Source organism: Eucalyptus grandis, chromosome 7 (assembly GCF_016545825.1).
Source record: "Eucalyptus grandis isolate ANBG69807.140 chromosome 7, ASM1654582v1, whole genome shotgun sequence".
In the NCBI taxonomy this organism is placed as follows: Eukaryota; Viridiplantae; Streptophyta; class Magnoliopsida; order Myrtales; family Myrtaceae; genus Eucalyptus; species Eucalyptus grandis.
The window spans coordinates 47,752,253-47,853,203 of NC_052618.1; the positions used below are offsets into that span (position 1 = coordinate 47,752,253).

Consider the following 100,951-nt stretch of genomic DNA (forward strand, 5'->3'; position numbering starts at 1 on the left):
GTCCACCACCCCCACTAGACCGGTCCAGCTTGACCCCATCATCCCTCCCTCCCTCCATCGCTCTCACCTTTTGTCGCTGTCAAAAGTCAAATTCCTCCATGCGCCTTTTCCAAATTCCAATCCATGCGCCCTGCTCATGGGGAAATTACTGATTGCCCCTGGATGACGCGGCTTCCGATTTAAATTAATATGCCTTTTCCGGTCGGACAATTTAAATTAATGTTGAATGTTTGCAATGGTTGATGTAATTAGTGAATTTACCATTCTATTGCATCGCTTTTTGTATCCATGCGAATAATTGTCGATCCATACAAATAATCGTCTCAACAGTATTATGATCTTTTACTCGATATGAGAACTAGCTCTTCGAAAGTTTATTTAAGGGCCACAAATTGTGTTGATGCGACAAGTCACCTTTCGTTTCGAAATTTCTAAAAAAATCATCAATACAATATTATACGAGGAAGGTTGGGACCCAAATAAACATACGTGGATGTAGAGAGTTTTTTCTTGATTTTTATATACTTCAATTGCCTCGTGATTTTTTTAATCAAGAGTTCACGGTGGTTAGTATAGGACTCGAGATAAGAAGGCCGTACAAGTCGAAAGTGGCCAAAATAACGCTGGAACTTTAAATGATTTCATGGGCTCGGAATATGCATCCTTGACGTTCTTTTAACAAAAGAGAAGATCGGGTCCTTGAAGAAAGGAACTCTTTTTTTTCTTTTTTTTTTTTTGGTGAAACAAAGGAACTCTTTTAACTTATGAAAACAATTAGCTCATTTTCTTAATAGCGATCAGCATAGGAGATGGCAGTGTCTCTTTTACAATATCCAAGATTCTTATATACTTTATAAATATATGATTTTCCTTTACTTATCGATTTAATTTTTTTTAATGAACATTTTGACATGGTATCAAAGTTAAATTTATAAGAGAGATTTTTAGAATATAATTTATATATTTTTCATATATATGCTGTTATCCACGTCAGAACTCAAATTCGCTCTTGCAATTTTATTTTTCTCCTTAGCTGCAATTTAGTAAATTTACGATTACAGTCTTTCGAGATTAGAGGTGCAATTATGGGCCGGGTTCGGACTCTAGACTCGGGGCCTAATTCGTGGGTCACAGAAAGGAAGGTGGCCCCGGGTGTCGCTTCAAGAGGTGACGTGGCAGGTCGACAGCGCGAAACGTGTACAAGGGGCTCCCGGCTCCACCTTGTTGGAGGGAGAACACGGCTACGACTGTCCCCTACGCTTTTTCTGGGACGGGATTTCCGGCGTGTCGGGGCTCTGATGGCTGCCTTGTCGGTCTTTTCTTTCCAACTGCCTCCTTTTTCTACATGGAAAATTTCAAAAATTCCTCATTTTTTTCAAAGTTCTCACTAAAATGAATTTTAAAAGAAAAATATCCATTGTAGTTGGCGTCTGTACCACAAAATCGGAGAAATTTGCTGATTTTTTGCTTCGAATTGGTGCGCTTTGGGTCAAATTAGTTTAGTCAACAACTTCACGGAGCGTTTTCGAAATTTCAAGCGAATGACGCGACTGCGGGAGAATTTTTGGAATTTTCCTTATTCTACACGCACCCTTTTAAACAGAACCCAAAAGAAGAAAAATAAAATAAAATCGATGGCACGATGGATGGAAGAGGCCAAACCATTTGCCCCACTGAACACATTACCCAGGGGCATGAGATTTGATGTTAGAATAAGTGTAAGCCTAACAATATGGATGAATGCACCCCTACGAATATGTCAGTTGAGTTAGGCAATTCGAGATCGAGTAATTTTGAGGTGACTAAGAGCGACGATTGCATCAAAAGATGGATTGTTGTGTAAAATGCTATTTTGGTATCTTATCGAGTTTTGACTGACGGTTGGATTCCTGTCTTCACAAAATGAATTTGTTGGGATTATGAAAGTATTAAAGGAGTAATATCGTAGATAGGTGGCCGATTTTTGTAATTTTTTTTTCATCTGATTTTTTGTGTGTGTCCAGTATGTATCATGATGATGTTTCATAGTACCACGTGAACCGCGTTTGGAAAAATAAAAATGCTGATGGTTTGGTTGTCACTCGCGCATAGCATCTCCAAACCCCATATTCTTGCCTATCCGCTCTCAAACGGCTTCTTTCTAAAAGACGGTTGCTACAGTTGAAGAGGTGGTTGTGCCTATGACCTTAGGAAACCATATCGGCTAAGCTATTTGATGGGAAAACGATGCATTTCACGTGGTTTGGTCCAGTTGTTAGCTGAATCTTTTCCTCTATTTAATATATAATTTTCATATGATATTTAAAAGATCACCTTTAGATGCTGTGTCTGTTTCGCGAAAAATAAATAATTTCAAAAAAAGAAATGCACTTGTACTTTATGAAGATAATTAGCTAGTGAAAAAATTTCCTTTCGAGAAATATTTAGTAAATCCTTTATTTTTTGCCAAACAAATGAACCCTTTAGTAATCAAATCCAATAGATGAGTTTTGGTTGTGCAACGTCATCCTATTTCTTCGACAAAAAAAAAAAAAAAAACATCATCCTATTTCAAATTCCAAATCAAAAAGTCGAAGAAGTTTTTATTTTTTTATTTTTAATAATGACCAAATTGCATGGTGACAACATGGTACGATCGGCCAATCATTATTGTTCGAGGTGCAATGAATTCCATCTTGATTGGCACCATGAGTATATGTATTGCATTTTCGATCGGTCGGTTACATCATATATTACTCTCATGTGATATGATGTATTTAAGCAATAAAAAATATTCTCGAAAACTTCGATTCATGATCTTTCTAGAGTGTTTTCTTTATAAACTTTTTTCCAGCATTTTTCATGAACGCGATTATTTTTTACTTTTATTTTTCGTTTTCTGACTTAAAACCAATGTAGAGAATAATAGCCATGTATTCATCAAGAAAGGGAGGGAGAAGAAAAAAAAGAAAAATCGACCCATCTAAAATGGTGAGGACGGCCGGGCCGGCTACGCCCGTCACTTTCCGACGTGGATGATGAGCTGGCAACGGGCGACCCTTCGCAGGCGCGAAGAGTGCCCTTTCGTCTCGTCCCTCCAGAATCACCGAACCGAGTCCTGGAGCTTCTTTCTTTCAAAAGACGTGGCGGAAAAAAAGGTTTAATAAATAAAATAAAATAAAATAAGATCGAAGAAAAGGGAAAAAGGGGGAAAGGAAGACGAGACTTTATCATGCGCACGTCCGACGGGCGTGACCGCCATGCTGTATCCACATGTGTGTCTGCTCACGGGTCTGCCGCTCCCTCACGTGACCCTGAGTCACCCCCTCCCTGCCCGACTCTCGAGAAAAATATAATAAAAATAAAAATGATAATGATAATAATAATATATTATCATTATCTAATCGATACCTTTACTTTTTATATCGTTCTAAAAAAATGGGTCGAGTGCAGTGCGGCCACCCCCCAAAAAAGAAAGAAGTAATTAAAAGAAAAGGGCGGTTCGGTCGACCTTTGACCCGGGAGTCAATTCGGCGACGGGTGGAGGCACGGGAGTCGGGAGAAGCACGTTTTGACTCCTTTTTTTTTAGCTTAAACGATAGGGTTACCCCGTTAATGATCTTGTTAACGAATGCCACGGACCACTTAATCAATTTCCTAATAAGGAAAATTCTTCATTTTTTAAAATGCTGTTTCGATGATGTAAGATCAATATGACAAAAATGAAAATCTTTCTCTATTAGATATAGTTAATGGGTTGTCGTTAAGACGGCCCGTCTCTCAAATAAATCGGACTAAATTAAATAGTATGGGGAGAGAAAGGGGTTTTAGAGATGATAGGATAGGTAGCTGGTAGTTAGCTAGGCTTTTTATCACGGATGTGTGAACATATTATTATTGCGTGTTTGATTTGTGAGTTCTTGACCAGATGAAAGTGTTAGGGCATATTTGGTAAACTTGAAATTTAGGTGCTGAAATTTAAATGCTGACGATGGACATAATTCTCTTTTAATTAAAAATTGATAGTCAAATATTACTAATCTCTTACCATATTTTGATAGTTTTTTTCACTACATTATTTAAATTACTAATTATCATAAATTATTTATACGTTGAACATGTTAAGCAAAATTCCAGTCACTAATCGAATTGAATGGATTTTTGAATTTATTGAGTCATCTTAGCGGATTCCATAAGGTTATCAAGCAAACCCAATCTCATAAACTGCAAAACTTCTTTTTTTGTCACTTAATTAGATTGTCAAATCAATTCTTACCGTCGATACCTTTGGAGCTGAATGGTGCGATGTCTCCCCTTTTTTTTTTTTTTGACTAAGATTAGATTCCAAAAAATGCCCCCTCTTTTCTTCTTTTCGATTTTTTTGGGAAACTTTTGCACACTAATCTGACATGAATCGGTACATATAAATCGTGGTCCTAGCTGAGTCGGATTTTTCCTAAAAAACAAACTAAAACCCTCCCTTAATTTTCACACGTGACAAAAAAAATACGGCACGATGCTTTTTAGCTCTTTTGACCTTTATAACTACAAGTAAGTTGAGCAATCCTAGCAATTAGCAACGGATGGTATTAGAATCAATGCATAGTTATTAATGTGGGCCTAAGTCCTGACTCATTCTCATGCCAGTTGCTACATACATTTACATAAATTGAAAAAAAAAAGGATATGAATTCCAAGTTTCCAAAAGTTATAAAAAGACCACACATAATATTACACGTCAATATTTGCATAATTAGAAAGATTAGTGGTACTAAGCAATAGTTAGAGCACGGGACCGCAATGTTTACAAAAAAAAGTGAAGCGTAAAAGTCATGTGGTCATATCGAAATAATAGTGTGGAGCTTTACCTAACACACTGACTGACCGAAACATTAAATTCCGGGCGATTTTTTTTTTTTTTCCCTTTCAAAGTGTTAAAACGTGGTTTAGCATGTGGGATTTATCGTAGCCTAGTGAGCAGTTCAGCTAAACATAGCCGAAACCGGCATTGTCATAAAAAGTATCGATGAGAAACTTATTCTTACACGAGGTACTCATAGTAAAATACGAACACGGCCGACATTAGTTTGAAATACGATAATGTTAGTAATTAAATATGCAATAACATTGCTGGTTTTCCTTATAAATGCAGGTGATTTGCATGTGATAATCATTAAAAGAAAAGCCATAATCATGTCATACGGATGCCAATTCAGTTTTGAATCTTTAATTTGATCGATTTAGTTCTGAATCTTTTTGATGATTCGCCAATGCAATCCTTCTAATAAATTTTAGTTAGAAATAATTGATATGGAAGTCGGTTTTTCAACGTAGCATGACCAGTGTTGATATGAATAGTTTTTGCTATTTTAAATAATTTTCTTATTTTTTATTTTATTTTTCTTATTGTGTTTTGTGGGGGTCGTCGAAAGAAAATAAAAATAAAAATAAAAAATCGAAGGAAACCCAATTAAAAAACTACAAAAATCTATCACGTAGAATGGCCGATATTCACATTAACGATTTCTGGTCAAAATTGATCGAAATGACGTCATTGACAAATTATAAAAAAAAGCTTCAAAATTAAATTAGTTAAATTAAAAGATTTTACATTAAGTTGATATCCATACAATAAGTTTATGATTTTTTTTTTTTAATTGTCTTTATTCACGACTCATTGATTCCTCTTGGCTTTTTCGAATAGGGTTTTGAGGGCGTTTGTCGACCGGCCTCCGTTCCCGAAATGAATATACATCCAAACCTCCAGCACACCTCCGCCGACAACGAAAGACAATGCTTCGTTGCCTCCATTAACGGGCGTGGGTCTCTCCCCGTTGCTGCCATACCAAAGCCAAAAAGTTCAGGTGCCCGACCCCAATCACTTGTGTCGCCCACGACACAAGCCGCCCCGAATTGAAATACACTCGGTTCACACCATGACCCCATGCTTTTCCGGCACGTCTCGGTAATGGAAGGTGAATAAGACGGCAGCTCTCTCGCAGGTGCATCTACAAACGGCACTTTAGATAAGTTCACTTTCGATAAGTTCACTTTCCCATGGGGAAAAAAATAGTGGAGTCAAGGGAAAATTTAATTTGCATCTCGGTGGTATTCATGGTCGGCACTCGACGACAAGGATCGCGAAAGCGACGTTCGGGCAGAGATAAGCCGGACTGAGAGAACCGGGCGAGACTGAAAGAGGAAAATCCCTTTGAGATTTCGAAGCCGGTACGCCGACCGTCTCGCGTGATGCGTGATCGGCGACTTCGGACTTGATTTCTGAACTTGATGCGTGGCCGGGAGATTTCTTTACTGAACTAGTAGGACGAATAGGTAGATCTAGTGCAAAGATCCTGCATTATATTTTACTTGTGGTGCTTCTCGAGGAGGGTTTTCGTCTTTCTTGTTTTCCCCCCCTTGCCTTGGTGAAATAAAATCATTATGTACATATATGTAAGTTGGCGCCAAAGACAATAGTCAGTAAATAAAGTATAAAAAAATAAGGAGAAATGAAGGATCTTGGTCCAACTCTTGTCCTTGCTCCTCTGCAGTCAACCCTAAGTAGGACCAAGTTGTTTATTTATTTAATCTGAGCACGACCTCAATCTACTCAATAGTCCATGTGTATCTATATATTTTTATATATTAAAATCTAAAAAATTCCCACATATAGGAAGTCCATCATTTCTGAGTAGACAATCCATATCCATAGAAATGATAACTGAACTACAAGAGCACGAAGGCATGTCGAAGATTAGGAGCGCATCTGCTTTCGAACGCTTGTAAATTTTGAAGTATAAAAGAGCGGAGATTGTTCAATCGATCTTAAACTTTTTGTTCGAATGTTGTTGATTTTAAACTTTCAAATTTTGCCAATTTAGTTCTAAATTTTTACATAAAATTTCAATGCGTTCTTTTCGGTCAATCTTGCTTAGAATCGCATAGTGGACAACTACCGAATTACTACATTGGTTATTTCCGACAAAAATTTGAGCTCATATCAAGTCAGATGCCTATGAAAGACGATATCAAGTCAGATCCCACGGTAAGTGGAATATTTCAGGGCAAGCAATGGGACCGCGTAGGAGGAGGGAATAGAGCCCGGCACGAACCGTAAGACACGCGTAGGTGCGCCCACGCCGCACGCCAACCATTTCTCGATTGACCCCTCCTAGGCTCGAGGGCTGATTTTTTAGCCTGCTTTGGCTGGGCCATGTTTCACTTTTACACGTACATTTTCATTGATATTTATATTCATATTTGTATATTATAATATATAACATTTATATTATTTTATTTTGCGGTTTTAGGGTTTGCAATAGAGAGAGGGCAGGCACCCGTTGCTAATATTTAAGTACCGGCCGCTGACTTTGGGGGCTAGGAGCAGTGCTTAACGAGGAGAATTCATCGAGATTGGGGTTGGTTAATTATGTTTTTATGCATTTCTATGCCGGTGATAGACTTGGCTTCTCTTATTTTTTCTTTTTTCTTTAAATATAATTATTTACTATGAGCAGAGATTAATTTATGATGGTCGGAGCTCGTGAATTTCCACACTAGATAGGCTAAGAGGTTATGAAAGTTTTAAGTAATTTATTTTTTAGCCTCCTCCTTTAAAACGATCATCGATATTAAAAAAAGAAAATCATCTCACGCAATTTTTTTTATTCATGTTGTGTCTGAACATTTCGATAAAATTATATATATATTTATTTATTTATATCCAAAAATCGCATGTTTAGATCTTTTATTTAGTGGTTCACGTGTGCATAGGCCGCACGATATCAAATGTTGCTAACTAGGTTTAGGTTTGCTTTTTTGGGTGTCCACTGGAAAGTAGTCATAAATGACAGTAAATGCGTTTCAATGAGGCAAGAAGATAACGAACTTCGTTAGTAATGAGATCGCGGGGAATTTGATTAATCGTCATAAGTTCAGATTCAGCGATGCAATGGCAATCAAACATTAATAAGACCTATCCAAGCAAGTTTGTAACTCATCGAATGAGGCTGTAAGGTAATAATTATCATGTTATAAAGTAATCGAGCTATAACGATTATTACAGTATTTGATTTAAGTAATGTAACATTCATTACACTATTTGGTTTCATGAATGACGAGAATAATTAGAAAGTATAGCCAAAAATCCCAAAAAGCCCATAAAATTAGAATTACAATCGATATAATGGTTATCATTTTAATAATTAGCTGTGATTCACGAGTTTAGTACTTCATATATATCATTAGTATATTTCAAATTCATTGATGACTGCAACTGAAAAGTTAAACACATAGCATATGACTGTATTGAAAAATACATGACTATAAACAAACATGAATGTAAGACCTTGTATTTAATATCAAGATATCATGATCGAATACGTATATTTATCTATTATTTAAAATATACTTTATGATTATATTTCACATTTTATCATATAATACGTGACCGCATTGAAATAAATATTGTTTATCATGTAATTAGTAGTACAATGAAAATTATAATAAATAATTATTTGAGCATCAATTTATTATAATTTAGTAATCAAGAGAATCATTAGATGAATTATAATATTTAATGATGAAAGTTTAGGTTAGGTACCAAACGGTAAGCAATTGATACAATGCCAATTCTTATACTATAAATAACTCCTTAAAACAATACAAATAATGTATTATCAAGATAACGCAATTATTATCGCATCAATTATTTGCTTTCTATTCAATCACTTATATATTCGCTGTTCAAAAAAATAACAATTAGTGTCATCCTTATGGGAGTTATACAAATAGCTTGTCATAAATCTTATAAATTTAACTCATGATCAATAGTTTAAGATTGATAAAGTGGGTGAACGAGACAAACGGGACACAACCAGATTGGAAGGGCTGTTGCATAGACGGAAACCGCAAGCAAACATAATAATCGGCGATAGACCTGAAATGAAATAACTGTTGCATCGACATCCCACCAGCGATCAATGTGCCGCTACCGGCGATCGACATCGATGGGGTGTATTACTTAGTGAACTGAGGAGAGTCCTCTCCCTAGGGTCTAAGATGGTTTAAACGGTTGGTCATCTCCGCAAACCTTGGAGTGATTTATTTGCTGTTCCCCTGTCCACGTCCTTCCCTCTTACTTTTCATTCGGCGCGTGACGATGGTTCCCTTCCCTTTCCTAGAGAAACCAAACGAAACCAAACCAGAGAAAGAAAAAAAGGGCCCGGAAAGAAAAAGGAAATTTAGGTCCACCGGTGCGCCGTTTAGCAGCAGCCACCCGTCAAGTCCTTTCCCCCGTGTACCGTCGCCCCACGCTAAGATGCGCCGCGGGCAGATTCGGATTCTCTCTCTCTCTCTTTCTCGTTTTAGGAACTTGCTCTTTAAGTACTGAAACATACCCATTGAGAGCGAAACCGAAACCAGCCACACATCAGCAGCAGAGAGAGGGAGAGAGGGAGAGATGGGTTGTGGGTACTTTTAAGGAGTCGCAGGTTTTGGGGAATATGATGTCGGGGCTGTTCTGATTTAGTAGGATTTTCTTTTCTTGTTTTTGGGGGTCGTGTTCGTTTTCGTGTTTGTGTTTCGTCTCTTCAAGGTCTGTGCAATTACCAAAACATACATTACGGAATATGTGATTGTCATAAAATACTTTATTTCCTACCTTTGTAGGCAGTGGAGAAATCTGGTCAGTCACAGAAGTATAGAGAGAGAAATAGAAGGAGAGAGAGAGAGAGCTGATGACAGATCTCGCCTTGGTCCGTGTATATATATGTCATATGTGTACACGCGCTGTTCAGAGTTTGGTGTTATAGTTGTTGGCACGAATTCTCTTTCCTCCCTCCCATCCTTTTTCTAATACCGAGAGGACCCAGAAAAGAAACTCGGGGGAGCGAGAGCAGATCACGAAGAGATCCCTCAAAATACTGAAATGGGTACGTCCTGTCTTCTTCGTTCTGCAAGCCCTTTGCGCTTCTCGTGCTCTGTACTTCTTCTGATGGTCGTCTCATGATTTCAGTGCCTTTTTTGCTTTTGTTTGGTTGGGTTAATCCTCCCTTGTTTTCGTGTAAAATTTTGCGGTGAGTGCTGCTCGTGGTGGGCATTGTCTTTTGTCCTTGGTCATTGTTCCATTGCCCTGTCAACTAATTCCATGAACCCTTTTGGATTTATGGTGTCAAACGCCAGATTTAGTTCTCCGCTTTGGCTTTGGAGTCCTTTTTAAGGAACTTTCCAGCCGTCCTGCATATCTGTTATGTGAATTAAAAATCTCTGGTTTTTCGCCGTTTCGTTTTTCGGTTTTTCGTTGAGCGTAGCGGGTTTGGTGACGATTTTTATGTTATAATTTTCTCTAGATTTTGGAGATGTTGTTGAATGGCCTGGTCTGTCTTATTAAACACCACCTAGTCTTTAAGGAATTTTCTGCGAATGTCTCTTTTCTTCTGTAGTGTTTGTGGGAAGCTCACAAAAGGGTATCTAAATCTCTGATTCCTCGGTATCTTTTCTCTGATTGGTGTTGGGGGATTCTAGTCAACTGCCTTCTCTTTTTTCACTTGACTTGATTGGTTCTTTCCATTCATTAGTATCTGCTTCACCTAAGGAAGTAACTTTGAAATTTGCTTCCTTTTTTCTTGCCGTTTCTGCTTCTACAGACATCAACATGAGGTTTTCGCCTAACATGGATGACGAATATGAGAAACTCATCCGAAGAATGAATCCACCCAGGTTTGCAGTTTCCTTTTCTCTCATATCTCTCAATTTGATTTTGCTTATACGTAAGACGACTAGGTATTCATGTTTTTGTTCTGTTTAACTGCTCTGTTTTTGCAGGGTTGTGATTGACAACGAGACTTGCAAGAATGCAACGGTGATACAGGCATGGCTTCTGTTCGTTCTCTCCTTTTCTCTTTCACAAAGTTGTCTTTTTTTCTGACCGTTTGGCACCTTTTCTGTTCATGGTTCAGGTCGATAGTGCAAACAGACCTGGAATACTACTGGAAGTTGTACAAGTCCTCACTGATCTCAACCTTATCATTACCAAAGCATACATTTCCTCTGATGGTGGATGGTTTATGGACGGTAGGCCTTCGCATATTTTTCATGTTTTTTCTTGATAGAGCAGTTCATCAATTATGACTCTGAGAAGCATCGCCTAACTGTCCTTATTTTACCCCGACCAGTCTTCAACGTCACTGATCAAGATGGAAACAAAATAATGAATGATGAGATCCTTGATTATATCAAGAAGGTAAGTTGTAGTCAGCGCTATCAATTAGTCCTTTCCCATTGGTGTTCTTATCTTGCTCTTTCTTCTGCTCCTTGAACTCTCCGCTCATAGTTTTATCATTTCATCTTCAGGTTCTCGGGCCAGACTCATGTTTCACTTCCTCCTTAAGATCCGTAGGGGTTAAGCCCTCGGATGACCACACTGCCATTGAGTTGACCGGAAGTGACCGACCAGGTCTCCTATCTGAAGTGAGCGCCGTCCTCACGCATCTCAAGTGCAACGTGGTGAGCGCTGAGGTGTGGACCCATAACACGCGTGCGGCTGCGGTAATGCATGTCACGGACGAGGAAACTGGGTCGGCTGTTACCGACCCAGAGAGGCTAACCAGAATCAGGGAACTGCTGTGCAATGTCCTCAAGGGAAGCAACAAATCCCGGGGAGCGAAGACCGTGGTCTCCCATGGGGTCACTCTCACTACAAGAAGGCTTCACCAGATGATGTTTGCTGACCGGGATTATGAACGAACTGATGATGACATGTTGGATGAGAAGCAAAGGCCTAATGTAGAGGTTGTTAATTGGTACGACAAAGACTACTCGGTTGTCACTATTCGGAGCAAAGATCGGCCTAAGCTTCTGTTCGACACGGTTTGCACGTTGACTGACATGCAGTATGTTGTGTTTCATGCGAACATCGATGCGGAGGGGCCTGAAGCTTATCAGGTACACGTTTTTGTAGCCTTGATATACGAATGAATGATTTATGGCACATGGACTGCAGTTAGAGTGTTTTTCTTATTGACATTGTTGGTCGATTGTGCAGGAGTACTATATCAGGCACCAGGATGGATCCCCTGTGAATTCAGACGCAGAAAGGGAAAGATTGATGCATTGTCTTGAAGCTGCTATTGAGAGAAGGGTATCTGAGGTAAGGGGAATCTTGTGAATATATTATCACTGCTAGTGGTTGATGGTGCATATGAGATGATGAACTGAAGCCGTCCTATTTGTGGAATTCCATAAGCTTGTCCTGTTTAGCTTTCACTGAATTTTCATTTAAAAACTTATTTAGAAAACAAAGGATGCATCTAGCATGGTCGATCTCTTTACTGAACTTTTGCTGAATTCATTATCTACATGTATGATTTGAATTTCTGTACTTGCCTACTTTTAAATTTCAGGGACTACCTTCACAATCCTATCGAGAGTTTTTTATAAGATTAATCCCTTTCTCTGGAGCCCTGAAACAGACAAAAGTCTGTTGATGTCTTTTTTTCACACTTTTGTTGTGTTCTCACGTGTTTGAGTAGATGTCGTGTCCTGTTTTTGAAGGGAACATGTTCTCAAGAATATTGTATGCCAAGATTCCAGAACACCTTTAAGACAATTTTCTGCTTTCTGTTTCATTGATCAGTTGGATTTGCAGCATGTTTCTGACGGTGAGTTTTTGTATCAATGCAGGGCTTGAAGTTAGAATTGTGCACGACAGACAGAGTAGGGCTTCTCTCCAATGTCACTCGCATTTTCAGAGAAAACAGCCTCACCGTCACTAGAGCAGAAGTCAGCACCAAAGACGGAAAAGCAGTAAACACGTTTTACGTGCGAGATGCATCAGGGTACCCTGTGGACCCCAAGACAATCGATTCCATTCGTGAAACTATTGGCCAGACCATACTTCACGTCAAAGGTAATTCCGGAGAGTCAAAGCCCGCTCAGGAATCTCCCTCTAGGTTCCTCTTTGGTGGTCTCTTCAAGTCGAGATCCTTCGTCAACTTCGGTTTAGTTAGGTCGTACTCTTGACAAAACTCACAGTTAGCTTATCTTCTCATGTATATGACTAGCCAGTTTTCTGGAATTCGCCCGGAAAATATCTTTACGGTTTTTTCCTTTGAAGTAGATGCAAGTATTGATGTTAGGAAGAGCCATTTTCCTGAAGGAGGAAGGTGGTCTTAGCCATTAGAATAGTGTGAGGCTTTGTAAATTTCTGCCGGTCACCTACCTGACCTTTAGTTGTTTACCGTGGAACCAAACTCGCATTGGAACCACAAAAGTGGAGAGAGACCTTATTTGTGTAAGGATTTTCGTCTAACCATTGTATATCATCATTCTTTGCACTTTAGTTTTCTTACTCTTCCGTTGGGGCTGTTAGAGTACGTGTCTCACATGACACTTCTATGGTGATGGTGAAGATGGTTCCTGCATCAGTTGACCTTTTTCAGATCCAATTTTTAAGTTTGGCAAATGGGAGAGTTGAGGTCAATCGTTTTATGTTGTGTCCTTTGTTTATTGGATTTGCTTGAACGAATTCTCTCTGTCATCGGATATACCAAGATGCCGTGGAAATCAGCTCAGATGGATTGGTCGTTAAAGTTGGCCATTCACATCTGACAGAATTAGCAGTTAGGTGAACCTACCAACCTTGAATTTTTCCATTTGCTACGACTGGTCAATCAAACAGGATGTGGCTGGATATGTGCTGGAACACCCGGAGTTGGGTGTTCCATCTGCAGTTGGATTCGGATGGGGCGTCTAACATCTCTATCTGACAGCGGCGGCCATTTAAAATCTCATTCCGTGGATGCCAAAGCAGTCCCACCTTTGGCCATGGCCGATCGACATAAACGCTTCCTTAGTAGGGCAACTTGATATGGTACTGAATGAACAAACATACCTAAATTTTGGATATGTCTATCTCTCGTGAACTGAGAGCTCGCTTCTGTGAGGTTCATATAGCCTCCTTTTCCTAGGCACACTTAAAAGAGAGACGAAGATAATTAGATGGCTTGGCCATTTGAATGTCTGTCAATATCAGTTGATGATTTCCGGGGTCGCTGCAGAATGCAGCACTGTATGAAAAGAGAAATTGGTAATACTTCAAACTCTACTGGTGTTATCATATCTTGCTTTTTGCTTTTTCTCGGGCTGTAGATCATATGATAGATACGCTTCAATTTTATGCACTGGAGTGATGTGAAGGTTCGATTCTGGGTGATGATTGTTGGTGCGACCAAACTGTTAGTTGGATACGTAATGAGTCCAGTCCACCGATTTCTTTCCCAGGACAGCTCAAAACGGTCCTACTAAAATCCTTTCGTGTTCCAAACGAGAAAGCGACTCGAACAGCCTTTACGACCATGTTTTCTGGAGTTGGTGCGAAGTAGAGAGAGACAAATGCTTAACTCTTGTTCTCACATGTTCTCAACGGCGACCGAACGGCATAACCATGATCTGTCCCGTGCAACCGCTGCAAGGGGGTTTTGCCATGTGGACCGCCGTTTGTAGTCTGAAATTCCAAATGGCCTCTCAGGATTAATCTGAAGCCACGCCTAATGATCCCAAGTTAATTGAATTTTACTGTTGTTCGATGGCTCTAGATTCTGGAACTAGCCTCCTAATTTAGCCTCATACCAGTTGCTAGGGGATACCGAAAGATGTGCTTTGAATTTAGACTGCTATTGAACGGTCAACGATCGCATTTTTTTCTTGCAAAGGGTTAATGCTTTGCCTGTGCTGTGATTGCCGTTCGATGAACTAGGTTGGCAAGACAATCATTGCAGAATCTACGGTGTTTGACCGGTCAAAGCCGACTCGAATGATTATACTAATCAACGCAACATCAGTTCCCTATGTACATCAACTGTGGGCTTACCGAAGTCGAATAAGATAATACCCACTATCCGTCCATTCCCTAAGGAGCCTGTCGATATGTCTCAAAGTTGATGAAGAAAAATGTCAGAGCCAGAGCAACTGATATATTCAAATGGCGTTCATGTGCTTCTTCTGCATCTTCAATCAGTCACTGAAAAAAAAAAAAGTTTTGCCGTCTGATTCTACCGTCACATGAAGCGGCCCGAGAAAAACAATTCATTGTTCCTTACCGCAAAAGCAATCAACACTCCCCCACATGAATCGTTCACTGAAAACCAAGTCCATCACATCACCACCATTCACTGTTTCTCTCCTTTTTTTAATAAAGATGCTGTGCCGTCGTACAATGATTCGTCGATCCTCTATATCCGCGCAGTGGATGTGCCACTTTCTCGAGTGCCGATTAGTCCTCAATGTCTAGATCGGATAGAGCGCCTATTGCTGAGACTCTGAGAGTCACATACTCAAGCTAGGAAAACATAATTGAGCTTATAACCATCGCAGTCGTAGCACTGACAATTTTCTCTCTTGGGTCATTCATTGGCCAGATGATATCAGCTCGAGGAAGCAATGCCGAGGACTCAGGTTCTGAGTTTCCGGGCTTCCAAATGGGCATTCACAAGGATGTCTATGCCTGCAGGAGGCCTACTAGCCGGTTGCGGCAGAAAGCTCCGTGTCCTCTGCCACTGAAGCCGCAGATTTCACTCCTGGGGAGGGACGAATCCGGTGAAGGGGGATGTAGCTTAGGTTCGTCGATGTCCTCCTCCTCTTCGTCGTCTTCGTTTTATCAGAATAAAGATCCAATCCCTCTGCTATCGCCTCTGGTGATGCCTTCCGTGATGAGTAATGTGGCCGCTTGTGCTTCCCAGGATAATGCGACAAGATCTCATTGAATGGAGCAGGTAAAATGCGAAGGGAGTGCCTGGTGATCTCCATGAAAATGGATATGTGTTGCTGTGTAAATTCTCTTTGGTCTGTGAAATAAGATATCAAAGAACTATCAAATGTTGTGGCTTTTGCTGTCCTTTTCCTTAACTCGGTGTGACTGCAACTTCACTACCATTCAATTTGCAAATATAGACCTTTGCGATCAAGGACATCAAATTCCTGAAGACAGCTTCAGGTTTACAGAAGTCCTATATAAGGACCATCGACCGAAATCTGATCTTGGTTTTCGTTTTCTGTGGTTGAAACCTCACAATTTCCAGCACGAACTTTCTTCCCCAAACCTAAAGATTAGGAAATTTCCAGTGTTAAAAGAGTCCTGTTGCCCACTTCAGATGATGGGATTGGCCTTCGCACATGCAATATTCACAGACTAAAACGGATCACGAAAATTGTTCTAGATTGATTGAATGTTCAATCCTGCTGGTTCTTGGTGTTCTGGAGTCTCTTGCTGCATGAACTGAAAATCATTCACACCACCTCAGCTCTTGACATTGTTCTTCTGGTTATTTTACCGATACGCGATTAAGCCACACATAGAAGCACGATATCTTGCTACCTTGAAACACAAAACATCAGCTCGGGGATGGGAACTCCTTGGTGACCCTGAATGTTCATGTTGAATTTCGAATGTACTGAGAGGAGCAGTGTCTGTATGAGGGCAATGCTAGCCTAGGATGACAAGCAAACCAGATCCAAATCCGAGCTCATTTATGCTCATCTTCCACAGAAGATCCTTGTCGACCGCCGTAGTCACCATATGCCGAGAAAAGGATGCGATCAATTAATGGTTGCCTACTATATCCTCTATTTCCACTGTAAGACACTTTCATAACTTAAAAAATTATCTACTTGTGTATGTTTTTCCTGCTAGGATCATTCACGAATTGCCGGAAGGGCGAGATACTAATACTAATAATGGAGAATTTCAGGACTCCCATTGAAGTGCTTCTTGCCCTGGACTTTTCCCCCTCGCAGAGTTGACCAAAATCTCCAGTGACAATCTGCAACTAAAAGGAGCTGCCCCTCAATCCACAGAGCAGAACAAATGGACCATTTTGCTGGGTCATGTCCAAATGCTGTGTGCGGGATACAGATCAAGAAGGCCCAAAAGATTAGCAGATGGGCTTGCCCATGTATTGGCCCTTGGGCTTGCCCATGAATATACATATTAAAAGAAAAAAATATATATATAATTAATACATATTTTCTTTTTATATGCTGCATTTTCATCGAAACCAGAAGTTGACTCGTCATTTCTTCATTGTCCTGAACTTTCCCCCTTGTCGGCTTGCCCTCCGCCCCAAACTTCCATTATGCAAGAACGACTAGGAAATCTTGAATACATCGCACAAAAAGCGTATCGAATAATTTAATTATAAGAAGTAACGATAATTGACTAATTCAAATCGAATCTCGCACAATTCGAGTTCATTTTCCCTAACAAGTGCTCTAGATTTTATAATTTGTCCATTATTTATTTATTTTTTTGTGGTGAAAATCCGAAATACGTGTACCAAAAAAACCCGAAAAGTCAAAAAAGACCAAGAAAAGTAGACCTCGACTCCGCCGAACCAAACTCCCGACCGCCCCACCCGTACTCCGTCACTTTCCTCGTCTTTTCCCGCGCCGCAGACACGTCGGTGACGACCTCCGACGGCAACGACCAATCACGGACCCCTCGGTGGGCCCCGCCGCCCGCGTCATAACGGCGCCGTGAGAACCCGGTCGCGTCACCGACCGGTCTCCCTCTCCCTCTCGTATCGCCGTAACTCGCGTGGGAAAAAAAAAAAAAAAAAAAGAAGATAAAAACTCGCCCCCGTCGCCACGCCCGTCTCCATGTCCCCCAGAAATTGCCCGAGAAATAGTAAGGAAAAAGGAGAGGAGAAGAAGAGCTCGAATGCGGGGTTAAATTTCGGAACCCTAGCTCTCGATCGGTGTTCGCAGTCCGCCGTCGATTCGCAATTGCCGGATGAGCCGCGCGGCCGCCGCTGCGCCGAGGTGAGTCTTCCCGGTTTCCCTTGCCCTCCGTTTTGTGGGTCCCCGATTTGGATTCGCTTTTGCTCGAACGTTTCCGGGTTCAATTTCGGTGGTGATTTCGTCGTCTCCGAGGTCGTTCCGTCTTCCCTTGTCCGTGTTCTTGCCTGATTTTCCGCGCCGGTGAGATGGGATTGTACCCTGTAATCATGGGTTTTTGTTTTTTTTGGGTACTACGGCGGGACGTGGTACTGGCGTCGATCCCGATGAAGCTTTGATATGCGCTTCGTGGCTGAATCTCGAACATGCATCGCGGCTTCTTTTTTGCTGATTTGTCCTGTAGTTTGATCTTCTGATAGGTGGAAAATAGGTTCCTCTTGATTACTGGGAGCATTTCGTAGCCCTAATTATGATTGTGCGACTGCGTATGTATTGGTCTCACTTTTGTTGCTAGCGGTGGAGTTGTATTGGAGCTGGGCGCTCATAAGTCATAACATCGTAAGCTCCGGGAATTGGATTGATTGGGAGATGACGATTTGCATAGTTATAATCTCCATTCGTGTGTAGCTATTGGATTTGGTTTTTGAATGTCTAGAAGGATCAGCCTAATGAAGATTTTTCGGTCAGCGGTTTATCGTATTCAAGTATAGAAGGACGGACATTTATGGAGATGTTCGAACAAAGAGTCAATTTAAATTTAGTTTTTACCGCGTGATCAGTTTGTGCTTTGATAATTTTTTGTGTGTTAATAAATGATCTGTACTTTTTTACAGTTAGGTCAATGGTTTGTTCTCTGTCGAGTCTTCAAGTCATCTGGGAAAACTATCGTCTATACATTTTCACTTTGCATGATTTCAACACAAAGTGTTTTCAGTTACTAGTAGCGACATTTCGTTTCTTTTCCTAGCAAAGTTTGGGACATGGAACAAATTCTGTTTTCTAATTTTCTAAACTCATGCTTATTTTTGAGTGGAAACTCATGCATCTGTGACATCTCTCTTTGCAGAAGGAAATGAGAGGAAAAAGAATATCCACAGATTGGCATCCTAGAGCTTGTGCTGGCAAGACAATTCCAGTTAGTTGCAATGTGAAAAGGAATTTTGAAAACATTGTCCTCATCGATGTGGATTGTGATGATTTCGATGAGGTTATTATTATTGATGCCCCTGAATCTGTACAGGAGAAGTTGCGAGGTGCTGGTGTATCGCAAAAGAATAGGGGGTTTCCATATGAGGGTGTAATTAGTATTGATGATGACGATGATGGGGATGTTGAGCTTCCTGGACCCAGTGTGGCAGGTAGTGGTGAGTCAGATAGTGATGCCACATCAAGCAGAAGGTCCTCTCCCTCCTCCAACTTGGGAGAATCTGCTGACTCCGATGCCGATGAATGTCGTGTTGTTCCTGAGGACTGTTGTGCTTCAAAGTCATCTAGGAGCAAGAACTCCCCTAGTGGTGAAGGTGAAGCTCCCTGTAGAAATCGATATGGTCTCAGTCCTGTTTCGGAAGATGTCTCCTTTGATAGTGATTTCTCTGATTGTGAGGTTGTGGAAGATCCCTGTGGGAAGCTTCGTGAACAGTGGGAAAGTGCTTTTTCAAAAAGAAAACATGATACCTTTAATAAGCATCTTCATTCGGAAGATCAAGTTAAGGCTTCTGGCTTACATACTGATGCTTGCGTGAGTGGAGAAGAACATAACTCGTCTAATCCAGCATGTTCTAGTTCACACAGTACAAAAGCAAAAGAAAATTTTTCTTCTGGTGAGGGGTTTCCTGTCAATTCAGGAGTCGGACATGATCATGAGGAGCCCTCTTTATCGTTTAGTGAAGACAGAGCAAATAGACAAAATAATACTGTGGGCAGAGAATACAATGGTATGGGAAAATCTTGTTTTGACAATGTTAACCCGGCCAGGGACATCCTCGATGAATCTGATGGTGAAAGAGATATTCATGCGGGTGATGGGTTACAGAATAAGCGTTTTCACAGCAACAGTTCTGTTCCAGATGAAGTAGTGCATGAAAGAACTGGTCCTGGCACAGATATTCTTGCTGGCAAACCATTGGTGCCAAACTCCTGCCATACAGGCAAAGTACAAGCTGATTGTAGTGCAAAATACCAAGATGGTGATTATGTGCTTAGTGTCCAAAAGGACATTATTAATGGACGGGAAATGCTTAAGGAAACTGATGAATACAAGCGAGCAGTAGAGGAAGAATGGGCATCTCGGCAGCGGCAATTACAACTACAGGTTGGACCATACTTAATAACTTAATGTTTAAGTAGGTTAAGTACATTCAATCTTCTGCATGGGTTTTTACCGATTTGTTCTGATCATTTTTCTGTCCGAGATGTACTTACTTATTCTTGCCCTTCGTCTTTGATTTGGGATGCTAATAGGCATTGATGGACTCCTGATTGCATGTATATAGGTCGAATGTCCTGTTCTGAATGTATGGTGATTGATTTTACCTCCTTAACTTTACGTGATGGTTCCGAATTTATTACATCTTTTGTGCTTTGAGAAGTCTTTGCTGTTGTTGATGACGCCGCGTTGAAATGGAAGATCAGCTTCATTGATGGCTGACATAGACATTCCTGTACTAAAAGAGTTTTATATCCGAGATGATGAAATACTTGAAATATCAATCTTTTGGTTATTCAGAAGACATTCTTGTGAAAAAAGTTGTGGCCTTGAATCTTTGCCATGCACTTCCAGTCTCAGTTCTTGACCTACTTTTCTTGGTACCTCTATGCCTATGTTGATCTATGGCATCAAGAAAAGTGTTGGTGGGGTGTAATGCAGTTTATTTGTATTCGAAATAACTTTTTCTTGTCTTCAAAAGCATGCTTTGTATGATTTACTAAAGCATGCTTTGTATGATTTACCTTGTATTTGTTAAAGTCTGCAATTTTAATGAGTTGATTGTTCTCTTGATATTGCTATACAAGAACGTGTGCTTATTTACGGGTGTTGTTCTGCAGGCAGAAGAGGCCCACAGGTTGCGGAAGAAAAAAAAAGCTGAAACTATGCGATTATTGGACATGGAAAGAAGGCAAAAGCAGCGGGTAGAAGAAATGAGGCAGTCACAAAAGAAGGTTGATATTATAATCATCATATATATGTGCTCTGAAGCTATTTTCATCTAACATGTGCCCATTTTTTTTCATAGGAGTGACTTTATTTACTGTCCATTTCCCTTTTTAACGAAAAAACATGGAACTTTTAATGTCGCGTAATATTTATTACTGAAAATGATAAATGCTCCTACTTGGACAAGCAAAACTAATTCCGTTTGCGCTATCGGCATTTTAAAAGTCCTCGAGTTGGTTGTAATATAGCCATGCCATCCTGTCTCAGTCAGACCATTTCAGAATGCCTATTCAGGATATGTGGCATGGCTCGTCTATTGATTGGAAGCATTTCTCATAGAAATGGATGAGAGAGATGTGACATTTATGATGATTTCATTAAATTGGTCATCACAAATTGGCAGTATATAATCTCATTTTGTGATGTAAAAGTTTTTCCTTCTTTAAATGCTGCAACTAAATCTTTTTTGTTTATTGGAACTGATTTAATGTGCAGGATGAGGAAAATATGAACCTGAAAGAGCAACTTCGTGCTGAAATAAGGAAGGAGATATCTAAACTGGAAATAACTTGCACTGATATGGCCTCGTTACTTCGTGGACTGGGGATACTTATTGGAGGCAGTTTTTGTCCCTTACCACAGGAGGCAAGTTACTTATTCTTTGTTAGACGCAAATGGCTTCCACAGGAGTTGACTGAAATTTCATTGGTCTCATATTTCTTTCTATCAGCCTTTGTAACGAGGATTATGATGTTGGTTTTTCAGGTACATGCAGCTTATAAACGAGCCTTGCTGAAATTTCACCCGGACCGGGCGTCAAGAGATGACATTCGCCAGCAGGTTGAAGCTGAAGAGAAATTTAAATTATTAGCACGCATGAAGGAGAAATTTAGGTGGACTTAACGGTCATCATACCACACAGCAGTAAGTAGTGGTGCTGCTGCCTCGATTTCTACTTTCTTTTCCGACACCCTGATCAGATAGCGATTTTTTGTTGTCCATAATGTGTCATTCTTAAATTCTCTAAGATATATGTATAAAGTGAACTATAACACACACCAGAACCAGCAGTCCTTCATTGAAGAAGTTTAGTCTTTTGACGTGCTGACAACTTTAAGCTTTATGCTGTAAGGGTGAGAATTGGTGTCTTCTGTAGACTCGGATTTCACTATTGAGTTCCTTGTTGGCCAAAGCCTCTTGTCGACTGGAACAGCCTGATTGAGTTTGGTCATGATTGGATTTACTCATGGGTTTATTGTTGGGTGGAGTCTGGAGATTGGTCTGTTAATGCTATCCTGGCTCCATTTCCTTGGGCCAATACTAAAGATTCAGTTCATGTTCCAGTCACGTTTATTGCAGTTGCTCTTAAGATGCACAACAGCTGAATGTTTTTTGGTAAAGTTTTTTTTTTTTTTTTGGTAAAGCACAACAGCTGAATGTTTCACTTCTTCTAGAGTGATTTTTCCTGGAGTATTCACTGAAATGGTAAGGAAAGCTTTGGCCCATAAAATCGGAAAATCAAAAGAAGAAACAAGGGCATGCGAGAGCTTACAGGCGCAATCTAGTTTAAACGGTGATTGCTCAAGATGACGTGTCTACCAGGATGTCTACCAGGATGTCGTGGCCAATCTTTGGAGGGAGATGGCAGGAATAGTGAGTCGATCAAATTGATTAATCTTATTTGCTAGCGGTATGTCGCGACTTTTGAAGAGGTGAACTGCGACGTGCGGACCCTTGAGTGCGCCTTAACTTTGTTTAAATGGACACTTAAGTGTCATAACTTACGAAAGGTACACTTAAGTGTCAAAATCGGAGTAAAATTGATCACTTGAGTGTCAATGTGATCAAAATCCGGTCAAAACGTTGACGCGGTATTTTCCGACGAACCGAGCCCAAAGCGACGCCGTTTTTTGCATCTTGATGTGGCCAAATAATGCAAAAATGACGTCGTTTTTGGGCCGTGGTAAAAAAATAATTAAATTAAATTTAGTTAAAATATTCAAAATAATAATTTTAAAATTAAATTTAGTTAAATATTAAAAAAAAAAAGGAACGAGGGAAGGCGGTTGAGGGATTAGCCCTCACCGCCGCCAAGAAGGGCCGGCGACGGGGGGGCGGGGGAGGGTCGTCCGGGGTCGCCGGGCCCGGCCGGGGTCGCGACCTCGGCCGACCAACGGCGAGGGTTGGCGACCCTTCTTTGTTGGATCTGGGCGAGGGCCGCGAGCCCTCGCCGCCGGATCTAGGGGCTCGCGGCCCTCGCCCGGCCGGGCCAAGGGCCGCTACCCATTGGGGCGACCTACGACCCTCGCCTCGATTTGGGGCGAGACTACGTCGGCCCGGGTTGTCGGCCCGGCTAGGGCCGATGACCCCGGCCGACCCTCCCCGCCGCCGCCGACCCTTCCCGGCGGCGGCGGCGGCGATGGCGGTGGCCGAGGGCTAATCTCTCACCCCTCCCCATTCCTTTTTTTAAAATTATTATTATTTTAATATTTTAACTAAATTTAATTAATTAATTAATTATTATTTTTACCACGTCAGCCCAAAACGACACCGTTTTTGCATTATTTGGCCACGTCGGCATGCAAAATGGCGTCGTTTTGAGCGCATTTCGTCGGAAAAATGCCACGTCGGCGTTTTGACCGGACTTTGGCCGGAGTGGCACTCAAATGATCCGTTTTTCTTCGAATGTGGCACTTAAGTATATTTTTTGTAAGTTATGGCACTTAAGTATCATTTTAGGCAAAGTTATGGCACTTGAAGCGTTTTTTTGCCGATGAACTGCCAAAGGAAAGTTAATGGATTCCTAAACTTTCCAAGAGGTGACTGCGAAAGGAAAGCTAATGGATTCCTAAACAAACACTGACAATGGTGTTATGACCAATTTGTGGAGGGAGATGACGGGACTGTGAGTCAATCAAATTGATCGATCTTTTCTGTGGCACATTGCAGCGGGTACGTTGTGACCATTTCTAGAGTCAAAAGGAAAGTTAATGGATTACTAAGGGTGCATGTGATAATCATTATATATCTTGCCAAATTTATTTTTCAATTCTTAAAAACAGATTTGGAGCATAAATTTATTTGATAATGTAACTTTTTTTTTCTAGTTCTAGAATAAATTTTTAGTCAAAAAATAGATTTGAAATAGAAATGAGAAGTAAAAAGTTTATATTTTTCTATTTCGGGATAGAATTAGGAAATAAAAACTCTTTTTGTCACTCACTCTCACTACTAGGTAGGCCCTCCTTCCTCGGTTGCCTCTTGCTATCTGTTGTTCACTTGCTTTTCGGCTACCTCCCATTACACTCGGGAGGGAAAATTTTTGTGCCATTATCGATTTAATTTCTGTTTCCGAAACATAAATTTTTTTTCATCATCCAATGTGTATTTTTCTTAGAAACTCGTCTAGGGAATAGAAATATTGAAATCTATTTTTGCCAGAAATTGTGTCTAAAATAAAATGGTTATCATTTGCATCCCAAGTAAGTACTTAGTGTTGATTCTCTTAAAGCCCATACTAGTTGCATCTTTGGGGTTTTGTTTAATTAATTAAACATTCAAATTAGCTCATATTAGAGTTGCCACTAATCTATTAGGCTATCTTTGGTTGTTAGGATAAAATATATCTTATTCTGCATTTGGTACTTGTTCAAGACTGGATAAGGTTAAATATAAGAGAGATATATGTCAGATAAATTTATCTCATGAGGAAGGTGGAATAAGAGATCATAAAGTATCGGATACCTGAAGTGTCAAAACTTGACACATGGGAGAATTTAAGTGCCAAAAGTTACGAAAGTGATACATATAGGTAAAGGTAAGAAATTATAATTAGCTTTAACCAAATTTACAAAAGATCGACGCTAGAAACTTTCACTTAAAGTGACAATAAGTCAGAATGAGTGAAGGGGAGCCGATGTAAAAGAAAGAACGCCCAAACAAGAAACGGGCAACTAAGCAACAAACAAGAGAATGAGGCTAGCGAAAGCCCACAAGAGCCAAAATGGAGGACGAAGCAAGGACCGACAGTCTTCAGTCTTCAAAACGGCCAAAGCAACAACGGCAACGGAACCAACCAACAAGCCGAGTAGTATGACGACAATAGCATCAATAGATCGCAAGAAGGAGATCGCTAGAATCTCCTGTTTCTAGGGTTGTCAATCATATTGCTGAAAGTGAGAGCCTTGTCCTTGACCACTTTGATGAGATAGTTCTTTAAAGTCGCCAATTCCAAGGTCTCCCCCTGAAAAGCAATACTGTTTCGCTTTTTTCAAATTAGGTGGCACAAGGCTCCAAAAGAGAAACTGGTGATGCAATGGAGGAAATCCTTACTAGGAAGGAACTTCAAGGCCTACAAGAGATTCTCCGACCAGGACCTGTTTCTCCACGGAAGATTACATCTTGCAGCCCAAAAATAAGCGAGACTTGCCGAGATGTGATAGTCAAAGAACAAATGATCAACATAATCCGGTTTGGTATTACAAAAAGCACACAACCCACTGTCAATTCTACCGTAAGAGAGAAGGAGAACTTGGGTGGATAAGCGGTTTTTGATAATTAGCCAAAGGTTGAATTGAAATCTAGGAGCAATCGAGTCGTTCCATATAAGCGAGGCCCAATGAACATGATCCTTCTTCCTCCTAATGACTTCCCACGCTGAGGCTACTGTGAGAGCACGAGAAGAGCTCCCAAGCCTGGTAAACCGATCAGGGATTCGAGAGAGGATCGGAAGAGAATGATTCCCAGCTTCCAAAATAGTCTTGAGAGCATCACCATAGGGTGAAAAGAGATCCGCTAATGTTGCTTGTTTGGAGAAGCCTGAGCTATCAATGAAGGAGTCCGAGAAAATTAAATTTAACAGGTCTCTCGGGTGCCAATGGTCATACCATAGTGACATGGAGAAGCCATTACCAACTTCCTAGAAGAAGGATAACTGAAACTCCCGCCTTAACTGCAAAATCTTCTTCCATGCCCAAGAACAAACAAACGGAATGCGGGAAGCCAAATTTTTTTTCTTCTTTAAGAAAGTCGTGTGAATCCACATACACCACCACGACTCCTTATAAGTAAAAAGAATCTAAATGTACTTGAGCATTGTAGTTTTATTGTAGTCACGTAGCTTGCGAATACCCAATCCTCCTTATGCTTTCAGGAGACAAACTTCCTCCCAAGCGACTTTTGATCCACCAGAACTAAGTGTAGGACATTTTCAAAGAAATTGCCGCAAAATTTGTTCTATACGATCAAGCATCGAACACGGAAGAATAAACACATTGGCCCAATAACTTTGAATGGAGTGAAGGACTGACCTGATCAGTTGAAGTCTACCTGCGAATGAAAGGAATCGCTGGGCCCAAGATTGGACCTTAGTCGTGATGCGATCAACGAGTGAGATACAGTCAGTCTTGCCAAGCCTTGAAGTGATGATCGGAACCCCCAAATACCTCACCAGCAATTTACCTTCCTAAAAACCAAGGGCTAGAAGGATATAATTCCGAAGAGATGGGGATTTGCTTGCAAGGAAGACTTCGCTTTTACTTGTATTCGACAATAAGCCACTCCAAGAAGAGAAAATGTCGAGGCCTCTTTTTAATAACGAAACTGATGCCTAGTCCACCTGACAAAATAAGAAGACATCGGGCATGTTTGGTTCAGCTTTCCCAAGGGGCTTTGGGCTCTCAAAACCCTTTGGGGAAAATATTTGGTGTTTGGCAACCATTTTCGAAAGCTACTTAGCCAAATGTTAGCATCCCCAATGTTGAAAGCCCAATATTGGGGAGGACCAGCTTTGAGCATTTGGCATTTCGGAAATGCCTTTCACTATTCATCTTCTTCTCCGTTGTCTTCTTCGTCTTCCTCGCCGCCTAAGAGTTTGGCTTCTCCGGTAGCCGCCACTGCCACATGAGGGTCCCGCGTCCTCGGTGACCACCACCTGGGTTGGCGGGACTCGCGACCCAGGCGATGTCGCCTGGTGGGCGCAAGCCAGGCGACGCCGCCTGGGTCCGAGTGACCTCAGGCGACGCTGCCTGAGGTTGAGACCTAAGGCTGCCAGATCTGGCCGTCTGGTGGCCAGATTTGGCGGTCTTGAGGTTAGATCTCGGCTGTCCGGTTGGCTGGCGGTTGGCCGGCCGTCGAAATTTGATTTTCTGACTTAAATAAAAAATAAAAAATAGCAAAAGTCAATTACAAAGGTGAATTTTACCAAACTGTGTTTATGCTAAATTGCCTTTCAATGTTATAATTTACCAAATGGTATAATATTTCCGCAAACCCCTTTACCTTAAAGGTATTTGCATTCTCCCAATGACATTTCCCTAAAGCCGAACCAAACAGGCCCATCATTCGCGAAAAAGAGATGTGACAACTTTAGACCTTTTCATATCCAAAAATACTTAAAATTCGGATACAAGGCGCGAGAACTGAGAATCCCAGAGGAAACCTCCATCACCAAAGTAAAAAGATAATGAGACATAGGATCCTTTTGTCGAAGGCCCCGACCACTAGAGAAGAAACCATGAAGCTCCCTGTTAATGGAGATGGAGTACTTTGGAGAACGAACACATACCATAATGAGCCGGGTCATTTAGGTGGGAAATCCAAAAGCTATAAGGGTTGATTCAAGGAAATCCCAATCAACCGTATGTTGTCATTTATCCTCCTTAATTGTGCACTTGGGCAGATGAGTATCTCGGTGAAAATCCGCAAAAAGTTCTTAGGCTAGAAGAATGTTGTCATTTATTCTCCTACCTTTAACGAAGACATTTTGGGAAGGGCTTATGAGGTCTCGAAGAACAGCTGCTAGACGGTTGGCAAGAATCTTGGTGATGACTTTATATAAAGTATTACAACATGCAACGGGCCCAAAGTCAGAAAAAGCACAAGCATTGGGAACCTTGGGTACCAAAGCTAGGATAGTATTGTTCACTTCACGTAAGAGTTTATTCGAAGAGAAAAAGTCCTAATCGCATTCAAGACCAACAGGCCCACAGTCTCCCAACAACTTTTGAAGAACTCAACTGTAAAACTGTCCGATCCAGGAGCCTTACCTCTAGCGAGGGAAAATAAAGTATCATGGATCTCAGAATCAAGCACAGGGCGAAAAAAAACACTAACCTGCTCCTCCGAGAGAGGACGCCTGATAAGTGCCCGCAATTCCTACAACAAAGGCTTTGTGAGGACAGCCTAAAGTGTTAAGAGGTCAATGAAATAAGTAACAAAAACTTGCTGCACCCTATCCGGATCAGTGATCAGCAAGCCGGAAGGGTCCCTGACCGAGAGAATTCTGTTATGAAGCTATTTTCTATTTGACAGAATGGTGAAAAACTTATTGTTTTTTATCACCTTCCTAGAGCCATTTGATTATGGACTTTTGCCTGTAGAATGACTCCTCTTGACTTCTCAAAACAACGAACAACCAATGCTAATCATTATCCAGCTCAGCAAGAGAAACACTGGATGGGTCTTGATGGAGGGCAAGCTGGGTAAGCCTAAGGGCATTCCTTGCTTCAGTCGTTCTCACAGAAATGTCAAAGAAGGGCTCTCTATTGAGTAGCTTAAGTTGGCCTTTGAGAGCCTTTAACTTGCAAACAAGCCTATACATAAGAATCCCAACTCCAGGACTGTCCCAAACTTGCTTAACAATAGAGTTGAAATCCGAGTGCTTCATCCAAAAGTCGAAGAATTTAAAGGGCTTCCTTGTATGAATCGGGTGTAGCACTCTGACCACCATAGGTGTATGGTCAAAAATACCCAGATTCAAAAAAGAAGCTTAGGAGAAAGAGAAATCGAGCCTCAATTTAGAATTCACCAACACCCGATTAATTTTCCTTTGCTTCCTATTCACTCCTGAAGAGGTGGACTAGGTAAATTAAAGACCAACATACTTGAGATCCTCCAACTCCGTTTGAGCCAAGCAATCACTGAACTCATCGAAATAAGGAATCCAGGTATCTAAGCTACCCATACGATTAGTCGAGTCTTTAATAGCATTAAAGTCGCCCGCCACCAGTTAAGGCAAATCTTGCAAAATGTTGTTCTTTTGAACAAGGTCTGCCCAAAGGGGTCGATGGCGCAAAAAGGTATGCTCGCCGTAAATCGCGGATATATAGCAAGCCACACTAGACAAAATAAAAGTCAAGCTGCCATGGATTGCCTTAGCATTTATAGAAGACACTTCAAATCTAACCAGAGCTAGAATCCAACCAACCCAAATTCTACGCCGAGGAGAGTAATCATAATTCGCCACCCAATTCCAACCAATCAAAAGGCTAGCATAAATGGATAGGAAAAAGGACTCCAGGACCTTAGTTTCCAAGATACCACTAAAACAGAGGTTATTTAAAGAAACCAAACTTCTTATTCCAGCCCTCCTCAGGGGATTCATAAGTTCCTGAATATTCCAAAAAACTACGAACATCCAAAAAACACAAGGAGAGTGATTACCTTTTCTTGCTAGGCCCGCGTCGATTATAAACTGGAGCAGGCACAACAGAAGGGGGGGGGGATTTGGGCATAGGTGTCAACAGCTTGTCTTGAATAGATAAAGGCTTCATATGATTAGGAGGGGCGGTCGGCGAGGAAGGGCAGGGAGACAGAAGATCATCCTTACTCATCATTGTCCGAACCACCAGCTAGCTCTCCCGATCTCGGCCAAGTAGAAGAAGCACCAGGAGGCTCGGACCTACCCGCAACTGGAAAGGACGGCCACTACTTGGCTTCGGGACATTCCAGGATTACTGTGTCTTTCTAGAAGGAGCAGGAGGAATAATCTTCACAGGGGCGGGAACCTGTGGCTTATCAGAATGGGCGGGAGGCATATCCTTTGCTAGTACAGGATTCTTCAGCTTCAAGGGTTGAGCACCTTCACCTGAAGTAGGTATTCCAGTAGCATCCTTAGGCATAAGGGCCTTTTTCTTCTTTCCTTTTACTTGTTTCCATCCCGATTCAACTCTTGTAGAAGGTTGAGAAACCGATGGTTCAGGGATAGGAATAGCTGCTTGGGCACCAGTCGCATCCATAGGTAGCGCCTGCCCTTGACCTTCATTTGAATAGCCACCAACAGGTCTTGAAGATTGCTGGGGAAGATCACTCCTCTCGCCCATGCCCTGGTTCGTACTAGAGACAATAGCTCGGGGGCCTTCAATTGCATCTATAGGAGATTCAACACGAACTTGTTGACCCACAACTTCATCTAATGCCAAGGTAGGAGGCGCTGAGCATGTGTGGCTGAAGATGCCATAGCTTAGACAAGCACTTGGCCTCCACTCGTATTCCACTTCAACAAAGCTCATCTCTCCTCGGTCTAGCACCTGTACAGCATCACAACAAGGTTGCTTCGCTGAGATTTCAACATAGACACGAGCAAATACCAACATATTCTTTTCCTCAGTCCTCAAATCAACATATAGCGGTTTTCCCACCGCACTAGCCATTGTGCTAATTCCCTGAGAAGACCAGAAAGCAACAGGGAGTTTCTTTAATCGAATCCAAACAGGGACTACCAAGTGGTCATTCTTTCTAATTTCCGGCGATGGTTTCCACTACTATAAGATTAGAGGCACTCTTGCGATCGTGAGAGGGCCTCATTCCAATACCTTCCCTTGAAAATCGGCATCAGGAACCCGAAAGAAAACGAAACCTTGCCCATTTGCCATTATCTCCAGAACTTTGGGGCCCCAAGCATTCTTAATGGGGGATTCCACTAGCTTGAAATGAAGCTTCCTTCCAACAAAGTAGCCGACAAGGCATTCAAAGAACTTTGGATCAACATCATCCAAAATAGCATCAGAAAGTTCAACAACAGGCCTGTTATTGATGATGGTAGGCGGAATGTATTCCAAATCAAAGCCTTTAGTAGCAAGTTTGGCAACATTGGCCCAGGAGCGAGACTGGGGGAGTTTCGAATCCCTACTCTGCTGGTCTCTTTGCCAAGGCCTCTTCGAAATAAACCAGGCTCTACTTCTATCACGACGGCTGGCAGGAACTTGCGGGGGAAGGCCAACCCGCTCAACCTGACCTGGAGGCTCTACAAGAGGGCTACCATGAGGACGGGATGAAGGGCTTCGTCCCCTTGAAGTTCCAACAGCATGTTGTGCTGATTAGGGATGACCACCAGCACCAGAAGTGGACGAAGCCATACGTCGAATACCTAGTGTGCAAGCCAAGCACCATCCAAAAAAGCCCATTACGAGTAAAGAAACATAACCGGCCAAGGTCCAAGGAGACAATGCGGGACAAAGAGAGGCTCAGGTTTGCACAGGAACGGCCCATAGAACTGCTTTGTCGCAGCAGAACCCTGGGTTCGTAGTAACAGTGCAGCCGACACTCAGCCAACGAGAATTGGGCTTATGGTTCAAGAGGAGAGGAATGGCTTGGATGGGAGGTGAGGCGACCTACCCTTCCAAAGACCATCCAAACGACAACTGGGACCACCACACCAAGCATGAACCAAAATCGCGGATTAGACACACTAGTATGCCTATGGTAGCTCAGATCTTGAAATGGCACTTGAGTGCTGATGTGGGTGGACATTTGCAAAAACATAGGACACTTGAGTGTCAAGTCTATCAAAGGTGGTCAGAAATCCTAAGTGACAATTTTTTAATAATAGAACTCATCTACGTGATACGCCGAGAGTTGAGTCAAGAACGGAGAACCAAAACGATGTCGTTTTGTCTTCTTCTTCTTCTTCTTTTTTGAATTTTGATATAATATTAATTAAATTAAAATATTTATATTTACAAAAAAGAAGAAGAAGAAGAAGAAGAGAAAATGGAGGAAAGGGTCGGCTGGGGTCTCATTGGGCTTTGGTTAGGGGCTAGCGACCTTAGCCGATTTGTGATGAGGGCCTGCTAGCCCTCGCCAAATTTGAGGCGAGGGTCGCGGCCTTCCCCTAGATCTGGTAAGGGTCACTGGCCCTCACCTATAAATAAATTTAGTTTTAAATGTAATTCAATTAATTTTTATATTATCTAGCCATTAAATAAAATGATGTTGTTTTTGTAATTGTCCACTCATATCAGCACGCAAAACGATGTAATTTTGTACTTATCTTGCCGAAAAAATTGCCATGTCAAAATTTTTACTAAATTTTCTTATCATTAGGGCACTTAATTGATCAATTTTGCTCCAAATTTAACACATCTTTCGTAACTTTTAGCATTTAAAGTGTCTCTCGTGCTAGGATTTAGCACTCTAGGTATTCTTTTGCAAAAGTTTATATGATTTTCAATATCTATAATAGAAAATTTATTTTTCTCAAATGACAAACTTATTAAATAATAAAATGGAATCATATTTCAATGTAAATAATATTTGGACTCTAATATAAGAAATTCAAAATGTCAAAAAATAAAAATTTAATCTTAGTTTTATTTTTATATTTGACTTTAATTATATTTTATAATATACAAATACAATATAAATATATTTATCACATATTTTAGGTATTTTTATATTTTAGGTTTATTTGTACAGTTTGCTATTTAATAAAATTTTATTAGAGAATGATGGAATGGGAAAAAAAGAAATAAAAATAAAAAAAATTAAAAAGAGTGGAAAAATAAAATAAAATAAGAAAATAAAAAGTAAATTAGGCAATAGTTTCACAATAGATTTTTACCATCCACATTTGTGAATTTTTAGGTTTATTTACATTTATGTGCCGTTTATATAAAAATATATACATGATATGATGTAAATATTTCCTATTTTATTATTGCGATTCACCAAATAATATATAGGATATAGCAAAATTCTTGGTTAAAAATTTAGATGACTAAATGTAGCTTTGAAGGTCGATTATAATTCCAAGTAAATTGTGGGAGAACATTTTACTTTTACAAATCAAAATTTCCTAAATACAAGCATTTGGTTATGCTGGATAAATCTAATGCTTCAAAGATATTTTGCAAGCAATCTCGATCAATTTCAATCTCAAATCACCAATGTGTGATGAGTGATCATGTGCATGTGCAGACAAAAATTTAACAATCGATAGTCAAAGCATTAAATGAATTTATAAAAAGAAATAGAGAACCTGAGATGCAAGGAGCCAGCAAAGCAAAGTCCCGTGATCAAATGCCAAGACACCTGTTAACTATAGATCAAAGACAAAGATTACAGTGGTATAATATACATATATATGTGTGTGCGTGAGACCTATATGTAATCTAAATTTTTTTCTATCCTTTCCAATTTACCACTAGCCGTTCAATAATAATGCGATCTACAATTACGACCATGTAAGATGCGATTTTTTTTTTTTTTGTATATATATTTTTTATGACATGTAGATGAGGCATGCACTTATATATGGAACTTACACCCTACTCAGGGAAGATTCTAGTAATGCAAAATGATCCATGTGCACCAATTTGACCTAAATTATCATCCATCTTCTAATTCCTCCCTTGATCGTATAATTCCAGCACGACAGCTTCACGAATCAATGTCATCGCGTTGCTCAAAGACGATAAGGCATGGGACATGAAGAAAATTAAGAATTTTGTGATCAGATGGTTACCGAATCGTAGATCCGTGGTGTCGACGCTTGGACTTTCATGAATTGGTAACGACGATGAAAATAGCTGACTCGTGGCGACGTGACTCCGGTGAATGGCGGCGGCGTGTGGGCTGAACAGGAAATCGGCGACGTCGAAGAGATTGTGAGGACACCGGCTAGTACCATGGGGCAAGGAAGTGGCGCCGGGCTTGCCGGTTGAGCCGAACACTGCGGCGAGCGACACCGGCACACTGGATAAAAAACCGGTGGAAGCATAGGGATCTCGCCAGGGACGGAGGACCGAGCGCCGGTGATGCCGGTCTGGGAAGTCAAGGAAAGCACGGCGGCTAGGATCCCAGGACTGGTGGGCATTCCGAAGTGGCCGTGAATGCTGTGGGCCGGCTGACATCGGGACTGAAGGTGCCGCTCGGGGACGACAGTGGCAGCGATAAGCTAGGCAGCGGTGGCGGCGGCGACACGAGAGAAACACAGCGGTCTCGCGGGGGCCGCAACGCCGGAGGCCACGGCCATCGTCAGGAAAAGCTATCTCGGATACGAATCCTTTTCTTTGGCATGAGCGTATGTTGGTTTTGTATATTGGTTTTCCTATCTTTAATCTCTTCAAGCACATGACTCCCTTCCTTTCCTATTTTGAACCCCCAAAGAGATTATATCATATCTTTCTCGATAGGAAGATCTTTTATCATCACTTGCGATTCAAATCGTGACAGTACCAAATTAAAATTACTCTCGATATTTTCCCTCGGCATTCCTCCAGCTCGAGATTTTCAGCCCCTTCTAGGAGAACCGTGGGTCGACTCCAATTTTCCACTTCGTGGGCTTAGTTAAGCTCGAATCTGCGTGCATCGGTCTGTTAACTCTTTGATGCCGTTATATAGACTTAATTAAAACGCTCCAAATAACTATATGCAATTTAACTAATGTTTTTGTTTAGGAGCCTAGATCGATCCCTAATTTTTCTATTTAATGAATAACTAAGGTCGCCAAAATTTAGGTATGAATAAAATATGAAAAACTTTAAAAAAAAAGGAAAAGGGAGAGGAAAAAAAGATAGAAGAGCTCGTGGACGGAGAAGTGGCTTCTTTTCTTAAAGTACTAAGGCGAAAAAAAGTAGGGGTGAGTATGGTCTGGGTAATAGTTTTCACCTTAGAATCAGAGTCGTTCACTAATGATTGATTTTGAAATATTAGAATCAGTTCTCACCTTAGAATCGAGTCGTTCACTAATGATTGATTCCGAAAATTAGAATCAGGTGAAAGGAAGTAGGAAGAAGCAGAAAAGTTTAGTAAAAAATCTTTTTTATATTTCTTCAATTCTCCCCATTGTACACTACTCTATAATTATAATACAAGATGTATACTGCAATGAAATATTTTACAAATCAATCTTAATCTCAATCTAATCTCTAATTGATTTAGTGCATAATTATGAACAAAATGAATTCTCGGACATATCTTTTGGATTCTCAAGCATATCTTCCAAGAATCACCAATTGATTCTATAGACCCACTCAGAAACTGGTCCTTAATCTCTACGAAATTGCATTTGTCGATTTCCTCCCCCATCCCCTCAAATTATAATGCAACCTGCTCAATGATGAACCCCATTGCCTTGCCATTGTCCTTTCCTTGGCCATAATTTGCCCCCAGGCCACCCCCATGTGTGAAGGACCAGCAGTCCCAGAAAAACCTTTTTTCACAGCCGACAACTGCACACGACTTAGCCAGTAATGGTCGCGCTTTTGGAGGTCGTTTGGTACCGTCTTTACCCTAAAGCAGCTGGAGCTGTGAAGAATGTTTTTGTAGCTTGGGAAAAAGTTTCTCGCCACAACCCCTTTTTTTTTTTTTTTCTCGAACAACCTCCGAGACCGAAACGTGGTTCGCGTTTTGATAACTTTAGTATGTACATAGTATATGAATTGGGGAGTAGAAAGAGAAGAAAGAACATTTTCGACATCGAGGGCCCATAAACAGAGTGAAAGAAACGGTAGATTCGATTCAAGCGAGGAGCCAGAAATCCTTCTGGCGCTTGGTGGTAATCAGGTAGCCGCCGAGCTTCTTGCTCTTCCGCCTCACGGCGATGGCCATGCACTCGGCGTTCTGGATGCAGTACTCCACGACCCCTCCGCCGGCGGCGCCGCCGCCCATTCGGTTCCCTCCGACCCACATCATCAGCAGCCTCCAGCTTATCGACCTCTTCTTTTGGCCCATCACCAGCAGGGATGCTCCGCTCTTTCTTGCCTCCTCCAGGATCTTTGGACCCTTCTCTTTCCCTTGCACTAACACCGTCTCGATTTGCACCTACAAAAACCCAAAAAACATGTATACCAATTCGAAATTAATATCCAACAGATGCAGTTAACTAAACAAGGAATGCTCCTAGGTGAGAAAAACTACTGCTTTGAGTTCACTTATAAAAAAAAGGAGGAAGTGAACCCCACGATGAGGTGGGATGAGAATTATGCACATTTGTTTATGCTCTTGCTTTCTTTTTTCCCCTCATCATCATAACTCGAAGAAAGCATCAAAAGCAAGTGAAACTAGAAAGAAAAATGAATATGAAAATGCAGGGTACAATGGAGAGAAAGAGGACTTATATTTCCCTCAAGGACATGAAAATTAGTGAAGAAAGCATTCTAAAAAAATGCACAAGATCATTTAAGAAAGGGAGAGAGCAAATCTTGCTTTAAAGGATTGTAAGCAGAGTTCTTGAGTGAGTTACGATTATAATTACCCACCTCAGGTCTCTTTAACTGGCACATATTCTTCAGGGACTGAACAAGCTGGTAAGCCCTTGGAGCTGTCTTTTGGTTGCACTCTTCACTGGTTCCTGCATTCATTCAAACCAACATATTTGCTTCAAAAATCCCTCATCAAGACATGTGTGCTCACACGGAAATAAATCCCAGAAAGAACTTGTGCATGAAGAATTCAGACCTTGTTGAGCCGGTTTGGCCACGTGCAAAAGTATCATGGTGTCCTGGCTCTGAACTGTGTGAGACAGAGCCCACTGGAGAGCTCCCTTCGCTTCGATGCTTGAATCCACCACGATCATAATCCGCCGCCCCGTCGCCTGCCCAGGTTTCTCCCCGTTCCCGGGCTTCTCTTCCTCAACACTGCCACCCTTCAGATTTTCTGTCTTTTCATCAGGCTTGATGGCATTTGGTTCTGGCTTTGATTGTAGCGGAGGCGATCGGACTCTCACATGAGGCCTGATCCTGTTGAGGCAGAATCCCGGCAATCTCGCTCCCGTCCTCCCCATTTTTCCTCAGGTGCAAATGTTCAGGCGAGATACACCAAACAGAAAGACGCTGAAAGCTAAATCTGTACAAATGCTGCGCCGATTCTTAGAGGTTGGTCTCGGCCAAATTTTTCACAACCCTGCTCTGCTTTTATTTTCTCCTCATCCCTCGTTTCTTCTCTGCCCTTTTGGGCAATCTAATCATGCTGGTTGCTTTGTTGCTTTAAAATTTATCTTGTGGGGGCTCTTCCTGAACGTGCCTGTCATGAATCTGTAGGGCCAGGACCCCTTGGACCAGCAATCCCAGCTCAAAGTGGCTTTTTCTTTAGAACTAGTCATAATCTCGGGTGGTTAAGTAAGCTTGATTTGCTCTGTGGTCTTTCTTTATGTTTCTGATGATGTCATCGAAGCATGTTGAATTGCGTTTCTTTTCTTTTCTTTTCTTCTGTTTTAATCAAGAACAGCTTTTACTTTCTGGAGGGAGAATATGTGAAGGCCACTGTATGCAATTTGCTCTTCTTTTGCTCTACACAAACGTGAAATTCGATGTCAGAAACATTTATCTGGCTAGGACAGAATTACTTTCTGAGAAATCACGCCGTCAATTATGCATTCACAGTAATTGCAAGAACCAAACTGACAATTCGATTAAAAAATTTTCACTTTGATCTGCAAGCTGGTGCCTCACTGATATCTCTGGATCATTTAAAATATTCATGGAAAATGTATAGAATTAGGCTTCTGGTAGCTGGAAAAGAAAAAGAACCAGCTGCATAATGTGGGACAATTCATTTTTCCTTGAATATGTGTGGGGCATTTGCAGAGTTTATTGTATTAAAATGGGTATATTGACTTTTTCTTGACCAACCATGAGGGAGAGTAGCATTACTCTCACCCTTTTTTTGGTCGAATTACTCTCACCTTCAGCTGCTCCCTTTTTCATGCTTTTTCCCCTAGAAGAAAGTGTTTTTGTGTATTTTTCCTATATTTTATGCATTGAATGATAAAATACAGTATGTTCTAATGCACTATGTATGAGAATACATTAAATTTGACTATTGCCAGATGTGCATGCATTGTTAATTTCTTACCATGTAGCAACAAAGCGTAAAATACAATGATAGCAAAGACAATAATTTCGATAGTGCCCCCAAGGGGAAAATTACCAAAAAAGTTCAAACCTATTGTACTCGTATATATTTAGTCCTAAACTTTTTTAATTTGGTCAATTTAATCCTAAATATTTTGACAATTTGTTAATTTAATTACTTTGGCCAATTTTTGTTGGAAATCTTAACATGGATGCCAACTATGTTACATATGATGTATGGTGCTGACTTGGAAATTTTTTTATAATTTAAAAAAAAAAATTATAATTTTTTTCTTTTCTTTATTTTTTTCTTTAATTCCTTACCAAGTTCGGCGATGGTCGCCAGCCACTAGGCAAGGACTGCAACCCTTGGCCACAGCTAGTGTTGAGCTTAGAAGGAAAAAAAAAAGGAAAAAAGAAAAAAAAAAAGAGAAAAAAAAAACAAAAAAAAAATTAGAAAAATTCTTAAAACTGTTTATGTCAACACCAACCGTACCACTTAGGACGGCTGGCATCTATGTTAGCAATTTTCGGCCAATTTTAGCCAAAATGATTATATTAATAAATCGTTAAAAAATTTATGATGAAATGTTTAGGACTGAATTGATACAAGTACAATAAGCTTATGATTTATTTGTTAATTTCCCTAGCCTCGTGTTACATCAAACAAAATCGCCATACATCATCTTGATTCGTAAGACTACCACAATTCTTAATTGTGCAATGATAGCCAAATAGGGCCGAGGTTGGAGATTAAGGGTTAAATCACATAAAAGCATCAATAATCTAGGGGCAAAAAGTTACATAAAGCATCTATTGCTCCTTTTCTTTTTTCAAGCGGTACCTTCTTGAACACTCCACACCAATATAGGCCCAACATCTTTAAAATATGGAGAAAGGGCAATAATCACGTCCAAGTTAAGTATTAATTTCCAGCTAGCTCTTAATATATTTATTTACCCTTTTATGGAAAATAAAAGAAAATTGAGTTGTTTTTATTATTATTATTATTATTATGTAACCTGCTTGCAGAATAAGCAAGCATACACAATACCAAATAGTAGCTGGCACACTTAAAGAGTCATGATGGTTCGTAGGGAAACATGCCACTTGTTAAGAGAATATCAAAAGCATACCCAAAATAAGAACCTCTCGTTGGCTATCATTATATTCTCTTCCAGAAAAAGGGCACACCCCTAATTAACGTTTCAAAAGAATCTTTGCAAAATCGATTCTGTACTAAATATTTGAATCTCAATTGGTCATTTCATATATACCCATTGAATAATCAAAATATAAATTGATGATTCTACTTAATCTCTTACATACTTCAATTTTAACAATCAAATCTTTTCTTTTTTTAATCTTATATACAACCTTACCAAAAAGAAAGAAAGATAAATCTTCAAGCACTTTTCTTTTTTCACACGCGCATGCGTGCATATATGTGTAATGTCTTTATATTGTATCTTTAATTTCAATTTGAAAATTAATTAATCAAATATTTTTCAAGAAGGGAATTTTGTAAAAATCTATTATATATCAAATTTTGCATACGCACAATGCGTGCAAACATTTGCCAGTTAACATAATATCAAGAAATTGTACACATACGTATGGAAAGAGAATAAAATTTCGTAGTTAATTTTTCTTGTAAGGTCATGTTAGAAAAGTCTCAAAATTTAAAATTAAGATACGATATAGAGAAGATAAAAATTATTAATTTACAAACTTGTGCATTGTTGGACTATTAATATATTCTAATTGAGAATATCTTTTTGGGGTTAGAAGATTGTAATCCCTTAAAAATAGGAAATCCTCTTTGTTATATAAGATAGTATAGATGAAGTGGTCAATCTCTTTACATATCTTAATTTTTCCTGTTTTTATAATGACATTATCATATATTATTCATGATTTCTTAAGGCTGGATTTGGAAGAGAAGATAGGCTTAATAATCTCTTAAACCGGGCTCAATCAATTCCAGAAACATATCAATGACTAACCATATGCACATAAACCATAACCAATCGAAATTTCAAGATTCATTTGATTTTTCCTATTGACTATAGGCTCTCGAAAATTCAATACCAAATGGAACCCGGATTACACGACGCGATTAACCATATAGTACCAAAATGCTTTGAAGGAAAGAAAGAGAGGAAAATCTCCGAATGGCGAAATCCAAGATGCTCTCCTAGTTCATTATGCAAATGCAATGCACCACGTTCATGGGAACTATGTCAATTGATGAAGAAGGACGATATTCCCATTTTACAAAGGTGGATGAACCAACCACTCTCTTTGACTTTTCTCGAGAAGATGACCAAATTCCAATCGACAACCAAAAGAGGGCTTTCATGGTTTCGCTAATGATTCCCATAAGGCTAGCCAACCGAGGCCTCTCGACTGCTTTCCTCGAAGTAAAAGGAGAGAGAAAAAGGGGCTTTTGGAAAAGGGCTCGACAGGACCCGTGCAAATCATCTTTAACCAGGTCTAATCAGATCTATCTCAACATCTCTACATGTCTAATCTAATTGGTGAGCAAACCAGTAAAAACATATCTCATCAAAAATAAAATATTTCGCGATTTTAATATTACCGTCTCCTCTAATCTTCAAGATATAGCTTGTGGATGAATTGTTCATGTACGCATAGGAGTTGATGGATTATGGACATGGGATATATGTCGAAGCTTCTTGACGTACTCCTCAACATCTAGCCCTCAAGAACAAAGTATTTCTCGGTATGAACATGTTACAATCATAACTTTCTTCCACATCAAGAATGATACAACAACTGTATTGATAGTTAAATTTTGGCAATCCCCATCTAGTCAATCATTGCGTAAGAAAATTGCGGATTGATCCCGACCCTCGAATAAAAATATTAATTAAATTAAATATAGACATTGTCAGGCATTTTAATGAAGCCAATATAATTGCGTTGGAGTTAACTTAAGTGAGGGAGGTTCTAAGCTTAATTGAATTAATTAGGCTAAGCTCATTGTAAAATTCGGCCAAGCCCTTTAATCCGACATATTGGCCGAAATTTGTGTACGGGGAGTGCCGAGGTGGAAATATTAAATAATTGAAGTTAAACTTGGGGAGTAATTAAACTTGGTATCATCACAAATAGATCATGAGATAATAGGAGAGTTTATCTATTGTTAAAGATAGGGTGTATCTCCTATTTGTAATGACATGGAATTGATGCAACTAATCTATAAAACAGCTAGTAGTGATCCTACTAAATCTTATATGCATGTTTAGACTCATATATATTATAGATTGCATGTCACGCTAGATTAGTTCATAATTTTTGCCCATCATTAAAATAACATGTTGTTAGTTCATTAATCCACGCTTGTTAAACTTAGATTAAAATTGCATAAAATTTAGTTTAAAAAACCAGAAAAACCCAAAAAAGAAGTAGTTAAAATTGCATAATCGTTTATAAGTCATGTTTAGGACATGCGTGCATTTATTGGGCTTTTGCCTACTTGAGATATTTATGTTCTTGCCTATCTCCAGCAATTTATTTGTCACTTCATTGAGTGTTAAATTCTTATTTATCAAACTTATGTTAGTGGTTTAAGTTTAAAATTGACCATGACTGCATGCAAAAATACTTTTGAAATAAGAGAATGTATCAAAATGACCTTAGATTTTTCTAGCATAACAAGACCTTATATTCACGAATCTCTAATTCGCAGAAGTAAAATAATCTTTCATACTTTGCTTAGGTGGCTAATCGACCCACAATAACATATCGGCGACAACTCCTAATTGGCATGTTAAATTAATAAAATCGAGACCCCAAAGTTACGACTGATATGTGCTAAGTCTTTGGACTTAGTAATCTCATTAGTTTTCCTTTGGGTGGTTCACCTTTGGAAAGGTCGCACTAGGGTGCTGCCTTCTCTAACTTGACTATTACTAAAATTGATTGATGATTTTTTTCACTCGCCCTTTTGACACGGGCCTATACTTGCTCGGCAACGAATAGCCTGTGCCGCATCCAACATCATCTTTGCGCTGAACCAGCCATGCTACCTCATTATCGTGCCCAAAAGCAATATAACAATTGACTTGTGCTCATAAAGAGAGTCGGGTCAGCTCTCGTCTAACTTGCGCTCGGACGGCCTAACCAATCTTAAGTACAAAAAGATACTACAACCCGAGCTCGTAGCACAAATTTTTAACACTACTCCACCAACTTAGCTGTATCTTTTCGCTTCCATGCATGACTCTTCAACTTCACCCTTGATACTTAAAACCGCATTCTTGGTTTACGAAAGAACCTTAGATCGTGGCATACGCATTACACTATGCATTGATGCTTAGTTATTATTAATCTTGGTAAGTTTCCCAGTAGCAACTAAGTTTTCTAGTTATCATGCTATATCTTTCAAAAGTTGTTAAGGTAACCAAGTCTAGATAATATGGAAATTACTGAACAAGAGAGATTTTCGAATAGATTTAAAACGTTTGAGAGACGTACAAGAACTACCATATTTGTTGTGCTTCACTTGTCAAGATACGATTTTGCCCATATTATGGGCCCGTTTGGTTCGGCTTTGGGGGAATGTCCTTGGGGAAATGCAAAGGCCTTTAGCCTAAAGGGGTTTGGCGAAATGCAAATACTGTTTGGTAAATTAAAATTGAAAAGATGCTTTGAGATGCAACTTGGGGAAAATACTGTTTGGTAAACACATATATTTGGAAAGTCTTTTCATGTGTTAATTTTAAAATTTTGCAACTTTAATTTTTTAAAAATCAAAATTAAAAATCAATGACCTTAACTTTTATATATTTTTTTCAAGGGTGGTGGCCGTGAAGGCGACGAGCGCTCAAGGGCAGTGGTCGTGAAGATCGTAGTGTGAGGAAGGGAGGTGAAGGGCGGCGAATGTGAGGGTTGAACACAAACGATCATGAGGTAGAGAGAGGCGTGAGAGTGTAAAAAGAACAGAGGATCCGTGAGAGTAAAAGTGCAGGAGGCGTGAAAGCGTAAGGCTACGGAAAACATAGGGAAGAAGATGCTTTTAGGGTTTTCCATTTAGGAAATGGCAAAAATGGATTTTGGTTAATAAATGAAGACAAAATGGGCAACTGACATGTATTCATTAAACAAAGGAAATAGCATTCCAAGAATGCTATTGTCAAATGCACCTTAGAGCCTCCATTCCCTAAAGGCCTTTGAAGCCCCTTGGAGATGCAATTGCATCTCTCCAAAGCCCTCAAAAAATTGAACCAAACACCTTCAGCATTTGGCCAAAACCCTTTAGAGCCCCAAAGTCCCTTCCAAATGTTGAACCAAACAAGGCCTATAACTACACATCATGATGTGCGAAGACAACAGCGTGTCCCTCTCTTTTGCTTGTATTGGACTATCGAAGACTGAAAAATGAGAGTGTCCTTAGAACACTTGTTAAGCGTCACAGAATATGCTTTGCAAATGTAAAATTTTCCATTTGAAGTAACTAATAACTTTGAAGTAACTAATAACTTTCTTTAAACACGTAATTCTTTGGTGTTCCTTTATAAAATGTACGTCCTAGGCTAGCTAGTTCATCTTATGCTGTTATCATCAGAATTAAGTGGAAAAGAAGGAGATGAACAGACAAAGCATATTAATATAGCTTATATCAAAAGGCAACAATCTTGGGATAAATAATTCAAGATTGAGGTTAGCATTCGAATTCTAGGGTCTCGTAGGATCGTGATGAATCATGTGGTGGCTGATAAGAGTTCAACAAGTATTGAGTCATGAGAGAGCCACTGATATTTTGGAAAATTGGATGAACTTTGAAGTTCAGTTACAGAAATGAAGGCGACCTGAAAATCACTGGCCGGGGCATGATCATAAGCAGGTTCTTTGCTAGAATGAGGAACACAAGTTACCCCGGACTCACCAATAATTGGACTCGTAATTAAGCCAAAAACCCAATGGAAAAACAGGCTAAGAAATGGTAAAATGGATGAGTTATGCTTGTTCCAGGACATCAATTATGCCTTCACTTTACAGACCATTCGAAATTCCAAACACAGCAATCACAAAATAAGTCCTCCTAAGCTCTTATTGGCAACCCCAACTCATTTCTCATCAGTCACAGCGGGACTATTACATAGTAATTATATTCCAAGAACGACAAAATATACATTAGGCCATTCATTTTGTAAATTGCTCCTTGTTTGAATGGCCATTAGAGGCCATCTACAATACCAGACTTATTAATCTCCTCCAGGACGTCCAATACTTATATTTTGTGAACACACACCGTGGTTGGTCGTGAATTTAGAAGCAATTACATTGAAATCAAAGCATCCATCCGGGGATGTACCGAGTAGTGCCAGTTTGAGCTGAGCTTGCCAGGTTGTTCCGCTGCTCGGTAAACATAGGATTGAAACTGCATGACAAGAAATTTTCTTTAAAAAAGAACGTCAAGGAACTGTGTGCCAACATGCGTGAAGGATTTTCCGTTGCCGAGTGAAAAATTCTTCCCACGGTCAGCGTCAATGAAATTTACAAGAGTATGTTGGAGTTGAGATCAAATGTTGGACATAATAGTCGATCGACCAACGCTGCTTGTTAGGAAGTCGTTTATTTTCGAGTGGTGTGGTACACCATAAGTCTATGACAATAAACAATCTTTGGACTGAGGAAAATTGCTGAAACTTTACCCGAGCTGCGATGCATCATTATAGTTGAGGGGTTCAAAGTTATACTGCAACTGCGCAGCTTGATTGTTGTAAATCACGTTTCGGTCTCCTGCATTTGCATTCCACGACAATTGAAGCTCAGCATCAATCTCCTCTATCTGCCAAATCAGTTCACGTAACCACTGCTCAATTAAATCGTTTCTTGATAACATAACATGGCACTTATGTATTGGACTTAAGCAAGCGGAAACGAATCAAACTTGGCCATCAATTATGTTTATTCAAGCATGCTCAAATGCATTTTTTTTTTGCAATTATTTTAGGTAAGCACCATTTTAATGCAACTAATGAACTTTCTGATATACTCAAATTTGCATTATCCAGCACTAGGAAACGTATTGGTAAGGTGTACAAGTACTTGAAGACATGTACAAGCATGCGTGTGTGTGTGTGTGTGTCTACATATATAATACTATAATTGGTTGTGCACCCATCGTTATGGACACAGCCAGCTAGTTATTGGCAAAATATTGACGAATCATACAGTTATCTTGGTGCAACATTTATCATTCAACCACTTCGACCAATCATGGCGCTTTCCTAAAGACTAGAACTCTGAAGGAGCAAAGAGGTGGCTACACACACGTCTTTAGCAAAATGATATACGGTAGCCAATTGTTTAACAGAAGGAAGACAGAAAGATGTCACAGCAGAGAAATTGTGGACGGGCGAAGATCAACGAGACATTCTTTTATTGCAATGTGAAAGTACACAAGTGAACTGATCGTGCCATAACTTAGGGGAAAGTAAAATGTAACAACTTCTTACACTTTTACACTTCAGTAGAAGTTAGTATTACTGTTACCTTTCTTTTGAGGGCATTGTTGGCCTCAAGTAGCATGTCCTCCTGTGAATTAAGAAAACTAAGCTGATTACGTAGGACGTTCATACTGGTTGCAAATCGGCCACACCGAAAAACGAATATTAATTTTTATTTTTTTACCTTTTTGCGAAGTTCATCCACTTGGCCGAGCATGAACTTAGTCTGCTCACGGTATAAAACTAGAAGTTCAGATAGCATTCTCCATTTCCAGAGCAACTAAACTTTCAAATATCTAGACCAGCAAACATCTTATGGAGCTATAAGAAGTTTGTTGTTTTCAAAGCATGACGACTTTTTGAAAACGTGATTAAGGAAATCATAGATAACAAAATAAAAATGCGATAACACGATAATTTTTGGGAGTACCTTGGAAGACCTGATTTGCCTTAGGGACTTGTCCAACTTATCCTCCAGCTGGTCCAGATCCTTCATGTTTAATTCCACTAGGTCCTCCCCTAGAAGATTCCTGAGAAACGCCAAGCATTTAAATTTTCTCAAGGAAACTTCCTTAAATACTCGTTGAGTTATCTCTAGCAATACGAGCAAATAAATTATTTTCCCCACTAGATCGATGTTGCGCATACCTTTGTGCATGTTGCAGCGATTCAACTTTCATCTTCAATTCAACGTATTTTTGGTAACAGTGCTGCTTGTAATAAAGGACAGACACGAGAGATGCGTCAACACACTAATTCATCAAGAAACTTTTCCACTAAATGTCACGCAAAAACAATTGAATTATTGAAAGTAAAAAAGTCTTCGGATCAAGGTAGCCCTAAGGTAAAAATCGTAAAGACATCAAGGTAACACCTGAATCTTTTTCGGATCTTGGCTCGCTTCCATTTCCAGAACATCATAACTGCATCTTTGGTACTTCTCGATGGTCTCAGCCATGCTAGAGAAAAGGACCCAATTCATCAGCTTGAGATATTGCCTCGACTTTAAAGGCTTAGATATTTAGTGATCAGCAATTTTTGCACAATACAGAAGTTGCAATTGAGCAAGGAGGTTTGGCTTTTATAGCATTCAGAATCACATGGACAAAGAAAGAAGAGAAAATGTGATCGATTTTATTAGCTTTTGATTAAAGTGAACATAGAAAACCCATAATTTCTTTAAAACGTATCTAAAGTTCTATCACTTACAAAAATGAATGAATCAAAGTTATTTTCGTTATGAAAGAAAACATTTAGGTAAAGATTGTTGTTGATAGTGAAAGTATTTATTGTTTACTGATTTTTCTAAGCGATAAAAACAATCTTAGGAAAATGGTTTTGATATAATCCATTATCCATGAAACTAGCAAGCCCTAAGAGCCAAACAAAAGTAATATAACGAATCCATTCAAGAAGATCATCTTGGTAGAAGATTATGTGTTTCCTGCCTTCAACTCTACGAGGCAATTTTGTCATGCCCCATGTACAAGAGCCAAGCATTGAGCAATCAAACATTAAAACCAGCGATCGCGTATGTTTACATGTGACAACAATAACCATTGTCTACTTGACTAAACGTAAGACCTAAAATTTAACTCGTGATATTTTTTGACCATAGACACGCCTAAGATAAGTTGAAATGAAGATATGTACCAAATGGAAGGAAAGAAAATATTTCTTAATCACAAAGTTCTCCCTTTTTTCTTAAGAAATAACTCTCGTAGGATTCAATAGCCATAAATAGTTGGAGCTTCACTCTAACAGGAGAAACGGGTTAAGTAGTTGCTGCTCAACGCTCAATCTTTGTCTATGGAAATACTCCAAGTTGTTAGAGTCATGAACTAACGAGTCACAACAAGGCTTATTACTGACTTTGACATCATCACATTAAGTAGCCACGACACACGACACTTTCTCCGTGCATAGCGAATTCTACAACGTAAGACCTCCATCAAACCTAGTTGTAGTATTAAGTGAGATTGTCTGAGTCTTCACCAACCTGCAGATTATGCTTAGTTGAGACGTAAGGAGAAGCTGGGAAAACGTACACGAGATGCGTCACTCCATACGTCAGTATATACATAGTGATATATCCAATCCAATCATCTAAATCAAACCCAAAAATGTTTGTATGTAGCACGTTATAGTAGAGAGTTCTAAACAGCTTTTATTTGCACTTGCTAACATTTGTGTTAGGTCTGCTACTAAGGACGACTTACCTTTGTATGAAGAATAAGTATGCATTTCATCTAATGGTGCTAAGTGTTTTGATATTTGCTGTGAGCTTAATAGAGATATATATGATGAAGATAGCGAAGTTGTTGAGGTCTAAAAATAGAGTAACAAGGAAAAGGACCAAATGAGACAAACACTGCAGTAAGGTCTAAGGATTGAGATCACTAAACGAGAGGAAGAAAATCCAATAGATGAAGGTCAAGAACTAGGTGGAAACCAGGAGATAGGAACAGCAAAAATATCAAAGAAATAAAAAGTCGATATGTGGATATCTTTCATTTTCAATCATAGCAAAAAGCTTTGAATCTATAGAAGCACAAGATCATCTAAAACTAAAGAATCCTAGAAAAATAAGTAACTAAACAAACTGATCGTAAGAATATTAGAAGACATCAAATCCTGTCATAAAATGTAAAAAGTATACCAATGTTTAGTTGAATTCGCCCATTCTAAATCACCACGTCATAGTCCCATGTGAGATGACACTTACCGTCATCTTTGAGGAAAAAAGGTGAGGGAATTTACATCATCAGCATATTTATCTCGATAGACTTAGAATAAATGGCTAAATTTTCCTTAAAAGGAAGTTCAAACAACTAGCATCTTACTTTGGAAGCTCCTGTTGGCCTATTTGAGTCGGTGGACAGCAAATTGGGTCGAAACAAAAGCTAATAAGATTGCTCTTTTATCTTTGGAATATATTTACATGTAAGTGTATGTTTATGTCACATAATCATGTTTAAAATGTAATATGGCCCTCGAATAACTTACCGATTTCAGCTTAATTAATAGGCCTTAGTGTGTCCGCAATCACTTCTAAGGGGAAATGAAAAGCTTATGGTCCATCAGGTATGTATAGTAGCCTCTGTTAAAAGTGGGAATTTCATAGTACATGGAAGCAAACTAAAGGTGACCATCAAAAGCTTGAAAGATGGAAAAAGAATGACCGAAAAGCCGCGAGAAATTGTATCATAAAAACATCAACAAAACATTAGTATGACAAAGAACAAACGATGGGTAGATTTGATTAATCAGTGTCTGTTTTGACAAAGGAAAGACCACTTGCATGCTTAAACAAATTCGCAAGAGACCATACGGATGTAAGGATGCATCCAGGGTTTCTCCCCCATAAAACCTTTCGGCAAAAGCTGAGCAAAATATAAAAAAGAAATACAGTTGCAAGGGAAAAACTTCAAGAAAAATTATGAAAAGCTCTTCATCTGTGGTTACACTCAAGCTGCGAATTGCGATTGCTGGAAACACAAGCTATATAAGCATAACTTCGTTCTTTTGCCTGACAGTTCATGATTATACTGGAAAATGGTTTTTTTTTTTCCTTTTTCTGGGACATCCCACCACTGAATAGTAGGCAGAGGCAAAATCAAAGGCCTAGAACGACGATGCACCGCTCAAAGGAAAATTTGACAAGACAACACTCTTTTTACGCATGATTTTCGCAAGAACTTCTATAAGAAACATGCCGCTTGTTGTAATTCTGTAAGAGCGTTTCAGTTCCGTACAAGTTGTTAAACCGTGTGTATCTGCCGATGTATTGAAGGCCAGACACAGAGGAAGACGAGCAAAGCCCGCCTCTTAAAAAAAGAGAAGATCAGAAACCCCAGGAAGCAAGAAAACTGTGCGGCTGAAAGCTTTTTTTCATGGTGAACGGAAAGATCGCAAAAAGAGTCAAGAAACTGAAACCCAAAAAAGAAGAAAAAACAATAAATCGCCATCTCCTTAGGGCAGCACCAAGATCCAGATCACCAAGATCTGAGGGTTTCCCGAAAGAATTTGGACGAGAGAATTTAATGAAACAGTGTGATCTCAGTTCTGGGTTTCTCCCCCTGATGTCTCATCATAACATTAACGAGAAAAACAAGTGATAACATACAAATACGCGATACCTTGGGCCGCTACAGAATTCATGGAGCTTGCCGCGGCTGGAGAAGATGATGAGCGCGACCTCGGCGTCGCAGAGCACCGAGAGCTCGTACGCCTTCTTGAGCAGCCCGTTCTTCCGCTTCGCGAACGTCACTTGCCGGTTTATCTTGTTCTCGATCCTCTTCAGCTCCACCCTCCCTCTTCCCATATTTTTATCTTTTCCTTTTTTTTCTCTCGCTCGGAAAGGTCAAAAAACCCTCCTGATCAGTTATTCTAATTCTTAAAATAGAAGTATGACCATCAGTCTATTACCCCAAAACCCAACCCTTTCCTCTCTGATCTCTCCCTCTCTTAGACTAACGTAGGATTCCTTTTCTTGTGCTGTGAATCTGTTGTAGCACAATAAATGGTTTCCCTCTCTATCGCCCCCTCCTTCTTCTTAAGGAAACTCCTTCCTTTTCACTCCGTTCGTAGGTATCGGGTTTCTTATTGTGTACCAGACAGACCTCATTTCACAAGCCAGTTAGCCACAGAGAGAGAGAGAGAGAGAGAGAGAGAGAGATATTTGTTGTTTGCCGGTTAAAATAGCGTATCTAGAAACCCTCGGCACGATCCTTTCACATTTAGAAGCAACAGTGAACTCTTTTATTCTGGTGATAAGTAAACAGTGTACTTGTTCCAAGAGTAGTAGTGACTATTAACCGGCGAGGATTAATGTCCACACATGCTCAGGTATCCAAATTTACTGTAGATAGTACACATTGAAAGGGGTCAGACTAATATATAGTCCAAAAAAGATTTTTGAGTTGATTGAATAGGCATGAGCTGTCTATATCGTCCTTACACGAATTATTGATAACTTTATCGAAATAAGTGTCGCATAATTTAGTGGGATTATCGTCCTATAAAAATAAAAATATAAAGTTTTGGATTCAAGAATTCTTGAATATTTGCAATGAATGTGGAGTGTTTACCTAATGTTGGTGCTCACTTCATTGAATCAACCGGAAGAAGACAAGAAAAATAAAACTCATTCGGCAACGCAGTTCCCTCACAAAAGCAGGTCCTAACGAGCCATGGAATAGGAAAGAACGTAGGGTTTTCCTCTTGTGAAATGAATTGAAGGGATGATGCTGTGTCTTAATTAGTACAACACTTCCAGGAGAAAGGGTAGTTAAATTATCTTTCTACCAAGAAGGAAAAGAAAAAGGAAGGAACGGTTCAAATGATTCCTCGCTTCTTGCATTTTCAGATGGCTCCAAATCACTCTGTAATCATGCTAATAAGACAGGCTTTCTCGTTGTGGTGCGTGATGATGCCACTCTCGATCACGAGCATTGCCCTAACTAGCTACACGCAAGAGAGAATCATTGCACATGCGAGCAAAATCGTGATGCAGGGTTAACACTCCCATCCTCAAAAGCATCCGAGACACGGACCAGAGCAGTCCAATCACTCCCCTCCCGATCCGATGGCTCTGGGTGGGGGAGAAAGCTGGTCGGGAGATAAGGAAATGGTGTTGACGAGTAACGACACAACAGGGTTATCCTCCAAATTAAGAAAATCGAACCCGTCACGTCATGGGTTGAAGCTCCGTTAAGACAATTTCCCGTTAAAAAAGAGCCCCTCAATCTCTCCGTTTCTTCCTAACAAAAGAAATATCTCCGCTCCTAACCCTAACGGTGGTTAGCAAGGCATGATTGCGATGTGAATCGATCCTTATCACCACCCGAAAGTGCATCCCCCAAGGGCCAGGCTTTGCCATCAGGTGGGGTTAATCCTTTTGGAGGGGTCGCATCTTGCGTTCCATCAAAGTCCACAACGCACAAGCTTAGAGCGTCCCGTTGAAAGAAGATGCATCTTCCCTGCTCTTTTGGGGACGGAGGAGGCGACCCTGAAGGGCATGTCATGCCCGCACTTGTCATGAAAACAAAACCAGATGCGGACGGCCAAGATTCTCGTGCGTGTCGACCTCGGATTCGCTGTCGCGACTTAATGGCATGTGCTGATGAAGAATTAGCGACTGGTGGAGGCTCTTCGATCATTACAGCAGTTGAGCGGGTCTCGTAGAGTAGCCCCACGGGCTACGTGCACTGATGATGCCCAAGTTGACACGCACGTCGTCCGAGGAGGACGGTACCACGCCCCCGCTGGAAGACGATGCGGGTAAAAGATGGGGTCGCCCCCTGTGCGGCCGTACGCCCTCCCTCGATACGTGTCGAGTTCAGCCCCCGGTCCGTACGCTTTCCCCTCCTGGGGCCACTCCTTTTTCATTCCCCGCTCTCTCGTTTTCCTTTGCTAGTTTCTTTCTTTGGGCTTCTTTCCCTTTTTTCACACTTTATCTTTCCCCTCCCGAGTGGAAAAAGCAAAGGGGTGGAATTTTTAAAAAAAATACCAATGTTTCGTAGGTTACCACCAGCTACAGCTGGCGACTTCCTTGTATACTTCCCTCTCTTCCGACAACTCAGAAAAGAAAAGAAATCTGCGTTAGTGATTTCTGTTGAATATTTGAAAAAGTTATGACAACTAGGATCTTGCAGAGATTCGATCTAATTTCAGATTTCATATCTTTTGGAATATGTGTTATGTAGTTCAATTTTTTATTTTTGGTAGGAACTAAACTGGACCGAACCATTAAATAGCCCTCATCTATAGGTTATTCCCATGTACACACGTATTTTTAACATCTAATATTTTCTTACACACTTAAGTTAAGGACAAAAGTCACAAAAAACTTAAATTACATCATCTGTAATACATTTATCCTAAACTTTTTTTTCACACCAAAAATTTCAAACTTATACTCAAGTGACGCATTTCTCTCCGTTAAAGTTATGTTAATGAGAATCATTAAAAAATTGCCTACATGGATGTTAGCAAGTAAATGGTATTAATACGATGCCCATGTAGCTTAAGTGGCGTAAAAATTGATGTTATTTTAATTGAAAAATTATCTAACTGAACATTGATAAAGGGTCAATGTGTTATATACATACAAATCTGGGGTTTTTTTTTTATACCTAAAAAAATTTAAGATAATTGTGTTGCAATGGATATAGTAAGGGATTCTTAATGTCAGAATTTTTTTTTTTATGATAAATATGTCACAATGGATATAGTTTGAGGTAATTTGTGGCTTTTTCCATTAAAACAAAAATCAAATGCCCCAACTTATTTCGATCTAACCACTCTATTAAAAAGAAACAACACTATATTTTTTTATTTCATTTAAATTTAAAAAAAAATCATCTTGAATTAATGTCTTTATTGGGTGCAATTATTCACTTAATTGAATAAAAAATACTTTGTAAAGAATTAGTAATAATGAAAAGCAAAAGTAGAGCTAGCTTTTTGTCATGAAAAGAAACAAAGTTTAGTCCAAATTTCTTTGATAATTCGCTCTATTTGACCAAGACTTCTTTTGTCTTTGTTTTTTTGAAGAATTCATGCTTAAATTGTAAATGAGTTATTATCGGCCAATTTTTCATGGATGATTGAGGACCGAAATTCTATAATTTAGATTTTGTGTTATATGTTTTGAATTTTTATTGTTTATTTTATCAAATTTCTTTTACATGTTCGTCTTTTATGAATTATTGCTTCTTTTTTTTTTTGGTAATAGAATTATTGCTATTGACAAATAGATAATTTTCATTTTTGTTGTTGTGTTTACTTTCATTTTGCTTGACTAAAAATGAAATAAATAATAGGAATTTGTTTAGTTCCCATATAGATTTCGAGACTTGTGACATGGTAAGTGTCCTAAAGTAGATTGAAAGTTTCAAAAGCTGGAGAACCAATTCAACAGATAGGTTTTCATGTTTCTAATGGAACTTGAACCGACCCCTAGAACTGCTTGCCCCTATAAAAGGTATTAATTTGTAATGGTTTTGATAGCCATCAATTTATAACAATTTTCAATTTCATGTAAAAATTGATGAAAGAAAAACAACTCTTTCTTTATTTCACTTGCAAATTGTTACTTCGAACATAATCCAAAACAAAAACAAAAAAATTCTTTTTAGCTTCCATTTTCTTTCCTTTCTTTGTTAAGCTTTGCATACAAATTTGTTGTTCTCGTTTCCTTTATCATTCATCATAGTATAGAGGAAGCTATGTTGTGTCTTGAGAGAATAGCTGCTAGACATTGTACCAAGTTTCATACTCTAAAGAGCATAATTATTTTTAAGGATAGTGTTTGCTCGACTCAAACAGTTGATCTTTTTTTTTTCATCTTTTCCAATAATTTTGACATAATTTTCTCAAACCATAAAATGCATAATAAAGATTAGAATTATAACCATTAAGGATCCCACACCCCTGCGTAATTTTTACCCTAAATTAATTTTTCATCATAATAAAATTTAATTAAGTACATTCGTGATAAAATCTACTCTGTGCTTGCTTCTATCCAATGTAGTGTTGAATTTTTACGTAGAATTACATGTGAGCAGCAATTCATTTGGCATGGATCTAACATGGAAATTCAACATAAATGGCTCTTAGAATTGACGTTACCTTAGTGATTCAGGCTTGTTCGATGGACCTCAGTTCGACGAGGAAGAAAAGATCTTGGAAAGAGTCATGAAACTTAGGCCTTTTTTGGGCGACCATTTAGATTGTTGACAACGTATCCCTTCGCAGATTCTCCTTTACCTAATCTCCATTGAGTACCCTGGCCGTGGATAGCAACTCCTCTCCATTGTACCATCTTCGGCAGCTTTCCTTCGAAGGGAGAGCTCCCTTGGATTTCGAAAATCTGTCGAGATAATTTGCATATTCAATTTGGCCCCATTTAGCAATGTCGGTTTATTTCCTTCAAATTTGGCTTCCCATACAGTGCCATTTTTGTTGATTTCCATGCCGGATGCATGTTAGACGGGTTGCTTGTCCCGTGTGATTCCACGCTGGCAATTTAACCTTACACATTCCTCTTAGTCTCAATTTTAGGGATATTTTTTTTTTTGTTACTTTTCCCGAGAACCACCTAAAGTTCCAACTAAAAAAGTCATTTTTCATTATATTAATTGAACTGAAGTAATGTTAGGCGGCTCATTACTTCAACTAGTTCTCGTGTCCTTTGAATGGATCTCTTAATTGTTGGGAAGGTTGCCCAAAAGTAGTATATAAGGCATACCCAGTAAAACTTACAAATAAATCAGATAAAGAGATGGTAACTAAGTTTTTTTTTTTTTTTAGTGGAAAGATGGTTACTAGGGTTGTTGTTTCCTTTATTATATCATTTTAAGACCAAAATGGATCTATGATAATATCGTTTAAGATTTAGAGATGATTATGTGACGGTCTTTAATATACTATGAGAATAATAGTCTATTCTATACCACAAAAACTAAATTACAAATAATTATAAATTGTCATGGGACCAACTTCTTTAAAAATTTATAGCTCACAATAAACTGTTATTCTCACATTATCCAATGACTATTGTGCTATATGGCCCTAGGATTCATGGCTACACAAACCGTTGAGGGTATTTCTAAGATCCAAATTAAGACTAACTATTATTGAAACCATTGAATTCATGATATGGTAAACTAGCTCCTAGATGGGGAACTACTCCTTTGATGGGTGTCGCAATGGCCTTATTTGTAGTATTCCTATCTATTATTTTAGAAAATTACAATTATTCCATTTTACAGGACATAATTTCAATAAATTAGATTCACAAGAAACGTGAATGCTTAGCTTTTCAATACAAAATAAAGCATTTAGATTTCGGATTTAATCTAATTTTTTATTTTTATTTTTATATATCTATGTCGATCGACCAATGCTGCTTGTTAGGAAGTTGTTTGTTTTCAAAAGGTGGTTTACCCAAAGATGATAGTAAACAATCTCTGGACTAAGGAAAATTGTTGAAATTTTGCCCGATCAGCAGTGCATGTTATAGCTGAGGGGTTCAAAGTTATACTGCAACTGAGCAGCTTGACTGTTGTAAATCACGTTTCGGTCTCCCCCATCTGAGTTCTGCGACGATTGAAGCTTAGAATCAATCTCCTCTGGCTGCCGAATCAATTTGAGAAACCACTGCTTAATTAGATCGTTTCTTGATAGCATAGCACGGCGCTTCTGCATTGGATTTAAGTGGAAACAAAACACAATCGGCCATCAGTTATGTTCATTCAAGCATGCTTAGTCGCATTTTTTTTTTTGCTGTAGTTTTAGATTAATGCCATTTGAATGCAACTGATCAGCTTTCTGATTTACCCAAATTTGCGTTATCCAGCACTAGGAAAAGTATTTGTGAGATGTACAAGTACTTGAAAACACATACAAGGGTGCGCATGTACGTACTCGCAGACACTTACCTTTTTCACATCACATACCAGGGACTGGATGTACGCCTGTTTATTGGCAAACTAATCTTTAATACAATGGTTATCCGTCTTGCTAATAATGAACAATCACGGCGCTATCCCGAAAGACCAGAACTGTAACTAGTGGCGCTTCCTCACCAACTCTGAAGGAACAAAGAGGCAGACACACAAATCTTTAGCACAATGATATAAGGCCAGCAAATTGTTTTGAGGGGCGGAAGACAGAAAGACGTCATGTTGGAGAAAACGAGGATGGGCGAAGATCATCAAGACATTCTTTTACTGCAATGTGTAAGTATAGAAGTGAACTGATCGTGCTGCAACTTAGGGTAAAGTAATATGCAACTTTATATACTTGTAAACTTCAACAGATGTTGGTATTGCTGTTACCTTTCTTTTTAGGGTATTGCTAGTCTCAAGTAGCATGTCCTCGTGTAAATCAAGAAAATTATGCCAATTACATACGCCGGTTGTAAATCAGCCACACCCACACCAGATAGCGAATATTCATATATACACACACACACACCTTTTTGCGAAGTTCATCCAGTTAACAGTATATGACTTGAAGTTCAGATAGCATTCTACTTTTCCAGAGCAACTAAACTTTAAAAGCATTGACCAGCAAACAACTAATGGCGCTATAAGAAGTAAAGAGCATCGTGAATTTTTGCACAATTAATTAAGGAAATTACAGATAACAAAAGTAACGCGATAATCTTTGGTAGTAACTCGGAAGATGTCTTAAGGAACTTTTCCTCCTCACTCGTCGAATCATCTCTAGCAATACAAGCAAACAAATTATTTTCCCCTCTAGATCAATGTCGCGCCTACCTTTGTGTACGCTATGGTGCTTGACTTGAGTCTTCACTTTTACATATTCTTGGTAATAGCTCTGCTTGAAATCCAGTGCATGAGAGATGTGTCAACACGCTAAGTTATCAAGAAGGGGAGCTAGCCCTAAGTTTCATTAAGTTAACACCTGAATTTTTTCGGATCTTGGGTCGCTTCCATTTCCAGAAACATGCCTGCGTCTTTGGTACTTCTAGATGGTTGCAGCCATGCCAGAAAAAAAAGAAGGCAATTCATCAGTTCTAGATATTGCCTCGACTTGAAAGGCTTTGGTCTAGGGTGATCAGCAACATTTGCACAACATGAATGTTGCAATTGAGCAAAATGGCCTTTATGGCATTTAGATTCACATTGGCAAAGAAAGAAGTGATAATGCAACTGAAATGTTTCAAGATTTCGAGGTCATCAACTAATCAAGTCGTAAAATGGCTTGTTACGAATACCAACTTTGACATTTTAGTGTTTCGTAGCCGGGACTTACAACATTGTTTCTGCACATAGCGAATTGTACATTACATATTTGGCATCGGCAACATTAGACCTCCATCAAAATTAATTGCAGTATTAAGAGAGATGATTTGAGTCTTCACCAATCCGCACATTATGCCGGTTTGAGAGGTAAGGAGAGGCTGGAAAATAACAGTCACTGGAGACGTCGCTACGTATGAAATGAGGGGAAAGCGAAAGGCCAGTCAAAACCAAACTCAAATAAATGTTTATGGAACTATATGTACAGCATATTATAATAGATAGTTCTACAGTCAACATCTATTCACACAACATAACAATTGTATTAGGTCTGCTATTAAGGAAATTTTACCATTGCATGAAGGATGAGTACGCATTTCTTCCATTGGTGCTTGTGCGACTTGTTTTAACATTAGCAGTGAGCTTAGTGAAGATTTATTTGATGAAGAGTACGCAGTTGCTGAGATCTAACAAAAGGGTAATGAGGAAGAGGACCGAGCTAGACAAACACTGCATTTAGGTTTTAAGGTGTAAGATCGCTCAACAGGAGGGAGAAAATTCAATAGATGAAGATCAAGAACTAGATGGAAACCAAGAGATAGAACCCACAAAAAGATCAGGGAGAATGGAAATTAGTATGTCCAATATTCTTCGCATTCAATCATACCAAAAAAAAATCAACCATGAGATCATTTAAACTAAGAATCCTGAGAAAATAAATAACTAAACAAAATTATCATCAGACCGTTAAAAGATATCAAATTTTATGTAACTGTGTGTTGAATTCTCTTATTCTACCTTGCTGTCCTCTGTGAATTGTTAATTAATTACACCTAGGCTTAATTTTGGGGACAAGAGGCGAGAGGATTTACTTAAACTGGACACTCTATCTCAATAGCCTTTAACAATAATTGATTGAGTAAAAGGCAATTCGAACTATCAATATTTGACTCCAGAAGCTCCCATTTGCCGATTTAAGTCAGCAAGCAAGGAATTGGATCGAAATGAAAGCTATTGAAATCATTTGCTTATCATCGGAATCTACACGTACATGGATGTTTATCGCCCATGATCATGGTCCACACTTGCTAATCGCTTCCGTGGGGAAACGAGACGCACATGGTGCAGCATCAGGTGTGCTATGGCAGAAGCTTTTCGAAGTGGGAAAAGCTCATGAGTCAGTGTTCGCTGAGTAGAATGCGACTGGGGGATTCGTCCGTCAGAAGAAGGAAGCGCATGGCGCGGCGCTTTGTGACGTATGAAATACCGGAACACAGTACCGATGATGTCCGTGTTGTTGACACGCACGTCGTCTGAGACGGTACGGCCTCCCGAGAAGATGGTGGGAAAACAGGAGTGGCCTGTGCGCGGAACGTGGTCCCCTTCGATACGTGTCGAGTTCGGACCCGACTCCGTGCGGTTTCCGTCTCGGGGCCACGCACCCTTTTCGCCCTCTCTGCTCGTTTTCCCTTTTCCACCCCGCCTTTATTTTTCTTTCCCGCTTCCGAAAGAAAAAGGAGATACCATGTTTACGTCATTTACTACCTATCGACGTCATTGTCTCTCTCTCTCTCTCTTTGCTATTAAAAAAAAAAGAAAAAAAAAGAGAGACTCATATTGGCAATTCCGAGACAATTTTCCAAATTTCTCGGTAACAATGCATAATAATGAAGATTGCAGATAATACCATCAAAAGAATTAATATGCTCGTTCATCTCGAATTAATTTTTGTATTGTGATAAATTTTAAGCCGATATACTAGAAACAAATCTCTCTCCATTAGCTTCCATCCCATATGTCGTTGAATTCCTAATGTGAAATTAAATGGCTTTTGGAGATAACTTCATCTTAGAAATTCAGGCACGTTGGAAAAGCAGATCTTGGAAAGAGTCACAAAACGTCGGGCTTCTTAGGGCGAGCATTAGGATTATTGGCAACGTATTTCTAGGCGAACTTTGCCATGCCAAGTTCATAGGATAATCGTTCTTGAGCGAAGAATTTATTAAGTCTCACTGATCTCCATCGCCCTATCTCTATCAGAGAGTTGAGGATCCTCTTGGTGGCTACGGATAATGACTTCCATCCATTCTTGCCATTTTCAGTAGCTTCCCTTCTAAACAAAAGTTCTCTCATGTTTCAAAAATTGGTTGAAATCTCTAATTTTCCCTTGGTGATTGGAGGAGAGAAAAGCATATTAAATTTTGCCATGATTCACAATCTCGGTTTTTTTCCTTCATATTTGGCTTCCCCATAATGATGATGTTTAAAACCATTTATGCCAAATTTCCACATTAGATCCATATCAAACAAATTGCTTGTCGTGTGTATTTTCATGTCAATAACTTAATAGGATATTAACAGAAGTAACATAGAGGTTTGTTGATCATGAATATATTAGTTTAGAATTTTGTAACAAAAAAATTAATTTGTCAGGAGATGGTACTTTCTTCATGTGGCTACAGTAAAATTTTCATGTAGAGAAGCATGGTCCTATGTTGGAGTGTTAATAGACAAGGCTTCAATGTGGTGAATGATTAGGAGTGTGCAAAATAATCGGGATTTGTCCGGACTGCTCGGAACCACCGGTGGTTCTTGAGGGAACCGGTCCGGTTCCCGGTTCCATGAGCGGATTCGTCCACCCGCCCACCCGGACTGGACCATTTAATTTTTAATATTAAAAAATTGAAATTACTAATTAACAAGCCCCATCGAATTTTTCTCTCTCTCCATCACCATCATTTTCCAGCTTCAACTTCATGCTCGTTAATTGACCCACCGTAAAAAACCTTACCAAGTCCCGAGAGCCTACAGCTCTCCACGCTCCCTTCCTTCCCCAAAAACTCAAAAGACCCCAGCTCGCCATCCTCCATCGACGCTGCGGAGCTCCGTCGCTTCCTGGTGAAATGGCACAAAAGGGAGCTGCAAAACAGTAGCGAAGAAACCCTAAAACACCACATCCACCCCTCCAAATCCAAGTACCAGAACCCTCCCAAATACCCATCTTTCTTCCGGCTCAAAAGCCTTCTCTTTCCACTGTGAAGTCTTGTCTTTTTGGTTCTTTGACATTGCCCCTCCCATTGCTTGTTCTTGCTTTCACATAAAGAATGTTCTTTCTTTTTCTTTCTTACTTTCACCAAAATCGCCGTCCATCCGTCCGTCCCTTTCTCTATTTGGCACTCTGGAAAATCGTTGTCGCCCTCGACAACAATAGGTCTATCCCTTTCTCTATTGGTGAGACCAGTTCTATGGATACACCCGGGAACCGGACTGGACCGACAGTCCGGTTCTCGGGTGGATTCATGTAACAAACGGGTGGATTCCGGTTCCAATTTTTCGAAACCGGTCCTTAGCATGTGGTTTATGGTTATAGGTCAGGAACCGCCCACATGAACCATGCACACCCCTATGAATGATTTCATAGCGGAAAAAGTAAGTAACCACCTATCTATTTATAACTAGTGATTCCCCAACCATTAGAGTTTACTCTAGTGGCCACTATTTTCACATGAGAAGGAAGATGTGGGGAATATAGAGGGATTATGGTAGGGATATTAAGTTTTAGGTATGGGTTTTGATCCTCACACTTTGTAAAGAGATATGGTAAAAGTTTGATAGTGAGTTGAGAGTTAGAATATGACCAACAAAAAAAAAAACTAGTAATTCCCCCATTAGTTTAGTGGGTAAGTTTTAACATTTGAGTACTAGTAAAATCTAGACCTATAAACCCATTTCTTAGCCCATATTTGATAAATTAGGCTGTTATATAGTTATGTTATATTCAATAAATGAGTCATACATAGATTTAAAATTATAAAGCACAAATAATATAAATGTCAAATGAGCCACAACTTACTTAGACCCAACCCTACTTTTATGATTTTCTTTTACTTCACTCAATCTTACGCTTGCTCATTCTTTGCTCTTATCTTAATTTGAATATAAGTTTTCACAAATTAAGTTAAATATGAAGTATTTTAGCAATATGAGTCAAGTTGTGTATTGGTCATTAGATTTATCTTACGTGGATTTGGGTCAGGTCAATTTTTTATTTGGTCAAAACCCGACCCGATTTAATCGTTTGATGGGATTAGGGAAAGCCGGAAAGGTGATGAAACATATAAAGAAGTTTATTTATAATTACTGTGCCGCTCCGACACAACCTAGTCGTTGTAGTATAGTGGTGAGTATCCCCGCCTGTCACGCGGGAGACCCGGGTTCGATCCCCGGCAACGGCGATTTTAATTTTTTTCTCCTTCTTCGCATTTTTTGGTCCGTCGATCAGTCCCTCTGGGTCGAACATCTCAACGGACTAAACTCACCCCCACTCGATCGGACGGTCATCGGCACTCCACGAGTGCTTTTGTTTATTTAGATGCATACGTGCGCTACAGGTGATCCTGTTCCCTGCCATTTCTCTTTCCCGCCATATCGTCCCTCTCCAGTCTCCACTGCCTCTCTCTAATCGCTATTTCTCTTGCTTCTTCTTCTGTTTCTCTTTTCTTTTTTTTTTCGTCCTTCAACCTGAGGTCGGCGACGTCAATGGCGAAATCGAAGCAGGAGGAAGACGAAGTGGCGAAGGCGGACGGTCTGGAGATAATCTCGATCGGGCGCTTGTACAAAGGACCCTGGGATAAGAAGTACTGGAGCTGCTCTAGGGTTCGTTCCCACTCGGATCCTTTTGTTTTTTTTTTTTTTTTTTTTTTTTCGTTTTTTCTTTTGCGTGCTCTCTCGATCAAGCATCGTCAGTGCTTCCGTATCGATTTCAATAAGCACGCCTGATTTGCAGTCGCTTCTCGTCTCGGATTGCGACGGGCTTGTGGTTGCTTGGGATAGGTTGCTTCCGTGTGCACCGATGACTTGAATTTTGGATGATGCGATGGTTTAGCGAGCTGTTTCGGGTTTGATGTGACGTGGAACTTGCATATTAGAGACGGGGGCTAGATTGGCTAAGCTGTCGGCTAATGATGTAGATGGGGGCTATAGTCAGGATGGAGTTGTGGGCACCGTGCAGGGTGTTGAGAGAATTCAGCTCCGGAAGAGAAGCAGAGTCCAATTGACCGTGATGTCTATGTTTTCTGTGAATTTCATGTGGCATTGTATGCCGCGATGGGGTGGGGAGGGGGAGAATGACTCAATTAATGCGAAGATGGTATAAAAAGTGAGAGCGATGGGAGCTAGAACAGATTCCGTATAGTAGCAGCTGTCGAGTACATATTATAATTTTGACAAAGAAAACAAGTTCTACAGAAGCTGTACTCATTTTCATGCTTAGCAATTTACTGTTGGAAGAATCTGTTTGATTTTAACTTTTACATCGAGAGTTTCATTAAATCCCTGCCTGCTTCATTGAGATTGTGCAAGATAAGGATCAACTTTAAAGCGCATCAATAAGAACCCATGCCTAGAGCTAGCATCACATATGCTGCTAACTGGAACTTTCGTCTTCACTTACTTTCCTTACAAGGGAACCTTTAGCATGAAAACATGATTATTCATCCAGAGCTTCTTTTTAGAAGTCAGACCATATTTAGCGGAAACCATGTGTACCTTGCCCTCCAGCAGACTGCTTGAGGTTTCCACGTGATGTGGGCTTTGAGTATGTGCACATTACAACTTACTCATACACCATACTAACATTTGTTATACTCGTTTCATCATCCAAAAGCATCTCATAGGGGGCCCTTAGTATTTCTTGGTACAACTCTTAAGTACCCTTATTTGTAACTATGCCACAGAAATTGAAAATTGACTTTCCTTCTAACTCCAAAGCATTAGAGAAGGATGGGCACAGTCGTTGGCTCTAACTCTATGCATAGCAATATTACGTGCATCGCATGTTATGTCTATCATCCTAGGTAAATCTAAATCTATATTAAGTAGATCTCATCATCAACTTCCCTCCCTTTTTGTAGGGAAAAGACCGATACCCTTATCCGATTGGATATCAAGCTGTCCGAGCTCATGGTGGGAGCAGATGTAAGATAGAAGTTTGTGAAGGTTCTAAAGGGCCCTTGTTTATGGTGTGTGGCTATATACTTGGTAATTTTGTTGAGGTCTTGCTTCAGAAATCAATCTAATTGACTTCACTCTTATCCAGGTTACTGCTGCGGAAGGACATTCATGCTCTGGGCAAACCCCGAACATTGCCTGGGATAGGTTTCAAAAGAAAGGTTTCCCCCGTATGAAGATATGGCATGGAAAGAGATTTTCTTGCAAGATAGATGGCACTGAGGTATACTGGTACTTCAGTATTAAACTTCAGAATTTCACATGTTTAGTAATGTGTTGCTTTCCAGTTTGTGCTCTCACTTTTAGTCATTGAGAGATCTTCATTTTCTTAATTTGATGTAGAGGTGAGTTCAGAAAATCACAGTTAATTAAATGGAAGCTTTCTCACTCCATCCCCCTTGCCCTTCCTCCCCCTCTTGGTCTGAGTACAAGGCACTGACCTTGATCAATAGGTTTCAAGAGTTTTTTGGTTTCATTTAGACTCAACTTCAAAATCAATAAAGGAATAAAACGCACTTGACTAATGAATTGGCAGGATTGAAAATCACCAAGGAACAGTCTGCATTGCAATTAGTCGTGTGTTGGCCTCATCATCTTGTTTTCTCATCTTTTGACATTCTTATGACATGCCTACTATAATTCTATGAGCTTGGCATTTTAGTGTGATGGGTTGGGCTTCATAGAATATGAATTAGATAGGATCCAGATGCTGTAATCACTATATTCCTCAGGAAATGCATCGAATACACGTTTGATGCTGAGACCTCTTACATTAATCCCCAAATTGATATTGCTGGTGCTGTTATCTTTTGCTACCAGTTGATAAGGCATGGGTGTCATCTTTGAAGTTTTGATAAAATAGGTACCCACTGCTGTTGTTTCATCTGGAAGTATTTCAAATGACTAGATTGCAATATGTTAGCAAACTTGATCCAAATATGTCATATTCTCCTGTACGTGCATTTTGAACTTGTTTTCCTCCCAGAGAGCATGTCATGTAGCTCTTGGGTATTGATTCTTTGACCGAATCTCTTTCCACAACAATGTTCGCTAGTCAAAATGATCTTTAGTATCACAGAAGCATTAGCTAGAGCTCCTGAAATATTTAAGAAATCTACAGTGAGCTTTTCCACAAAGGTCTTTTGATGCGTCTTTTGTTTCATATAATTTTTTAGAGTGATTGCTTCAGTAATATCTTTTTGGTATTGGTGCAAAGGAATGCAAAGGCTTTACTTTTCTTCACTCATCTCTGATTTGAATATGCAGCATGATTAAGCAATTACTCTTGCTGCTGAACATAAATTCTCATCTATTTATATGGTATGCAGTTCTTTGGCTTTAAGGATCCATTGGTCCAACGATTGCTTAGGGAGCTAGTGGCCAATGTAGATGGAATTGCAGAACCGAATCTGCTAATCTCCAGCTTCTGCAGTGGCCCTTCCCTAACAGAGCAAGAACTTAGATGCCCTGATTCACGCTCATATCCTGATTTACTGGCATGTTTGGTTGAGCCACGAACTACGAGAAAGAGAAGTAAGAGACTGGAAAACACAGGTACGAGCTCCAGCTCTGAAGTTCTCTGTAAAAGACTGCAAACATCAGTTCTGGAGAATGCTAAGGACTTGAATCCAGGAGGACCAGGTCAGGGAAGTCAGTGGAAGTGTAACAGTGTTGGCTCATCCATTTACTCAGCTTCAGGTGGAGATAAAATCATTTGCGGATCTCCTGGAATATTGTCGAAGCAAATGAACTCAAACATTGTGACCGAGTATGATAAGGTTGAAGATGCAGATGAAAAGAACCTTGAATGCCCCGAAGATCACAAATCTACTGGCCTAATCCAATGTGTATCCACAGCAGAAGAATCCGTAAGTCCCTTGTTTTCATGGAAATCACCTGACAGTTTTGAGAGTCCTGTTCTTGTTAATGTCTTAGCTATGATATTGAGTACTTCCCCTGGACCTTATCATGTTACTAATAACTCCCATACAGAGGTGGGAATATCTATATTAGCTTCCTTTTCATCGTCAGAATTTCTGGAAAAGCTTTTTTCTTGTGTAAGCTAAAAATGAGGTTTTCTACTTTGCGCATTGGATGGAGAAACATTCTTAATGCCTCACAGCTTGATAGGTTAGAAAATGGTGCAGCCCCTGGGTTCAGCTACTCTGTGGTAATGCACAACATTGAAGAACCTGCATCTGTGAATGACGCTGGTGTCAATGGCAGCGACATGCCTCTTTGTGCACTTGATACTTATGATAGTTTGCAAGGTATACCTAATCTGGGTTAATATTATAGAAGGAAGTCATATCACGTCATAATGTGTTGGCTAATTTCCCTCAATTTATGACTTGCAGTAGACAACGGAGATAAATCGCATGATTGTGAGTTGGCTAGTCTCGGCAAAACAGCTCTCAATTCAGAAGGCGTGGTAGCTGCAAACCACAAGTCTGATTTTGATGAATTGGCTTCTGAATCACATTCCAGAGGGGAGATGGACAAGGACCCTTTGAATTTTAGCTCTGAAAATAGTGATCTTGATTCTGTTGGTCAAGATGTAGCCAAGTCTATGATGACAGTTCTGCTTCCACAAGCACTCCCTCTGCTCAAGTTCTCAAGAAAGAAGAGTAAAGCAAAGCAAGGTGTTAGTGATCCAGGACATCTTTTAGGTGCTGTGGAGTTTGAGGATAAAAATGCTGGTTCGTTTGTTAATGGATCATTTACTGGTACGGGGAAACACCAGTTATCACTGCTAGACTAACATACATTTTACACAATTCACAGATTGGTTGCATGCTTTGTGTAATTTGTACTGAATGATAATTTTCTCTTTTGTGTTGCAGATCTAGCAAACTATGAAAATGCACGAGTAGAAAGGGAAGAGAACATGCTAGTCCTAGCTGCAGATTCAGCTTCTATCATCAGAAGTTCTAAGAATAGCAATGCAGCAGCTCCTGACAGCTTTAAGGTAGATCAATGTGGTGGCAATTTGAATTACTTGCTAAATTTTCTTTATTGGCTCACTATGAGGCTACTATGTGCTCACATACTTCATTCACAGATCGAAAGCTTGTTTTTTTTTTTTTTTGCAGGATAAACCTAATGATATCAATATGAGTGGCACAAATAGTATTGTTTGTCTTGATGAAATGCATGCTCTCTCCAGTGAAAAAATTCAAGGAGATCGTGTTGATTCTGGGAATGTTTTTCACTATGGATCTCCGGACCTTCCATCCGAATGGGCTAATATGAGCACAGACTCATTTTCATTTGAAGAGGGCCTCATAACTACATCTGATTGTATTTCAGGTGCTTTCATTTTCTGTTCTTGCTTGAAGATCATTCATTTGGCATGCCTATAATGGTGTGACAAGCAGGCAGTAGAAACAGACCGCAAATTATGATGAACCTAATTTCTAACTTATGTAAAAAAAGAAGTTTTATTTACCATTCCTCTGACAGTGAGCTTTGAAAAGCCTTCATCATTTTTGCCAGAAAATGTAGGAAGATCATTTATTCTTAGGGATAAGTTTTATGTCAGTGTGGGATTTTCGTTGATATCAAGGAGTTGGAACAAGGAGCAGAATGTCCAACTTCATAAATCTAACAGACTTCTTTTTAAGGGCACAAGCTTAATCATCCATGTGTTTTTTTTTTTTTTGCGTGCAGATGCATATGATTGCAGTAGGACTAACCATGAAGCTGATGCCAAAGCAGGTCTTGCAGACAATGACTGTGCCATGATTGAGTCTAAAACACTTTTGACTGGCAAGTCTCAATGCCCACCATCAGAAGGCACTGCGTGCAGGATTTTCAGAAATGATTGCATTGCTGAAAGATGTACTGCCGCTGGAGCCATCCTTTGCCAAGATATAAATGATGAACCAGGTGGTAGTGATATTGCTAAAGTCCTGACGATTGGACATTCTGATGATTTGCCTATAGAGATGCCTACTACAAATGTTAAGTATAATAGAAATGAGGATACCCCTGGTTCACAAGTTCAAGCGTTTGCCTGTGCATCAGTCAAGAAGAATATCTTGAGCTTCCCTTCATCTCAACCCTCAATTGACGAGAAACCCAGAAACTCTTTACCATCCACAGTTATGCTTGATAGCGTGAGAGATACTGCTAAGAAAGATCCGGCTGTTCCACAGTTAAAATCATCTGGGAATGTGCAGCTCAATAATGAGCAGCAAAGCATATGTCAGCTTGTTGGTTGCTATATTCATCCTCTTCCAATTGTGGCAGTGTGGTTGAGTACACATGAAAATGAGATATATATTTGTATTCTCTCTGGCCTTGAAGAGGATAAAGTGAAAACCTTGTTTCTTTACAAGGTACCCACTGAACATGCAGGGGCAGGATGCCCTTCGTTTCTTGGTCATACGCCAGTTACCTTCCCGATCCCACAAAAGATATATGGTGGTCAGGTAAGTTTCTTTTTGTAAGACTTCTGGCACATCTTTTTTGGTTATTGTGAGCTGCATATGATTAGTGTATTGTTTGGTATGTGCTTCTCTTTCACTAGATTGCGCCAGAAAGATCTTACTTACAGTTCACACCGCATGGAAAAGGCCTCGTTTTTCTTGGCTGTGTGGAAGCACCATGTTGCAGGTATAATTTACTTTCATATTTGGACAAGTAATGTTTGAAGGTCATGAGAAAGACATTATTTATGACATTAATGCTTGCAGGGAAAGAAGAATTTCATGTTCATGCTCAACATGTGCATTGGTCTCATTTGATGAGAATGCCATAAGGATTGTTCAAGCAAACATGGGTTATGTAACTCTCATGGCAAATCTGAAAGCTATTGACAGGGTACACTCAATATTGGTCTGCGAACCTGACTATCTGGTTGCTGTTGGAGGGAGTGGGAGACTGCATCTGTGGGCCATGAATTCTGCCTGGAGGTTATTACTAATACCTGCTTTAATTGAAGCTAGTTCTTGCTGTTGTTGTACTTGCTGCAAAGAAAACCACTGGACTATTGCTTGTAACATGTCTTCTGCAGAGGTGTAAATTCTTGGCAGTATATTAAATGCTGTAATAAATAGCTGTGGAGTTAGTTTCATCTCTGAAGTGAAGCCCTTCCAGAGTTTCTACCAAGAAGATGATTTCTACATTAGTGCGTAACCTCATTTAATATAAAATGTCCATGCACAGTCAGGGCAGTCTGTCTTGGTCTAGGAATAATTAGACTTATAATGTGTCACAATATAACCGGCTATAGTGAATCTTGTTTGCTACCCATACTTCTATACTTGGCAATGGTACCTGCTAATACCAATACAGTGTAGGCATTTTAATCTATATATATATTTCGGTGCTGTCCTAGCAAGATACACAGTAACCTAATTGTGAAAATAAAAGTTATGTAAATTTCCAAGCTCCTTGTCTTTATGAACTAGAGAGGTATCTTGTGGCATTCTCCATGCAGACTTGACATTCTGAGATTAGTGGAAGTGGGGAAATTATGGGTACATGCCACATGGGGATATGGAAAAGCATTTGATTGCTCTTCCCCCTACCTTTTCTTTATGCCGGCGTTATATCTGGAACCTTGAACTTATGTACTGCATTACTTGGTCTTTAAGTGTATGCTTAATACTGCAAAATAATGCCTATTTATATCTGAAAAATGCTTTTACAGTGCTGAAACAGAAGAATTTGATATACCAACCAGTGATTGCGATTCTCCTTGCATTGTGGAGTTGAAGAAAATCCCGAGACATGCATACTTAATCGTTGGACATAATGGCCTTGGGGAATTTAGTCTGTGGTACGTTGCTATATTTCTGAGGTCCAGGTCCTGCTTAAACATCCATTTTTAATCTTTTGCATGATTGTAAGTGGAGTTAAGAATTAGTGAAATAGTTGTGCATTAGTTAATGTGTGAGAAGACACAAAAGTTTGAATAGGATGAGAAAAACTGTGGAATACTTGTAAGGACATACAAGAGTTTTGGGCAAAAACTTAAAGAGAAGAAGTATTACAATCGGGTCCTCAAGAATGTTGTACTCATAATCCCTCCTTTCCCTTTATCACATCAGCTTTTGGTCGTTTTGTTATCCTCCAGCACTTCTCAATTTTCGTTGGCATATTTTCTTCATTGCATTAACTCGTCAGTTTTTTTGTGATTCTTTCAGGGATGTATCAAAGCGCATTTTCTTGTCTAAGTTCTCTCATCCCAATCCTTCAATCTGTAGCTTCCTTCCAATCGGCTTATTTAGATGGAGAAGGGAAGATTTTATTTCGGGTAATAGAAATTTAGAGGAGCATCTCAATGTAATTATGGAAGCAACAATGAAGGACTCCTTGGGGCATGATGTAAACTGCAACTTTCTTCATTTAGAAGAGGAAGATATTGCTTTATGGCTTCTAGTCGCTGCTGTTTCTGAGGCTGAACATGACTATCAATCAAATGCCTGCCGAACAGATTCAGTTGTAGGATGGAGACTAGCTCTATTGGCAGAGAAAATGGTTATCTTGGGAAATACGTTGGATCAAAGGTGCCCAACTTGGAAGTTTAAAGCCTTCTTTAGTTTATATTCTCCTGCATTCATGAATGCCTTAAGTGATCGCTAAGCACCTTGCTTGATTCTTATGAAATTACTCCCTAGGTGTTATAAAACATGTTGACATCAAGACCTATTGTTTTTGCTAATTGAGACTTTTGGCTTCCCTTTCAGGTTAGGTTCCTTGTGCTTGTTGTAATGGTTTGAAGGTGGATATGTTTCTTTTTAGATGGACCATTTTATGCTTATGAAGATGGGCATGTTGCTTATTGTATATTATCTTAGGGTCACAGTTACTGTTATAGGCAGAATTATATCAATTTATCAGAAACAAAACACAAGAATATAGACTAAAAACATCCTATTGCTCTCTGCAAAGTTTCTTCTATACAAAGATTTGGAGGATTTATTCTGGCAATGGCTTTTTCAGATTTTCTTTGTCATGAAGGTGGTAGTTTGCTCGTCAACAGAAGGGTGGATGTGGATATGAACTCTTTAAGCCTATGATGCATGTGCTAACCATTTGTACTGTTTGGTTTCAAAGAACTCTAAACTTTTAGGACGCTGTCATGTGTGACTCTGCTTGTTTAGTAGCCTATTATGTTATTCTAGATTTTATGCGAATCTTTGAGGCATAGATTCTGTATTTCACATAGCAGATGCTTAATGTATAGGATTGCCTTTGCAGGGCCACTTCAGTTGGTGTATTATCTGGTCAAGGGATCATTGCTACAAATGGAGGATGTATTTACATGTGGGAGTTATCTACTGGAAAAAGACTGGGGACTCCTCATCAATTCCCAGGTATATGTTTGGCTTTTGTTCTTTGCATTTGTTTATGAAAGTCATCAAGATCTCTGTACATATGAATTCTCGATTGAGCTTCAGTGAAGTTCAATAAACCTGGGAGTCTCTCTTGTGCTAAGGTCCTTTGCCTACATATCCATATGTATGTGTATGTGTTGTGTCCTAGATACGCATGATTTAGAATCATGACCGTGACACTAGCCTCATTTGGATTGGTTAGTTAATAATCTGTGAAACTATCTGCTTCTCCTGCATTGTTGAAGTAGAATGATTCTCTTTTCTATCTTTTTTCTCTTTCTTTCTTTTCTTTGTCATCGTAAATGAATTCACTTACTAATTCGTCATGATTGATTATCATTTCTTTGTCTAACGACACACAACGGTCATACTCACCCCTTCTCATGATACTTTCTCATTCCTTTGAGTTTGAAGAGTCATGAATTTTGACAGTAATTCTAGCATATTTTATTTGTTGCAATTCACTAACAAGGACCCTATTATGGCTTGTCTTAAAAACATCTGGAAGTCTCATTTACCAAATTAGCTCCTTGGTTTTGATGGGAAAGGAAACAGAGTCCAGAACTACAAGGTAGCGTGAGTAATCATGTGAAATATGTCCCGGGTGACACAGCAGCAAGCAAGATGAAAGAATATCATAGTTCCTTTTTCAGGCCATTATCCCCGTCCCCAAACTCTGTAGTAGCTACTGATTTCGTCACAAGGAGGGAAAACCTTGCGGTGCTTGTAAAGTGGGAGTTGGTGCCATTGCACGAACAGCCACTTTGGTTGTTCAGGCTGAGTGACACTATTGGTGATGGAGGCAGTGCACGCTGGCCTTAAACATCCATTGAAATTCGAATGGCTTTGTACCCTTTCCCTATATCTGTCTTAAATTTCTAAGGATCAGAACCCCAGTTCGAATTTAATCTAGGAATTAATTGGATATTGTCATCAAACTAAGAACTTGATACGATAGAGTTTTCCTTGTGGACTGCAGCTGCCTAAACAATTTGAGTATCGTGAATGTTGCCTAAAAAGCCCTGCACTAATGTTACCATACCATAATCTAAGAATTTAGAAGCCCTGCAGTTATGTTATGATTCCATATCTCGGTACCATGGGCGATGTAATTCCCTGTCTAATCAGTCTTCTGTGGCAGGTGGCAGCGTCTCTTGTATTGCTACCAGTGATTCTACTCCAGCTGTCTTTGCAGCTGCTGGTGATGGAGGGAAGTTGCTGGTTTATAGGCATTCTCAGTTTAAGGCAATCGACAGGGAAATGATGCAACCATAGGATTTGGGTCTTCCCAAGTTTTCAGGTTTTTTCTTTTGGCCAGTGATTTCAGATCTTCCATTAACTTGACGTGGAGACTTATCATGGGGTTCCATAGACATGCTCATTTTTTGCAGTCGAGGAATCGGGATGCTCCTGGCCAGACATCTGAATTGTTCTTAATCTCTGAAGGTGGTTTCTCAAAAACATGTATACTTAACGGTTGGAAGACATCAAGCTGCCATTTGGTCAACGAGTGTGCTCTTTCCCCAACTTTAGTTTGGGCAATTCACTTTTAAAGCTACTCATAGTGTTGTAATTGTGAATAACATGCAAAACTGATACGATTAGGGCACAGTTGGCTAGTTAATTTGCCTCCCTTTGACAAGCTCCTGGCGCAATGAGTCGAGCATGATGTATAGGGTGTGATCAAGGGCCCTTGAGCTTTCGTGTCAAGCCACATCCACTATGCTTTTGAGCTACTGTGAGGATTCCCCAGATGAATAAAGTTTTTCTCTAACCCTTTGTCTCTCAAATCTGCACAGGGCTCGCGCAAATTGCAATCGTGCAGCTTCAATCATTCCCGCAAACTGCATTCTGTCCCTTGATCCCAGAGACAAGTCCCATGTGCGCGTTCGGCACTCTTAAGTCCAAGAGATCCGATCCCCCATCAAAAATCTTATGCGATGTCAAATGCATTGTTATCAGTGAGCGCCTCTAGACTCTGACAAATGACTGTCAGAAACCTAAATGCATTTTCGTGGAGCTAGCATATCTCAATCAGAAACCGATACGCAATGTGACACGGACAAGGCATGATTCAAGACTGTTCGTGATTTGCCTGTGTCATGCACAAGGGCTTTGCCCACGGACAGCCCTAATCGATTCACGAATGATCCACGAACCATGCACAATCAGCGCATGTGCAATACAAGCAAAAGCCTGTGCACGACCAATGGCTGACCGATGATCAATGTTCAGCCAGCCCATGTGCAACCTGTCGTGTCAAGCGGCCATGTTGACCTTGATCTTGCTTCATGGGCTTTTCCAAGGACTAGAGCCAATGAGTGGCTTGCTATGTAAACTTGACTTGATGATATATATTATTGTTGGATTAGAGGGACGATCAATGGTTGGGATAAGAACCGAACTTGTATAAATAGGGGTCATTCTCCCTCATTGAGCTCAGTTCGTTCACAAGTGAATATACTTGCTTCTTGCTCATACGACCTTGTGTTCGTGCGTGTGTGTAAGGATGACTTGGATTGATAATCCCAAGGCCACACGGGTGCATGATCGGTCAGAAACAACCGACCGGTGACACAATGAGCCTAAGTTCTTTGGGCCGAGCCCAATCCCACATGGGCTCACGCTCAAAGCCGCCTCCTCCCTCTCGAGTAGGCCTGATCATGGGCCTCTACACCCACAGGCCCAATCAGGCCCACTCAGTCCCGCATCGGGCCGCGCATTGATCCACCTCTACTCCAGAGTCGAGTCCTGTCCTCCATCATCCCTCCTCTGTCACGCTCGGTCGAAACCGACGCCGAACGGAGAGAGCAAAAGGCTGAGAGTCGAAGCTCGAGCGACGGCTTCAATGGCCGCCAACTTTCCCGTCCAGAAGAACACTCTCTACGTCGGTAAGTTCGTCGCGCGTTCGCTTCTTCCTCTTCTTCGTCCTTTGATCTTCTGAGCTGAATCACGGAGACAAGAGATGCGGCGACTGGGCAGGTGGACTGGCGGAGGAGGTGAACGAGGCGATCCTGCACGCCGCCTTCATCCCGTTCGGCGACATCAAGGACGTGAAGACGCCGCTCGACCAGGCGACGCAGAAGCACCGGTCCTTCGGCTTCGTCACCTTCCTCGAGAGGGAGGACGCCGCCGCCGCCATGGACAACATGGACGGCGCCGAGCTCTACGGCCGCGTCCTCACCGTCAATTACGCCCTCCCCGAGAAGATCAAGGGCGGTGAACAGGGATGGGCCGCTCAGCCTAGTACGTCCCCCCCTCTCTTTGCGATCTCTTTGCTCTCTCTCCCCTTTTCTTTCTTGGCTAGAACCCTAACTTTCTTGTCGAGGCTGGAGGGCGATTATTGTCTTTAGTATGTGGGTTGCTGTTAGAATCGGATTGAAATGTGTTAAAAATTTTGTTGGTGTTGTAGGATTCTGCGGGAGTAGTTCATAAGCTAAGTTAGAGTTTTTGCTTAACTTTTCTCAAGTTTTGCTCCTGCAGTGAGTTTTTGCTTGGTTGGCATAGATGGCATTCGTGTATATGTCTTGCTATATCTCAGCCGATGGACTGAATCACGAGAAACTGAAATCGAATTTCAGATGAAAATGGCAGTGTTTCAGTGCTGTGTTGTCACCGTGAGGTGCTAACACTATAGGTTGTTGCTTTTTTGTTACTTGTATTAAGGATATCTGGTAATAAAAGCAGCACACATTTTACTGGGCGGCCATCCTCGTTCATTTGTGTAGCTAAATCAAGGTTCCCATTAGGGGTCTCCTGTTGAAGAGGAAACTCATCTTGACTTGGCATGTGCTACTGGAGTATTGTGACTGGACTTATTTGTGGAATGCTGATGTTTTTCATTTCTATGTTTCATTCAAATTATGGCAGTGCTGCACTTATGTGAATTATGTTGGACCCTTGTTTGGATGGACTGTTGTGTCATTGCATGTGTGGCTTCACAAACTTGTTTATTTGACTTAAGTAACGCCTTGTTGGCTTGAATACTGGATATCTAGGGACAAAAGAGATACCTAAATGGCTTTACCTTTTTCCCCATTTTTCAGGTTAACGTGTTTAGTAACAATGTGCTTTTGACTGTATTTCTAGATAACTCTGCCCTAAGAAGAATATGACAGGGAAAGGAAAGAAAGATTTATTTGATACTTATTTTGTTCTGCTCTCCTATGCTCAGAAACTCAATATGGCATTCACACGTGACTATTATCTTTAGCAAATCACAAGCATGATTTTTTTTTACTGATTTTTATTCGACTTTCCTAATGCAGTTTGGGCGGATGCTGACACATGGTTTGAGCGTCAGCAACAAGAGGAGGAAATGCAGCGTATGCAGGCAGAGAACAAGGCAGCTATGCAGGCTGCAGAGGAGTTGCATAGGAAGAAAATGGCACAAGAGCGTGAAGGGGAAAAGGAAGATGATGCAGAGAAGGATGACCCGATGGCTATGGCAGAAGAAGCAGAGGCTTTGAAACAGCAGAGCTGAAGTCGCTGGTGTTAAAGTGAGTTTGGATTTACGGATATGGTAACATCACATTTTAGCATTTGGCATTGTAACATAGCTGATCAATTTTGCCAATGGGTTACCTAACCTGAGCATTGGATTTTGTAACTACTGGTCCTTAGGTTGTCATTTATATTGACTGCACCGGGTATACTACGGGCTAAAAGGCTTATGGATAATTATGCATATTGTTGGAGATAAGAGAGGAAGCAGTTGTTCTCTAAATTAAAAGATTTCCATGATGCAAAGACATAGTCTGTATCGGTGCCTATTATGGGAGTCCCTTTTCGATGAGTGAGATTTATCTTTGCGCTGTTTAAATAATATGGAGCAGCGTGTTTGACAACGATTGCTCTCTCCTACTGTGATCTTCTACTTGAAAAGTCTCACCATCTTGTTTCCCATACTTTTGAATTTTGATGATTTTGTCCATCGCTAAGTGTGTTCATAGGAGTGAAAAAGGCGGCTCTTCTTTTTCTTAGATACATAAAGCAATCGGGATCAGGATATGATAGTTTGCCATAGCAACCGAAATAGAGAAAAGGGTCCAACCACGAGTCCTAAATTCCTTCTTAATCGAAGTTCGGAGGGGGTCATGCGACAGATTTATACGTTTGAACTTATGAGGTAGTACGATTGCAATGAGATGCTAAGTAAAGGAAGTAAAGTTGCCTTCCCAAGTGCACGTCACTGCGGCAAAAAGTCAATGTATTGCCCATAACAATCAGAGGTTCATACTGAAAAACACGACTTATACCGTCGAGAACTCTTGGTTTTACTTATCCAGTTGTGCCGATAAATCACCACAAGCTGGTGGATTCCACTTCCTGTTCCTATTTTAGCGGATGTCTCTGTAGAGATTCCAGTCCTATTCCTATTTTCCAGGCGCAATCCACAGTAGAGTTGCTGAAAGTCACCTGTGGCCATCTTTGAACTACAATAACATAAGCATACAGAATACAAAGAGTTCATCTGTTTGAATTTCAATCCATCGATCTCCCAATACAAAGAGTCTAAGAGAGATCATTAGAGGTTTTGCCATGAGAAGTGGAGAACTGCGGCATCCGGCTTCGCCCGATGGTGAGTTCCAGGATCTCGAGCAACCGAAGGAACAGCAGAAGGGGCTTTCAGCTGAGGGTCAGGACTCTGTTAGAAGGGTGTGATCATGCTGCCTCTAAACGAAGAGGATTAGAAATACAACCGAAGGAAAGTAATTTTTTCCAGTTGACAATAGGAAAGGGGGCAAAAAAGAAGAAGATATTGCTGAAAATTTCCTTTGCCACATCAAAAGCTCCACTTTATCTGCAAGATCTCGACCCTACTAAGAAGATGAAGAAACGTCGAGTTGCGAAGCAGCTGCGCTGTCCAGGAACCACACCAACTTACCTGAAGTCGGCCTTACCATCTGTGCAGGCAGCGACGGGCAGTCGGTTCCTGCACCGTTCATTACCGACTTAACAGCCTCCGCTTTGTTCTCCCCCGTTACAACTAGAGCAACATGGGATGCCGAGTTGATCACCGGTAAGGTGAATGTGATCCTCTCCGGAGGGGGATTCGGCGAGTCGGTCAGGAAGGTAACCCATTCGTCTTTCTCGTTGAGGGCATCGTGGTCAGGGAACAGCGAGGCCACATGGCCGTGGGGTCCCATTCCCAGAAGAACAAGGTCGAATTTGGGACAGTCACTTATCTCCGATACGTCTATCACGCGGGTCCGTACTAGCTGCCGAATAGTGAATTCATACTCATTTGCGGCCGCTTCGGCGGACACTGCGTCATTCATTGAATGCACGTGGCTGGGAATAACTGGCACCTGCCGAACAGTTCGGATAACTATGAAATTTGCATGAATACTGAGAGTGCCAAGTAGGATTAGTAGCATAGTAAGGACTAGATTAGATGGTTTAATTCTGTTTTTCTCTATAGACGTAAAGTCAAATCTGGTTCCTGGAATGTCTTATGTATGTTTGAACGAATATTTAAGTTATTACTGTGAAAAGGGGTTAGAATTATAATCCAGAAACTATTTGCGTCTATATTTTACAGAAACGTGAAATCAAAGTTTCAACCTTGTTCTAGCTCAAAAGGAAAGGCAATATGCAGATTTGATTGTATGGTCCTATTTGTTCTATTTGATCCCAGTTTTAAAGTGAGCTAAAACTAACCAAATGTGAACGATTGATGCGTTTTCCACAACTTATTCAGTTTCCAGGATATCCTCAAAAGCCTTCATCCAGATCTCAATAGCACTAGCAACAGTTCCATAATTCACAAGCATAGGAATTGAAGAAAACAAGAATCAAACGCCATTCCAGAAGGTTCATACTTCTGGAAGTTGAACCCAAACTCAAGCAACCATTTCAGAGAACCTACAGTAAAATCATCACCCAACACGCACTCAAGGTTTGAGAACGCTAAACACCATCTATTACCTCTGGAGGCTCTTCTTTTTGCATGTTCCTGGCCGAATCACTAACCAACTCTCATCTAAAGAACCAGTTCAAGTTTGAACCATGTGATGACTATGAACAGGATGGTCATAATAGAACTTGTAGGAAAAACCTAGAATCCTCTAAGTTCTCTCTCCCACATGGAGACATCACATGCCGTTGCGCTGCCCACTCATACTTGAAGCTTAGATGGCTAAACCTTTAAACAACATTATAGTAACAAACCTTAATCTTTGACATGCTGGAAGCAAACTAACTTGTAAAAAGAGACGTACCTTGAACAAAATTCCATCCTTTGCCAACTTGTAATTGCTGTCGGGGTGGTTTTTCGAGACGACACGCTCGTCAGCCCAAAAGAAATGCCATCTAGCCCAGTCAACAGTCTTGTTGTAAGGTGCTTCACAAATTTTTCTGTTTAGCCAGCAAAATTTAGAGAAATGTGTTTCGAATACAAAATAATAATGCAGAGCTGCTAATACCTCAGTAAACCGACGAGAGAGCCACCAGATAAAGCAATACAGAAGAAGCCTCTCTCCTTAACACATGACTCTGATAATTCAGCAATATAGTCTGCTAAATCAGTGCTAAGCTCATCCAAACTCTCGTGTATTCTCAGTTCTCTTGTATCTTTGTGAATCACTGAGGAAAGCGCCATTTTTTTGCAGCTCAAATTGGATAGGGATTTCCGATCAGGAAGAGCTGTCTAGTTATGAAGCCAAGATTCAGAAATGAGAGGCACAGCAGAAGAATCCAAGAAAGCATCAATAAGCTCTCTTTTAAAGGTAAAGAGACTTACAACCATTGGAGAACAATATTTAGGAAACTGAAATTTAATGAAGGGACAGTAACTTAATGAGAAGTGAGCTGAAACAGAAAAATAAATGGAAAAATAAGAAGAAATAAGGACAACAGCAGCAGGAGTGGAGTTATAATGCAAAAAGAACTGGCAAAATAGGAGATGAGTAATGGCAGAAGTTGAATTGCAAGTTAGACGAAGCAAAATAAATGGGGTCTTAAACACTTGCAGCTAACAAAATGACAAGGAGCTAACTTTGCTAAAGATGTAATTATCATTAACTTCTTACAGATGGTTATCTAATATGTCTGGGTATGGTCACCTTGTAAGGTACCAATATCAAGGCCAGAGAACCAAATTCAGATGCCAATCACTGCAGGAATCTCATAAAATAACATTGACATTACCATTGACAGCATTGCGAAAATATTGAAATGGTTTATCAAGTAAATTTGGCAAGCTTTTCTGACAAAAACAATAATCATTGTCAGATTCTCAGCATGTTGAAGGAAGAAAGACTTGTGCAAGAACAATCCTTACCATGACATTACCTTGACTTTAAACTAGAAAAGCTATTAAAAATCAGATTAAAACGATGCAAAAAATACAACGAGAGGTCAAACGTAGGAGGAGGAAGAAGAATAGGAGGAGAGGCAAACAGACGGAGACTCACGTATAAGGATTAAGAGGAAGAAGATGGAGTTGAAGTGGCGAAGTTATACAAAGAAGCAACCCACTAAGATGGATAAACATACATGATTTTATATGAGTAACAAAGAAACGGCCTGTCAACTTGGTAGGCATACTGTTTTGGCATACAGTGGAAGACTTTTGGTTCGCTTGTTTATTTAATTGTCGCCGTAGCTTTTACATGCCCAAATACAATAAGGCTCGCTAGAGACAAAGCGGAATTTGTTTTCTGAGCTTCCACGTGCATGCCGGCGGTTGCTTGTGACCAAATCCTAAACTTTGTCTCTTGATCAACAGTTTCTTGCCTAGATCCGGTTCACGATGGATTGCGTAACACATGCTCTCTCTCTCTCTCTCTGAGTTAACTAGGTACTATGTATCATGTCATGTTACAAATTACAATGACAAGTCTTCTGGGTACCATATACACCTGTCTTTCCAAGTCACATTGATGAAGCAATGTCCCCATTAAGTACTCTCCCGTTTGTCTGTATAATATTAAAGAGGGACAGTGACCCGAACTGCCAACATACTTTCCTCCAAACAGAAACGCCATTGATGCCTGCAACAACTCATGATTCCAAGGTTGTTGCTCCGGCATTGAAGAGGGCTTTGATGCCTGGAATTTCGCAATTCATTTATCTATTTATCAATGTCTCTGAGGCTGAGATTCCAGCTAATTTTGAGGCAATCTACTGGTGCCGCCCAACCCCTCTGCATATCTTTTAAATTAAGGAACCGAAATCCCCTTGCTGCTCAATCATGGCATGATGTAGAACCGAATATTTAATGGCTCAATGCTTAGCCTCAGGTTCTTGGCTGCATGTTATGATCCGGAATTAGAAAATGTCTTGTCGCTTACCTTATCTACACGCTTTTACGTTATAAATTTTCTTATCTTGGGCTTTAGTCTATCACACTAGGGTTATTCTTTTGGTCAAAGAAATCAGACTGACATCCTAGAATCAACTTCTGTGGTCCCTTTCGTTTTTGCTGCAGAGCATTTTTATATGTCGAATTAGCTGGTGTGTATATTCAACGTAGCAAGGCACGCCACAAGTACATCTCGAGCTTTATTTCGTGAAACCTTTTTAAGTATATTTAGCAATAAGTTTGAAAGAAAATTGACGAGGGTTGAGGGATGCTTCGCGCGCTCAGTTCGCAGAGTCAATCTCGCTAAAAACGGAGATAATTGGAAAGAGAATTCTTCCAACATCAGGAAAAGGCCATAATAAACCAAGAACCAATAATCAATGATGGGCATACTAATCAGATTCCCTCTTAAACTGTAAAATTTGACAGATGGTGTTTGTAAAGGGGGCGGGCTAGGCACAAGAAGGGAAATGAGTTGCCTAGCCCCACCCATTTTCCTTTTGAGGTTCACCGGGCTTAGGCGAGCCAAGCACGCCCGTCCATTGATCAGGTCGCTCGAAGTCTCAATTTTGGACCGAAGAGGGTGGGTTCGGACAAGACGTGGTATGATGGAGAAAGAAGAAATGGAACGAATCGCGCATCAAAAAGCAGAGGCGTCGCCAGACAAACAGGAAATCGACATCAGCTGATGCCGACAAGCACGTTGGTGCCTTAAGCACTCCTTTTAGGAAAATACTCCTTCACCTCACCCCACCTAAGGACCAAAAACTCATCTCCTGATCTTCTTTCCCATCCAAGGAAAGGAGCGGCCCCTGAAGCAGCAAAAATTCTAATCTGTAATAAAATATTTTCATCCCATCGACTGCCCACCGAAATGCTCAATATGCTGCTGTAAACTGCATCATCACCTCCCTTTCCTCTTAAAGCATCAACCCAATTAGACATCTTTCACAATGCACATGGCCCCCTCTTAATCAGTTTAACATAATCTAATACGCGATTTATTATTGGTCAGCAGCCCGACAAATACTGGTGTTAACGCGTTGGCGGTCATTATTTTAATTAGTGATCAGAATTCTTCAGCTGGAATTAGCTTCTTAAACTCTTTTACTTTGATCGCCAATGTCTAAGACATTACACATAAACCAACGGACTCAATGGTCGGCTGTTCTATCAGAGCTGAAAACTTGGACCGATGCACTTACTTTCCCATTTTGTGTTTGGTGTCTAGCACTAATTTTCTTTATTGCGATAAAAGTGGGAACGTGTCGATTTTAATGCCATGCATTATTAACGGCTTGAAAATTTTTTGACGGCTGACTTTGTCTAAACGAGAATTTAGGTGTAAGGCCTCCAAAGGCCGATGATTCTTTGTGCCTCCTTTTTTTCCCTGAATTATTCCTGTAAATAAACTATCCATCGCACTGGGTCGAAGTGAAAAATATTCTCTTTCCAGTGTCATTATCAGTGATGCATCTTCACATTAATTTGGTACCACAAACTAGTAGGGTTTTGCTTTTTCTTTGGGGGCAATAGGGGTTAGGTCATAACACCTGTTAATGTCAACATTCAACGTCTTTATCGATTGCGTAATATGCAGCGTCTCTGAGACGTTCACGAAAAAAAGATGCCATGAAGTAGAAAGAAAAATTCAGCGTGAAACATGGGATTCTCAACGTTTCAATTGATTCAATTAAATGTGAAATCTTTTCCAAAAAAATGTAATGGACAGATTCCTTATAAGAAATCAGAGGACAGACGATAATCGACGGGGTTTGACTGTGCTTTTTCAAAAAGGCTTATGATCAGATTTGATTCAACTAAAAAGTCTACAACTTAATTGCATGCCGGTTGTAAAGTTCACGATTTTTGGTGCATATTTTGCGATAAAGAAGACCATATGAAGTATAAGTAGGAGGCCAACCCACTTATTGTCTTAACAATTTCTGCTCTCTCGACGTACTTCTTCCTTGCCCTTCCAGTTTCTGTAGATTTCTTGTTCATGTCACTCCAGATTCTACGTAGTTCCAGCCCTCGCACTCTTTCCTGGAAATGACTTCATCCAGATGCCTCAAACTTTTAATCTCTTTATTTCCATGTAATCAAATGTAATTAACTAAAATGCATGATGAAGTATTATCGTTCCGCAGATGGGTCATGCATCTAACATCAATTATTGGCTAAACAAGTTTATGGGTCACTTGATAATTAAAGATTAATTTATACTCATCGCAATATAAACAACACATAAAATCGGGTTAGTTGGCTGTCAATCTTATCTGTAATCAACCCGCTTGGTAGCTGGGGTTCTGCCAAACATGTGCAAGACAAATTCGGGTTGTATGAACAGCCTTATCTGTTCATACTGTGGACTTTTTCAATGTTCAGTATACTCATATAGATATTACTAATGTATCTATCTACGTACAATGTATGTGTCTATGGAAGTATGTATGAGATACAAGGATGTACGCAGACAAAGAAAGGCCACGTCATGGGTGGATTCATATTGCTAAGCTGCGTCTTTTAGGCTGGCTATCCAAAATATCACAGAGCTAACGCTAACGAGAAGCAGCGGTTTGAGAAGTAAACAATTGGAGTGGCAGAATAGACACAAGTGTGAATGTAAGATAAGAAAAGGAAGACAAAAATCCTAGAGGAAAAGATCCACGCGGCCCGAATCTTTGGCAAAGAACTAAGAAGAAGACGACAAAAGAAATGAGTTCGTAATTCTCTGTGACAAAGCTTGACGTTGTCAAAATGTTTACCACACAATTCGCATGGACAACAGATCCTTAAAGTTCAGATCGCCTAGGTTGCTCGTAAAGGATGAACTGAAACATGAAAGATGCGAGAAAGAGGCATTCGGTACCTAGTAATGTAATACATAGAGGGTCTTGCTTTCGAGAAGATGTTATAGCGCGTTAGCGCATGGATCCCAATTTTGCGTTCTGACGTGTCTACCAGAGTGAACCTGTACAAAATAACAAATATCAACACAATTCCACGAGCCTGCATCATGCTTTCCATTAGCTTCGGTCTCCAATTTTCCGAGTTCATACTGCTAGAGCAGAGGGTTTGATTCAAGAATTTTCCGCTACATGCTTCTTTTCACGAGATCTTCTACTAAAAGAGATGAGCCGCCCAAAATACTGTGAAATGTTTTGTCCTCGACATCTTCCATGAAAGGTAGCAAACTACTCACATTATACAAGAAGAAAATGTCTAGGCTGCTGTCAAAATCAAAAATCAAGATAGAGGGTCACTCTTCTGCTCATTGAATATGGAAGCTTTAATCTCCAGTCTTTCTGCTTACGGCTCAAAGCTCTACCTTTGCTCTGCGGGTTCCTGTTTTCCTTGACATCAGCCAACCTCCATATACAAGTTTCTGAATCCGTTTCAACAGAGTCCAGGAAGAAAACTCCACGTTTTTCTTGGCAATGAGGCTCTTCATCTTCAGCGTAGCATACATTCATTGGCATCTCACGGAATCGATACAAGTCATCTGGCACCTTCAGTAACCTTTCTGCGCCAGGAGATGATACCTTGGACAGAGAAAAAATTTGTCAGATGTGCATACAGCACCATGCTGCTTAAAAAATTTGTAACATTACAATGAACAGTAAATGAATTGCGTGCTGGAAAAAAGCATAGCACGATTACCTCCAGAGCCAAATTTTCAGGAATTTTGCCTAGTGCCCCATCTTCATCTAGTCTCTTCTTGTATTCTTTACTAAAGCTTTCAATCTCCTCCATGCTGGGACATCCATATCTGGTGAAAAGGCAGACAAAATGTTAAGGATTTGGAATGGAACTGTTCAAAATCTGAGATGGATCCACGAGTTTCTAGCAACACATCAGAAAAGAAGGAAGTGCTATAAATGTCAGTGCAGCCTTCATTGATCCTATAGAGAAGCAAATTTAAACATATACAAATATCAAATCCAGGTGAGAGGTGAACAGCCTTCTTATGAGAAAAATTGTCATTTCAGTCCGTATTGCTCACATTTGAATAGGAAAGTCTGAACAAGAGTTGGTTGACATCTACACAACAAAAGGTTAATTTCCAACTTAAGAGAAACTGATGTATAGGTGTATATATATCATTGACATGGTAACGTGAATTCATGTAACATTGTGCAAGGCTTAAAGAAGACGAGCATCTATAAACTTAACAAAAAATGGGCTTGCATTTACAATGAGAGAGACTTGTGCAACAGAACTCAAAAGAGCAACTGTTACTTTGATTTAGAAGTCTCACTTGTTAGACATGTTGTCAATTCTCACATAGATATATCCACGAGGTGTAGTCTTGAAGGCATAGAGCTTCATGTCATCACCATAATGTGACAACACCTCTCGGGCAATAGAAAGAGCATGCTCTCCCCATGGCACATTTTGCAAGACAATTCCACCACCATCGGCTCCATCGCCAAGCTGTGATTACACAACTTCCTTAATGCACTGTCGAACAACATAAGCAAACTTGTGCAACAAAATGCTCAAAACAAAAGATGAACCTTTGGCTCAGCCTCCTCCTCCTCTTCCCACTCAACGGTAAGTTCTCCATCTTCTTCCACTTCATCTGCAGATCTTTACGTCATTGACAAACATTTTACAATTTGTCATTTATGAGAAACAGCATATGCATCAAGCAGCATATGTGGTGAAACATTGGGATAGTTAAAAAATCGGCCGACAGAAAAGGCTTAAAATTTTAACAAATTTATGTCATGCACACACATTAGACAGCTTTCTTCTCAATAAAGAAAATACAAGAAGTGCAATTAATTCAAGTACAATTAAAGAAGGTTGATGGGCACTAGAGAAGAAAATTGAATTTCCATAACAACAACTATTCCAAATACAATTAGACACCTACAAAATCACAAAACTCGACACTTAACATTATCCACAGCACTCTGATTTTCACGTACTCTCACATGCCCACAAAAAATCACTGCACTTATAGCAGGTCCTAAATTCATTCTTTATACACTCAACTACATGCCATCCAACTCACCATCACTTGAGCTCACCGATGCACTTAAGCACATTAATAAACACGAGCAGGAGCTTCACACTACTCACCCACAAGTACATTCTCACGCTCTTTTATTGCTTCTGTGCAAGTTCTTATTGCTTGCTTCTTGCTTGATGAAAACCAATAAGGTTCCTCTTCAAACTACAAAAAGAACACATGGACACGAAACAGCTACGTGGTAAGGTTGGTAACTACACAGGATAGAACTACTTCGCTCAATTGATGTTCTTCATGTTGAAGTAGAGCCAAGGTTCTCAAACATGTCTTTCCACATTAATGACAAAATTCAGGAAGAATAAGCTAGTTTAGAGAGTTGATTCTATCTTGTTTAATGCTCTACCTTAACATGGAAACTATTTTCTACAATGGTGATACCATATGTCATACTAACGTGATATCACCAAGCCAATAATGTCCTCCATTTTGCAGACACCATAGTGACCCTTGTTTTGAATTTGAAATTTGGAGGGACTTGTTAGCTTAGTAATACCACGTTAGCACGACATGTGGTGCCACCATTGCACAAGTTACCTTTTCTTCATTGCCACCTCATCTTCATTTTGTTATCATGCCTGCTAATTTTTGAATGCTGTGAATTTGGAAGTGAGCAATCCCATCCTAGATATGTCATCAACATGATCTTTTCTGTCAATGGATATCATTTCCACAGCTCCCTCTAGAACCTTCTCTCTGATAAATTGATGGGAACCTCTGTATGTATTGTTTGAGCATGGAATAATGGATGTTAACTAGTCTACAATATGGTCCTAGCCAAGCGACTACCATTTTGTCGGATGGCTATTTGAAAGAAATAGAGTAGTCAACCATATCGTTAACTACTAAAACATAGAGTAGTTAACAGCTCGATGCAAGTTCCCATCAATTTTACCAGCCACAACTTCTTTCGACCATTGTTGTTCCACTATATGTAGCCTTGTCAATTGATGGACAAACAGGAACAGTCCTTCATTACATTAAGCAATCACTCCTAAAACTAGGTTGAGCACATAACCAGTAGTCGGCCTACACATAATGTTCTTCAACTAGTCAGCATCACAATATCCACCAATTTCAGATTTCACTCCCTTTCAACATGAAATGCCCTAATCTATGCTTACCTTGGGTAACTTAGGCTTTTCAACATGAAAGGTCTAACCATACCCTTCATATAATATTTTGTGCTTGACATATTCACGGAGGACAACCCATTTAAAAATTTGCAGCATTCAAAGATCGCAACTTGGGATGATAACAAAATCAAAACTACTTTGTTTTCAGGTAGATTGTTAAACAATGCAAAATCAACTCCTTAAACTAGCTTTTGTAAAGACCAAAAGGGGAAAAAAATAGCTTTTGTCAAATACTGATAAGTCATGATATGAAAGAAAATGTTCTAAAACCTCAACTCTTCTAAGACATGGAAAAAAGTCAATTTTGGGTGCCAGTATCTGTAAGCCTATGTGAGTCTTTCATATTCATGTATCAATACCACTATGTGAGTCATCTGCATCCCGGTATCTGTGTTTTGCAATATGTATGAATGGGGATCCTTGTCGCTAGTTCTCCATCAAGCAAGAAACAAGTAATAAGAGCTTGCATAGAAAGAATAAGAGAGTGAAGCTTGTGCTGAAGTGAGTAGCATGAGACTCCTATGATTGGAAAATAATGTCCTTGAGCACTAGAGATGAGTGAAGTGTATGACTTTTAGCTAAGTGAATTTTAAGGGTGTACTGGTATGAGTGCCACAAGAGAACTCGGTTGGTTGGTGGAAATAAGTGCAAATAAGCGCAATGTGTATCAACAGGAAGTGCCCAGTATGTGTTGAGTGTGACCTCGTAGTCAGCTGCAAATGTGCAGATGCTCTTGATATTACAGTTCCATCATTTCTAGTATAATCCCCATCTTTTGATTTTCACAATGCCAAAATGCATCAACATAATCAACCCATCAAGTGTCAAGAGCATAAAATGGAACCAAACATCACTTTACTCAATCACAGCAACAAACTAGTAACTAGCTATTCAGTTAACTCCAATCCCATCAAGAACTAGACTTCTTGCTCACCTCCGCAGAATCACAATAAGAAACTCTCTCAAACCACGAGAATTACAAAAGAAGGGAGAAAAATAGGACCTTTCGCTACTCAATGCAGTTACGAGCCCTCCTGAATCAATGCCAGGATGTAAATGCAAAAGCAGCAGTATCATGCATCCTCAACTATTTGAAGACAATGGGAGGTTCAACTGGTTCGATGAATGCGTAAAAACATCAGATGAAAGTTACACTTCCCCTTGACCACGACGACACAGCCACATAGGGTGCTAAATTCATGATTTTTCAGTTCGAACTTTTCTTCTTCCCAGAGCAAGCAAACAACAACGCTGAAGTAGCCACTGGAGGAGCAAAATAACAACGAAAGTGGGGCATCGTACATAGCAACTTTTGAACACGGGAGGGGTGGAATCTGAAGTGGGTAAAAATCAGACTAGACGGTTCGCGGCAGCAACGCACATGAAATCCCAAAGAATTCACAGAAAGAAACGACTGTAAAAACGAGGAAACGAAGGGCTGACCAGGAAGCAGGGCCTCGTCGAGATCCTCGGAATCGTCAGCGGAAGAGGAGGCCTCGGTGCTCAAAAGCAGGCGAGGAGCGTGAGAAGGGAACGGGCCCGAGCCGGCTCTTGAGGAGGGACGGGCGGAGCGCGGAAGAGAGAGGGAGGAGCTACGGAAGTCGCCAGCTGCGGGGGAGAGGCTCCTCGCGGACGACAAGGCTCGCGAAGAAGCGGCGGCGGCGGCGGCGGCGGAAACGGTTCGGCAACCGCGAGGAGAATAATGTCGAAGGAGAGAGCCCAGGAGGATCCTGCCCATCGGATTCGCCATCTCGCCTTACGCGACCCTCCGTTCTCTTTCGAGTCCCGCCCCGCATGAGCGTCTCCGGCTTTTATAGAACTCCGGCGGTTCGGTTCGTTTCGGCTGAGGGTCCTAGGCGCACCGCCATCGCAGCAGCCGCCGCCTCCGTATCCCAGTCCCGACACCGTAGTCGTCGGGTAACCGACCTGCGATCAGCTCGAGATCAAAATGCGGTCTAAGTCTGTTATTCGCAAACCTTGCAAAAGCTGACGACGAGACGCGTCGCCATCGACCTCATTCTCAGCACGGAGAGAGGGAGAGAGAGATGAGAAGGATCTTGAAAATTTTACGCGTGATGCATTCGGGGGATTCGCTCGTTTAGGGGAACAACGAGGGTTGCAGAGCTGACGATGTTCCCATGTTTGTTTCAGAAGCAAATCCTACGTAGGTTGGACCGGGACAGACCTTGATAATCCTCACAGCAAGATACGATTTGCGTACAAATGTAACGACTGCGTTCGACTTATCGAGAATCGGTCGAATGTTTAGGTTCCATTCCTTGTAATGGGATACCGAGAAATGGCTCACATGATCTTCCATTACGCAGATTCCTAAGTCGCTGGCATCGACTCTCAATGGTTGATATTCTCTCCCTTTCATGGATGCATACAGCCCTAAAATTGAACAGTGACGGCGATCAAATTATACCATTAGCATTGTTAACCCATCTCTCAACTCAAGGAAGCTCCTCCCCTCTCTCGGGTGAGGGTCAGGAACAGTAGAAGAGCCGTTGATCTTGGCAAGGTCTGTATACGGAGGATTGTTCTTGTTCAGATGGAAGAATTCCTACGAACACAGTCCATCCCTCGCATATATTCCAGTAAAATTACTAAATGGGGTATGCTCGGTGGTTGTATCGACCCAAGATATGCTTCAGGCAGAAAAACCATTGCGCGCTTCATTTCGAGTAGAACATCAGCTCACCAGAGGTTGGCCAAAACTGGCTTCCCGGTGCTCTCAAAACTCTACCCACATGAAAATTAAGTAAAGAAAAGGAGATGGAAAAGAAGAGCGATGAACAAAAACAACAAACAATTATGTACACTTTCTTGATGCCATTATCTACAAACGGAGTATAGTGCGGAGTGTGTCCGAGAGATTTTGAATAGTCTGTTGTGCTTGCACTGCTTGCAGTTCCTGGAGGGGCATCTCTTCATGACACCTGAGAATTGAAAGAGGAATGAGTGAATGAGCTGACCAGTTTAGTTACAAGGAGAAATAAGCAAATCAGGCACAAGAATGAAAGCAAATGGCCAACATGATCGTACATTTTGTGGTAGGCTAAAGCTTGGGCCAAATTCAGCAGGGTGGAGCTTGAAGTGAGTCTTCGATAAACACTGGGAGGAAGAGGCATCTGTCGCATAGCCAAGCGGAAGTTCCTTTAATTAATGATTTGACAAGCACACACAGGCACTGTGCAGAATGATGAATACACATGCATGTTTTGAGAGAGAGAGAGAGAGAGAGAGAGAGAGAGAAAGCACCTCATTTTGCCCCCTTCGGCCCTTCTTCATCTGTCCATCACCAGCAAAAAGCTCCTGCAACGTTTCTGTAGTTATGCTACCACTATTATCTCTTTGTGCACTGCCAAGAACATTATCAGACAAGAGAGCAATTGGGGAAATATCGGTTGCCCTCAAGAAAGGAATCGGCACAGTGTTACCAGCTGCATATATTGACCAAAGCTGCAAGATAAACAGAACTCATGTGAGACAGCCAACAAGCAGCATTTGATCTAAGAAGCTTGCCTTAAGCACACAAGCTAAACCCTGAAAGAACCAAAAGAGAAAATAATGATGAGGAGAATCTGCTAAATGCATTTCTCCATAGTAATAATGAGAGAGGCAAATACAGGGAAAAGCTTGATAATTGCGTTTCTGTTATGGCCATAAGGAGGCTTACCTTATCCTGCAATGCAAAAGCCTTCTTACTGAAGGTCTCATTCTTCAAAAGGCTGTTGTTCACATCATTGCCGCTTCCAACTTGTGTTTGACTCTCTGCCATCTTCAAATTTTGCTCAGGAGAGCCAAATAACAGTGAAGCTGCTTCAAGGCCATGAGCATTTTGATGTAATTCTCCAACTGAAGTACTATTTACAGCAACACCAACACTACCATCCACCCTGACAAAATATCACATCAATCCCTTGGGTGATACAAAAACGAGGAAAGAGGAAATATCCAAGAAAAAAGTAGATGCATAAGGATGGGGAGATCTGGCAAAGTGCAGATTATCTTGGAAAGTAGCCTTCTTAAACAGACACGGGTCATCAGTCACAGGAATTAGAAGAGATTCAACATGCATAAACAAAAGCATCATCCACAAGCAGATAACTGGATTGTTTAGTCTATTCCACATCAGAATACCCAGCACCTGAAATGAGCCGATTTGCTGCCATCTTGGAGCAATGAAGGGCTATCTACATGTGAAAGTGCGGGCGACTGTATGGCATTTAAAGTCTCTGTTGATGAAACTGTCTTGTCAATCTTCTCCCCATCATGAACTATGACAGTCCCAAAATCACCTGTTCAACACCAGCTTTTTGTGAGAAGTCTTCTTAAGACAGCATCCCCCCAAAAAATATTTCACCATCATCTTTGTGGCATCGTACTTCGAATGATGGGTGCAATATTCTCTGGTATAAGAACTTTAGGCAGCACACTAGTTTATAAGAAAGTCCCAAATTGATATTTGACTACAACTTGTACTTTGCATAATTGAGCACGTGTTATAAAAATCCATACATAATACTCTATACCTGAATAAGGATGTGTCTCAGATTGATTAAGCAGTTTCAACATTAATAAATTCAAATAAAGATATCTTTTCAAAAGGAAAAGTAGGGAAAAAAGAATTTTTGTTGGAGAAAATCTTCAGATGACAACTTATTGACACTGTTTTTACTAACTAGGTAAGCATGAAAGATCTCTTTCCTAATTGCATAAACAACAACATGCAAGGAAATAAGTCAACAGGTACATTTGGCATCATTAGTGTCATCACCTAATACAGAAAAAAATGTTAAATGGTTAAGATTGCTATCACTTGCCCCTTCATTAAGAGAGAAAATAATTGACTTTTTCCTCAAACAAATTTTGATGTGCATGAACCAGTGCAACAGCAAGGTTTGTCATTACGAACCATGACGTCTACAGGTCATAGATATATCCTCTATGCAACGAAGGGGTAATATTGCTGTAGCTATTTGACATAAGAACATCCAATGTGGGAGTCTCGGATTCCAGGCTGCATTCTTCATGAATTCTAATCCATAAAGATTGAGTACTACTCATGGTGAAATATGCAAGTGCTAACCTTCTTTGGTTTCTTCCAAGCTACCCAATGCCGGTTGCTTCTTAATAGTGCCACTTGCCAATATCTCATTTGTTACTTTTGGTCCAACAATCTGAGGCTTGGAAGGAACAGTATCGCCATAGTCCTCATTAAATTGTGGACCTTCAGGTACCTGTACATGGGAATATGTAAATAACAAAAAACACAATGATTCATGCAGGAGAAAGGAGTAAAATTATCCATACCCCATCCACGGACAAAATTGGAGCAACACTTTGTGCCAGTTCCATCGAAGCCCTCATTTTCCTTGCTTCTTCAAGCTTTGGCAACATTGCAGAAGCTCCACATTGGCATTTTTCAATGAATTTGTGCTAAATTTTATCACGAAAGAATAGACATCAATAATGAATCCACGCCAGATTGATCAAAAGAAAAGATACCAGAAAGAAAGGGACATGCTATTAATGAATTTGTGCTAAAACGTATTATCCAAGGTTGACGTGGAAAATAACTTCTGGAGATGACCCTAAATTCGGTTTTAAGCTCCGAAAACCTTGTACCAAAGACACATGGTATTACCAGAAAAATTTCCATTATAGAGCATCTTCATGCAGCTTAATCTAATTACTCAGAGAGTTTAATACCTTTGGAGCACATGAGGCTTGGATAAACTCAACAGGTAAATAAGAATCTAAGAAAATCATTTTTTTAAAAAGCCATATGAAACTCCAGAGATTACTAAAAAAATAAAAAAATAAACAGGAACCATTGGCATGATTTCAAAGATGAAATAGTTTTCTGGCAGTCTTCTAATTTCGAATGTTCAGGTGATATTCATGTTGCACTTACATTCTTATTAAACAGGTAATGAAAAGTGCAGATATAAGTTTTATTGGATACCTTTAGCATCTCAGATGCAGTAGGGCGCAAACGCGGTTCTTTTGTAAGGCACTTCGCAACAAAATCATGGAAAACAAGGGACCTAAAGCATACAACAAGCAGAGATCAGAACAACCAATTTCCATTTCAAGCTCAAGCAATCTTCAAAACAGTTGCTATGGACAATATTATTGCACAAAGTCACCAGTATAAGATGTAAATAGGCATCAAATGCTAAATGTTCCATAATCTGTTTGCGTATGAGTCATTTTCTTTAGTATAGCAGAGAAAAGTCATTCACAAGTATAACTGTAAGCACAAAAAGAAGGAAAATTATATGCCAATATGAGGTGCATAAATGGCTTGAAATTAAATCTGCCCTCACAAGAGGCCTTCATAGCTCATATCATTCTATATTTGAAAGTTGAAACATTATGGTGCACCAATCAGACAAAACAGAAATTAAGAGAGTTTTCAGGCAAGTGGTCCAAGATATTATATCATATAACCACTTGACACCCAGAGTAAAAATTTGGGAGGCCAGCCAGAGCACCCAGTAAACATTCACAGAGTGTTCGGAAATTACCATTTTTCTTTGTCCTCGAGCATCGGAGCTGGTTCAATCGATATCATAAACAATACCTGTTAGAGAAAAAACTTGTATAATATATAAAGCACAAAAGAAAAATGAAAACCAACAAGACAAAGGAACTATAAAATACAAAAGAAAAGATGCATCATTCATTTGTTACTAATAGTTCACTTGATAGTCATAATAAACATCTAACAGGTACAAGCCACAACAGCTACAGACATTGCTAAATGCTAAAGCATGAAATGGACTGGAAAGTTTTTGTCAAATTTGCACAAGCCAAAGATGCTACACTACTTCAAAAAAGGTCCAGGTGGTTGACAGGTCTCACATGGTCCAATGGGTAGTAACTAAAATGTTTAGTTAGAAACTTCTCTCAACCACATGACTTTTGGAAGTAGGTAGGTATGAGAAAGAAAAATACAGCATACCACACATAACTTTGTGCAAATCTAGGATCCTCTACACGTGCAAATACTTCCAAAGACGGTACAGCAGAGTCACATTTATCAGTATGTCAGTTCTTTAAACAATTCAGCATTTCAATCCCCTAGCAAAATAAAGGGAAACATTTGGATCTTTTCTCAATCTGGTTTCCATTGGAAAAATTATTATAGTAATCAATATATCCATGCTACTTAAGAATTGCATGGCATTATCAGACAGTGAGCCATATTAATAGCAGCTAAATTTTAGTTGCATAAGATTTATCAACTTACCCTCATGGGATGGACTGATGCTCTAGGAGGAAGACCCTGAAAATTCAACAGAACAGCAAATTACATGCTTTTCTGGTGTTATTGCTTATTCATGTCCAATTCCAAAACATTTTCAGGTAGATCAATAATTCTGACTCATTATAGCCTAAGAAGGCCCAATATCAAAGTCAATATGATGAAAGTCAATTGTACACTTGCTTACCAAAAAAAATAAAAAATAAAATTGTAAACTTGCTGAAGAGATAATTTTTAAGTTGAGCAGGTGTGCAACACAAGATTTTGCTTTGCAATTATTAAAAGTCAGCCTTTTATCTTTAATTAGTTACACAAGCTTTTTTCACTCCTCTCTTTCTAGTAACAGTTGCAGCCTGAGCTAGACAAGAACCCAAAAAAGATGTACATGTTGCCCATGCTCACTGACAATAAGACTAAAATTCTAAATTTGTGTACCTCTGCCATTTCAATTGCAGACACACCAAGCGCCCAGACATCCACCTGAAGAAATAAACATACAGTTGCATTAAGATGTAAGTGAAATCAGCAATCTACTTTGGTACATGTCCTTATTGTCTTCTGGAAAATAAAATAATGAGGCTTCTAGTCAGTATGACAAGAATTTGTCATTGTCTTTTGCTCCCTTGTTTATTGCTAACGTACATATAGAAGAAAAATCCCCTCCATCTAGTGCAGAGTATGATTGAGGTTCTAGAATACACTATAAAAGGCAAAATACAGGACACCATGCATTAAAAAGACATTCTCGAAAAAAAAAATTCCATTTATGACTGAAAACAATTCTATCTGAAGATACTTGACAAGTATTCTAGGCATTCAGAGGACTAAATACTTGTGACCTCTTTCATCCATATTGAACCACGTGAAGAGTGAACTTGCATATCTTGCAAACCTCTACAATTCTAATTTGCAAACATGAGGCAAGAAAGCACAAAGGCAAAAAATTACTCAAATGAAAAGAATTGCCCAGATCAATAAGCATAGAAGATACCTTTCCATCATAGCGGTTTTCTTGAATAACTTCAGGAGCCATCCAGTGTGGAGTTCCAATAAACTGCATTATTATATATAGTCAAGTAAGATAGGGGCATATATAAGAAACCAATGTGGTCTCACAATTGTTGCCACAAGAACTGACATCCAAGCAGCAACTCACTCAGCAAAATGGAAGAAAAATTTTAAGAAACAGCATGTGGTGAAAAGTGAGTACATAATTGAAGAGTGTTATCCGCACACAGATGAGGTATTGCATGAGATCTTTTATCATGAGAAATCGCAGTTACAAAAGCAAATTTGTGATATGAAAACTTCAGGAGAAAAAAAATATAATTAGGAAACATAGATGGGGACGTGGACTACATGCTCACCAGTCAGAGACTTAAAGTTGATTCCTCAGTGTATATTACCTCTTCTTCTCTAGTTCAGCTCCTAAGCTACATGACATGCGATAACTTTCAATTTGTTAACCAGCCAAACACCCCAAGTGGAATAATAGAAGATAATTTTATTAGAGGTCCTTGTCAATATCTAGGACTTAACTTCCTCCATAACTGAAACTTCTTCGACCACACAGTCCTTGAGATCATAGCAGCTTTATAATACTGTGATGAATGTTTTCATCTGAAACACTGACAGAAAGGTTGTGCTCTGCAGTGGAAAAACAGACAATTCTCTCTATCTACCCCGCATTAGTGTTTTCAGAAATTTTCAGATAATCTTTGTACGTGGAGCTTATTTTAGCTCGGCTCATTACACATTCAGCATGATCCACTGACCAAACAGCTCCTGAACAAACTCAATCGGAAATGTTTTTGATAAACAACCCACTTCCTTTTAAAGCAACAAACAACTCACTTAAAAGTCACCTGGAAATGTTAACGATAGAGTATGTACGCAAAACCCAATCTACCAACAACAGTATCCACTTAACAGTCCACAAAAATGCATAACAGAAAAGCCATAGTAAATATGTTTGCCCTCTCATTTTAAAAGCTAAAATAAACCGTGCTTCAAATCAAACTGCCAAAAAGTATCCCAGAAAGATAATATTACTTCAAGACTTGCAGATTGGTAGAGTGGTTTCATGCTACACTCACTGAAAATGGAAACTCTGGATGTATCAAGTGGCGAATATCTCCAGGTATTCTAGCTTGTATACAAGTCTTTTGAAATGTCCAAACTTTTTAAGCATTTGCACGTTTGTATGATTCAGATCTCTATCAAACTTAAGATAAAATCTGTAAAAACCCAAATTGCAAAGCTCAAGATTTGCTTTGCAACTGGAAGACACGAGAAGAGTTTTACCGTGTTACGCTTGGACATGGTCCTGGTAAGTTGCGCAGCTACCCCAAAATCACCTGCTCATTTCATAAAAATAATAAGTGTTAGTTTCCAGATGATGCATTTTAAATCAAAAGAATGAGACACTCACACTGTTGAAGCTAACATACATCAGAACTTGGTATACTATTACTCTTAAAAGTCCTACTGATTCCATTTTCTCATAAGATTATCAATAGGCAGCTCAACTCATGTAAGTATCATGCACATGCTCCCCTCTATTTTTGAAGTAAGGAATTGTTATAATAAAATTACATAGCACAGTGAGGAGCGAAATATATGGTCTTTTTCTTCTTTATATTCAATTATTATTCAGATTTTATTAATTTAAGAAGTTTGTTATTCAGAAATTGCGACCACCGCCAACCCCCCAAAATTGTTTTAGCTCCATCATGAGGACTTACACTAAATTGGAATGTCTCTCATGACCAGCATTCTAGATTTATAGTGTTACTTATTTCATAAAAAGCAATTGCAGATGAGGATCTACAGATTCTCCTCCTAAATGCCGATGTTTGGGAGGGAAACTAGGGGACAAAATATGTCTTACTCATAAAATTTTTGAAATTTTTCCTATTTTCCAGCCAAGCTTTCATTCGCCCCATTTTCCTTCATTTTCCAAGCATAGCATAAAAGAATCTATCACTGTTGTCATATATCAACTTTAAAGTGTGAGATACATGAAGTGAGGACTTTGACACCGAGTTCATGAAATAAGATCATACGATGTTCTCTTAATGTGAGAATTGTGGAACCACTTTTTGGCTCTCCACTGTGGAAGCTCATATAGTATCATATTTATCTCATCATCATCACCCAAAACATAGTTCTTAGGATACCCTGTTGAAGAGAAAAACCGTTGATTACTTGCAGCTGAAAAAATATCAACCATACTTACCCAGCTTGACTTCCCCTTGTTCAGTCAACAAAATATTTCCCCCTTTAATATCTCTATGGACCTTGAAAATTGAATGCAGATAAGAGAGGCCCTACACAAGGATAAGAAAAGTGTAAGTGCAGTGAAACTACGTTTGAGATTCAGAAGATTGGCTAATGGCTGGCAAATGCGAGCATTAATCATGTACATGCTCTATAACCTCACAGTTCTTGGCATAACATGCATCCATACACAAATCAGATGCCCTGGTTCACCAGTAGATGAGACAACCTTGTCAAAATTGACTAAAGATGGTTAAAAGTGACCATCTATAACAAACTCTGAAGAGAATAACGCATATCTATGATCAGGCTCACTCATTTTCACTACGTCAAATACTGATACTAGCGCCTGGCCACCATTACCTTCAAAGCTTCTCTGCAGATATATGCTATCTGATACTCCTCCAGAGGCTTTTCAGAGACATTCATTAGGTCAGCAACACTTCCACCCCCGCAATACTCCATGACTATCTGTGACAAAATTAAGACAAGTGAAACCCAATGACCATGACCTCATTAATGAATTAAAAACAACATTTCACATGAGATTCAAAAACTTTATCCAGAAGAAAATAAGCTGGACCATGAGACATGATTGCAGAAGATCAATATGATTTCCCTACCCAAAGATACTCCTCCCCCTGGTAGCTTCCAAGATAGCGCACAACATTGGGATGATTACATTGCTGCAACATCTCAATCTCACCTCGAATTTCCTCATATCCCTCCTCCTGTGCAACAAAACCAGCTGCTCTACTTAAAACAATTCAATCCAGTTCAAAGCAATCACAAACTCAACAAACTACAGAAGAGAAGCTGGAACACACCCCTTCACACAATGATATCACTTTGATGGCGACAAGTTCGGACGTTCTTCTATCTCTAGCCTTATAAACAGCACCATATGAACCTTTTCCTGCCAAACCCAAACGCCATCCTCACTCAACAAAAAACCAAAGCACAACAGCCAAGCGGGCAATTGCAATTTGCATTCCACCAAATCCACTAGTTTTAGTAAATTCTAACTCAGACATTTAACACACAAGTAAATCTTACCTAGCTCGCTAAGCAAATCATACTTGGTAGTAGGATCCTCTCTCGTGATGCTCTCCGGCATCGAACTTATAGAGATCTTACTGGCCAGCCTCGCCCCTTCATCTCCCTGCGAAGAAGAGGATCCACTTCGCTTCCTCTGCTGTTCACCTCCAAATCCCCCCTCTCCAACGGCCTGCATGCTCGCCACGGCCCTCCCCATGGTCGAATCCTTAAAACTACCGCCCTCGCCGCCGCCGCCGCTACCACCGCCGGTTCTCCTCACCACCGTCCCGCTAACGGACTCCCTATCGTTCGTTTTCACCACGAACGTCGAGAAATCGTCGCCATTGCCGTCCTCGTCGTCATCTTCGAAAGTCTCGATCCTCTTCTTCAAGCTGCTATTGTGGAAATCCGAGTAATCCAGGTCCCTCCGCTTCACGGAGGCCGGCAACGGAGAAGAATAGGAGGAGTGCGAGGAGGAGGAGGCCTTGCTGTTCCGGTTGCGGCCGGTTTTGACGATCATGGTGCCGAAGTCCTCGGCTCCCCCGTCGGGGTCGTTGTCGTAGTCGATCGAGGCTCCGCCGCCAAAGTCCTTGGGGAGGCGCTTGAGGAGCGGCGGCAGAGCGGAGTCGTCCTCCTCCTCCTCCTCCTCCTCCTCCTGTCCTTCCTTCTCGCTGGCGTCGTTCTTGTAGACCATCGTGGCGTATATGTCGTCTCCCTCCGGTGGCCGCTTCTCCTCGTCGGAGTCGGAGTTGTTGTGGATGACGACGGTGGAGTAGAGGTCGGATCTCGTCGGAGGCGTGCGGCTCCTGCGATCCATGGCGCCGGCGGCCGGTGGGGGGAGGGCGGAGGAGGGGAGTGGGAGTGAGGAGTACGGAGCGGAGAAATGACGCGCAGATTTGGCCGACCTCGCTCGAGGCGACGATGAAGACCCGACCCGGATTCTGAGCTCCGACGAGTCCAGCTGGACGTGCTGTGATTTTTTTTTTTTTTTTTTTGTTCAGAAACGTGCTGTGATGATCCGCTGATGATGGATATGCCCCGATGTAAGATGGGCCTCGCCCGATTCCGACCGGGTCGTAGCTTGACCCGAGTATTTCTCTTTTTCCTACTCTGGATTACGGATGTGTATCGGTCCGGTCCAATCCGGGAACCGGATTGGATCAGTCCAAACGGGCGGGTTCTGGGTGGGTGCTGCTGATGGATAGGCCATGATTATTGATGGGCCTCGCCCGATTCCGACCGGGTCGTATCTTGACCCGAGTATTTATCTTTTCTCCTACTCTGAATTGCAGATGTGGATCGGTCCGGTCCCATCCAGAAACCGGATTGGACTAGTCCGAACAAGCCGGTTCTGGGTGGATGCTGATGGATAGGCCATGATTATTGATGGGCCTCGCCCGATTTCGACCAGGTCCTACTCCGAATTACGGACGTGGATCAATTTAGTTCAACCCGAGAACCAGATCGGACCAGTCGAATGGTCAATCCTGTGTGGTTCCCTAGTGAACTAGAAATAATTAATATAATTCTCAATTCCATATAAGTTATCGGACCAATCAGATCAGATTGACAAATCGGCCCACATTATTTTTTTTATTTTTAAATAAATCCTAAATTAGTAAATTAGGTTTCGATTTCACTAAAATATGATAAATCTACGCATTCCTCCATAATTTTGTCTATCTAGATATATACATTATATTATTATTTAACACATGCTATTACGATACTATATGATAGAGTAATAATTACAAAATTCATTGGAAAACTAGTCCATCGTCAATTAGCCTGCACACCCAGTCATGAAAACATTTATTTAGCAAATAAATCGAAAATAATGTTTTTATTTTTTAAATTTTTTTTGAGAAATTCTCACTTATAGCGAATAAAAAGATTTATCGATTTCGGGATTGATCTTGGAATCAATTTTCGTTTTCATAAACTAGGAACGAACCCTATCTAGTTTGGTTTCAGGTTCAGAGTGAAAATTGACTTACCTTGAAACCGGTCACCTCTATTCTGAATCTAAAATGACAATTTGAAGCTAATGTTATTCATTTATCCTTGTCGTAATAGGTTACTTCATTCATCGCAAGTACCACAGATATGCCCGTGAAGTCTCCTTCGGAACTCCAAGAAGCTAGCAAGAAGTGTTTAGTCTCGTGAATCAAGTACGACTGGTTAAATAATTTGGCTATCCGTTTGTTTTTCTTGTCGATGATTTTGCAGTCCGTCGAGTCGGTGATCATAAATACAGTATAGAACTAGAATCACTTGCAGACATGCTAAGGATCTAGTTTAGGAGATAACTGATCTAGTCTAGGAGCTTTAACCTGCTGGAGAAAGGATTTGAATTGAGCTCTTGATTGATCCCGAGCCATATTCCAATTTCGTGATTGATATAGTAAATCACAGATTTGAAATATCTTTAGGGAAATGATATTGTATATATTTTTTCTAATTTCATTTCTTGTACTATAAAATACAGACGCATACTTTTATATTGTCTAAGACGAAATATAGAAAAACATTTTTCTCCATTGTTTCACATTTCATTTCATAGTATCAAAGTTAAAGATCCCGAGTTCAAATTTTGTCAAGCCTCATTTGCCTCCCCAATTTAATATTTCCACTCTTAATACTAGGCAAAAAAAAAACCAGACTAAGCTTGAAGGGGAATGTTAAAATATATAAATATTAAATCATGTTTTTATCTAAAAGTTTAAGCCTTTAGAATAACTAGTTATGATCTCACAAAATTTTACATGGTATGAGAGCAATTAGACAATGGTCATCTTCAAGTATTTGACTGTCTTTACTATGTGACAAATGTGAGACATCAACATAAATTGTATCCTTGTGCTCTTCCATATATTTATATGAGATACCCTACTCTACATAAGGGTTATCGAGTTATGGAGATATCTAAAGACGGTTCTTTATTAGCTGAGATATTGTATTCCATGAAGATATGTTTTCCTTCCGGGAATGGTGTCTCCAGATGAGCCACCAATGCCGACATCAAATCATCGGTAGCTCTTATTGGAGGAGGATATTTCTATGAAGCCACAATATGTATTGATTGCATTGAACCAACAAACCCCCCACCCCTACCCTGCGACGTCCTGTCCTGGATCCCTGAACTTATTAGCTGAGACTCCTAATTCTCCCATTTCAGCATCACAACAAAACAACAAGAAGTCTCCATCATCGTCGTAGCAATATCGTATAAGCTCTTCATCACTAGCTACCGAACAATTACCGGCAAAAAGGCCTTGACGTTTGAGGCAACAAGTTCGCCCTCCAACATGGATCAAGAACTAAATTTGTCCTAATTTGGGGACTACAAGTACACAATATCTAGTATTTTCCTATGTTTTCTTTAGTCGATTATCGCCAGAACACATGTGCTGCATCAGTCAAATTTTTGAAGAATAGGAACTTTCTTCTTATGAGGAAGCAGCGCGTAATATTCCATGGCAAAGGCCCATGAAAGAAGAATTAGCTGCACTTATAGAGAATCATACTTGGAAAATCATTCCTCTCCT

At 40.1% G+C, this 100,951-nt stretch overlaps 9 protein-coding genes and 1 non-coding gene across 19 annotated transcripts; 5 read left to right on the plus strand and 5 right to left on the minus strand.

Annotated features, from left to right (window-relative positions):
- The first annotated feature begins 9,316 nt into the window (after positions 1-9,316).
- Positions 9,317-13,333, plus strand: LOC104453874 (ACT domain-containing protein ACR4). 2 transcript variants are annotated; one of them, XM_010068507.3, is made up of 8 exons: positions 9,317-9,911; positions 10,626-10,698; positions 10,804-10,849; positions 10,938-11,052; positions 11,154-11,221; positions 11,332-11,922; positions 12,023-12,127; positions 12,661-13,333. In XM_010068507.3, exons 1-8 carry the CDS (start codon positions 9,908-9,910, stop codon positions 12,997-12,999), a joined length of 1,341 nt encoding a protein of 446 aa, XP_010066809.1. In that variant the 5' UTR covers positions 9,317-9,907; the 3' UTR covers positions 13,000-13,333. The 2 variants fall into 2 exon arrangements, with proteins under 2 accessions (XP_010066809.1, XP_039174258.1); XM_039318324.1 differs by lacking the exon at positions 9,317-9,911 and adding an exon at positions 10,037-10,055.
- A 4,283-nt stretch (positions 13,334-17,616) lies between these two features.
- On the plus strand, positions 17,617-22,210 carry LOC104453877. Its single transcript, XM_010068510.3, has 5 exons — positions 17,617-17,793; positions 18,776-20,020; positions 20,755-20,868; positions 21,359-21,508; positions 21,629-22,210. Exons 1-5 carry the CDS (start codon positions 17,632-17,634, stop codon positions 21,764-21,766), a joined length of 1,809 nt encoding a protein of 602 aa, XP_010066812.1. The 5' UTR covers positions 17,617-17,631; the 3' UTR covers positions 21,767-22,210.
- Positions 22,211-35,220: 13,010 nt separating this feature from the next.
- LOC104453878 (universal stress protein PHOS32) lies at positions 35,221-36,820 on the minus strand. The gene is made up of 3 exons (XM_010068511.3): positions 36,323-36,820; positions 36,124-36,215; positions 35,221-35,686 (listed from the first exon to the last, which is right to left on the minus strand). The coding sequence occupies exons 1-3, from the start codon at positions 36,645-36,647 to the stop codon at positions 35,384-35,386; spliced, it is 720 nt and encodes a 239-aa protein (XP_010066813.2). The 5' UTR covers positions 36,648-36,820; the 3' UTR covers positions 35,221-35,383.
- A 6,845-nt stretch (positions 36,821-43,665) lies between these two features.
- LOC104453879 (agamous-like MADS-box protein MADS2) lies at positions 43,666-49,915 on the minus strand. Its single transcript, XM_010068513.3, has 8 exons — positions 49,337-49,915; positions 46,072-46,156; positions 45,846-45,907; positions 45,628-45,727; positions 45,382-45,423; positions 45,244-45,285; positions 44,400-44,536; positions 43,666-44,125 (listed from the first exon to the last, which is right to left on the minus strand). The coding sequence occupies exons 1-8, from the start codon at positions 49,519-49,521 to the stop codon at positions 44,035-44,037; spliced, it is 744 nt and encodes a 247-aa protein (XP_010066815.1). The 5' UTR covers positions 49,522-49,915; the 3' UTR covers positions 43,666-44,034.
- An 11,219-nt stretch (positions 49,916-61,134) lies between these two features.
- TRNAD-GUC lies at positions 61,135-61,206 on the plus strand. The gene has a single exon. It is a non-coding gene; the product is annotated as a tRNA-Asp (tRNA).
- A 200-nt stretch (positions 61,207-61,406) lies between these two features.
- Positions 61,407-72,116, plus strand: LOC104453880. Of its 6 annotated transcripts, none has more exons than XM_010068515.3 (16): positions 61,407-61,627; positions 62,884-62,991; positions 63,069-63,203; positions 64,309-64,848; positions 65,103-65,250; positions 65,338-65,706; positions 65,824-65,948; positions 66,073-66,289; positions 66,650-67,413; positions 67,512-67,597; positions 67,678-67,896; positions 68,637-68,765; positions 69,133-69,495; positions 70,190-70,305; positions 71,468-71,626; positions 71,699-72,116. In XM_010068515.3, the coding sequence occupies exons 1-15, from the start codon at positions 61,511-61,513 to the stop codon at positions 71,599-71,601; spliced, it is 3,570 nt and encodes a 1,189-aa protein (XP_010066817.2). In that variant the 5' UTR covers positions 61,407-61,510; the 3' UTR covers positions 71,602-71,626; positions 71,699-72,116. The 6 variants fall into 6 exon arrangements, with proteins under 6 accessions (XP_010066817.2, XP_010066818.2, XP_039172452.1 ...); XM_010068516.3 differs by having other exon boundaries at positions 71,718-72,116; XM_039316518.1 differs by having other exon boundaries at positions 64,309-64,534; positions 64,613-64,848; positions 71,468-72,116.
- Positions 72,117-73,093: 977 nt separating this feature from the next.
- On the plus strand, positions 73,094-75,121 carry LOC104453881 (peptidyl-prolyl cis-trans isomerase E). The gene is made up of 3 exons (XM_010068520.3): positions 73,094-73,217; positions 73,309-73,572; positions 74,595-75,121. The coding sequence occupies exons 1-3, from the start codon at positions 73,175-73,177 to the stop codon at positions 74,807-74,809; spliced, it is 522 nt and encodes a 173-aa protein (XP_010066822.2). The 5' UTR covers positions 73,094-73,174; the 3' UTR covers positions 74,810-75,121.
- A 369-nt stretch (positions 75,122-75,490) lies between these two features.
- LOC104453882 (probable 6-phosphogluconolactonase 2) lies at positions 75,491-78,815 on the minus strand. Of its 2 annotated transcripts, none has more exons than XM_010068522.2 (4): positions 78,744-78,815; positions 77,754-77,973; positions 77,550-77,685; positions 75,491-76,637 (listed from the first exon to the last, which is right to left on the minus strand). In XM_010068522.2, the coding sequence occupies exons 2-4, from the start codon at positions 77,927-77,929 to the stop codon at positions 76,149-76,151; spliced, it is 801 nt and encodes a 266-aa protein (XP_010066824.1). In that variant the 5' UTR covers positions 77,930-77,973; positions 78,744-78,815; the 3' UTR covers positions 75,491-76,148. The 2 variants fall into 2 exon arrangements, with proteins under 2 accessions (XP_010066824.1, XP_010066826.1); XM_010068524.2 differs by having other exon boundaries at positions 77,754-77,977; positions 78,744-78,805.
- A 3,807-nt stretch (positions 78,816-82,622) lies between these two features.
- LOC104455734 lies at positions 82,623-88,020 on the minus strand. 2 transcript variants are annotated; one of them, XR_005552760.1, is made up of 6 exons: positions 87,251-88,020; positions 84,154-84,218; positions 83,895-84,070; positions 83,297-83,405; positions 82,804-83,178; positions 82,623-82,746 (listed from the first exon to the last, which is right to left on the minus strand). XR_005552760.1 is itself a non-coding variant. In XM_039316512.1 (5 exons), the coding sequence occupies exons 1-5, from the start codon at positions 87,555-87,557 to the stop codon at positions 82,876-82,878; spliced, it is 960 nt and encodes a 319-aa protein (XP_039172446.1). In that variant the 5' UTR covers positions 87,558-88,019; the 3' UTR covers positions 82,625-82,875. The 2 variants fall into 2 exon arrangements, 1 of the variants encoding a protein (XP_039172446.1); XM_039316512.1 differs by having other exon boundaries at positions 82,625-83,178; positions 87,251-88,019.
- A 439-nt stretch (positions 88,021-88,459) lies between these two features.
- Positions 88,460-98,373, minus strand: LOC104453884 (germinal center kinase 1). Of its 2 annotated transcripts, none has more exons than XM_010068527.3 (18): positions 97,422-98,373; positions 97,193-97,281; positions 96,989-97,096; positions 96,729-96,836; positions 96,325-96,415; positions 95,391-95,443; positions 94,078-94,140; positions 93,522-93,566; positions 93,072-93,107; positions 92,347-92,402; positions 91,782-91,863; positions 91,127-91,252; positions 90,903-91,053; positions 89,961-90,111; positions 89,490-89,697; positions 89,072-89,272; positions 88,856-88,941; positions 88,460-88,749 (listed from the first exon to the last, which is right to left on the minus strand). In XM_010068527.3, the coding sequence occupies exons 1-18, from the start codon at positions 98,218-98,220 to the stop codon at positions 88,650-88,652; spliced, it is 2,553 nt and encodes an 850-aa protein (XP_010066829.2). In that variant the 5' UTR covers positions 98,221-98,373; the 3' UTR covers positions 88,460-88,649. The 2 variants fall into 2 exon arrangements, with proteins under 2 accessions (XP_010066829.2, XP_010066827.2); XM_010068525.3 differs by having other exon boundaries at positions 89,490-89,709; positions 97,422-98,372.
- Positions 98,374-100,951: the final 2,578 nt, after the last annotated feature.

Excerpts from the sequence above, each read along its gene's own strand:
- LOC104453874 (XM_010068507.3), top strand. Across the intron at positions 10,699-10,803 it reads CGAAGAATGAATCCACCCAG|GGTTGTGATTGACAACGAGA; the intron begins GTTTGCAGTTTC and ends CTGTTTTTGCAG. Across the intron at positions 11,053-11,153 it reads TGGTGGATGGTTTATGGACG|TCTTCAACGTCACTGATCAA; the intron begins GTAGGCCTTCGC and ends TACCCCGACCAG.
- LOC104453877 (XM_010068510.3), top strand. The coding sequence starts at position 17,632 with ATGTCCCCCAGAAATTGCCCGAGAAATAGTAAGGAAAAAGGAGAGGAG. Across the intron at positions 20,869-21,358 it reads TGAGGCAGTCACAAAAGAAG|GATGAGGAAAATATGAACCT; the intron begins GTTGATATTATA and ends TTTAATGTGCAG. Across the intron at positions 21,509-21,628 it reads TTTGTCCCTTACCACAGGAG|GTACATGCAGCTTATAAACG; the intron begins GCAAGTTACTTA and ends TTGGTTTTTCAG.
- LOC104453878 (XM_010068511.3), bottom strand. The coding sequence starts at position 36,647 with ATGGGGAGGACGGGAGCGAGATTGCCGGGATTCTGCCTCAACAGGATC. Across the intron at positions 36,216-36,322 it reads GGCCAAACCGGCTCAACAAG|GAACCAGTGAAGAGTGCAAC; the intron begins GTCTGAATTCTT and ends GAATGAATGCAG. Across the intron at positions 35,687-36,123 it reads GCCAGTTAAAGAGACCTGAG|GTGCAAATCGAGACGGTGTT; the intron begins GTGGGTAATTAT and ends GGGTTTTTGTAG.
- LOC104453879 (XM_010068513.3), bottom strand. The coding sequence starts at position 49,521 with ATGGGAAGAGGGAGGGTGGAGCTGAAGAGGATCGAGAACAAGATAAAC. Across the intron at positions 45,908-46,071 it reads AAGATCCGAAAAAGATTCAG|CACTGTTACCAAAAATACGT; the intron begins GTGTTACCTTGA and ends TATTACAAGCAG. Across the intron at positions 44,537-45,243 it reads ACAATGCCCTCAAAAGAAAG|ATAGAGGAGATTGATGCTGA; the intron begins GTAACAGTAATA and ends CTGATTTGGCAG.
- LOC104453880 (XM_010068514.3), top strand. The coding sequence starts at position 61,511 with ATGGCGAAATCGAAGCAGGAGGAAGACGAAGTGGCGAAGGCGGACGGT. Across the intron at positions 63,204-64,308 it reads GCAAGATAGATGGCACTGAG|TTCTTTGGCTTTAAGGATCC; the intron begins GTATACTGGTAC and ends TATGGTATGCAG. Across the intron at positions 65,707-65,823 it reads TGTTAATGGATCATTTACTG|ATCTAGCAAACTATGAAAAT; the intron begins GTACGGGGAAAC and ends TTTGTGTTGCAG.
- LOC104453881 (XM_010068520.3), top strand. The coding sequence starts at position 73,175 with ATGGCCGCCAACTTTCCCGTCCAGAAGAACACTCTCTACGTCG. Across the intron at positions 73,218-73,308 it reads GAAGAACACTCTCTACGTCG|GTGGACTGGCGGAGGAGGTG; the intron begins GTAAGTTCGTCG and ends GCGACTGGGCAG. Across the intron at positions 73,573-74,594 it reads GGGATGGGCCGCTCAGCCTA|TTTGGGCGGATGCTGACACA; the intron begins GTACGTCCCCCC and ends TTCCTAATGCAG.
- LOC104453882 (XM_010068522.2), bottom strand. The coding sequence starts at position 77,929 with ATGGCGCTTTCCTCAGTGATTCACAAAGATACAAGAGAACTGAGAATA. Across the intron at positions 77,686-77,753 it reads TCTCTCGTCGGTTTACTGAG|AAAAATTTGTGAAGCACCTT; the intron begins GTATTAGCAGCT and ends CTGGCTAAACAG. Across the intron at positions 76,638-77,549 it reads AGGATGGAATTTTGTTCAAG|GTGCCAGTTATTCCCAGCCA; the intron begins GTACGTCTCTTT and ends ACTGTTCGGCAG.
- LOC104455734 (XM_039316512.1), bottom strand. The coding sequence starts at position 87,557 with ATGGCGAATCCGATGGGCAGGATCCTCCTGGGCTCTCTCCTTCGACAT. Across the intron at positions 84,219-87,250 it reads CGACGAGGCCCTGCTTCCTG|ATGAAGTGGAAGAAGATGGA; the intron begins GTCAGCCCTTCG and ends AAAGATCTGCAG. Across the intron at positions 83,179-83,296 it reads CTGAAAATTTGGCTCTGGAG|GTATCATCTCCTGGCGCAGA; the intron begins GTAATCGTGCTA and ends TCTCTGTCCAAG.
- LOC104453884 (XM_010068525.3), bottom strand. The coding sequence starts at position 98,220 with ATGGATCGCAGGAGCCGCACGCCTCCGACGAGATCCGACCTCTACTCC. Across the intron at positions 97,282-97,421 it reads TGATTTGCTTAGCGAGCTAG|GAAAAGGTTCATATGGTGCT; the intron begins GTAAGATTTACT and ends TGGGTTTGGCAG. Across the intron at positions 89,273-89,489 it reads CTTTTGCATTGCAGGATAAG|CTTTGGTCAATATATGCAGC; the intron begins GTAAGCCTCCTT and ends TTTATCTTGCAG.